This window comes from Falco cherrug, chromosome 4 (genome assembly GCF_023634085.1).
Source record: "Falco cherrug isolate bFalChe1 chromosome 4, bFalChe1.pri, whole genome shotgun sequence".
Taxonomy (NCBI): domain Eukaryota; kingdom Metazoa; phylum Chordata; class Aves; order Falconiformes; family Falconidae; genus Falco; species Falco cherrug.
In genome coordinates this window covers 60485855-60596641 of record NC_073700.1, presented here as the reverse complement: position 1 = coordinate 60596641, position 110787 = coordinate 60485855, and the positions used below count along the sequence as shown (strand labels likewise).

Below are 110787 nucleotides of genomic sequence, written 5' to 3'. Positions count from 1 at the left end.
AGTGATAGGACAAGAGGCAATGGGCACAAACTGGAATAGAAAAAATTAGATTAAATATGCTTCATTGTAAAGGTAATTGAACACTGGAGAAAGTTGCCCAGAGAAGTTGTGGAGTCTCCATCCACGGACACATTCAGAACTCCCCAGGACAATGTCCTGAGCAGCCTGCTCTAGGTGACCCTGCTTGGAGCAGAGGGGTTGGACTGGGTGAGCTCCAGACATTCCTGCTGACCTCAACCACTCAGTCTTCTTCGAAATAGATTCAACTGTTGGTAACTTCACTTTTTGCCCTGTGTTGTCTCTCTACACACATCAGAAATGTTACGAGCTTTCCAGACTATCAGATAGATACTGAAAAACAGGCAACATATCTCAGCATGTGTGTTCTATTCACGAAGCGTCCTACAGGAGGAATTTTCTGTAATTTTCTGTTTACCACATTTTTAGTGGGTTGTAAGCTGAAGAATACATGGTATTAAGTATTCCAAAAGAAACGTGCACAATACTAACTTCATAAATGCTATCATGGAACCAGAAGTGTATTTAGCAATAAAAATAGTAGAAAAGCAAAGGGAAGCAGACAACTGTAATCATCAAAGGAGGTAAAAATTAAACTACACCTTCAGAGGGGGCCACATTTGTGCTAAAATTCCAGAAGCTGAAAGAGATGTTTTTGTGTTTGCTGACATAGCATTCTTCACCATGAATTACAAATTCTCATATTCTTATCCAAGGACAGAGTTCTGTTCTTTCCAAAGATTCTGAAGGAGCTTTTTCAAAGTACATCCGTGGTCTTAGCTATATTGTTTGAAAGACAAGACTGAAAAAAATCTAAACCTTATCGCTGCAGTTTGACTGACAGAGTGGGAAATTCACTGCTCAAGAACTGAAGTTAGGATCATCCTGAAGCAGTAAAATCATTTAGGCTGGAAAAGATCTTTAAGATCAGAGCCCAACCGTTAACCTAACACTGCCAAACCCACCACCAAACCGTGTCCCTGTGTGCCGCACGTACACCTCTTAAATACCTGCAGGCATGGTGACTCCTCCACTTCCCTGGGCAGCCTGTTCCAACAGTAGTAACTTCAAGACCAACAAACAGTTAATACTACCTTCCCTTTCAGAATCTGTTCAGTACTATCAATCTTTAGCAAGAGAATGCCAAATTTACTGCGAAAAAATAAAAGAGTGTTTCCGCGAAGTTTCAAGAAAACTCAAATTATTTTATTCACAAAAGCAGAAGTCGATAAAAATATAGATATCCTGATCAGTTTTACAGACCATGTTAATTTCTTCACTCCTTCACTGACAGGCAAAGCATCATGAAAAAAAAACTGTAACAAGCATTTACATCACAAACCATTATTAACACAGATTCATGTATATGAGCAAACATTTTAAAGTTTTTGCATATAATTATAAATACCAAAAAAAAAATTACAGGTCTAACAAAACATTCCAAGAAAAAAAGCTCTCTTGTTCTTTCCTTTTTGTTTCTGTGCTGTACTGTTTTTCAGTGGTGTAGAGTATATACGTGCTGTCTCACTGGCATTTAACAAGTAGTTTTTGGGTTGAACTCCTTCAAGTGTTTTCTTTGAATTCCAAACCCCTTTATAGGTCACATTAGGATGTTTGTGCTAGATTACTCAAGTGATGCCAAAAGAACTGTCCACATTGCCACTAACAGCATCAGGAAGCTTTTTTTTAAAAAGTTATGGAGCACCCCACACAAAAATAACTGAAGATATCTTTGTTGTTCAAATCAAACTTCTGTCAGCTCAGTGTTTACATGTGAGCCAAATCTTTCCTCTTTTGTAGACATAAATTCTCCCCAGAAATCACAAGTGAGTTTTGTGACATTTATAGAAGCCTGGCTTTCAGGACCATGATGGAAGACAACTGAGATTAAGGAACAAGGCAAATAATCTATGTTCTGGTTGGTTGTTTTTGTTTGTTTGTTTGTTTTTAAATCCAGCTAGTAGGACTAAACCCACATCTGGAAGAATTCTCACCAAAATGAAACAGACTAAGTGCTAATTTTCTTTTTTTATTATGCTGTTATGCCTTTTAACTTTGGAGAGATAAAGGATTTGTGACCTCTCCCATCAGATAAACTTTGACAAAATGTTTTTAAAACAGATCACAAAATTATAAACCAAAAATTATTTGAAAACAAAAACTAAACAGAAAATGCTGTCATTTTTCAAAAAGCACGTACTCAACTAGGCAGACAGAACAGTGAAGTACAGCAATTGACTTTTAGGAAGGGTTGCCTTGTATAGAAAACAAGTCCAAACCTATAATTATTACTGCTATAATTCTGATTATCAAAATCTACGATAATATTTCAGGTTACTTGCATGCAAAATGCTTCCTGCCTCTGCCTACCTAAAATCTGGGAGCATCACAATGGAGAGTTTGCTCTTCTTCTAAAAAACAGAAAATCCATTTTCGTACATAAACAACTCTTGCTACGTAAGAGCTACAAGAGATCATGTAGATGACCTAGCTCCTCAGGACGTGACTAACTATACCTATATTATTTCTTACACCTTTACCTCCTGTTCCTTAAAATATCCAGCAATGGATCACTGAAAAGCAGGGACTCGTGCTTCATCCTGACTACATGAAAACAGTTGACAGTCAGAAGGGAAAGCACTCATTGCCAAAGGAAAACCCTGCACTCTTCTTATTGCAGTCTGGATACCAAAGGTGGTGTAAGCTGTTGCAGCACAGATTTTCACCCGACCACCTGCAGAATGAAATCTAGGCTACAATCCCACTGACTTGAGTACATCAGAATTGCATACTTAATGTACAGAATACACAAAACAAGATTGCCAACTATTACATACTGAAGAAATAGAGTATTTTCAGCAAACTCAAATTCTCTGCTGAAGATTTCTGCAACTGTGTGATTCCTGCAATTACATGACTATACCTATCTGCAACTCACTTACCCAGCCTACCCTCTCTGTTGAACTTGCGTTCATGGTAACAGGAATAGTGTGCACTGTCTCCTTTTACAAAAGCAGAAAGCATTACCAGTCACGATTACTTGACGTGACTCCAACAGAATCTTCAAAGTATTAATATTTAATCGAGAATTTATTTTTACAAAACACAGATACAACACTACCCAATGTAGCAAAATAACAGAATTGAAAAAATTCAAAATATTTAAAGCATTAGGATCTAAAATAAATAATGCTATCTAAAAAGAAGCATTCAGGTTTTGTGATTAGGAGGAGGCAGTTCCACTATTACTGATCTCCTTTTTCAAATTCTTTACAAGTTCTATAATTTAGATAGAAAAATATACAAGAAAAGAATTTTGGGATAAAGAATAGGTTGAGTACGTAACATTTAACATAAATAAAAAGCCTAAAACAAAACCAAAAAGAAAACCAATCATTTTATTTCTGTACATCAAGACTACAAATAGTATTTTAACACTTCATTACCCAAATTAAGAAATTATACATTTTTATATGGTTACTAGTAAACATCTTAAATCACTCAGTTTCCCCACATTTAAAAGGATATTGCTGGTTACTGCTTATTAAATATGAAATCAAACAGTTTCCAGTAACAGCAAAATATTTTTTTGCATAAGAGATGAATACAAATTTGATTGTAAATTTTGATGATTTAGAATATAAAACTAAGGTTCAGAGGGATGCATTTATGAATCTTACAGTTTAAAGTATAACTCCTTTTTTTTTAGTTGACTACAGTTTGCATATGAATACCCAACAATGTGCCTACTACTAGAAGATCAGTCCCTTCCATATGTGTAGTGGCCTGGGCCATGGAAGAAGATTTAAGGTAAAGGATAAAGGTTGATGAACGGTCACAAAGCGCTGATGTGGCAATTCTGACATCAGATAAGGAGGAAGTAAAATGTTAGAACGAGGATGTTAAATGAGGATGAGGTTTTATAGACGTCAATGGACATAGCCAATAATGAGAGGTTTTAAAGCGTGTGTACATCGTATGCAACAATCAACATTAAGGTTTGCACATGTACGGAAATCAGAACTGTATAAAAGAATCGCCTTTTGATAGAGTAAACTGACTTTACAGAGCATCATATTGGTGTGCTGTGTCCCGTCTCTCGCAAGATGACTCCCACACATATGAAAGCAATTTTTTTCCCAGATATCAAATTACATTAAAGCAGCATATTCCCACCTACTTTTCTTAGCAGAAGTACTGCAGGCAGAGGGATGTAAAAGCTGTTTAATCACAAAAAAATAAGGAATTTGACTAGTGTCTACAGCACAGATATGATATTTAAGATGGAAAGAAACCATAGGGAAAAGGAATGTGAACACCACAGGCTTCAAATATAAAAGATAAAGCCTGATAACTTTGGTTCAAATAATTTTAATAGTTGTTACACGTATATTTTTCCAAAGTGATGACTTTTGTATGTACTGTGTATGCAATAGGCGTCTGATACATTAAAAAAAAAATCTGTACAGGCACAAAAGACAGAAACAGAACAAACATGGATAGTCACATCCATTTACGACAGTGTTCAAGTGATAATGACACAGCCAAAGGTTGAACTTAAAATAATGTAAATCCAATTTCTCCAAGGTATTTCAGAAAGCACAAATGGAATATTATAAACTATTTATCTCAGTGCCTACCATCTTGAGGGAAGGTAGTATAAAATAAAATCAGTTCTGCAAAAACTATGATTTGTAAACAATTCTACAACATAAGTAAAGATAAAGATGTTAGGTTATCAGTAATGAGCATTTTCATCCTCTCAGTTCTGGGATATCTGCAAACATCTGCTTCACTTCCCTCTAAGAGATTAATTACAGGCTGTTAGCCCTGTCTCATCCCAATGCGCTGCATGGTACACAACTTTATTGCCAGTTTGTGAAATTATTTATGTTTGAACAGCACAAAGCCAAAGCTTCATCTTTGGTTAATTTCACTGAGATGTCACTGTTCTTTAAATGTGCTCTTTCTTCGCATAAACACAGAAAACAACCACACTGCACACAGCATTCATTGTTTTCAATCATAAAGCAGTGTCAATGTAATATTAATTAATGAAAGCTAACTAAGAAATAATGTTTAAAAATGAAACCTATTTGAGGGCATTCAGTAAGACACAAGAGCTGCAGAAATCTAGACAGAATTCCCTTAAAACTGCTTGGGTAGGGTGCTGCTTATAGAGTAGGCACTGGTTAGTTCCTCTGCAGATCATCCAAATAAGCATCAGTTCGACTCAGCTTAATTCAAATCCAGCAGCACATTCAATGGCATAAAGAAGCTTGCTTCGCATAAGATTTTCGTCATAAAACTCAGGAAGCTTCAGCAAGTTCATGCAGGTACTGGCAGTAGGTAGCCTGTCTAAATCAGATCCTCCATTGTGAATGCAAAAGGCAGGATATAACTCCTGAAAAATGCAACAGAAGAAACGTATCAAAAAATACATACAGGCCAAAACCTACCCCATAACAGCTAGCAAAGACTTCTAGGAAATAAATCATGAAATTAAAGCCTGTCACAATGACATAATCAAGTGGCATCTTCTTTTATTCCTGGTGGCCCCAAAAGAGCTCTTGAATTGTATAGTGCCTTCCTCTACCCTTGTCCCCACTGAGATCCATTAAATTGCAAAACACAAAGCAATTTAGTTCTAAGGAAAAAAAATAACAAGTTGTTACTTTTTGTACATTCTATTCTACAAATCTGTGATCCCACAAGAACAGTGAACCCCAAAATGGAAAAAGTCATACAGCAGCATGCAAGAAATTTTTTGTTGTATTTGGGAGAAACAACTGGGTTTCACAACCTCAGACTCTCCTCACCACCTCTCAAATGTCCATGGATGCTGTTTATTATGTAGGAAGAGGAAAATGACGGGTCCCTGCTACAGTGATGTTTTCCGATAGTGAAACATGCTGAACACCGGGAACAACAGACCACTAGCAGTAATGGAGGTAAGTGGAAAAGGATGTTCTGTCCTTGAATGACATGTAATATTTGTCACTGTATAATGACATAGCTTCTTCTGAGAATTATACTTTGGGTTTTTCTTTCCAGGCAGGGAAGACATTGTTTCTGTATACACAAAAAATCCCAACAAAGGCAATTTTGCTCTAGCTAATGAAATGATGTGCTATGCCAGTTACAACATTCTTCTGTTAGTTTAAAAGTATTCCAATTTTATGCACAAATGCTACATGAGCATTTGTCATGTTCAAATGATGCTCTAAGAAAAAGGATGAATGAGTGATCAATTCTAAGAACAAATTTTATGAAGTTGTAATACTACATCGATTTGTGACATTAAAAAAAAATCCCGAATAAAGGAACTATGATCAAACATACCCTTTCAGTGTTTTCCTTTTAGAACTTCAGTTAGCATGCCCCAGATATATAAGATAAATTCTTCCAGTGGATGAGTATCAAGCCAACATTTTCCTTTACTCACCACAATATACAATGGTATTTTCTTCATTGAAATCAATTATCTGATACAATGCTAAAGGCATTTCTTGCCCTCGGGAGACTTCTGTTTAAACTAATCTTTCAGCAAGCCTGCAATTTATGAACTTCAGGATGAACAGTACTAATGACTTCAGTAGACCTGTTCATGTGTAAGATTAAGCAAGTATTTACACTACTATGTCTAGAACTCTGAAATGAGAGGTACTTTATAAGCTCCAAATAAAGGTCTAGCTTTACTTAAAGCAATAATACTCAGTGTTTCTTCAGACTAATTATTAAAGTCACTTGGCTGTTATTGGGATGATACTGATGTGCACAGTGATGTGGTAACTATTGATCTGAGGAACAGACTCATAAGACATTTTGTATGTAGTATCTGTTTCAATAATATCAGATCTTTTTTTCTTCTAAGAAAAAGAGTATAGTGAAAATTATATTTGTTACCTCTAGATCACTGCAAGAACTGCAAGAACTTTGCTGGCAAGAAAGTATTCATTTTATCAAATGCTTGCCTGAGGTAAAACAGTTCTGATTTTAAAAACTGGAAAAAAAATCCCAGCTCCAAAGGCAAAAGGTCAATGAGATTCTAAGCTAAATTATTGTTCAAATGGAGGCCTTAGAAGTATTTCATGGCAAAAATGCTGCATTTTTAGTGTTCCTTTCAAAATGCTAATTGAATTCCCCTACTTTAGCTTTAAAAATGGAAAAATGAAGTTCTAAATTGAAGTGTCATGCCAAGGGCACCATTTGTTGCATAATTAAATACTGTACAGCAGGAAACTGCAATAGTTTGGAAGTGAAAAGTATCATCAATTTATTATGTGACCTGATTGGAACTTAACAATTTTTAACCATGCTTTAATGTTGGGGCTTTTTTTTTGTCCATAACAATCACATTTATTAAACTTATTAAACTTTAATTAGCTTTAGTAAATGTTATTCTGAGTCTGAATTTTGCAGTGAAAGTTCAGAATTTTTAAATGATGCAAAGTTAAACTGTGTCATCTATTAGCTATGAATGTCAAGACATTGCCTTATCTTAAATTAACATGCATTAACTTTAAGAAAATGTGAAGGTTCCACAATATAAAGTGTACAGAAGGTTTCAGAGTGAGAACCAGCAACTGTGTTCCTCAGAAAAATACAGTACTTATATTAAAACTGTAAACAAATTTTGAAGATAGCTTGTGTTAATGTCTAAATATATTCAGACAGTGATTTGGCCCGCAATATTCAGCGCTCCTGCCACTTTGCACTCTTCTCCTTCAGAGCTATAAACATCACACTGTTGTAGGCTACCAAGATGCTACTACTGATGACAACACCAGTTACCCACTTCCTTTTCTGGCAAACCCCTGGTTCATGGGTAAATACATGTTAACAAGATACTACTGCAAGCACCATGCAAGTACTGACCTAGCTCCTGCTAGGTGCTGCCAGCAGAGCGGCAGCCATGCCTTTCTACTCAGCTGCTGCCAAGACTCTTGCACATGGCTGAGCTCACAAGTCCGTTGCACAGTGAATTAATCTTTTAACTTACTGCCACCATGCTGAAAATTTGATGACTATTTTATTTCCAGTTCTCCTAGCCAAGTATGTTAAAGTCAGTCTGTGCCCTACCACCCAAGTACACACACAAACTTCAGCTTTCCACATGTGGCTTCTTTCTAATATGTCACTGTCAGCCTTAATTTTTTAGACTTTTGATTAATTTCCTCCATCTCTTCAAACGTCACGCTGGTTACCTCAAAGCTGGCTAGCTACATCTGCATTTCCTCCTCTCTCCTTGTAATTAAAAAAATATGTCAACAAACATATAAAAAGTGACTTCTGTTTACTTTGTTTCCATACAACTCCTTCCCAGCTCTCCCTTCACTACACGTCTCATGCACTGTTCTTTCTTGGTCTCATTCCACACTGTCCTATAAAACTCTGTTGCAAGAGTAGCGTACAGTGATATTCACACGGACTGGAGAGTTAAAGAGAAATGCTTGCAGGCTTGAGAGTTAAAGATAAATGCTTGCAGGCTTTTAAATAATCAATCACATAAATCGATCAGTGAATACCCTAAATAGGATTCATGTTATCAAACAGCCATCTCTGTTGCCTGCATATCCAAATATAGTCAACCCAGACACTCTTCACTGTTCAAGGGGATCTAGTTAGTATGTTTTGTGGAGTCTAAGGCATGATTCATTTCACCCTGAAGTAGACACATGGAACAGTCAGACAAATTACAAACAGCAAGTGCCAATTCCTCTCCTAGGTGCTTGTAAATGGAGTGTGGCTGAGCTATACGTTACAGGTATTGAAGATGGAGGATATGTTGCCTATCCACATGCTAACGCCACCACAGAGAGCTTGCTACAGCGGCTGAGGGGATAATGCAGAGGGTGAGACTGCACAGAGGGTTACAGCACGACTGTACTAAACGGAGGTTTGAGCGATCACACACTGCAATGGCAGTGCTGCATACCTCCATCAGCTTACAAAGAAATAGGAAAATTGGAAAGGGAAGAGATCACGAAGTTGCAGCATAAGGGGATAGATCGAAGTCAAGGGAAAAGGGCCGTGCTTCCCTGCAGAATTTAGCACTAGAAACAACTCTTCCACTTCCAAAATCACTTTGCAGCATAGGGAAAAAAAGCCGCTGTTTAAGCTACCGGGAGTATTCTTTCATCACCTCTCGTAACTGATCCACACACTACTGTATGATAACTCACATCTGCTTTTATATATTCTAAATCATTCAAGTTTCAGAGGGCTGTGTCTGAGACTAACCATCATTTCAATACCGGAGTGTCATCTTTGTTTTCCAGAAGAAAACTGTATTCGTGAAAAAAGTCAATAATCCAAAGTTGAAAAATTCTAGAATTAATTTTGTTTAATTCCATAAGAGGAAAAAAATGGTAAGTACTACAAGTATCTAAGTTGTATGTATGGATGAGGAAGGTGGGGATTTTTGTTTAATTTTTTACTTCTGACACCTTTATCATGTGTCACCCCCAGGACATGTCACAGGAAAGGGCCCAATTCCTCAAGCTAAGAAAATATTCTTCTAGCATTTGCCTTTCCAGTATTTTTTTAAATGCTGATTAAAACAAAACAAAACAAAAAAAAACCCCACCAGAATGAACTTTCACAGTATAATTCAAGCAAAAACTGTGCAAAATTCAAAGTATGTTGTTTTCACCTCCAGGCTATTATGTCTACCTGAATTCCTTGTTCCTATATAAAATGCTAGTGTCTGTCCCTGAAGTATTTCTATAATGAGAAAATGCTAATTCAACACCACTTATTTTACAAAACAGTTAATAAGCCTTCAGGACTTTGACAATACCTGCATTTATTTCTTATGGGTTGATCTACCTATTTTACCTATAAATTTAGAAAATTAGTTACTATCCACTGCTAATTAAAAAGTGTACCACAGTACCTTATGATGTGAAAATTTTAAAAGTACATGTACTCAAATTTTGTTTAGCAACAAATATTATTCTTACTTGAAAGGAACTGCATGATGCAATGCCTGTAAAAGTTAATACAAAGGTGGGATTATGTGGAACAACAGCAAACACACTGTTGACTATTGTACTAAAAGTGAGGCAACTAAAAGTTGCCTTGAATCAATTTATTCTTTTATTTTCTTACAGAAAAGCACTGAATGTTCCTAAATTTTAGTAGAAATAAAGTCCATGACCAGTTCTTAACCAAAATTTTGCAGCACAGCTGAAACTCATAGGTAGAGTATCTCCAGAATTCAGTTTCAAAATGCCTTCAACTTGCATCAGCATTTTCGTTTTATAAGCAGTAGACAAGTTTTCTGCATACTTAAGCTTCACTAGATTGTTAATGACATCAGCAAAATATGTAGATACAAAGGCTAATGAACTGTGACCCTATAAACAGATAAACAGTAATTAGAAAGAAAAACATCTCCTGCTTCAAATGGTTAATTTAAAGGGTTCAATTTTAATGGCTGCTTTTATACCCTAAATCCTCTTTCGCCTGGTTTGAAAGACATTAACTCAACCTGTTCCTTGAAACTGGTAGCAATACTGCTTCTGCACAGTAACATGAAACAGCATCAAGGATCTTCCATGACAAAGAGTTCAGTGCTCTAACTGATGTATTTGTAGCTTATCAAATTTTGCAGTTGAAATAGAAGACAAGAGAACAATATTTCATTAAGTATTTTAAAACTATACTGATCATACATGCAAATGCATTGAAACTGTTTCTGTAGTCACAGAGGAACGTTCTTCTCAAACTGTAAATTCCCACAGACAAAAAAGCTTGTCTCATAACCTGCAGCATTTACAAAAACTTGCCAGGAAGCTGGGAAGACATATACCTTAAACCCCAGAAGAGGTGGTCGAGAGCAGCTTGTTACAAACTTGAGTAGCTTGCGTTTCTCTTCATCAGTGAAGCTTTCTACAACTCTCCAGAATATTTTGATTACAGGATGGTCTGCTGTGTAGCCACCTGTAATGAGATTTAAATGATTTATCGGTAGAATAGTTTCATGTAAGAAAACCTAGCATCAGTCTTGAAAAGCTTGGAGAAAATATTATAACCAGTGGGCTTACATTGCTAACTTCCAGTATCTACAGATCTCTTTGATCACTGCATTTTGGGTTTCTCATTCATTGCTTTCGTGTGGCTATTTCCCTCACCTTCTTAACTGCAGTTTTCTTCACTGAATCCTACTTATTTTAAATTAATTTTATTTAGTTTAGCATTTACCTAGTAACTCTGGACTACTGCCTTTTACTCCAAGAGTTTCCAAAATCTGCAAGACTCATGATGTTGTTTAATGAATCAACTTACCTTGAGGTAAGCCCGGATGTGAACTGATGATATAGTAGCTACTTTTTGATTACATTCATAATAAATGCAGAGCAAAAAACCCAACTATCCCAAAGGCATTTGCAGACTTATTTTCATGGCAGACACCATCACTGACTAATATGCATTTGGGAAAGGAATTACGTGTCCTCTTATTATCCAGCTCTAAACTTCTATTTAAGTGTCTGAATAAAATAAACTGCATACCTTATTTCCCAGCATTCATAAAATTAGGTTGCAATTTTACCCAATCTTCCAAAATTCAGGCCCATCTAGAGTTTGGCCAAAGTTAACAACCAAAGTTAACAAGAATGACCCTACAAAATTTTTTACAAGCTAGGATAAAAAGCAAGTTTGTTTATTCTGGAGTCAGTCATAATACTTTCTTTTACTTCAGTAAAATAAGCTTACCTGAATAGTTTGTGAAAGATTTAAGGTCATCCAAACTAATAGGAACCTGGGCACCAGAAGTCAGAACCTAATAGTGAAGGAAATTAGACAGTTAATTACAGGCAAAAAATAGCATTTATTTCACTTTAAAGCAATGGGTTTCTGCAGTTTTAAGCAAAAGTACCTGTATTTCCTGTTGATCAAACATTCGAAGCCATTCAAGATTCACAACATTGGCCAGTCCCTGACGGAAAGCAAGGCAATGCTGTCGAATTTGTTTGTTTAACCTGTAGTCTGCCACCAGATGGATGTACGCGATTCGGTTAGCACTGGTAACAGGAATATCTTTTCCACCTGGCTTCAGTTCAACCACCTATAAACATAACAGTTTTCATCACTTCGGTAAACTTTTAATTCTGTGTGCTGTAACCATAAAATTGAACTCCAAAACATTCTAGTAAGTGATGTATATATTTGAAGTTTACTAGAATATACTCAAGAATATTCACCTCAAACTAAGATAGAAGACTACAACAAGTTATAAAGGTACTGATTTTTCTGTTTACTCATAAGAGCATATTCTATAGCATCCGGTTTTTAGAACTAGACATCCAGCTGCTAATGCAGCTGACTGCATGGCCCTGTGGTTTATTACCAGAAAACACATTTGGCAAAGACAGATCTCTTTTATAGCAGTCAGTGTGCAATACTAAATTCACCACTGCCAGTCAGACAGAAACTAGGGTGAAAAACTGCCCCTTGGCAAGCTTGCCCCAGCTTCCCTTACACTAGTAAGGGACCTGGAAGAGACGATAGCCTGTGTAAGCAGAGAGCTCACACAGAGCACTCTCCTTCCAGTTGGATTAGGAAAGCTGTGCTTGACTTGCTAGGCTCTTCTCTAACTGTCCAGTGATCATGAATTCTACACGATCACATTATGGTAAAAGCAATGTCTGCTGAGTAAAAATCAAGATTCTGATACAAGCATAATTTACAGAATGACGTTCACAACTCCTACCATTCAAAATCCAAGCTATACATGCTCAGTACTTTCAGCAAAAGTAAAAAACAAACAAACATATCAAGCCCAAACCTTGTTTTTCTACTGGGAAGCTTAACTTTTGTCCTTCAAGTACCAAGGTACCTCAACACAGAAGAATTTTTAATGAAAAAAAACTAAACAACCGCAAACCAAAGATATTGTTAATTGCATCAAGATATAAACCAGGATCAAAGGTTGTTATTACTAACACACTGAAGACCCTTACATATTCTATTCTTTACTACATGAGGATAATTTTGTAGAGTAGCAGCCCAATTGGAAGGAATTATTAGAAAACTAAGAGGAGGATTAAAAACCTGAAAAGCTGAGATACTGTCACCTTCTGAACCCTTCAAAAGAGCGTTTGGTTTTCTGCACTCTGGAATTGGCAATTTTCAAGTTTTTTTTAAACAACTGTGCATTTCAGTCTGTGCATGTTTGCATCCTTAAAGCACAGAGAATTAAACATGTGAATAGCTTCTTTTGTAATATGCTTCCCAATAATGTAAGCTGTTCCAGTACTAAGCAAAATGAAAAACAGTAAGATTAAAAATTCACAGTGCTTTTGAGAATTCAGATTTTCACTTGATTAATAGTTTTTTATGGCCAAAAGTGAACATTCTGATCTGTGAATCTGACCTCCCAGATAACAGGCCAGAGGATTCTGTCTAAAGATTCCTGTATTTAACTCAATAAATCCACAGATGACTTACAGCACATTATTTAGAGAGACAGGCAATCCTCGTATAAAGACTCCATGTGATAGAGTATTTACCACTTTCCTTGATAAGCTATAACAACCTGAATTACAATAGGTGTTAAAAATATGTCTTACTTCCCACTTTAATCCTTCAACTGAGAGCTTCTTGCTTTTGTTACGCCCATAGAAAAAAATTCATTAATATTCTACCATGTCTGTGTGCAGGCAGTACTGACTATGCTTAAACCTTACTCCCTGAAGAATTAAATAAAACAAAGATGTCAGTTTAACTGACTGTTTCATACCCTGCACACATTAGCTTGGTTCCCTTCCGAGTTCCCTTCGACAAGAGCCACCAAGACAAGAGGCAGAATAGCTTTCTGTCCTGATTTCAGCTGGAATAGAGTTAATTTTCCTCTTAGTAGCTGGTGCAGGGCTGTGTTTTTTGGATTTGGTGTGAGAATAATGTTGATAACACACTGATGTTTTAGTATAGAAATGACCTACCAACAACTAAGTCAAGGACTTTCCAGTTTCTCAGGCCCCGACAGCGAGAAGGCTGGAGGGGCACAAGAAACTGGGAGGGGACACAGCCAGGACAGCTAACCTGAACTATCCAAAGGGATATTCCATGCTATAGAACATCATGCTCAATATATAAACTTGGGGGAGTTGACTGGGGCCTGCTGATCACTGCTCAGGCACTGGCTGGGCATCGGTCAGTGGGTGGTAAAGCAACTGTGCATCACTCGGGTTTTTTTCCCTTTCCTACCCTTTGGATTTTATTATTCTCCCCCCTCCTTCTCATTACAATTGCTATTATTATTTCTGTTTAATTTCCATTATTAAATTGTTCTTATCTCAACCTGAAGTTTCACCTTTTCCCTGATTTTTCCCTGATTCTCCTCCCCATCCCCAGGGGATGTTGCTGGCTGGAGTTAAACCACACTTTCCCTGGAGCCCAGCCCTTGTGGAGCCTGGCACTTATGCAGCTGGCCACTCTAGGGGATACCAGCCAGTACCTGGTGCCACGGACTGGCCAGAGGGTGAGGATATTTTTACTGGTCAAAGTCCAAAAGGAGTATTAATGGAAGTATGGGACATGTTCCATACCACAGTGGAAACATCTGATGAAAAGGGGTCACTGCTAAGCTTTCTCTGCTACTGCAGCCAACAATGCAGTCTAGAAATGTAGTGCGTTTCATCCCACCATAGTAGTTTTGCTATTGTCCCTGGAAAGTTAGTCAATAATGGGATTCATCTAATGATTAGAAACTTCTAATTTCCACTTCAAGTCAAATGGGTAAAGTTTGTTCATACCTATTGTTCTTATTTCAATATTGTCCTATAGCTTATATCCATGACATATTACTTACAGGCAGCAACTTCATTAATCTTCCCAGATCTTTTTTCACTGAACCAATGTCAGTCAGGTTCCTTCAATCTCCTCCTAGAAAATACCCTTTTTACAAAGCCTAACAAGATCAGAAAGCTTTCTCTTACTTATTATTTAAATTCCTGTCCTCTTCAGTGTTACAGGGTCAGAGTTACCAATGCTATTCCATATGCACTGATCACTGTTGAGACCTCAACGCTAACAGTAATTAACTACAAATTTTCTCTATTTGTTTTGCAGAACTGCATAATTGTTGTTCTTCTGTTGTTATTTCACCAAATACAATTCTTCTCTTTGACATATGGACACATTGAATTTGGCCGTATTAAAGCATATTTGTATTACCTAACTCATCGAGCTTCTCTCAAGAATACGGACACCAACAATAACTTAAGTAATAGTTATTATTCCATTTGTGTACAATAATTTCTGTGAGCTCAGTATTTACATAAAAGGATGCTTGAACTGACTTCCTAAAATAGCAAAGGGAACTACTGGCAGGGTGTTCTAGACAACTGTTGTGTTTTAAGATTCATGCCAGCACTAGGTGAAGCAAAACATCTGACTTTCCTTGCGTGTCAGCAAATAGAAATCAGGGCACAGTTTCATTTATGCTTATGTTTGCATTATAGCAGTATTGTCTCCACGGTGGTCTACAGATGTCGGGAAAGCTGTAATCATTGTATAATAAAAGCTGTTCTCTCTCCCTGTGATTTTTTCCTTTGGTTTGTGGAAGAACGAGCACTGTACTCTTTCTGACCACTATTTTTAGAAAAGAGGAAAAAATACTTGAAGAAATCCTATTTTTCCTACTACCGTTTTGTCAAAGTATCATCACAGTCTGATACAAAAAGGCTAATGTAGCAGGAATAATAAATATATTATGCCATAAAAGATAAGACAGATGTAAAACAGAAGACAGAAAGTAGTATCACTTGGTAGCAGTAAAACCATAGTAAATGTCAATGCACTTTCTACTCATTCAGTGTTTTCATGGCATTTTAAAGGAACTGTTGTAGAATTCCCATCTAATTCTAAATGTCAGGAATTAATTGTCACACTGTGATTGTTGAAGAGTTCCTTTTTCAAAAGGCCACAATACAATTTATTACATCTTGAAAGATTTTTCAGCTTGCGTTTTTATTTTTATCCATCCAATTTTTACCACTAGATGGTGCAAGATGATAACACAGGTTACACAGGATGGGCAAAACTAGAAAACTACCCAAAACGTGTAGACTGGTGTCATCACCTTATTTTCTATTTTGTAAATCTAAAAAAAAAAAAAATTAAAAATCATCTTAACTTGGTTCATTATCAGAATCACTTATTTTTAAAGCAATCAATTCATGCATATTATTGAGATAAGTATTCAGCTCATTCAGACAATACCACAGATAACTGCATTTGATTCCATATTCACAAAGTATGTGTTCAAAATAAAGGCGAAATATCAAAGTAGGATACAAAAAGTCCCATATTTTTATAAATCTGCAAGAAAAGGTGCTTTGCTTTTTTTTAGTACTATAGACAGAAGTATTGCATTAGGCCTCTGACTGAAGGTTAGATACAGTTGGAACTACAATTACATGCACTTAGGGTTTTCGTGGCTACAAATTCAATTATGTGTTTCTCCAGGTACACGCTTACTTAAAAAAAAAAAAAGTGATCCACTTGCATTTACATTCTTATTCAAGAAAACCACCACAGTTTGTTAAAAAAAAGTAGTAAATTATTTTATGTATAGCTTCAGTTCAACTGAACAGTTCAATCATTATTATAGCTACTATTTTGAACGTTATCACAATAATGAAGAGGAAAACAGTGAGTAACTATTTGTCAGGAAGAATTTGGAGTATTTATCTTCTAGCTTATTGATAATAATCTGTCACACAAAGTTGATTTCTAATGTGATTATGGACAGAAAATTGCAAGTCTCTGTTGGTAGACAAACTTCATGCCAGCTGCTGCTCACACAGATCTGGCAGTGGCAGCTGCATCCCAAGCTAACAGAGAAAAAGGGAACATTCAGAGAGTTAAGTAGGAAGTATTTCAAGAAAGAATAATGGACATGTCACCTAGGTGCTCTTTTCTTGTGCGTGAAAACATGTATGTCTTCATATAATCATAGAATCTCCAGTACAGTTTCAAAAAGCACTCTTACAGACAGTCAAGAACTCCTACAAACTTGTTTTTAGGACAGATGAAAATATTTTACCTTTCCTCTTGGACTCTGATCACTTTTGTTCACATCACCCCTAAAGCTCTTCCCCATTCTGAAAACAAGTCAATAAAGCTTTTCTTTCTTTCCCTGTCATCTGTCTTCCAGATGTTCAGGCAGGAGTTCCAGGTAGGAGATTGCATTTGAATGCCTAAGAATGCATTTGCCATTAGTGTTATAAATCTGCCTGAGAAGGATCAGCCTCAACTTAAATATTTTGCTTCTGAAAAACTTCCAAAATCATTCATCTAAGCCACTGTATCCTAGAAAAGAAGGCACCAAGACAGCCAGTTTCAGAATTATTTTTAAGGCTTGAAAATTTAAAGTCAAAAAACTCTCCTTTAGTGAGTCAACATATTTTCAGCAACAGCAATGGCAATCACATCTGTTTAAAAAGCCAAAGGTGTCCTGACACTGACTTCTATATTATATAGAATTTCATAGAAACTGCTACTATATATATTATAGTGCTTTACTGTGGATTTGTTCTTCTACACTTTAATTATGGAGTCTTCTGATTATGAAGTATTCTGATCACATTCAACTGTTCCAATCCATGTAATCTCAAAAATCACTGTTTTAGAACAGTCCCTGCAGTACAGAACCTAACATTTTTGCAGGATGAGGAATACATGTCTGAATCTTACTCTCTTCCCCTGGACAGCCACAAAACTCATCTTCCTCACTGCGGGGGTGGGGGGAGGTCTGAAAAGAGGAGGTATTTTCTTGGAATTGTTAACCTTACACTTATTATAAGCATTTTAGAACTATTTTATCACCATCTAATCTACAAGATAAAAGGAAAAATAAAATCAATATACACAGCTTCCTGAAGGCACCTGTAACTGTAGGCTGACATTCTTTTGAGACATTTTTACTGGCCACCATTTTATGCAGCAGATCCAACAACTGAAATCTCAACTGGTATCACTGCATTATACAGTTCTTTATCAAAAACTAAAGCTATTTGGGGTTGGAAAATAAGGTTGATGGCATAGCTCCCCTAATTAGCCGTCTAATGTGCAAATTATTAAGTACCTTTTTCAACTTCTGCTGAATGCACTTTGACAATAGTTTAATGGGATCTAAAAGCACATTACAGGATTGGAATCAATATGCTGATAATAGAATTTTACCTTCTACTACTGACACGAGGCAATAGAACCTCTTTTGAATGTGTCTTTCATTGCAGATAATGCTTTTGTGCCACAGTTGCTGGATGGACACTGTCATGAGGATAGCTATTTACAATGATAGATTTATGATGCATTTATTGGGCACTAATTTATTAGACACTAAAGTGGTTGTTTAGCTGAAAACTAGAGAAAATGTGCATTCAACATAAGGAGTGCAAATTAAGCTCTTTTCCCAAAGTGAATTAGCCTTACCTTGACACAATTATATTAGTATGCAATGGTTACACCAGTCAAATACTAGACAGAATGTATTTATTAAGGTTTATTAAGGCAATGAAACAAAGAATAAAAAGTAACCTGTTGCATTAAAACACAGAAGACTGTGACAAGAAACAATTAGTTGAACTACACTAAACATGCAGTCTCGTTAAAAGATGATTAATACTTCACAGTTATAGCGTTCTCTCTCCAAGTGTAAACATAGCAAAACAGCATAAGAATATTTAGTTTAACTTACATTGCATTTAATTACTCAGAAACTCACTATTTAATCTTCCTTTTAAAGTAATTCCAAACAATTAAAAATCAGAAGTCTTGATAATACAAGCTGTAGCCCTCAAAGGGATTCTTGCCAAGCCTAATTTGTTTGTTAAAATTCTCTTTTTACAGTTTTTTGTTGCAGTAGGTAGAACTGACATCATCTCTAATTTGGATCTCCTTTTATGTTATTTCTGAGCTATTTCCTCTTTTCTATATCCTTCTACTTTACTTGTTAAGGTAGGTTTTAATTTGTGTGGCTAATTTTTGAGGACATACAGAGTAGATGTATGAAGTATGGACACCAAAACCTCTCCCAAAAATATTCACTACTACTTATTTTTAATTAGAGACTAAACTGCATTTATATTAGCTGTGATCAACAAAACTATTACTTTAAGTGCATTGAAATGAATGGCTTTAGAATACAAACAAAAGATTTTTCTTGCCCTCCACAAAAATTCTAGGTTATATTGCAGAGTACCGTCTTGTGTGCTTTGCAACCTCGTAACCAAATACGCAGCTAGAACACAATTTGGTATCCGTCACTTACAGCACATGCTGCAACGCAGCAGGCGCTCTCTGTACAATACTGTACAATAGAGTAGGTGTTCTAGAACGTGCTTTCGCATACATTTGTATCACATGCCTTTATTTCAAGTTTTTGAGTGTTTTTCTAAAGACAGCGGTCAGAAGTTTTCATATAGGGAGTGTAACCCAGGGGAAAAAAAGATGTATTGTACCAGGCAATTGTTGACTCTCCCCTTCAGTATCATTCATGAACCGCAAATCTGAGGGTACTGTTTTGAATGCAGTCCAGGTTTTAGGATCTCCCATAACAACAGGAAATGGATGACAGGAAAGTCAAGATAAAGTCTGAGCCTGATGTTGTTAAAGCAGAAGTCTTGGACATCAAACTTGCTATGATTTAAGCAGCAGCAGAGAACACCTAACAATCTCCAGGACTAGCTGCTGCATCTCGCTGCTGCATCTCGCTGCCGCTTCTGTAAGATGTGCACAGTCCCAGGCTTCCCTGCCAGGCAAACTCAAGAGAACTGCTTACCCCTTTTACAGTCTCTGCTTCTTCCACTAGAAACAAAGCTGAATTCAGATGATGCTGCATGTCATAATGTGGTCAGGTCTAGTTTTTTGATCCAATTATTAATAAATACCATAATCAAGTATAAGTAGACCACAAGTAGTACACAACTTTAAATCCTCAAAAATTAAAAAGGAAGTACGACAAAGACTTTAACTAAGGAGATTAACTGTAAGAGCACATAAAGGCACACTTTTCCAGCTCTAGTGACATTTATTTTCTACTATGAACATAAGTGATCTTTAGTACTCACACAGAGCAAATAAAAGCCATAATCAAATTATATAGTACAACTGCATTAAAACTCACACTTAAGGACCTAACTAACTGGCCCTAACTAACTGCTTTTTGGAAGCACTGAATGCCCATTTCTCCCTCCTGACTCACCTGGTGTCTCAACCCCTCAAAAAACCCCCAAAATATTTAAGGTCTGATTTCAGGACCTCTACTTTGAAAATGACAGCTAAAGGAGACAACGCTTATCTCACAATAAAGGGTGATTATCATTTAAAACTATTCTGATTTCTAACTGATTCCAAAACCAGACAGTACTTCTACAGTTTACATATCCTCTAACTTTTGCAGTTACTTGAAGAGCAATTAAAGAAACACCATAAAATATTTTGTTGAAGAAATTATCTTGGGCAACAGAACTTTTCATGTATGTCTGTTAGAAAATAATCACTATAGTTTACTACGTAAAAGACCAGACCTTTAACTTGTCATCAAAAGTGTTTTTTTTAAGCACACATTAGTTATTGTCTATTCCCAATACTGAGTCAGAATCCCTATGATGCCTCAAAACACACAGCACCTTCAACAGTTATTTCCTATCACTTTAAAAATTAATTAATCATGGTAGTAACAATTCATCAGTCGTTAAAAAAAAAAGTGAAAGCTATTCTTACCTGGGCTTCCCCAAGGTCATTGTTTACCACAGTGAAGTTTAGTCCAAGTTCTTCTACATCGCCTTCATAGCTCTTGAGAAAAAGCAAATTTTTGTACATTTCTGGATCTAGTGAAGCTAAATGATGAATGTCCACATCAGCACTTGTCCCCAGTAATTTTGAGAGGAAAAAACTAGCAAATGGCAACTCCACCAGCATATTTTCATAAAGAGCCTGAAAAACACAGCAATGAAAAGCACATTATATTTTATTGTTGTACATGCAGGAATTCTAAAGGCTATTATCTATTTCTCAACATTTTGGTAATTCCTTCTTAATTTGGTACCTGAATAGGATCTTCTGGTATAGCAATAGCCCAGATATTGCATGAATTTAAAAGCATTCATCTGAAGTTTGAAAACTGAGTATTTTTGTGAAATACCAAGCTCCTAAATTTTACAAATTAATTATGTGGTGACTTACATTAATCTTCTTGCCTAAAGTATGATAACAAACAGAAAGTGTATTAATTGCATAGACTGGCAAGAAAAGCAAAGTTTGCTGAAGGACAACACAACTGCATCAAGAATATCTTCCATATAAAGTTAGCATCTCTACCTTCATTAGCATTTCACCAGCAGTATCCTCTCATTCTTAACAATTGCTACATGTAAAATAGTCAGCCCCTTTAAAATAACTATGTAAAACCAGTACAGTTAAAACTAATCCAAATAAACTATTTTTCTTCCATGTTATACAGATTCATGGCTGTATCTTTTTGGTGAATTCTACTGCTTAAATGGCATCGTCAAACCATCCTAATTTCCCCACCAGAAGCTTACCAGTCATGACAGTACCGTACATCCAATCCTTCCTATGCCTGACACTGTTACACCTGCCAAAAAATTGCTGAACCAAAAGTGAGCCTGACCTGAATATGCAGCACTCACGAAAAATACACTTTTACTGCAAACTGAGAGTTTCCTCAACAATTTTCAAAAATGCACAGAACTCCAGCAATACCACTCTCAGTTGATCTACTGTATGACCACATTGCAATGTAAAGCAAAGCAACTTTGCATATTTTTCATACAATAAGTAACAACTTCTTGTTCATGGGAAGAAAAAAGTACATATGGTAGCTCTCAAAACAAGGTGAGATTGAGACTTCAGCACTAGAAAGAGAAAGCATGGTATTATTTAGAGAAAGCCTACATGAATAAAGGAAAAATAAGAGACCGCTGCCATTCCTGAAACATGCTGGCTGTGCCTAGCCTTTCCCATTGTCTAGTTTGTTTGCCACATCAGCATCTTTAACAATGACAACCAAATCTTTACAGTATCATTAATATCCCTGCCAAGCTGATCAGAAAAGGCATCATCAACGTAACATCATTGTTTGTTCTCTTTTTAGTCTTCAAGAGCAGTGTTTTGTCATTCCTTAATTCCTCCAGAATCTGCTGCAAGCTTAGAAAAGGAAGTACAATGAGCAAAAAAAAGGAAAAAAGAAGAATGTAGCTGTAATCACTCAATGATATTCCAACAAAAACGTTAAGAAAAATATACACAATTCCTTAAACCTTTGAAAGAACATTTCTATGAGGTGAGTTAGACCTTGCAGAAAGAATTGAGAATAACGAGTTCAAAGCCAGAGGGTGCATTATATTTAGAGCTATATGATTTATTCAAGGTGTAGAAGTCGAAATCCTCATTTGTATAGTTGACTTTAAAAGCAAACTAGAGGGATAAATCATTAATTTGCAATGTATAAGGTCACTGTTTGCTGTTCCTGCATTAGTAACAATAAAGCTATTGTAATTCCTTAAATATATCAAAGCTACCCGAATTTAAAATAGAATTCCATCTATGACTCATAAAATGTAAATGTAGAGGTGTAATTTTTTACACAAGGCAGGTTTAAGCCTTTAGAGCATTTAATATACAAGGACTAATAAATGATAGCACTAAAAACTATGATCACATCAGCTAAATGGATTATAAATTAAATTTCCATAATGTATGCAACTGAAATACAAATGTAGACATAAATCAAGGTATTTTCTAAACACAGGTTAATTACACAAATTCAAAACCTGTCTATTTTTTATGCAAAATAATCCACTTAGCATTTTTCAAACTGGTCTTAAGTCTTAGCCACTTGCAACACTTAATCCTAGAAGCCTATCAATAATTCCTTGTCAGGAAAAAACAGCAATAGGTATATTGAAGAAACTTGTATGTTATTTTTCAAGTGTCTGTCTTTTATGAGTGTTTATTGCTAGAAATTGTGCCAAAATGATTTGAAATAAAAAGGATTAATTATAGTAGAAGCTTTTTAATATAAGTGAGTGCAGCTGCAATGCAATTAATGCAAATTGTGACGCTATCAGGAAAATAAATGTGAACAACATCACTGGCTACTTCTGTTTGCTGCCAAATAACTTCAGTAATTTACTACATTAAGAATCAATAAAAAAATAATGCATTTCAAATGCATCACTATTAATCTTCAGGTAGTTCCAAAGTGAACATTTATAATTTCATCTAAAAACTATATAAAGCATTTTTAAATAAAATAAATTGTGCAACTTGAGAATAACTTTAATTACTCCTTCTCTTAGCCAAGTAATTGCAGTATTAAAAAAAAAAAGTCTTTTTGGAAACAAGACAAACAGTAATGTTTTAATTAGTCTGAAAGTCAAGCTATCCTAATAAAGTTTAATAAAAAATGCACTAACACTCTGGTAAATAAAATTGGTTTTGTTTCAAAGAGGTAAATTATACCATTACAGCTCCAGCACCACACAAAGATGCTGAGAAATGCTGTGTACATCTGAACATGACCAAACAAACTGAAACTGTATTCTTCAGTTTCCCTCTAACTTCCCTGCTTCTCTGTCAGCATGAACTGATCAAACTACCTGTCTCTGCCAAAAGGTGTGATTCCACCCATTCCTGCCACAGAAATGAAATAAACCAGCTTTCTGAATCAACTGGGTTTGTTTGCAGGTAGAGTAATTGTATAGTATAGAGGTTACATGAGCATTATGACATGCTGAATAAAGTTCAGAAGTTGCAGATTATTTGTGCTGTGCATTGTTTGTGATGTTGGGTTTTAGGTTTGGGGGTGGGGGGGTGTTGGTGGACTGTCCTGGTTTCAGCTGGGATGGAGTTAATTATTTTCTTAGGAGCTGGTACAGTGCTGTGTTCTGGCTTTGATGTGAGACTTTTCAGTTCCTCAGGCCTTGCTAGGGAAGAGGCTAGAGGGGCACAAGGAGCTGGGAGGGGACACAGCCAGGTCTGCTGACCCAAACTAGCCAAAGAGGTGTTCCACACCATGGGACGCCATGCTGGGTGTATATACCTGGGGGTTGGCCGGGGGGGCAGGTCATGGCTCAGGGACTGGCCGGGCATCGGTGGGTGGGTGCTGAGCAGCTGCCCCATGCACTATGTGTTCCTTTCTTCCTTTCCCTCTGGATTTTATTCTTTCCCTTCCACTTTTCATTATAACCGTTACTGTCATCATTGTTATTATTGTTCTTTCATTTTTATTCTATATCAATTATTACATTGTTCTTATCTCAACCCTCGAGTTTTACATTCCTCTCCAACTCTCCTCCCCATCCCTCGGGGTGAGGGGGGAGTGAGCGAGTGGCTGCGTGGTACTTAATTACCAGCTGGAGTTAAACCACAGCATAGACACTGTTTGAAGTTGAGCTTTCTTTCAAATCAGAATCCGATCCAGCTCACTGCTACGGCTGAAACCAGGTAGGAAGAGCAAGACCGTTTGCTTCCACGGGAGCACAACCTTAGAGCAGCCAGTTGCCCATGGAAGTCCACCCTGACAGTATTTTTCTTACTGCAGCTAATCTAATGGCCGACACGGGAGATAACTCCTTTCCTCTTTTTTCTTAGTGAACTGTCTTGGGGAGCTATAAATTACTTGAGATGAAATACTGAACTCTCTGAACAGGCCTTCTGCAATATCAACATAAAGGAGGCAGGAGCCCAGCCTCAGTGACAGGCAAGGGACTGGTGCCCACCTCTAACAGAGGGAACCAGCTGTCAGGTTAATCAGCCGCAATATGAAGCTGCAGCATTAGAATATACTTATATATTTACTTTTTAATACAATCACACCCTCCCCACAGAAGCAGTCCTCTTTTTCTCCTCCAGTAGCCAACAGGCAACAATGCTGACAAAGAAACTGGCTTGCTCTTGGAGGGAGGTGAATAATTTCGTTTGACTGTAAGCTCTTGTTCATACATTGCTTCAAGAACTCAAAGCCAGCAAGTTTAACCAATATACATTTTAATACTAAACTCTTCTCAAACTTCAAGTACTCTCACCCTTTGGCAAGTTTCCTTTAACTCTTACAATCGTCACTGATGGGACTAATGCCATTCTATAATGAATTCTGGGAGCTCACATTCCCCACTTTTTTATCTACCAAGCCCCTTACTTGACTTCAATTGTGTCTATCCTGCAGTCCCATAAACTGCAAGCAACTTACATAAAGCAAAAAATCCAGATAGGGAGTCACAAAAGGAGCAATTAGTGGTCAAATATGACATCTGACTTCCTAGGTTTTAACCTTTTGATGGGGGGAAGGGGAATCAAACACCTTAACAGAGCCTATATACCTATGCCTCCTCTAAAGGCTGGGCATTTATTAGCATTCCACTTCCATGGAAGTGCAATTTGCATATGCAAGTTGTGGGCAAGAAGCTAGTCTGAAGCAGAGACAGGGATGTCTACATCAAGGGCAATCACACACGCACTGTAATGCTCATAGGATGACACATTCCCAGAAGCTAAAAGGTTATGTCTGCTAAAAGGGCCAATCTGGACTTCCCAGTCCTATTTCAAACTCATGTAGGTAAGGGATGCTTTTTAGGCAAAGTGATGACATATCTAGATAACCAATAAAATAACTTAAAAGCTTCTGAAACAACTAAACAAAACAGAACAAACAAAGAAGTCTGGTTTTTGATAACAAATTCCTTTCGGTATTCTTCACCCCAGCATTTTCCCATTATCCAAGAAGCCTTGCTAGCTTTTTAAATTTTTTTATTTATTTATTTTTAACATCTATGGGTTAAAAGAAGTTTTTTCTGGTTAAAAGGCCAAGCAATTATTTCACTACGAAAGAAGTAGTATTCAGTAAAAGTAACTTCATACACCTCCCTCCCTCTGTGTGTGAATGCCTGTAGAACACACCAGAAAGTTAAAAACAAGCAAGAGTAACTGAAAGCCTACTGTGGTTAATAGGTTTTGACTTCACACACAAAGCGCACGGACTGAAGCCTATTGTTACTCTTTTAAATATTAGCTAGTTGTGATTACAGTATAGTTCGACTATAATTGATTACAACAGAGTAGCTACAAAAGAAATCAGTATATAGATCACAACTTGGTCATCTAAAGTGACAAATATGTTCAGATACTTATGAATATCCTGAATGCATTCATTAAGCACCTGTGATGTGTGGAAACAAGGAATGGTTCTTTAAGGCAAGCAACTTTAAGAATACAGGCATGCAATTAGTAGCTTTAATGTATCATAGAAGCATGATCTCAGCTGGAAGGACACTTGTATACAGCACATAGTAAGAAAGGAAGGAAAATGATGCAGTTCTCTGGGCAAGAAGGACTTCTTCCTTGTTTTCAACACAATGGGAATAACATCTGCCTGGGACTATATATGATAACTATCACAGTATTATTTAAGCAATATGTGGTCACATGAGGTATTGTTAAGGTATAACACTCCAAGATTTAGGCAACACTCTTCAGAAAGAAACAACTTTGTGCCATGTTTTAAAACTGGACAAAATCTAAGCTAGTTATTTCAGACAAATTAGCCGTATACAGTAGAGGTTACGTGAGCATTACAACATGCTGAGTAAGGTTCAAATTACATAAACAAATTCACAGATGAACCAACTAAACCTTCCTGACTGTAAGGCAGCTTTAGTGCCTTTACTTATACTTTCAGGTCTACAATTAATTCCATTATTTCTACTTAAGAAAGATTTTTAGTTAAATAATTAATCAGTCATTGTTCCTACTTTCCATTAGTCCTTCACAACCCAGAACTGTATTTTAAAACCTAAACAATGCTAAAGTCATACCCCTAGAGAGACACACTTAAGGCTTATGGGCTGAGGCAGTAAATGACTGAGCTTAAATTCAGGTATTTCCCTAATCAGCCCCCAAGACCATAACCCTTTCTATTTCAGTCATTTTAAACAGTTACTATTAAATAATACTTAGCACTTACAGAGTGCAATAGATCTTCAAAGCTGTACAGAACCATTAATAAAAATGATAGAAAAATAGCAAAACCATTAGAACTTCCTTCTACCTTATTATTTATATTCGAGAAATATCACACTTACAAAGCCTTTGGGGCCAGAAAAGCCTTTTCTACCCTAATGAAAAAGATAAAACTAAAAAATATAAGCTACATTAAAGTTAACATGTATTCATTCCTATATCTGAAGCATTTTTAAAGCTAGCATTTAGTAATTTTAAAGCTAAAATTATTAAGTATATCTGTAAGAAATTATGTGCTTTAAAGTGAGCAAAAACAAATTTATACCGTTCCTAACGCCAATATGAAAAATTAATTCTATCAGGTGGTGTGTCACAATGCAACATGTCTATCTGGTAGCTTTAAGTCACTGTTTCTCAGTTTTCTGAGCTCGACAATAGCAGAGACATCTGGATGCATTATATGACCACAGTAATGGAAAATCTGGTACATTATCTTCCCTATACCGCTGCAAAAATTCATAGTGCATTTTCTGTTCAAATACTAGATGCCTTTTGAAAGAGCAGGAGGCCAAAATTCCACAACTAGATGCCGGTAATTAGACTTCTGAGAGTGCTTTATTAACACTCTTGCAGCAGTGCTACAACCTCAGATGTAAAAATACTTTTTTTTTTTTTTTTTTTTCCAGAAAAAATAGAGCCTTTTGTAGATTGGCTTTACTTCTGATTTCCCACTCACTGGTAATTTGCAGATCAGTAAGTACAAGTTCACAGAAGTTCCAGAGAACTGGGGTAGGAAGACTCAGATGCGAAGGGCCTGCCTGTCAGATTTGCTACGATCCATGTAAATACCTGAAAATGGATTGCAAGTGTGTGATAAGCACCAAAGAAACCCTCGACTGACTCATTACCATAAAAATGTGGGAATCCATTTCCAAAGACTCCATTGGAGCATATAAGGTATAATGACCTTGAGTTAATTTTTAGTTTTAAAATGGGAAGTCATGCTAGTATTTTTATTCTAAGAATATAGGGCATTTAATTTTATTACAAGAGTTCTTATTACCAAAATAGAGTACTTCAGAAATGTTAGTACCTGCAGAAAACCACCATTTCATCAGCTTAGTACTTTCTTTTTGTTCCAATAGGAACAGTTCTCTCTGTAACTTATATCACACATACGATATAAATTGCAATCAATGTCATTTGGGCGGTTTGAGGGATGGGAGAAGGAAAGACTAGAGGTACTTGTGGATGCGCTGGATAACTGATAGTTATCATTCACTACTGAAGTTCCAGTAAAGGCTTAATATATTTTTTTCTTGTCTCAAATTTAAGCGTAATTTATTAAGAACTGAAGATAAAAGGAAGACATCTCCTTATTCAAGTTCTAGTCTTCTGAAAAACTGAAACACTTACTACTATATAACTAACCTCTGGATATGCTTCTAAGATAAATCTCTATTTTAATAGCAGTGAAACCAGTCATTTTTGAAAACAGTTCAAATAGAATAAGGAATTTCAGTAAGTATTCCAAACCTAATTGATTGAAATAGACGTAGGTGTTCCCAACTGAAAAAAGATAAGGATACCATTACCACACACTCTAACTGTTTATTTATTCCCTGTCTAGGAACCTGATTTAGAGGCAATAAAATGCAATCAGTACACAAACCAGAAGCAGGAATCATCTGCTAATGGAACTTTTAATTGAGGACTGACCACTGACATGAGGTAATTCTTTCCATGCAGAACTCCTTGCAGAGACCTCTATGCACTTTATCACAGTAAACAATCACTAACATATGCATTAAAGAAAATTTAAATACATTATGACCCAATAAATATCACAATCCATCAATACACACTTTTCCTTCCTAAAGATTTAGAGTTAGAATACCACATTTCAGTAGTCTTTTAGTGCTAGACATATATTTACAAGGTTAGTACTAACGTAGCTATTTGTAATCAAAAGATAATTGGTTATGTTAAATGAACCAGTACACAAAGGAATTGTCAAGCTGAGTAACTGTGTCAGAAAATAGATTCAGATTAGTTTACATCTACATTCATAAATCACGAAATAACTTCCATAAGGTATCAATTTTGCTCTCTTACGATTGTGCTTCTGCACTGTAACTGTATAATTAAAAGAGCATGCCACTTTACATGGTAAATTTCTGTTTTGATTCCATTTCAGATGATTCAGGATTTTCCGATACAAATGATCGTCAGCTAACTTGTGTTTAAGCAAAATGCTGAGTCTACAAAATCACGTGGAGGGTAACTGAAATTAATAAACCAAAAAGTTCACACAAATTACCTCCTCTTTGTACCAGTACCATAATTCCATACCTACCTTTCTAGGTACTAGTAGCACCAATGGTGGCTGCAGCACAAATCAATCAAGTGTACTGATTTAAGCCAAGTCAAAGTGGGTCTTAATTAAATGGACAGTAAGCAAAGGGAAAGGGCTGCCTAAAAATCAGGAGAAAAAAAAAAAAAACCACAGCAAACCCTTCAACAGTCAGAGAAACAAAGGAAGAGTAGCAGTACAATGCTTGCTGCACCACCCTATCAAATATTCAAGCATGCAAAATCCAGTTCTCTTGCTTTGTTTCTCTCTACAAGCTTTTGGCACAAAAAGGGCACACAAATATGTTATAGGAAACACTTGCTTGAAGGTTTTAACTCCATATGTGCAGCTTATAAATGATTTCAGAGTTTAGGATCTGATCCAGATCTTGCTGCGAAAAGACTCCCGTTGATTCGATCTATTTTAGATAAGGCCCGAAGATGATTAAGAACTACTTTAGGTTTTTACTGTAGACACTGCTAATCTAAGAATTGTACCTTCCAGCCAGGAATAATGTGTCACACAATAAATGACCTATCAGAGCTCTATTCAAAGTTACAAACAGTAACCACAAGTCACACACTCTTAAGATACAGAAAACTAATCAAATCAGTAATTAATGGCCTCACATTTACTGCTATGGTAATTAAATTGGTATGTGATCTACTATTACCTTTCTAATGTTCAGTTTTACGAAAATACACGTTTTATAACCTTTTTAAAATTATACATCTAAAAACATTTAGATAGGTGCACAGAACGGTCTGTTATATCTCAAATCAGTACAGTAACCTATAAGAAGTCATATGACATAAACCTTCATCAACGTAATATCCACCAGGCCATGCAAATTACTGAATTCTATGTAACATTAAATATTAATGATCAAAGACTAATCCTAGATTGTCTCACCTATCCATCGTCAAAATAATGGATTTAAACATTTAAAATAAACACATCATTTTTGCTCAGTCCTTGCTGCTTCTTCCATCAAAATTCTTTACTTGGCTCCACAAAGGAAGGATTCAGTTCAAAACAACAGTAACTCAAAAAAATTGTCCTTCATACTGCCTTCCCACCCATTTAAGACAAAAGCTAAGTCTTTCCAAAACAAACCTAAAGCATTTCAGAAAACTCCAGTGTCTTCCAAGGACTGCAGATTCTATTGCTTAGAAAAAGAGATTTAATTTTATATTTCAAAGATAGTGCATATATGCTTCAGCAACATGAATGCGTGACTCGCTACAGCTCTTCAATATGCTGGAGTAAGAGAAGAGAAATGGAGACAGTAGAATTCAGTATAACCAAAAATACTGAGCGTATTAGACAAAAATCTTTAGTGTCAGAAAGGGTCACCTTGTTGGAGGTGTAAAGATAATCACTGCAAAACATAATACATACAAGAACTAGACAGGTTTATGTCAAAAAGGAATATGAGGAAACCATTACAATTATCATTCTAATCTTCCTATGGACTTCCTGCCATATTCTTAAAACTAATGCTGATACTTCTTTGAATGTAAGTAAATTATCATAAGAATTAGCTACTTGATGTCAAATAATTCCAAATGCAAAGAATGTCCCTTTCAACAACATCTGCCACATTAACATCATATAATACATACAAATGTAAACTGGAAATGGAGAAAGATAATATGGTATACAAGACTGAGTTTAGGTCTGAATAATATGGTAAAGTTCAGATTTTACTTCTGTATCTGTCACTGTTCTACTAATCCTTATTTCTGGTGAAATGGTTAACCAGTGTTTCCCTCTTTCCAGGTCTGCAGCAGACCATTCAAGAATCAGCACTGAGAGAATCCTCATTTAAGATTCTCAAGTGTTGCTTCCAAACTTCCCTTCTCTGGCTATGTCAGTTTTAGTTTTGGTAGCCTGTCAAAAATGACAATTTTTGTGTTCTGCCGAGCCAAGCCCACTACATTGACAAAGCTGCAGCAGGGAAGTCTGCATGTGGAAGGATTTTTTTAGTGCTGCCAGAACTTCTGCCCATGGAAAGGAAGTTAAACCGAATCAGGTGCCTCCCCACAGCCCAATTTTACTGTCACATCCATACTTCTGGGACACCACATGGGACAAGACTTTACTTTCCAGGGAGGACAACAAAGAATTTGGGGCTAGAACACCTGTCTGAATGTCCCTGACAGCCCAGGGCACCCACAGTTCTCAAGCAAAGCCTGGGCCTCAGAAAGTCACTGCTATCCTTCCAGTGGGCAAAACTGAATTCTTGAATTTTGAATATTTTTTTTTAATTTAAAAAAAAAAAAGAATTTGAATTCAAGTTTCAAACCCCACCAGTGGTGACAGACTGCTACCAGAGGTGTGCACAGTAAGATGAGCTTTTACTTTTAAGGAAGAGAAAGGGAAACGCTTAAAAGGCACCAAAGTTAAAATAATATTTACATTACAAAGTAAAGTCACTGAAAGTTGAGAAATGTAAACTTTGGAAGTGTTTGAGTGCTGCTGTTGTTTAAGCAAATTAATGTCTGCTTTTTTGCCTTTTTTTTTTTTTTAAAGAATTATTTCAGACAACATATGCAAGTGCATGATCACATGGTATTATTTCTACCAGGCCTTTTCCTCATCGAGTGATCAGTAAAAGCTGCATGGACAGCCATGCAGTTTGTATAGTATATAATGTCAATTTCTTCACTAACTACAAAAATACATCCCAAGTAGTCAATAATTTTTGTAGGGTTACAAGAATTTAAATTTTTAGATAGGCTGTTTTTAAGGGTAATTTTAAAGTTTTTAGGCTTTTCTACTTTTGAACTGAATAATTAACATAGAAGATGTCAAGCTGTTAGAAACTTCCTGATGAGAAGAAAAAATGAATTAGGTGTGTATCTATGGTACTGAAAGTTAAATGCATTTGGGTATTAGTATGAAATGGCTACCAAGAGACAGAGAATTTCTATAAATTATTATATTTTAATGTATTTGTTTTCTGATAACATTGAAACTTCTTACATTAAGAGTTTTTGGTGGCAGCGCTCTTTACATACTGGTTTCCACAAATAAGAAATTGCTGTGGATGCCTGATTGCTTCCTTTGCATTAGATCTATTTTGTTTACAAAGGGGCTTTTAATAATCCACTATTGCTCTCAAATAACCCTGTGCAAAGCATAAAATGGACCATTTTTGAAGACGGGTGAGTGAGTATTCAATAACTTAACCAAGAACGCAATACTGGCAGGTTTTGAATAGTATGGTCGTGCCTTATCTTTCTGTTTAATTCATCGAGTCTCTAAACACACTACTAAAAACGTGTCTGTCCACCTGGGTAGAGATAATTATAAGTAACACTGTCAGTTCTTACCTTATGTAAATATACTGCAAATACAAAAACAATTTATGCTTTCCAAATGTTAAATAATAGAACCTCTGCTTTTAAAAAGACAAAACCAGAACTATACTTGTAGCACTTTATGGGAAAAACACATTTTTTAACTTCTGTCTTTACGCTAACATTTGAAACCCAATTACAGAAGGCAATGTGTTGTTTTGACAGAAGAAATACAAGGATCCAAAATTACAGTCTTTTTTTCTTTAAAATAATGTTTCAAACTTCCCCGCGACAATTAAGCCCTGCCCCATTCCATGTTAGATAAAAACCAACATTTTTAGAGTCAAGTAACTTCCTTATGATACCACAGCAGTATGTGTTTCCCTACTCCAAAAATCTACAGATGCAGAAAGGAAATGAAAAGTTGGATATGTAACATAGGTCAGAATTACAAACTATTGTAAATAGTCTCACACTAAAAGCGGGAACATCCTTCAAATATTATTTTATTGAAATGGCCAAATTGAAATTTTCATTATTGAATGATTTTGCATATTTTAAAAGCTAGGACACCTTAGCAGAGAATTTGCCTGCAAAGTGGCAGTTTATAGCAGTTGACTGGCAACTCTGAAGAACAGCATTCCGTTTCAACAACTCAAGTTTGCCAACAACATCCTCTTAAACTGCTTCCAGCTACACTAAAAGAACATCCAACTCTACATAAAAATCTCACTGCAAGTAAACAGGATTTTAGCCTCCAAAATAATTCAGGCAATTAAAGGGAACTTTTACATCTTAAATACCTTCAGTTTTAGATAGCTAAGGAGCAATCAATACTTTTTTTTTTCTGAAATGCAATTTGTATTCCAAACTTTGTTTCATAATTATTAGCTTTACAAAAAGTATTTCGAGGGCTTAAAAAAAAAGTAGCCTCATGACTGAACCAGACCATAAAAGAAAACTGAATGTAATGAGTATCTGTAATGGTTTCTCTCTTTTTTTTCTCTCCTCCCCCATCTTCCACCTAGCTCAAATTAGTCTTTGAACATTCATGTTTAGTTAGTCTTTCAACATTCACAGCAAAGTACCAAGCACTAAAACTGAATAAAGATGCAAAATGTACAAAAAACCCAACCAGAATTAAGTGACAGTTAATTTGCATAAGGCTCTTAAGTATGGTAAATGCATATGGCAAATTTTAAATGCTAGCAAGAATTTTACACCTCATACAACTAGAAACTGTTCATTCCTTAAATTATTAATTTCATATAGCCCAAATGATGGAAGTTTAAGTGTAGTCAAATTCAGAAAGCTCCAGATCAAAAATCACCATAAGTACAGTAGTTCTATTGGCTTCAATCAACTTAACTTTAAGCAACAGAACAAACACAGAAGCAGACACATGCACGCTTTGCTCAACTGGCAGTCAAAAGTATCTCAAATCCTCGGTACTTGTCAAGTATGTAACTTACTAAAAGGAACCAGAATCTTGGGTGATATATAGAAATAATGTTTAGATCCAACATCTGAAAGTTATTTTTCCCCCAACTCTATAAAAATATCACTTTTTCCCCATCTACCCCCATCTAAAACAAAAAAAAAAATATTATGAACTATTTCAGTACTGCTGTAGCTTTATATTATACAATACTGTCTTTACCTTTCCAAGCATTCTTCCAAGAAAGTAGTAATGTCGGGCGTAAGAGTCTCCAACAAGCATCTGTGCAGCAGGGTTAGGATAAAGAAGGCCCTCGTTGGTGGTCTTAAAAAATCCCTGGTTAGGGTTAAATCCTGATTTAAGTAGTTCATTCAGAAATTCTCTGAAAATTCCACCACCATCAATACCAGCTTCATCAAGACCATGTGCATTAAGTAAGTGAACACGAATGCGCTTTTTTAGGTCAGGTTCTGCAGAGAAAAGAGACAGACAAATTCAAACATAACTATCTGCTTGAAATTTGTTTGGATACACACACGTAACTATACAAACATCTACACTAACTTTATATTAAAAGATTGAACTAGTACATAAGATCAAAATTCTATTACTGGCTTGGATTTGGGAATATTCAGTATGTGAAACTCACTTTGTACAAAGGGTCTTGCTTTAAGAGCATCAAAAGGTGGCAGTGGAAAGACACTAGGAGGGGGAAGGAAATCCTAGAGTCTTGTAGAGAGGCCCAAGAATAATTTGAAAATTCTATTTATATAAAATATTGTGACTGCAAGGTTCAACACTTTCCTGTCTGAAGGAACCTTCAATAAGCACTGCCACTTAGAGGGGCTGACTATTAAGCTACACCATTAAATAATTTTATTTGAAACTGAACTTTATGTTTTTGATACTCTGGACTTATTGCTATGTCATGGAATTCCAATGAGCAAGGTGTAGTAAAGGTGAACATGTTCTGAAGATGTTCTGCTTGTTCCATAGAAGGCTGCTCCTTGAGAAAGCAAGCAGTATTTAGGTCCCTGAACTATGTACACCTAACAGAAAAGGAGGACCTTTTTGCTCAATTCACTGCAGTCTTCCAAAGATCTAACCAAATACACAGCTTTTATGCAAACCCTTGCACTGACTACACTTGTCCAGGCAAAGCAACCAGTAATGAACCAGTAACAATAAACTTTCTACTGCTTCCATGTGCTAAAAATGCACACATTATGGGAAGCTGATATTCATGAAAGAATCTTTAGCACCTGGTAGCAAAAGAATTTCGACTGAGCCACCGAGTGTCTTACTTATACTCTCCCATTAGCAAATGTCTGTACATCTACTAGTACCATAGTTTGTACTTTTTTTAAAAAAAATAAGTCTAAATGTATCTCTTTTAGGTAGTTAGTTTTAAACTCAGGTATTGAAACACAAAATCCTATTTATAAATACAACAGTATATTTAATACTGCCCGAGCAAAGGAAATTAAGAAAATACATGATCTCGCGAAATTTTACACTAAGCAAGAATATCAGCACCGCCCCTTCTTCCTCTCTAAACTAGACAGTTCTTCAGGACAAGCTGAGATGGCACAGCAGACAAGATTCACATGGCAAAGTATTTGGCAATTATTCTTTTTAGACACAAAAATACAATATAATAAGGACTTTAGTCTGGCAGCCTTTATCTAGAATTTTACTTCTAAAGAGGCTGCTTTCACACTAAGGTATGATTTAAATCGATGTGGTAAAATACATACTAGTACACACTACCACTACTAAGTACACTGCTTTATCCTTACCAGTCACACTGTACCTAGCAAATTCTGTGCAGTCTATATATTTGTTGACACTGATTTACCAAAGCAGAAAATATCTAATGAACTACATACATAAATATACAAAGTAAAGTTATTTGAATAAATAAATGGGGAGAAAAGCCCCATAAATTAGGTTTAACACATGCCTCCTTAGTTCAAAGAGGATGAGACTGCTATAATCGAAAGAACGTGGAGAAGAATCACTTTATGTAAAAATCAGGAAATTTAACTTTGTAAGAGCTTTCACACCTCACAGCTGATGCACTTCTAACACCCTACTCAAGTAAGCAAATATGTAAGTACATGTTAAGAATGGTTAAATGTTATAAACAAGCTGATGATAAATTAATTGTAAACCTACCATTTTCAGGAGAAAGTTTATCATAAGCATCTTCATAAATGTAATTTCTTCTGATAGTGACATTAATTCCATCCAAAAACGGCCCATCTCCTTGAACTTCTTGTTTATCAGCATATATCAGTCTTTGAAAAATCTGTTAAAGTAAGTGAAAAGAGAAATCGTGTCAGATCTAAATACTCACCAACAGATGGTCATTCACTACTATTACTGTCCTTTGAGTTGCTGTTGGGCACTCACTTTCAAGCAATTTGTCTTCTCTCTCACTGAGCTGCAGAAACATAATACAGAGCCATATCCCAGGGGAGGGAAGGAGAGGGGACAGACATGCAAAAAACTTTTTCATGCCAAGATACCATCCTCAGTTCTTTCTACACAAAGAGACACATCTACAGATATTGTATCAATGATTCCAGACTTAGCTCCCTAAGTTTCAGAGTTCTGAAATACAAAGTATTCAAAAACAAAAGGAAAAAGCCATGAGTATGTTACACATACAGAGGTTATCCTCAATAATAGTAAATACTTTTTTATTGGGTTTTGTAATGCTTAGGAACTTTCCCAGTAATAAGAAATTAGGTAAGATTCTCCTGTTAGGAGCAATGAGCAAATAATCCAGGGCAAAATAGCACATAGCCAAGTGGATATGCCAATATGTAGCATGGACGCAGGTTGCCTAAAGTGTAACAATGTTTAATATACTCTCAACACAGGGAGTGTCTGTTTACTACATCCTCTCTTGCATCTTTTCCATATTCAGTAAACAGCCTAGTACATTTTCCAAGGGATGCAATCTCCCAATACTAGAGACTGCCTTCTTAAATTAGAAGGTTAAGAGTCTTCAGGGATGTTTAGAAACAACGAATTTGCCACGGAAGAGGAAAATCTGACTACAGCAGACAAAGCTACTGTAAGTAAGGCCTCAAATCTACTGTTTCTATGGACAACTGCAGCTAGCGAAGAGGATGCTCTCCAACCAGGAAGATTACAGTGTAGGCAAAAGCTGGGTTCTTCTCTAAGGTACACAGGAGGAAGATAAGAGAATATAGTCATAAGCTGTAGAAAGAGAAATGCTGAATGGACATAAAGAAAAAACATTTCATAATGAGCGTGATTAAGTATCAGAAGAGGTTACATGAAGAGTTTGTGAAACCATCATCATCTTTGGAGACAGTTAAAACTCATCTGGACAAGTCCTTGCACACCCTCATCCAACTCTGAATTTATTCCTGTATGAGGATGTATGCAGACTAGAGTACCTCCAGAGGTCCCTTCGGACCTGTATTTTTCTACAGTTCTACAACATCAAGACACACAGCCGCAGACACTTTATTTTTATGTACATGGCATGAGAATATGCTCACCACCATTCTCTTCCCTGAAACACAGCTAGATATGGCTCATTACAATTACTACACAAGTATAACTCATAGCAAATTTCTTCTTGATATAGAGTCTGGACTCCTACATAATCCAATGTTCATGCATGCGTTAGACCTGAGAATAAGAACCCTAACACATAACTGAGGTATTTAAAATTAATTCAGACAAACACATGGAAAAGTAAGCAATGTTGACTAAAGTACACACCATAAGAAGTAACATCATCATAGGCAAGCTGTCAAAAGTATGGGTTAAGTCAGTGAGAACCAAGACACCTGATACAAATCAGTTTCTTTACCTTCCACAGGTAAATAACAGATTGAAAGGTGTACACCAATGTGCTTTAAGGCTAAAGAGGGTAACATCCTCTGGGGTCAGGAGGATGAAGAGTCTACCATGAAAATGAACGCAGTAACTGCTTATAAGAGTATCCAGTATCTGGTAATTCTTGTATTGGAAAATACAAGAATTTTCCAAGTTTTAAACTATATACTCTATCAAAGTTCAGCTACACAGCTATGAATGCAGAAATTTAATCTCTAGGTGTTACTCTTCCAAAACCGATATCCACCATCTCATTCTCTGTAAATCCACCCACTGCACAAGTCTCCAGACTTGACCTTGCAAGCTGTTTATTAGATGCACAACTAGTTAGTGCTCTGTTTACCACAAGAGGGTGCAATCATGTAGATCAATCATTGAATCAGGACTGCAGTTGATTGTAAACATACCTCATGCCACTTGGAATACATGCTTCTAATTCTAATGCATTATAAAATACAGCTAATAGAAGAAGATAAAAGTAATTAAATGTTCAGTCGCCACATGAGTACTATAGAAAAACAGCATGGCCTGTATCCTTCTGTAGGGAAACAATCCAGTTTCTACTTAAGAGGTCTTTTTACACTTACTGAAAATAAAAAACTAAAAATACAACTGCATATTAAATTGGAAATTAGGTACCTTTACTCTTTCTTCAAAAGGAACTACAAAAGGTAGCTCTGTCAGAATTGCAAGTTGTCGTTCTTCAGATACAGAAAGAGGTGCTGGTTCCAAGCCCACTTAAAATAAAAATAATAATTTTTAAAATTTTGCAAAGAACATTTATTTTTTAAACAGTTTATTTTGTATCAAGTGACTCAATTTACTCTGTATAACAATACATACATTAAAATAATTTACTCACTAAACAAAGCCTTACCATTCTTTAAAGATTGGTTTCTACAGGCAAACTGAAATACAAGTAGTGAAAACACACTGAAAACAAAACATGTATAAAAATAAGTACTCCTGTATTTTTCATCTTAGAAGAAAAAAGTTATTTTCTTATTATTGACATTTTAATTTTTCAATTAAGAAAAAATTCATTCTAAAAGACAATTAAGAAGTTGTAAGCAATTAGAAATTTCATCGCAGGAATACACAATATTCCCATCTCAACAAGCAAAATAGTTTAACGGAATTGTGCCTGCAACTACATCTACTTTCAGTCAAATAATTTTAGGCATAAAAACTAATGAGTAAACCAAATCTAATGAAACCAGCAGAAAGATAACATTTATTTCAATGGCTTCTCTCTCTCAACAGCAAGGTCACCGTAATTGTATTTATAATGTGCCTGAGAAAAGAAGATTAAAAAAGAATTCAAGAAGCCACAGCAACAGATACACTCTGTCACATACAGTTCCCAAGCTACCATGCAGCTCCCTTAAACCTTCTCATACCCACAGAGAATGTTCTTAGGGAACAACTCAACTTTGGGTGGTGCGCAGTAGAAGTGACAACCCTGCTCCAACCTCATGGAAGAAACTCAGTTGCCGAGCACATACCTGACTGTAAATAATTGAATGCAGAGGGGAAAAAAAAAAGAAAAAGATACTGCTCGCTGACTCAATGCTGTGGCTAAAGGTCCACCTAGCTTCAGTCTACAGAGGAAACAAAACCCACAATTCCTTAGTTGTTTTCTTTTCATGTTTAATAACTACCTTAGCGCAAAAAAAAAAAAAAAAAAAAGAATCCACAGTCACTATTTACAGGCCATATTACAAAGCCAGAGTTTACCGTGACAGTTACAGGTTCTTCCTTTGGTTCCTACCTGAGGTGACTAGTATTTTGCTGCCTTTCTGCAACTAGACATCACTTCAATTTCACTTTTTTTTCCCCCCCACTCCTCAAAGCACATTAAGTAGGGATATTTTAAGTACCAATTACACATGATGTGACCCAAAACTTTATATTCATTTGGGGCAGGTTTCAACATTGCAAGCCTTTGGAATTTCTGATAAAATGCTTATCTGTGATTACCCTTAGTTTACTTAGTAAACATTTTTAATTAAAGTCAATGTATGCAGCCTATTAAGCTAACAGTTAAAAGCATTTTAAAGAAAAAGTGCGTGTACAGCAAAGGTAAACTACTACATGACTTCGACAGTTCAATTATTCCAGTCAATTAGTCAATTTTATCTGCATTTCTCCATCACAGCTTCTTTCTTTAAAGAGAAATATGGGATGGAGCCATCAATACAGAGGGCATTTAGAACTAACGAGTCTGCCATTTAAGTAAATGAAAAAGCACAAATAAACATGACCATATGTGATTCAGCAGTACTTTTATGTTAATTGGCTTTAACCCATATGGAGTCAAGAGGGATTAAACAAGTCGTGCACACTATTACCTGCTCATTTTCACACATTCACGTTGGCTGCATCTTTTTCAGTCCGATTTTGTATGAAAACAGCATCTACTTGAACACATAGTGACATCTTGCCTCATCATTTTGCCCCCAAGACACCCTTTTGAGCTACCCAGCTGAATTTTAGCTTTGACAGAGGAGCTCAAAAATACTAAGTTTTGTGAAAATTTTCAGCTCAACAGAGAAGAGAAATTCCTTTAGTGACCTGATCACAGAAACAGCAAGGAGAGCTCTGTTATCTGCTCTGTTCAGTGTGTCAGCTTGTCTGGCAGCCAGCCAGCAAAGCGAGGGCATGTAGCTGCTCCACACCAACCGCAGCACATACATTCCTTTATCCACCAACTGCCCAGACCAAGGCAACTAATGAAACAGAGGGAACCGGGGCTACTATGAGAAGAAAGACAAGGGAAAGAGCTCAAGATGCTGTATGTATGAGGCAAGGAATAGTAAGACCCTTTTAAGTAAGACGATGTAAGAACAGTAAGACGATACACATGGGAGAGAATCTGGAAGTAGTAAATGCGCAACAGGTCTGACAGTGATCATCATGGCAGTATAGCTGTCAAGAGCCATGGAGGTCAATGGAAGAAACAGGGACTACTGGTCTAGAGTCCGCAAGGTATACAGGATACAGGGCTGTTGAAGCCTAGCAATTTTTGCTAAAACACCTATTTGAAAGATTTCATATTAACAATCACTTAGAATACGCAACTTCCAAAAAGAAAAGCTAAACTGAAAAAATATTAAATTTAAAATTCTGAGAAGTACTTACACTGGACAAGCTAGTTGTTATCTGGCAACTAGACTAATAAGGTAATCAAAGTCAACTTAGACCATCATAGCTATTCCAGTAAAAAACATCATTATAAGTAGTCCATAGGTTTTGACCTTGGACAAAGCCCTTAATTCTGTACAAGTCTGAGGCAGTATTCAAAGGCTATGGTCTTCTCTAAATGATCCACTGTATCTGGCTAAGATACTCAAGTAGATTACATCATCTTGAATGAGTATGGACCATCGCAGATGAATGATTTTCCTACTTAAAGGCCCCATTTTTAATTCATTATTAAATCTTCACAAGTATGAGTGATTTAATGAGTATTTTACCTGAGCATAGCAAGGTAAAGTTCTAGAATACTGAAGCTACAAAGGTATGAAAAGCTGAACTAGCATAAATTTACCCTCATTGCTAAGTTGGTCCAATTCTCTCATCTTTCTTTGGAAGTTCCATACAGTCCGGATATTTTGAGTAATTCAAAGGGTTAAGTTTCTGCCTTATCTAATTAGAGAAAATATTTATAAACAGTAATTAATACTTATCATGGTACCTAAAGCTTGTTTGTTACAGTTTAATGTATAATATAGAAGTCTCCTTATAGTATACAGTAAAAGCAAAATGTTAGTGCTTTACATCATCTGCTACTTTATTGTGTACCTTATGCAACTGCTTTTTACACATATTAATTCATTTATTTTTAACACATCTCGTGTCCACCTCATCGTTTCCCCTCATCAATGCCAGAAACAGCTTAGGGAAAGCTGTTATACATTAAATATTCTAAAGACATATGCACAAATGTGTATGTATACAAATACACATTTTTAAAGCATCAGAAACAAAATTATGAAAGACTGCCTTGCTTTTCGCTATCATTAAGACTTTTACACAAAATGCTCAACTGAGCTCTATAAAAGATAGATTTTTCTTTGTATAAGGCAAACTGTTACTTTGACATAGTAAAGCAAAAATTGCATAGAAGCATCTTACCATCCAAAGTAGACTGCAATGGTCCTATTCTTCCCATTCTTCTGACTCTCCAGACATGTCGGGCAGATGGCACATACAGCTGTGTAACCTAAGAAATTAACAGTATTTTACAGTTACACATTACTGAATTACAAATTACAATTTACTATTACACAACAAATGGATAGAACTGTCACATCCAATGCATCTGAATGCCTAAGTATCTTAATTTCTAATCACTCCTCCTTATACTCATGCCTTAAAGTTTGCATTTGCATTGCAAAGTTAACAATGTAATATAGAGTCTGTGTATCATTTAAAAATACCACGCAAATAAGTTCCAGTATTTAAGATACTAAAGCCGAGTCTGAATTTTGAGATGTCAAATAAATTCTGTTCACTTTGTACTGAGAATGAGGTTAGCATCACAGTTTAAGACTACTAGTACTTTAAGGTGTGTAGGCACGATTTGCTAAGTATTATAAAGAACTGTCACACAGAGAAATGGAAATCTTGAACACAAGGCAAGCAAACGTGCAGTCATCAAAACCAGAAGAGTTCACTGTCAACTGTTCCACGCAAAACCTCCAACTGTTAAGACATCTAATAGTGCAAGGTATTCTGAGGTGTAACGAGCTTCTTATGATCCAAGTTTTCAGTGATTCAAAGGACGTCCTTGCACATTCATATTACTGTTTACTTCTGCACACATAAACACAGTCTCTAAGCTCAAACAATGACATTTTTTTCAAAAGCTCTCAGGAAAAAAATAATTTCTAGGCGAGGTAATGATGCTGAATTTAATTTTGGAAGATAATTTTGAGGCATTTTTCCCCACTATAGAGCAATTCTTTTATTTAGCATTTTTATTATGAGAAGTACTTAAAGTAACTAGAAAATAAAACACAACAAAACGCTACCAGAATTTGATTCTCCTCTCTGTAAATGCAGATGACTTACACTATTGTTCCACTTTTATGTTAAATCACAGTTCCAATCCATAAAGTTTAACAAGTGCAAGACTTTTACATTAGAAAAAAGCAGCTTTACTCCAAGTTTTAAAACACATTAAATCTGTGCAACATCAACATCACTGATACTATCAGGAACCTAACATTTTATTATTGAAACTTCAGCACCTGTAAGGCTATGTGGAAAAAGGTTATTACTCTTACCTTATCTGCTTTAATATTTTCTTGTTCCGAGAGCCAGTGATTTGGCGGGCAGAAATTTCTCCTGGTATCTCTAGATTTCAACATTTTCACTAAATTTGTGATGACCTAGGTGTCAGAAACACATACATTCAACACACATTTAGCACTGCGAATGAAACTGTATAATCCACAAGCAAAAACTTTTTTTAAAAAAATCTGTCAGTAATGTATGAAATTCTTATTTTTTACTTACAAAAACTTGCTCTTATACTTAAATACCTTAGAATGTGAATAAGTAATTCTGGTTCACTTCTAAGCCATCAAAAAAATTGATTTATTAAAGTCTTATTCAAAAACCTAAGAACCAGGACTACCTAGGACTAAGTAATCTTAGGAATACCCTGCACACGTAAAAAGTTATATGCCAGTTCAGGGAAGCCTAATCAAATCATCACCAGCATTAAATTACTTATTTAAAGAAAGTAACACCTAACCAGGTCATTTATACAATGGTCTTTTTTGCTTACACAAGTTTTCAGAAATTAAACATGTGAACAGATATAGCTATTCCTTACTGCCTCTTATTCTAAAACAGATTCCAAACAACTTGGCTGATTTGTCGATCTTCTTTGTCCACAAGGAAGGAGTTTCTTAAATTTCTGTGCACCATTTTTCAAGGAAAATGCTCCACAGAAGAATGGAATTTTTGCTTGCCATCTCAAGACAAAGGTCACATGTATCACTCCACACCTGTCAAATCTGAGAGATATCTAATAAACAGTGGGTATTTCTGCCCATAGTCCATAAATTTAACTAACCAGCAGAAGATGGCGTGATGTGCTTCTCAAAAGCCAATATCAACTTCAGAAAGTAAAGGAGAGGGCTGAAGCATTAAATTGGCAGCAAAACAAAACAGCAAAAGTTCCATCTCTGAAGTACACAAAAGGTTGACTACTTCTGGCTGCTGCATTAACAAACTAAAACATTTCCAGCTAAAGGTGCCTCAGAGGAATCCTAAGTGTCTGCTGATAATACCACCTCACCAGACACGGAGGTGATTATCCATGTAAAAAACAAAAGCTGCTATTTTTAAGGGTAAAGGTCTACATCTGAAAAGATACTACAGGCTCCCTTTTTTGTCAATATCTTATTAGCATTTTCAAAGTTGGCTGGAGAAAAAAAGATCATCTCATCCAGAAGCAGCTAGCAATTTATCAAATGAACTGTACCCTCAAAGCTCTTGTCTATACTAAAACAGATCCTAGTGTGACTAAATCAGCTGTTTATAGTATACAGTAAACCCTACCATAAGACTGTTAAAAGATCCAACACATCAGTTTCAGAAAATAAAATCACTTCTGAGAAAGGCCTAGCTCAAACATGCCTGAAAGCAGATTACAAGATGACCATTTTCCCAGAAAGGATGGTTACCAAATACTCTTCTAGTGATCACCACAAGAAGCACAAAAAGCACCTACAGACCTAAAAATACACATGTGGGGTGGCTGGTTGCAATTTTCATTTAATATGCACACATATACTTTATTATCATAACGTTATTTACAAACTAAAATGCATTCGGTAACAACCCTTTAGTGTGGTAAGTTAGTAAACCTTTTTCCAACAGAAGGTGTAAGTATTTACCTAAAAACCACCTAGTAAAAGTGGTTTAACAAATACCAGCTTATTAGGTGGACCATAGTGGATGATGATGTGTACACCCATACTGCACCCAACCACAAGCACGCTAACTTAAACCACTATGCTTAATTATTTTTTATTCACAGGCAATTCAAATGATGAAATTTTGTAATTCTGTCATTATTATAACCATACGGTCAGAAAATGAGAAAACTGAATAGATAACTATTTATGCACATCTTCATAACAAAATTGGGAGGCTGAAAAAAGTGGTTATCATGGTCACTAGGGTGGCTTTGCAACTTTAGTAATTTTTTTTGGCAGTTTCCACCAATCTAGGAAAAGAAAAAAGAAAAAGTAGAAGAGATATCAGGCTAACAATTACTCCATCCTCAAGCACAATTGTCATACTTTGTTGCATGCCTTCTCTCCAAAGTGGAACCAACTTATCCCAACACTACATAAAACGTAATTAAGTGGAATCAATAGAATATTAAATTACTACTCTAAAAAGATGTTATCACTGCTACAATGAACAACCATCTGTTTTGCAACTCAGAATTACAGCACTTGAAAAATGAATAGAAAAAAACAATACACAAAGCAATCTTGCTAAAGGACAATCTTAATGGGCAGGTGTCAAGATCAACAAAGAGTTTAATGGGCCTTCTAAAGGATTCTATCTCTAGATACTACACAAAAGACCTTTTACATCCAGTTTGTAAAGTCTTGAATAAAGGCAGAACAAAGAATGCTATTAAAGGAACTGTCTGATTACACAGGAATTTTCATCACCTTGCCCTTATAAAATTCAGTGTGGGTTAGGTGCCTCACTGAAGCTCTGTGGTCCCATTACCACTATACACAAGAGAAAGATTAAAAAATAAAGGGGGAAAAAAAAGAATCAGAAAAAATTATCCCTGTGAAGACCATGCTAATAAAATATTTTACAAGCAGTTAAAAAATCCTTAAAGGAAACTGAATAAAGTTCAGTGAGATTGGAGTCCCTTCTACATAATGAAAGGGTACTGAGAACACTAGCAATCTAAATTCAGGACTCCTTTATAAATCTTTTTATAAGTATGTATTTTATTGAAAGGAAAGACCCACTTCAATAAATAATATTAAAATGGAGATTTCTTTCCAATAAAGTGTCAAGTTCAAGTAACATTCAAAAACTAAAATTCAGCAAAATTAGCAACTTAATTTTATAGGACTGACTCAAGATAGTGAAATAATTATTTTATTTGACAAAATCCATTTTCATGTACTCATAACTTAAGTCCTTTATTAAATCCGTTACAGTTGAATACATTATTCAATATTATACCGAGAAAAAAGGGGGATTCTGCTGAATAAAGACATTTTCACACCTAAATCTTACCAAAGATCTCCAATCTGTTAGTAAATATGCACATTGTTGTCAGCAGACTCACTGTTTTCAGATTTACCATTACCTTGCAGAAGCAAAGCCTGTATTTGCACACACACACACACACACATATATATATATACACACAGGAATGTATTTCGTTATACACCAGTGGCATGGAAAACATGCAAAACTAGCGTGACAATTTAAGAGAAAAAAAGAAACGAGAAATTAAAAGCACTGATAATAGGGAAGGAACATGCCTCTTTCTCTGCAGCTTGCAAAAGCTTTAGCAAAGATAAATCTCTCATATTTGACACGATGTAAAAGAAAGTATTTTATACTTAAAGTTATGACAGACTACTTCAGCTTTGGTTTAATGATTTGGAAGAAGATATTCCTGCCTGCTTACTGGCAAGAAGGTATTTTGAAGCTGCCATCAGGAAAGACTCAGTGCTGTGTACAGTAGTCTTCTTGACAAGGCGAACTTCAGCCATGTTGAATTTTTACTTTTAACAATATGTTTCTGAAGGAGTAAACAAGAGAAGCTTTGTTATTAGCTACATTTTTCTTTAATAGAACCAGAGCCTTCGAGATACCCTCAAGATTTATATTTGTAATTCAGTTAATGGAAGGCAACGCTGGCTCCTGAAAATAGTAAAAGTACAGAGTTAGACAGTTCCACTAGAAGTTTAATTCCCGACTGCCAAAGTGGGACAAAGTAACTCAGGATTTTCTGAATGACTGCAAAATATGATCAAATTCACCTGAAATATAAGCAGCTTATAAAAACATATGTGACAAACTGAAGAGACAAAATGGAAGATGGCATGATATAAACTGCATACTTCAAAACACCCCTAGCATGCCGTTATTCTTAGAAAAACAGACATATTGGGGTTTTCTCTTGTGACCTTTAAATCGAAAGTTTATTTGGCAATTTAAAGACAAGTAATTAAATTAAATTGTGCAAACATATATTAGATCAATCATGCAAATTACATATTCAGTGGAGCATTAGGACTGTATTCAGTGCAATCAAAACATTATCAGTTACTCTCACTGCTATTAATGCTTATGCTCATAAGTGAAATGTGTTGTAAAATCAGGCAGAATATGCTGGATAGAGGCTATCTTAGACTTGTAGAATGAATAAGCATTCCTTAATTAGCCCATCAGGTTAAGTGCAAGCCTTAATGGGCCTTTCCTAAAGTCTAGCATGACATCTTTCTCCAAACATGGCCAAGAAGAAAGTTCCATTAGCAATATTAATACAAGCTTAGTTGATCATTTTCATTCAATTAACTTCTTTCAATTAAATAGATAGCTTGACAAAAGCAGTGATAAAAGACCTGAAGGGACAGCTGATGACTCGATCTGAACATTAGTGTGCGAGAGGTCGCCAGTATTAAACAGACTGTAAATCTAGCATTCAATTTGGAAAATGCATTTCTTCTGCTCCCACTTTAATGAGCAATTTTAGCTGACTAGATGTGTTTGCTGCAGGATTTTCATGACAAGTCAAGCACTCTTTTTTTCTCGGCAACAGTTATATTAGGTTTTTTCCTGCCAACATTTTCAGCTTCTCTTAACTCATGTCTTAGGTAGGATACCATGGATAAAACTAGCAGAAATACATTGGTAGATAGCCAGAAAGAACATGCATTAAGTTTACATTTGCTAAGCTGGACTCACTATTCCATGAGTATTCCAGCAAACCCAGAAGGAGTAGTACCAACAAATTTTAGTAAAATACTAGCAAAACCAATAAGGCATGGTACGAATTTAGTGAAGCCTCTAATACCGAAGTACTTGAGTAATGGTATGATTCAGTTAAAATTTCACACCTAAATAAAGTTATAATGACATGCTTAGGTACCCTGCTGAATGGGAATCCAAGTTAAAGCCTATAGTCTATACAGTAACTTTTTGATAAACAGAATAAGCAAGAAATTAAACTTAAAATGTTGCCAGAAGCACAAAAAAAAATTGTTGCAGTTATCAGAATTACTCAGTTTAGCATACATGCCAAAAAGCAACCTTCCCAAATCCACATTCCTTGTAACAACTGTGTTAGAAGTGTACTTGGAGAGAAAAAAAACTTCCCGATCTATCTTCAGCAGAAGGCTGAGAATTTTATTTAAATATGTTCTGGAAATTGACACAATTTACCTTGAATAACTGAATCCACCTTTTTTGTTCTGTCTGTATACATTGCTGCATTTCCGTATTTTTGGTTACTCCAACACTTCTAAATGCTGCAATATATTCCTCACGAACCTCTGGTTTTGTTTCTGGGTAAGCCAACTTTATGATTCCTAAACATGCATCTCGAAGGCAGCGTGATAATATTACAAGCTCTTCTAGCGTAAAAGGCATCATTGATGATTGTCTCTGACCTACAACTACATAAAATACAAGTTTCCTTAAATGACCTTTTCTTAATAATTCTGTTACTACATAAACATATTTCATTGAAACTTTAATATTCACACACAAACTCTAAAGGCAGAGGAAAGAAACATTACCCCAAAAAGAGAACAAGTATACATTTACAATGGTGATCAGGTCTTGTAATTGTTTGCAGTCACAATTATTTTAATCAAATATTCTCTTGTTTGCTTTTGTGATTCCTGCTGTGTTAAATTTTTACCTTAGACTACAGGTTCAGTCCAGAGGAACTTCATTCTCTTCACTAAATCATTGAAAACTACCATGATTAAGAACTTCCATATCAGACCCTGTAACGCCAAGGTTTCCAAGGTGCAGCCATCATTTCACACCCCACCCCACCCCCTTTTTTTTTAAATGCAATCACCATGAAAGAGCCAGTTGACAGTTCAGAGCTCAGGGGACCCTCAGCAAGTCAACCCAGAAGAGCCTTCCCCACGGATATCAGCAAATCATTGCACAGGGAACTCTGTAGCCTTACACAAAAACATTTTGTAAAATATGTTTGAAACTCACCTTCTATTGGATCACCAAAGAATTCATTATCATGAATAGAAATAAGTGAATGACTAAACAAAGAACTAAAAAGGTAAAAGAGAGGGATAATTCGACTAGAGTCTTCTAAAGACATTGGAGAGCCTCTTGAAATCACTTGAAGGAGTGGCACCATAGACCTTAAAATATAAAATGCGAAGTTAAAGAGATTGTTAGTTAAATACACTAAAAAAAGTATTAACTTCATCATTCTAGTAAAAATATTTAGTCGTAGTTCCTACAGCAAAATAAGGACAAGATCTCAGTTAAGTAACTACTATTTCCCATCCTTGCAAAATAAGGTTACTCTTCATAAGTTCTTGTCTTGTATAGTATCTCAGTGTCTTTATAATATATAAACTTTGACATTAACCATTACAGACTGCAGATACTTTCTGGTTTAGAACAGTGACACAAAACAGAGAGCAACTATTCTGCATGTCAGCACAAAACAAATCTGTAGGTCCAATGCCTCAGTTTCTGGGAACATGTTTCTGCCACCATCAATTTCACAAGTCAAAGTACAGAAGATAAAAAAACCTCACATACTTGGGGCTTTGATGTTTGTTAGATTGAGGCTAGTAAGCACTCCGAAAAACTACAAAATATCCACCTTAAAGAAACAGTTTATTTAGCTCAGTTTTATGAAATCATAGGGGCTAAGTAACCATGACAGTGTTGGATTTCATCGTCTTCTGCAAGCAGTGTCATACCACTAATTGTCTTATTCTCTTTTCTCTAGATACACCCTATTTTAACAAAGCATTAGTTTCAGAAATGGTATAATACATACCCTGTAATCATTCGTGTAGTCATTGAAGATATCAAATACCAAAGATGCCTCAGGAATCTGGCATTAAAGGCTAAACTATAAAGAAGCCTGCAAGAGGAAGTTCAAATAAATTGTGTCTTCCCAAATACTGTATTCACAAAACACAGTGCTTCTATGAGAACTTTTCTGTAAAGCATTTCTCAAACAATTTAAATTTACTTTTTCAGGATGGAGGCTCTTATTCTTATCAAATGTGGTGAAAGCCCCAAAAGCTGAAAAACAAGCATATAAATTCTGATACCCAAAATACAGTTTTCATTAACTCAGCAACAAAGCACACAATATAAACCCTAGTTTGCAGTATTGCACACATATTAATGAAAATAACATACAGTCAGAGTTTTCTATATTAGAATTTAAAAAAAAAACAGGTAAGTCACACCAACTACTTAACAGCTAACTTCCGTGGTTCTTCTAACATTAACATAGCAATTTTTGCAAAAAGTAGATCGAAAATACTTTAAAGTTAATTTACACTAGAAACAGCCATTGATTTAAAATTATGTAGCAATTTTACTGGTATATTCTGTATGGCACATATCATCATGGAACAATGTCTGTCAGGACAGCTACCCATACACAAACACTAATCCATGCGCAGACAAAACATGGTTTATACACCTGTAAAAATAAACACGTATGTTCACAAGTCAGTTACATATAGGACTGACTTTAACCATATTATTTCAGGCATGATTACGGCATGATACACTTTTCATAGAAACGAGAAATAAAAAGCTTTCCAGAGTTAAGAAGTCTCCCCCAGCCTAATTTTTCCCCTGCAGGAATCAACACATGTGACAAACATAATTTGAAACAATTAATGTCTTCTAGGAAACCTAACAAGATCTGACTAACTAAACTGTTATTTTTTGGATATTGAAGAACTATATTCAGTTAGTTATCCTAAATGCTACTTCCTAGGTCTCCTAATTACTATTAGAATAAATAAGGTAAAACAGATGCTCAGGTCCACATCTCTCAGAAGTGAACAGCCTCATAGTATCAAAATTGCCTGTGACCATGCATACAAGAGGCTGGGAAATGAGAGCAGGGAGGGTAGACTAGCTGCTGCCTGAATAAACAGTATTATGGACCACATGGATAAATTAAAATTTGCCAGATGGCAACAGGAAAGGAAGCATGCATTTTGTTAAGGAAAAAAGTAAAATATCAGTAAACGTGTAAAAATATTTGAGAATGGTTTAAGTGGCAACTCATTTAAAGACATCAAAACAAAAAAAACCCACAAGAAAATCTACGCGCCCACTCACAAATGAATAGTGCATAGTGCCATTTGCCCCTGGGTCTTCGCTTCCTGGCTGCTGAAGCCCTGTAGCCCCTTTTTACTGCCTTCACTTAAGTCCAACCTCTCTCATGCATCTACACAGCTACTCCCCTCTTCAGGCTCTCGGTTCACACATATTCACCAAAAGCCAGTTGCACAGACAAGGAACTGTGCAAAGATAAAGTAGCATGAGGAAAGGCAGAACTCTTCACTAAGCAGAAAGGATAGAGTTTCACAGGTATGGGGAGTTCTGGAAATACAATGGGGCATGCAAAAAGGAAAATTACGTACAATCAACCTCTGGTCTGCAGTGTGTCTTTACTAAAATATCATGCCCTCTGTTTCAAAAATTTTGAATTTTAAATACATAGATCAGTACCTTTAAAAAGAGTTGGGAGCTTCACATATTCCAGAGAATTTACATGTTGGTGGTCATTGCTAAGCTTGAGTTACATTTGAAGTAACTGCAGCTAATGCCAGTTTAAGTAAGTTTTATTGTAAAATTAAGTTCTACTTCAAACATTTCGAATTTTTGAAAAAATTCAACCTGAATTTCATACATGGGAATTTTACTTCTTCCTAATGTCACATTATTTTGACATTTGGGTGGAAATCATGCATTATCATGTAAGGAATTATATCTAGCTAACCTAGAATAAGGATTGGTATTTTAATGTTTACATATCTGAAAGATAGCTCAGATGTCTTGGTTTCTGAAATGAGACATTTCCTCATTTGTAATTTGGCACAGTGCCATTAGGTCTCATAGGGCTTCCAAGTAAAAACTTGTTAATTTTACAATCATCCCTGGAAATTATGTAATAGTTTTAGCAGAAATGAACAAACATTATGGACACTGAACCTATCATAATGTAATTCATTTTTTCATTCTAGCAATATTCAGCAATAATGAAGGGGGAAAAAGGACAAACCTTAAGAGCTTACAATAATAACCTTTGTCTACGTTTTAGCCATTTTTATTCCACATCTGTGATTCAGGCAGTCAATTGTAGCAACTGCTATATTTCATGGCCCAATTCCAGAAATGCTCAATGTATTCAACTTTCATGTTTCCCTTCCCTGAAAATCTGGTTAAATACAAAAATGCAAATTTGGTAGAAGATGTTATCATACAACCTATTTGTCAATACGAAATACCTATGAAATATGAAGCAGATGAATTCATCAATTCTAGTTTCCATACTGTTACCAGAAAATAAACATAAAACTGCAAACTAAACACAGAAGGGTGAAGGAGGCCTCGTGTTAGAAAAATTTTACATCACTAGATTCACCTGAAATATAATTCATTGCGAAAAGAATGAGAGCAGAAACCAACTACTACCCTCCCACTTCAAGCACAGAAATTGCCTTTCAAAGTAGTAGGTAACAATTGTAACAATAAAAAAAATCCAAACAAACCCACAATGCAAGGATGGCCTTGAAAAGTCCTATTTCTGCATAAGTTCAAGAAATCGGCTGTACTAAGTAGTTTCAACATTTTTGGCTTTACATTGAAAAAAATGAAAAAGCCTAAAAATTTTTAATTAAAAAAAAATCAGAAGGTAAATAATTAGAAATGTTTATAATTAAAATAGGTCAAAATCTACCTCACTGGGTCTTTTTCTTTGGCAGAAAAAAGACGTGCACCTGCTAAAAAACAGCATTTCCAGATAAAACTACATTAAAATGACACTGCACAAAACAGTAATTCCTGATAAACTGCAGAGCATTATAAAGACAGCTTATATACCCGGAAGACAAAGCATTATCAATTCACAAAGTTTAGAGATCAGTTAACGTAAAGTATGAGTGTCCATACAATCTTGATCCCTTTTTCCTTAAAAAAAAAAAGACCACGCACATAAAACTATTAAAGATTATTTCCTCTTATGTAAATTTTTTATAATCTGACTCAGGGGTTTCACTTTCAATATCTGTATTATTCTAAAAACAAACCAATTGGCTAAAGTTTAAACCCTGGCTTTTTACCTTTCCCAGCTGATGGTTCTACATTTTGTTGAAAATACCAGTGCATACCCCCAACATCTTTATTATGAGATCACTATACATGGTTTTATATAATGGATTCATTGATAGATTTTCTGTAAAGTTCAGTATTCAGATTTAGCACTCTAGTCTGGGAGAAGAACCATTTCTCTACCAGAAAGGGTAAGTTCCTTTCAAGTAGAAAAATGAACACTATCTCAGCCACAGGCAATGATGGAGTTAAATTCACTCCAGTGATTTCTGTTAAGTACCTATTTTAATCATACCAAATTAACTTATCTGCTCCCAAAAGTAAGTACATAACGATCATTTATTTAGAGCCTTGTTTCTCTCCCTAGGTATCTAATTGTCCACAAAGGCCACATGATTTATGTGTACTTGCCAGAATAGTATTTTGTGCACCTCTGGTTTAAAAAAAAAGTGTCAAATTCCTCCTGCGCAATGGGACAGATTAAATGACCCATTAAGCTTAATTTAGCTGAGGCACCACTACAAGTTAATTAGTTAAAGGCAAGATTTTCAGTCTAGGTCATAAATTGGGCCCAGTTTCCCACTGAGACCATTTAAGTTAATGAAGAGAATACACTAGAATGAGAGGAGCTCATACAGTCTGTGAAAGGTCACCGCTGCCAGGGCAGCAGATTTTGACACCTCAGAACTGCAAGGTGTCACAGGTACCAGACAGCATGCAAAGCCATCGTTAAATGAAGTATACCATTCTTTAGGCTGCTTTATGGTTCTGCCTGTCTTTGTATTGGACCAAGAATGTAAAGCAAACCTTAAAAAAAACACCAAACCAACCAATAAACCAGCAAAAAGAGTAAAAGCTTCATATACAATGATTCTGGTTTTAAGAACAACACAATGGTGTTAAGAACATCCTTGAAGAATTATTAAAATTGCTTCATGTAAAACTTAAGTATCTTCAACACATGTATGAAGACAAGCTGCTCATATTACATGGTAATGTCAATTTTCCAAACAATTTTCAACTGCAAATTAAGATTAGCAGTGTTATGTTAATTAAACAGTAGCAATATATGGCCACTATGAAACTGCTAAACCAAAATGAGCAATCACTCTGGGGCACTGATCAGACAGCTGACAGCAACTGAAGTCCCAGTACAAGCACAGTTTCCACCACTATTTAGTATCAAGCCACAGTGATGATCTGAGGTCTATGGTATTAAATTATGCCCCTAAACATTTTGCAGAAAAGGAATTTACTAGTTATTTTGATGAATAAGTCTTGCAAATCTCTTTATAATGAGAACTACACTCCAAGACTCAGGTTCTTTTTTTTTTTTTCTTTGTAGTAACTGTATTTGATAATACATGTTAACTTTACAGTGAAAAGATGAAAGCCCTGCCCCTCTGAAAACAAGTACAATTCCCAATGACTTCATTACAATCAGGATCTTATTCTATACCTCTAATCTGGCTTACTGAACACTAGCTATAGCTAGGTTTTTCCTGTCTTGAGCCTTTTTCTTCAATTGAGCTTGACTGGATCCTTCCAGAACTCATTCAGATTTTATCAAAATTCCTAACAACTAACCCAAAATAATGTGCTTTTCCAGTAATCCATCTCTGGATCCCACCACCCTCTGTGGAAAATCAGAATGAAACTTTACAGGCGTGCTCCTTCCATTCAGAACTACACTGCAGTTTGGGGCATCTTGTTCTATTCTCTCTTGGCCTCTGTTGCAAAACCAAAGAAACTACTGAGCTAATGCAGCAACTATACAAGATCAGCACTGGTCAAATCAAAGATGTACTGAGAAGTCACAAGAGGAAAATGCATTCAGCTTTAATGGAGTGCCATAAGTCTATACTACAAGTTTCTTTTTTCAAGAAGGAAAAAAGCCTTAGAACTATTAAAGCAATACAGAGACACTTGTCATTTCCTCCCTTCCAAAGTCTGTGTTAACTGTTGCCTAATTTTCTTTACAGTTATTGAAAAGCTATTTTCAATTATTAGTCTTTATTTATCATACCACTTTGCAGATTTGCAGTCTATGGTTTTAATTATCATAATTTTCTATTACAGTTGTAAATGCTGTTAAATAAGCAAAGCCTTTGTAACATCTTTCTCTATCTTTCAAACCACTTGACCCAGTATGTTTCCAATCAGAAAAGAGCATTTTTGAGCTCTTAGAATACACCAAAAATAATTTTAAATTAATTATTTCTGCTTAATTATTTCTACATAGTTTAATTACAGAATATTACAAAGGAAAGTGTGTCTAAGTCATTTAAGTTAGTTTCGAAACAAGTTAAGCATTTTTCAAACGTCTATCATTGAATTTCACAAAATCATTTGGGCAATAAAAAAAAATCACCAGGTAATCAAAAAAAGTGGAAATCAATCATGAAAAATCTTTTAATTGTCTTTTAAAATGACACAACGTTACTACCTTTAAAACAAGCACCAAATGTCCTTTGAAAAAGACTCAAAAATAACATTTAGAACAGCTGCTTGCTAACTTAGGCCAGGTCTAAAATGGATTGAGGATAGGACAAAAGATTGGCACCTCCTGACATGATGATGCCTGCCAAAACCAACACTTATGATTGGCCTGGAAGTCAGAACTAGTAATTCAATGTCTGCTTTAATTTACCAAATACCTGTATGAATTAACTTCATTTTGACCATGAAAGTAATTCCATTGGTATTACTGACAAAAATATAAGTATCTGTACTACTTTTTTTCTAAAATTGATGCATTCAATTATTTTGGAGCTATTCAAAAGTTACAATTTGTAAACTGCTTTCCCTTATAAGATTTTGAGTAGAGCTTTCATAACTCTTGAATTTATCCAATGTGTAACTAGCTTTTTATTACAAATAATTACAAAGACCCAATATGGTGTCTCAGAGGAAATAGATGCCATACTCATACAACTAAAGTTCTGTGGGACTTCTTTATTCATTAAACACCTTTTTCCACACAGCTAACCAGCAAACTTCAAGTCAAAGCAGTGATGCATTTAAACTCAGTAATTACTATCCAAGGCAATGTACTACTTGCAACAATAGAGCAGGCATACTAATTCAACTGCTGCTATGATCTTCAGGTCTCACATCCTGCTCTAATGCAATTAGTCTACAAAGAACTAATTACCCTAATCGAGCAATCACAGTTTCACTGACATCTTACTTCCTCTAACAGCTATAAACACCGTTGGGCTAAGATACCACCTAATTAGTTTTCTGTATCACTGTTTACAATGCAGTTTAAATTGATTATGTTTACAACATTCTCTAAATACTTACTTTACTACCGGCAACTACATACTTATTCAAAACTACTTACACCAGAACAGTGTTAATATTTATGGCTCTGATAATAAAAAGGTCAAAAATCTTCTTCAATTGTTACTGACATTTGTGGTTTGCAACCGCTGTAAAAGAATGCGTACAAATGAACAAGTCTTTTATCTCCACCTCAGGTGCCAAAGCCCTTCCCAAACAACAGTGATCTTCAATAGTTAGGAATCGTTTTAATTTGTAGCAATGGCTGTAAATTAAAGAGGGTAGAGAACAAGTTGGTTTCAGTGCTGAGCTAGCTACAGAGACTGTGGAATCCGTATCATTAAAATTTTTAAAAACAAGCTAGACAAACTTCTGCTAAAATGACACTTCACTACCTCTAAGCAAAGGAACAGACAAACTCCTTTCAAGCATCTTTGCAATCCCTATTTGTGTGTCATTTTCTGGTTACAAACACTACCTGCTCCACAGTCCTCAAACGTGGTGATACAATACTAACTTATTTGCAACTCACTAAACAAACCAAGAGCTTATGCTTTTGGACTCTATGATTACTCCAGAGAGAGCATAATTAACAAGAATTAAAATAAGAAAGAATCTACTCTTTGGTTTGCCTGGATTTATTATTTAAAATCTTAAACTCTTATTTATTTTAGCTAATCACAGAAGGAAAACAGAGGGGAAAAAAAACCCACAGGGTATTTAAAACAAGTCTAGCTAATAAAACAAATTTTACACGTACTGCGGTCAACATCACAATTATTTATACTTGCCTGACTTTTGGCACCATCATCCGATGTTGTACCATTAGTGTGTGGCAGATTGATGCCATCAGGGTAAAGACCTCTTCGCTAGCTGAATCTCTCCAAACCATATTCAGTAGAGTGTTTGTCTGCTGCTTTGTATCCAATTTCTTTAGACACTCCTCAGTTATGTACTGAACTGATATTCTCCCATCACCCTACAAACACAAAGAAAAATTTGCTAAAAGTTTTTTTAATGATCAAGCACACTCAAGCACGTATGTATATCCCAGTACTATTCTTACAAATATCAGACCCAAGAGCCAACTTAAATCCCTAGGGAGGCAACCAATGGGTTGTGGTACCGGTCTTTTCACCTGGATCAGTGGGAAAGACTCCCTTTAACGTAATGATGTACTGCAACACTTCCATACAATAAGGCAAGATCATTTACTGGCATAAGATATGCGAATAGTCATCTCTTCCCCACTGACATCAGCCAGCACAGGACACAAAATCCAGAATTGGATGTCTACTGTTAAGTTCGTTTTTAAACAGTATTTTCACATTCATAATCCATGGGTTAACAAACAACAAAAAACTTCAGTGTGTCTAATACACATTTGGGTAGTACAGAAGTGTACAACGAAGAATGCTTTCTCTGAGTGGAGCTCAGCCTTTCCTTTTCCTTATCTCCTCTCTTTTTCTTGCCCTCAACTGAGCAAAGCAGTCTGGATCACCGAAGGATACAAGTTATCCAGTTATGAATTTTTAAGAAAGAGGGGTTCCCCACCCACCCTCTTTTTTTCTTCTAAGACAGGCATGCATGGCAATATGGAATACATAAAATCTCACAAGAGAAACCAACATTGCAATATATAGTATTATGCATTAAAGCCTCATCAGAGAAGATTTTCTCTGATCTAAAAATCACTGTAAGTTACCTGTGAACAGATATTTATGCTTTTTTTTTTTCACCTAATCACGTCTTGAACATCACCAACATCTCTAAGCCACAAGCAGAATCTGCCAATATTTACATCACATACAGCATGTGTGTGTCTGACAAATTAAGTATTTTATTCGCACTATCTTGGTAAAGATTTTGGGGTAACGGTAACACACTGCATCTAAAAATGTACAAGTGAAAAAAAGTTGCATGTATTCTCCAGCAGTACAGCTCTTTATAAGAGATTACTCTCAATATCGAAGTCTTAAAAATGCTGCGTCTTTCAGAAATACATTTCATGTAAGGTGTTATACAAGCACACTTTATAGGAAAAGTATTTCTTAGAAGAGCTGGTATACTTTTGCTTCCAAGACATAGGCAAGAAAATAGCAGTATGTCTTAGAATGCCTGAGAGACCGAAATCCAGAAATCCCAGCACAGTGTGGAGAGGCAAAATAGTCTATGAGACTTTTTTATATGGTGACATTTCACATATTCCACAAGGAAAGACGGCACACTGCCTAAATCCTTTGAACAGTAGTGCCTTTTGAGAGATTATATAAAGGCCAGTAAGAAACTGTTGAATTTACATCTCTCCAACTTTGGTTGTTCAAAGCCTCAAGCAGAGTGTTAGGAGGTTAAAGTCAGCACAGATTCATTGTACTGGTGGTAGTTTAAACTACAGCGAAAAGTTCTATTTATAATACAGTCTCTATACATCATTATAGAAAGTGGGTGTTCCCCCTTTGAAGGCTTTCAAGGTAGTGGATGCATTTAAATGCAGAGCTAATTCTACATGGTAAAGACTGTAGTTGAACTTCTAATATTTCCACGAGAGGAAAAAAAATAAAATACTAAGTTGGGATCTTCCAACTTAGTCTGGAACATCTCATGGTATCTTAGCATCATCATGAACTTAAAAGAATATAGCGAGTAATACAGTCTCTGTAAAATACAAATTTAAAGAAGTTTAAATATTTTTTGTTAAATAAAAGCTCTGCTCTTCAGCAAACCCAGTACCTGCCCATACTTTAAGATTTGTTATTATAGTAAGAGTTTTGGTTTTAATGTAAACAACCAGTTCTGTTTGTTTACAGTGAGCAGCCCTGTATTTTTAAAAAATAAACATGCTCCCTTCTGCACTTAGTTAGAAAAATACTGGACTTACGATGATCATTTTTTTTGCCTATATTTGCTGCTGCTATAATACAAACTCATTCAAAGAAATTCTGTACTGCTTACTGCTGTAGATGTCATTTTACTGATCTCTTCATCCTCATCTTCAGAATCACTATTTGCATCTTGACAATTCGTACCAGCACTAGACACAGGCAGCTGAGAGAGAAAAGTTTGGAGTACCCTCAAATAGACAAGAAGTCCTTCCTCTGAAAGGGATCCTATAGCATGTATATTGAAAAAAAAAGAAAAAGTCATTAGCCAGATCGCACTGTAATAGAAAATATATTTTACCAGAAATACCTGACCAAAACACATTATGCCAGATCTTCCCAAATTAAGTGTATTTTTTACTGAAAAGGGTAAGAATAGCTAAAAAAACAGATCTCTCCAACACTTTAATCCACAAACTGTCCTTTTTGCTTGGCAATGAACCATGTTGTAGAAACACATAAAATACTAACTGAAACATGAAAAAACAATGAAATGGCCATTCAGCTTTCTCACCCAAATATGTTTCTCCAACTGTTAACACAAAGTAAAAAAGCCACGGGGCTTGATCACTTCTTCTCAAACATCCACTTTCTGCTAATAATAGTGCATTCAGAAAGAGTTCGTAAGGGAAAATGGTCTGCACATCAGCAAGCGCTGGAATGATGAAATGGAATATCTGATCTGTAAAAGGTGCTGCCAGAAACTCCTCTGTGAAGGCTGCAAAAACCTGCTGCCTGAAATGAAGAAAAATTGTCTTTATAGAAAATATAGGCAAAATTTCCCACAGTTATATCCATGGAATAACAGATCAATTTGCAAGTTTGAACATGTCCATCAAGATGGCTGCAAAGATGCACTCCATTAATCCTGTGCTAATAAACCAAATTTCTCAGATTTCTCAAAAATAAACTTCTTATACCACACCCTTTTCCTGGTGATCTTACATGTAATTTCACCCTTTAAACTTTTCCTGAACTTACAGAAAACTATTCTGAAGTTAAAGTCATTGTTTATAATCTTGAAATAAAAAATACATTAAAAAAGAACAATTAAGTCTTTTTTACCCCCTAAATACTACTTCAACACAAAACATGTGATAGAACCAGAGTGATTTTTGTTCCATCTTTCTACATACCCGACTCTTTCTGCTCCTAAGCTATGACTTAGTTATTTCTCTCCATAAACCTCAGCTCCTCTGTCAAGAAGTTTAACTTTTTAAGTCTTCATCTGCCCTTAGCTGCATTTCTGCTCTCACCTAACTTTTTCCACACCTATGTTTCTATGTATTCTAATAACTGCTATTCTCTGTGCTCTGTTTATTGTAGTCTTCAGTATGCTACAGCTTTTTTCTTAAACACACCTAAAACTACACTGTTTCATCAATGTACAGCATTACCAGAAAAATCATTACTATTGCAAATAAATCAACAAAATGCACTGAAAGACACTCAACAGCAAACTGCACACCTCTGACAGTAACAAGTGAGCATACAAACACCCAGTATTATCTTTATTTACCTTGCACCTTCTGGACAGGAGCTATATGTAAAGTGCAACGGCTTCAGAACATTCTCCAGAAGTATTTTTGCAATAGGGACTCGAGAAACATCAGAATACTCAATACTCGAGGGAAGCTTATTGTTAATTAACAAATAAAGCGACTTGTAGTAGCCTGCAAACAAAAAATATCACTTTTTAAATACAGTATTACTCCTTTTCTGTATAAAACAACTTCTAATTCACAATTAACTGCATGAAGCTTTACTTTGGAAGCCATTTTACAATAGCCCAAGTCACATTCACATAACAGAATATACTAGCAACCTCTCTGAAAACATTGCTTTATAAAAATCACAAATTGATAACTGCATTCAGAGTCAGTCTGATTTTCAAAGACCAATCACTCCTGCTGCTGAAGTGAATAATTTGGGTTTTTTAAAAACTATGACCTATAGAAAAGATGTTCTCTTCTCCTCTGAGTGACTCTAGCCATGTTTGTGACAGCTGTCCTTCCACCCATTCAGAAACTATGAATTCTCCCCTCTACACCAAAACGTGACTGCATCATACAGGTAAGAGTCCTGTTGGCAGAGTATCTCAATTCTATAAGCACCCTGTCTTAGCAAGCTTAAGGATACAATTACGATTTCCAAAACGGGGATCTCTCAGTAATAAAATGCATTACCACCCAAATCACAGATGTGTAGAGGGTAACCTAGTTTTGTCTCATTAAAGTACAAATGGAATCATATTATTTCATTCTTCTTAAAAATTCCTCTTGCTCAATGAACTCCTAAACTAAGACGGAAGTTCCACAACTACTGGAACCACTATAAATGCATAAATAATGTCACATCATCGAGAGGTCCAGCCTAAGACCCTTTGTTGGGAACTACCTAACTTCACATGCAATGCAACAAGTGGAAGTCCCAATAAAAGAGTAACTTAGCAATGCTGACAAGACACACACAGAAGACAAATGCAAAAGCATATACTAATAAAATCTGATTACAGATTCTTTACAAATTAACTATCACAAATGATTAGGAAACAGAACATTTGTAGGTACACACAAACGCTTCTTTTTGGTTTCATTATAAGTGATCAGAAAGCTGAATATTTTTACTAAAATGTATGATCTAACATTGTGATAAAGTTTCACATATCAGTTGCGAGGACTGAATATTATACTATCCGAGCAAATGTGAGTATTTTGGAAGATATATTTACTATACACAAAGCAATGAGACAAACACGAATACATCTGTAGTTTTAGCTATGCCTGTGCGAGTAAAATAAATGCACTAGAATAAGAGGGTGGGGGGGGGTTTCTCATAGTGCTGTCAACTTGTAGCAGTTAAAACCAAATCCTTAGTAACGGGGTAAAACAGCCGAGTCCACTGAATGTACTTTTAAGACTTGCATAGAATTATTCCAACAATTACCTAACAAATTGGAAGGTGCTCTTTTTGTCTTTTATATCAATGAAGTTGGATCCAAGATGTTTATTTCATGAAGTTTTTGGCTGTTCTCCTCATCCACAAGTCTTGCAACCTCAAACTATGGTATCAGAAATCCAAATTTTTATTTTTTCCCCCCACATTCGCAGAGTAATATAGTTTCTTTGAGGCAAAACATAATTTTGGTGATAACTACACAATTCATTAACTTTCAGTATGTTTGCACAGGTGTAACTGCAGTTCAGCAAACAGTTTTGATGATGATGGTACAAGGGAAACAAAAGCTAGGTCACCATCGCTTTGCTAAGGTGTCTTATGTTAGCAGGATGAAAAGGTAATGCCAACTGACAATAATAATGATTATTAGCAGTTTTAGAGAACAGTAATGCAACACAATGCCCAACGTTTACACAACTAAAGCTTAGATCTGCCACAGTGTGCATGCGGGTGTGCACGGGCACATGTGTATATGTGTTTGTGTGTGTGAACAGCTACTGGAATAAAACTTTTGTTAGGTAATACCCACCTACTCCCAAAATCTGTGGTAAAACTCTGTATAAGTAATTTGGTAGAATATTCAATTTATAACCAGAATTCCCAAAGAAATCAAACAGTAATTTCTCAGGCAGTGATCTCATTCAAGCAAAATATCCATCTAATGACTATGTTAATGTGTGCAGCACTTAATTCATTGTGTCTATGGTAAAGGTTAAAATGTCATTAAACAACATGGTCCTCAGGTATTACACGTTCTGTTTAATTTTTGCGAATTTCCCAAAACTTCTAGTTCCTAGCTACTCACCTTTTTGAATCATGTAGTGCAAAATTTGTTCAATTAATGATGTCACATAGCTGACATCTTGTAAAACAGGCAAATACGTATTCTCAGATGAAAATACCTCAAGCATTCTCATAGGAAGTGCAACATTCAGACTGTCATCATTGCAATTTTGCAATAGCCTATAAATGAAATGAAATAAAAATTATTTAACAAGATACTTCTCTTCCCTCACCACAGGCATATGTACACTGACTTAAAAATAGAGCTACAAAAAACCTTTCACATTCACTTTAAAGTAACTTATTTCTACTTGGTTGCCAAGCGTTCTCAGTAGTTTAGCTACATCTTTTTGTAGACACCTTTATAATAATAATTCCTCATTTTAGGGTTTCTATGAATATTATAGCACTGCCTCTTTAAATCCTATTAAATTCCAGCTTTCAGTGACTTGAAAGTTGGGAGGTCTACTGCCCAAACTGGATGAGAAGCGGAGAGTAATACATGTTTTTCCAACATGTATTACTACCCATATTAAAAATGAAGCCATGAAAGCCCCAGAGCAATACAAGCTGGGAACAAACACTGGGGAATGTCGTATGTGTAACTAAAACAATATGTCTTTAATTACGGACTGAAATATTGAAAATGTACAACCATCCTGTCTTTTTAGCACGTTGCTTATGAAACAGCTACCAGTAACCACAGAAATGGTGAATATTAAGAGCCTGTTTAGAATTAAAAGGATTTGTTAGTATGAGAGGTATCTAGGCATACCTGTCCTAACTGCTTTCTCTTTCAGCCATTCTGAAAAATGGGACCTAACAGCAAAAATTACTTTGACACCATAGCTAAGACATTTCACTAAACAGAAAAAAAGATACTCTGATAACAAGACCTTTTTTGCAGCTGCGATCAAACTACTTTTTTTTGCTATGATATTACATGGTCACTTTTTTTCCACAGGATCAAAAGCTACAGCTCCTCATGAATCTCAACTTATCCCAGGGAAACAACATTTCTGGCTAACTGTCCCACTGCACACTTTCTGAGCTTTTGCAGAAAATTAAAGTAGCTCAAGAAAGCAAATAGACACGCATCATCATGCTGCAAGGTGAAGTTAAGAGCAGCTTCTTCCTCCATTTTCCCTGTATGTATAGGCAGGGATACCTCTTCCATTGCTTTTTTTTCCCCAAATCACCCAGTCAGGAAAGGACAGTGGGAATACTAACAGAGCTGCATTTACGAAACCACAATTTCAACTGTAGCAAAAATGTACAGTTTAATCCAGGGACATCGCAGCTGTGTTCCTTTGAAGCCCACTACTCAAGTCTCCTTTAGTATCTGGTGTTTATTACACACACACTATACACAATTGTAAGAACACAAGGTTCAGTGACTTGAATGAAACAATTTTTTAAAGAAGTATCAACACTAAAAGGAAAAGAAACCTGTTTTAAGGCTCTGAAAAGTATAACCAGTTCCTATTATTGGTAAAAGTAAATACATTGTCTTCTAAAACTATGCTTTAGCTGCCAGGTATTCAAGTCATCTTGACAGATTTACCTTCCTGTGATCCTCCCGCTACAAATAATAAATGTACCACTGAAGCCAGTAATACAACTGATTAACATGCCTTAAATCCAAAATGAAGTGTGAAGAAAAGCCTCTTATAGAATACTAGTTTTAAAACAAAACATATCCAAACCATATCCTTGGAACATTAGTCTAACTCAGATAACATCTTCTAATTACTATTGGCTCCCAAAAAAACCTTCTATTTTCCACAAATATTGCTATATGCAAGCAGTAGGAACACACTTAAGCCTGCTCCTAGGCAGTGCATCCCTTAAGTACATGTTGAACTTGAAAGTAAATGAAGTTTAAGAACATTCCATTGTCTTACAGCAGTATCCTACACCATGGCCTATACACATACTTAACATAAAAAGTCCTCCCCATAAAATAAATTTATATTTAATACTTTGCCTCTCCAAAAAGAAGCCAACAAGTGCCCAACATAATCTCTGACCATGTCTTAGATAGCAGCACATAGAAAAAAGAATTTACCTGCAACACAGCCCCAACAGTCTCTTTATTTGGAATAAGCAAGTAAGTCTGTCTGGACGATCCAATTGCTTAACAAACTGAGAACTATGTTTAATTAAATTCTGACACATCCATACCTGGGAAAAGATCCGCACAAGTTTACTGTTTATAACAACAAGTTATATTATTTATTACAACACAGAGAGTAATATTTCAATCCTGTTTTGGAGAACTTTGGAGGACTTGCAAAACATAAACGAAGACAATTCTGTTCAGCCGAGAAAAAAAAACCTGTTATACAACATAAAATACATGACTGCTAGTACTAAATTTTCAATGTTAAGACTTAATTACTCACAAATAACTTCACTCTTGCAACAAATTTATCTGTTACTTTTTTTGGGTTTAAATAGCCATATTTCTTTAATGTCCATTATTAATACTAGCTATGAACCATACGTACTCATATGTTTGGGAAATTTGCAGTGACTTTGTAACTGATATGCCAGCATTACTGACCGGGGGGAGCGGGGGGCGGACGACACGACAGGGGATGGGAACAACACCCAGACAAAAAAAACAACAACCCAAACACCCTTGGAATGACCAGAGAGCTAAGTGGAAAAAATTATTTAAAAATTAAAATCTAATAGAAGTATATTAATTTTGATAAAATAATAATACAAACAGGATTTTTCAAAGCTTTCTTTCACAGATTCTGCATGTGCGTATACATATGAAATCTAACTCTTAACTTATTCTGACTAAATGAAAAACAGCAGAGTACACGTCAGCAAAAGCCAGAATTCTTAAATGAAGTTACTAAAGTGGCCAAAGACTTTTTTGCATTCCTTCAAAATCTTTTAAGTGAAAGTACTTTAAAAGCGCACGACATAAGTCCTACAGATCAAAGTATGTAACAGTACTCACCAAACGCTTAGAATCCTCATTCTGTCTATAGAAAAAGAGTAACTGACGAACTAAAAGAGTCAAATTGGCTCCATTAGCAGTGGAAAAGGTTCCTCCAGATTGGGCCAAATTAGCACAGCGATCAAATTCACTTCTTTGGATAGAGTACTTAAAAATAAGACATGCATCAATATATCAATAATGGTCATGATTTAAAACAGAGATGCAACATTTTTAAAACTTCATTTCAGCTTCGCATCCAAAATGGATACAAAGTAGTAAAATGGATACAACACATTTTTGTGAAGAGATTAAAACATACAGACGATATCATAGTTAAAGCCATAACTGCTTTCTATAATTCAGAAAGTACACATTGCAATAAATTTGTTGCTTTTCAAGTAAAGAATATCACATCATGCATTTTCATCTAGTTCACTCAATAAATATTAGCAAGTTTAAACAGATACAACTCTTACAATAATCTACCGAACAGCAGCTTAGAAAGAACATCTTTTTGACTCAAACTACCACCTTAGCCATATTGGGGAAAAAAAGCTCCACTGGCGTGTGAAAGCTGCTGATACCCAGTTGTTTTCATTTGCATTATCAGCTCAAAAAAACATTGTGTAATCCCACTGAAGTCCAGTGTCACACACATGCTTTGCAGAATAAACGTCCATCTACTAAAATACTGAGGTTCAAATGAAAACATCAAAAGGGAGAAAACTTCCACTTTGTGGGCACACAATACTCAAAAAGATGAAGATTTACCAATGGAATTATTCTTTACTAGAAAGTCTCACTTTCAGCAAAACTATTTTACATCTACCTAAATAAAAAAGTACTTACTTGATGTTTTCTGTCTCTGTACCCTCTTACAAATGACTGGATTATTATTGCATTTTTCAGCCTCCGCCTCTCTTCCTGTAAAACAAAGCAAGAAAACTGAAATCAGCATTGTGGAACTGACTCTAATTTCTACCATTTTAACAAATATATTTGTATTCAAAAGGATATTTTTTTTTAATTAAAATTAAGCCCTAATTGTTAGTAAAATAAAATCTTTGAAGGTTTGCATCCAATACACATACGTCAGGGAGAAAGCTTTTTATGTTTTTAAGTGTAGATTTACCATTAAGACACTGCAAAATAATTTTTAATACTCAACAAGTATATAATACTATGTAAGTCAAAATAAAACACTTTCGTATTTCATTAGACAAAGTCTTAATACTAAAATGTTGAAGAATTCATCAAATTCAATTACACCATTTCTCTTTCTGCATATGTCAGCTAACATTGAAGCCTTGCTTATTTGTTTCCATTCAAATAATACATCAGTATTATGAGGCTGGTGCAGTTTAGATTGGGGGAGGGGGAAGCCGCAAAAAAACCCCATCAGTTATTTGGAAACAATACTGCTGTCAAAAGGAAAATGAGGCTAAATGCTTTAAGCTCAGGAGCACAGTACAAAAATTAATAAACATTCTTGCTTTCTCCTTCAAACAAGACATATTAAGTGAGTAATTTTAAGATTTCTTCCTCAGTACCTAGGAGGAGTAATTAAAATCATCCCTTTACAATGTATCAGTTTCTGAGGAACTGAAACCCAGCCTGCTTAAGGCAATACAGAAAGTGCAGTCAGTAAGTTCCTTGACAACACCCCCAGCATACCCCATCATAATAAATACCTAAAGGAAGTGGCTACTGTAATTAGGTTTCTAACAATGTCCATATAGTTTTTTAGGGGATGAAAGGGGGAAGTAAAATAGTTGCTCATGAACTTAGACCTACAAACCAGTGGTTGAGGAAGTACAAAGAGCAAAAATCAGAGAAGCCTCTTTAAGAAAAGACATTTTATCCTGACCAATCCATGGACTAGAATGAGCCCATAATTCTAAGGGCTACCAGACACCAAACAAAACACCAAAACATTTTTCTAGATTTCAATAAAATACATTTGGGAAAGTTCACATAAACTTTCTACCCGCAAAACCTTGATTTCTGATTTATTATCCATAAAGACATGCAACTTAAAAACAACCTGAACTGTCCTGAGAAACACCAGATGAAACTGCTGTCCAATGCCTATTTTATTTTTTCTCGGAAATCCCAGTTCCTAAAGCAATTTCTCTGAATAAGCATACACTTGAAAGACTCCAATTATCTCTAAAGCACGGATCAAAATCAAAATTTTGATAAGCCAAAGGATATTTTTCTCTTCAAAGTTATCTAACAGTAAAAGTGCAAAGTATGGGGGCAAACAGGAGAGAGTTTCAATTACAGAGAGGCACTATCTCTCCATAATCATAATGTAATGCTCGACTAAAAAGTAGATACATTCTCTTTTTCTCTAGGTACAGGTTTTATTCTAGAATACATAATTGTCAATTAGTGACCCACAATTGCAAAGGTTTTAAGTCTGAAGTCATTGCTAAGATTCTGCTACAGGCATTTTTTTAAAAGCCATAACTGATTTTATTCTCAGAGGAGCCGTTCATTTTGTAAGAATCTGATACATGCCACAGAAAACCATTGTGTGTATGCATGCACATATACAACTATGAGCACATGACACTGCATCAGCTTAGCAGCAGGCAGAATTAAGCAACTGAATGGGTTATTTCAATATAGGGCAAAAAGTTTATGAAGCACAAAAACATACTTTTGCATATGTTGGTAAGGACTCACTGATCATAAATTTGATGCGCAACACAGCATTCTGAACTAACTGGCAAAACCCTAGTAACTTCATACTTAAACTTGGTCCATAACTATACACCCAGGTTGGGAAGGAAAAAAAGCAGTAACTATTCTCAGAAAGAGAGGTGCCACTGCATAAATTGTGTTTAATCTAGCAAGGGTCAAAAACACCTTTAAGCGCCAAACAGCTGTTTTCTTAATCAGCACGAAACCTATGCAGTTATACTTGTTAAATCATTTTTAAGACCAAATTTTTTTCAGCTCATATCAGGAGGAGGGGAAAAAAATCCAACAAAATGAACATATTCACTTTAATTCCATACTACTAAATTTTATTTTGATATTGCCACGTCTATTAATGTTTAAAGCTAGTGGTTTTTCCTTTCAATGCCTATTCCTCCTTTGCATCATTCCAGAATGAATAATCCATGGCAGTAAGCTTCCATTATAAACCTGTATTAAGGTCTCCTAAAGCCTCACACATCAGCTCCTCATTGCTCCTCAATTATCAGGTGATTTCAATGCACTGTAGGATGCATTCAAGTATCATTGTTCTGACTTCATCTCCAAAGAACTGAGGATGCACGCTCTGGGTAAGTCAATTACTGAGGGTCATTCAAGAAACCATAGCAGAACCAGGAGTAGAAGACAGTTTGCTGAGATCAACCCATAGTAATAGATTACAGAAATGGCAAAAAAAGCCAGTTACTAGCCAAATACCTGTCTTCTTGACAAAGACTAGATTCAATGAGCACCAAAACAAAAGGGAAGAATTCCCTTTGCACCCAGTGCATGTTTAAGTACCTTCTTTTGAGATGAAAATCACTTCTGGGAAGCATCTTAAAAGCAGTCAAACAGTTTGTCAATTCTAGTACACCTGAAGACTATATAGAACTTGTAAACTGCAACAAAATATTCCTGAACTAAGTAAACTGCAGGAGAAGTACTTTGGACTGTCAATGGTACCTTAGCAAAAAAAAGCCAAAAGAATCCAGTGTGCATGCAAACGCTTACAGTCTACTTTACCTCTCGTTTCCTCCTTTCTTCCTGAGTACGATGCAGGAGAGAAGCCTTTTCTTCCTATAAGACACAAATAAAGATACTATTGCATTTTCATTCAAACATGATTCAAATGTGTTTATGATATTTAATATAGACTTAACTCTGGAGATTGTTCGTTAATTTGCAATACATAAAACACTTGAGAAAATTAAGCGTTAATCATTTTCCACGCTTACAAATACAGACAATGCAGCCCTCTCAAAAGCACACCAACAGCGAGAAGTTATGTAAAAAGAAAAGGGACAAGCAAATAGCAGTGAACTGTACTGATGCCTGTCCAGGTTTGTCTTCTCAGCATCCCAATTATCCAGGCAAGTATCACCCATTTACAAATGGGGGAGCTGAAACAGAACAGTCTCAATCCTACCAGGTAGTACCAAATGTTTACAGAGTGTTTTCCTTGCTTGAAGCGCACTAAGTCACTGGCCCAGGTGTGTATAGCAAGTTGTGGCATGTTCAAAGTAACCACTGTACCAAAGCCCCCATTCTTTTGTCTCACCTGCAAAATAGAACTAAGCTCTTTTATTTACTTATCCTTTTCCTCAAAACTTGTCTGGAAAAGATGCCAAAACAGACATACATAACATAAACAGTAAGAATTTTGTCTTTTAAAATTTTGAACTCTTCACCCAGGTAAAGGCTAGGAACTGAAACTTTCAGGATTGTGATCTCTCCAATAGAGAAAAAGAAAAAGAATACTTAAGTATTCATGAGGCCTCTAAAGAACAATACCATTATAATAGAAAACCTGTGCCTTAGCTTTTAAACCACAATGCTAAATCAGTACGCATTGATTTCAAAACATAAACAAAGCTTTATTTGCAAGAATCTCTTACTGGATGGTTCTGTGTAGTTTCCAAGGAAATATACAAAATAATCCCTTTTTGACGCAGAGTACTCAGCTCCCACTGCAGACAGTAAGAGTTTAAACTACCCTAGCACCTTCCCAAATCCAGTCTAAAACAGACAAGAGATTTAAGGAATTTTGTCTTTTGCCTCTATGACACATGTAACTACTTCTTCTTCTCCCTATGCCCTTGCTAGTCTAGAGAAGTTAAGAAATAAAACACACTCAAGATGATAATTATTATATCTGAATACATAAAAATAAATTTGGAGTTGGCAAACAAAAATTTATAAAATATTTAACCACATTTAAAACAACTGTGGTGGAATATTTTCAATGTCTATAAGCAGATACAAAAACTGAGGGCAGAAGTCTTCTGCATTTCTTTTTTGACAATACAGAAGAAACAAGGTCATGATTCTCCTGATTTCTTTAAGATAGAAGATACTTTAACGCAGGTCACTGAAAGAGAAAAACATAGATGCAAAAAAATGAATTTAAAATTGGGTTTATATTTCTGATCACTTACTGGAGCGTAAAGAAAAAAAATCCCACAAGAAGGTTAACCAGCTTTTCCTCTAAAGACAGCATTTACGGCCAAACACACCACTAACTACAGCTATTGCCCTCTAAAGACAGGGTTTTTTTCATGTGTTAAACACAGTATAAACAAATCATAACAAAATCCATACATAAGACAATGCATCTCCACTCAAGCAATAGGAAAGACTCCCAGCCTGCTTGGCAAGATGAGGCAAGAGATTCTGACCTCACACACACAAAAAGACAAAATAATGTACTAAATTAAGAAATAACAGATGGCTTAAAGTTTCAGGACATTTTTAAATCGAATACTACATTTTCAACAGCTGATACCCAATGCATTAAAGAAGTTAGTGAAATGTTCCTATTCAGAAGTGATCAGTGTACCAAAAAGTGGTCTCTCTTCAATGTGTTAGAGTTTAATTCTGCAGCAGCGCCATGGAAAGAGCATTTCTGCTTAGAAGCAATGTTGCTGAATTTGTTCTTACACTACAGAGCAGATTGAAAGAAAAAGCAAAAGAACATACAGAAAAGGGAAGACAAACTGAACAGTACCAAAACAAAAAAATACACACACAGTAAACACAAGAGATTAGTAGAGAAAGGAAAATAAGCAGCCAGAGTGCTTATCAGAAAAAAATAATTTTAAGTACTGGGGGGAGGGGAGAAGATCTAAGAGGGCAGTGTATCCTCACATACTGTATCACCGACTTTGCATTGATCGGTAATAGGGTCTCTGAAGCAAGCACTCTTTAAACAATCCACTGTTTCTTTAAAGAAACAGCAAAACTAAGTTTTTAGTCAATGACACATACTTGCTTTGAGTACTTTTAAAGAAAAACACCAACTTGTTAAAGTAAAAAATAAATACAGTAGAGGAACTGTCTTAAAACAACACAAAATATTCAGGTAAGTACATCCCACCTGAAAAATTATTATGGGTCAAATACTACTATTGGTCACAAGACACACATAGATCAGAAACATAAAGAAATGGAATCATAACTATGACTAAAGAACATATTTAAGTTAAATGCAAGAAAAATGTATCTCCTTCAGAGTTTTTCAACCCAACTGGAGTACACTGCCCCTTCAGAAATTAAAAAGTAACAGTAAATATGCAATAGAAAATAAACTTGCTGTGGAAAAGAGACGAAAAGAACTATGAAATAATCTTCTTTGCCTACAAAGGGCCTTCTAAAAAACTCATTTCTCACAGACAGCTAACTGCACTGTCATCTCTGAAATCCTCCCTGCCTTGCCTCTTAATAAAACAGCACATTGAAAAAGAGCAAAACTCAGTAGCTTTTGTTCTGTGGCTGGTTGTGAATGACAACAGCATTACAGAAAGTGATGTACATTTGACAACTCCTATCTATATGGTCATGTGACTGCTGACAGCTACAGCCGCCATTCCACCATCTCTTCCTGCGTAGCTACAGCCAGAGCAACTCACAGTACGGGATCCATCCAACAGTAACTTCCAAAGATCAAACCTAGCTCATTCCTACCCCCCATCTTCCTTCCCTCACTTCTGTGATGGTCACACTCTCTTCTTTCTTCACCTGCCAGACAGGCAGATGTCAGTTATCAAGTCTACCTACTAAGACAGGCAGGCAGGCAGGCATTTTTAGGGGGAACGAAGCATCAGCTTGTCTTGGATTCCTTCAACCCTAATTCAGAAAGACCAAAAAGCCATTTACTGAATAAAATTCTTGACAGTTCCTATGATGTAGTCTTTCTTCAGGAGCTGACCTCCAAAGTGCAGAAGAGGGAATACACTGTCTGTGGTTTCATACAATGTTTAGTGCTTCGCTAGCAGCCCCCTTCCTGTCTGCTCCTTCCTCCAACAGCTTATAATCGTAAAGACAAACAACCTCAGGCTCTAGCAAGGAGGTTGCTCAAGCTCCAGGACCATGAAAAGCCCAATTAGAGACGTTTTCTTCACCAAATACATGAGGCATGACACAAAGAAACAAGCAAGCAAAGAAACAGTATGTGACAGTAAAACACAATGTGACATTATGGATGATAACTTAAAAAGTAAGACAAGGAGGGAGAAAAAGGTAAAAACAAGGAAGCAGATGGAGGACAGTAGATAGAAAGGAAAGCTTGCGACTATCATCAAAGAAATGTTAAGTAATATTGAAATGTTAATGTATACATCAGGATGAAACTGCTATGTACCGTATTATTCATCACAGCAAAGTTCAAAGTCACACCACTGCTGTAACACACCAGTTGACGAGAAAAACCACACCCAACAAGGTAACAACATCAGTGCTTTAAAAATGCCAATTAAACACATAATGAAAAAAAAATGTAATTCAGACTGCTTTCTCGTCCTCACTTTGCTGAAATACAGTCTTAGTTGCAAAAGTATGTTTACAAAACTCCTACCCTTTACACATCCTACACAAAGCCCAAATAACATAAATAAACAAATAATGATTCTTTTTTGTCATTTTAACACTCTGCATTGAGAGTGGTAATAAGCTTTCAGCCCTCTTAGTTCAAAATTCAGGTTCAGAAAAAGAATAATTTTTTTTCCAAGTACTTCCAGCATTTGTTGTCTCTTAAAATCTGAAATTTAAAATCTGAAACACTCCTGAGAAGTCATGTTAAGCTCCACAGAAATATATTTAAAACCAAAACATGCCAGATGCAAAGGTGAAATTGACTAATTAATTTTCTGGCACTGTCCAAACACTGAGCACAATTTAAAAAAAACAACAACAAAAATACACTGATGCAAAAAATTAACAAACCTTTGAGATCTATTTGTAATTCATTTTCTTTCTTTAGTTGAGAAAGCTATTCTATTTAACATTACAATAGATCATGCAAGGTACAAGGCATGCCTTTTAGGAAATTTTCATGGAAAAGCAAATAAGCACTTGATCTTTCAACTTTTGGGACAATTGTAAAATCTTGTATGGTTTTCATCTACAAAACCCAGGAACTTGCATCTTTTTTCTTTCCTTAAAATGAGGAATGTGACTTTTCAGCTGAATTTAGCTTGAACCACATAAAAATCAATAACAATTTCCAAAGCAAATGAAGTGACCTAAGGTGTTTATAGAACAAAATTCCTTCCAACATAAATATTTATCAAGTCCAAAAAAGAAAAGGAAGATTTTGTAGCATTTATTTGTAGAGAACAAAGGTGGGCAGTGGGACATATCCCCCTCTAAAGTGGCTCTCAACAATGTTTCTAGTTCCCAACATTATTTCAGACAAGATAAACTCCATTTCTATTGGTTTCTCTGAATATTAAAAGAAATTAGCATTTTTAAAGACACACAGTGTCTTGAACTGGACCTCAACAATTTAAATTCCATTGGACAGGCAGCTCAGCCAGCCTGAGTAAAACATGTTCAGCAGCTTGGAAAATTCCGCTTTGAAACAGTTTGTGGCTCCTCGTTATCTCTGATTATTCACATAATAATTACGTTTACATGTAGAGAAGACCTTCTTCTAGAAAAAAGGTGTTTTAAAGTACTTAAAATACAGCCAAGAAGAGGCATTAGGCCAGGGAAAGCCTGGCATCATGGAAATCAATGTCATAGTGCTTGCTAGAAAGCATCTCAGCATTTTAGCTCAACTTTTACTGTAGGATGTAGGGAGTATCTGAAACCACTTTTATCATGACAGCTACGAAGACACGCACAGTGGAATCAGGACTTGACTGAAGGGTCTAGAGGCCAAATGAAATGTAAACAAATTGCCTTTAAATTTACTCCGTTTGTCTCTATTATGATTTTTAAGACACATATTGTATGCATCATTGTAGTTGAGTGACTTTTCATTTTCGCAGAAAAAAGCAGGGGGAAAAATATATCTATAAAAGCAGAAATTTTTTCTTTGAATTTGAGAAAACAGCAGTGTAATCACTGATGTCAGCTAACTTCAACTCCATCACTCGTAGCTTCCTTTGAAACGAGGAGAATTTAAAATGTTACCAAGAGGAGAAAAATCCAAAAGAATCTAGTGTACATTGATAATAGTTTCCTATTGACAGTCATTATTTTACAACACGATGGTCTCATCGTATTTCCACACCACAGATCTGAAATTCAAAGAGCATTTCAGGACGCAGGCTTTGACGTTCGAATGATCTGGACAAAATACAGTCCTGACTCACAATGAAGTATGTACTTGCGTAATATCTAACCATGTGCCTTACGGGACACCAGTCTTACAGAGCAAAGCAGTGCAATTCTTTTCCACCGTTCAAAAATAAATTGTAAATTTGTAATTATAATCAAGAAATCCTATACTATAAATCCCTAGCATCATTTCATTTCCATTGCCACCTAATGTAGGTTCAAGTAAGGTATAACAAAACAGTAATTCTCCTTTCCTGAAATTAACCACTTTCTTCGACTAATCATTAAGACAGAAACAAAACCATTTTTAAATACGTCCCTTTTTTTTTTTTTAAATCCTACAGACAGCTATCACCATAAGCAATTCCAACATGTGCAAAGATTTCTCCATTCACTGGCAATCTTATACCCTACTGGTTTTAAATCATTAATTCTTATTCCACAAGAAGTTACTTCATATATAGAATATAGAAAACAAAGACCAAACAAGGTGCTTCTGGAGTTGTATGTCTGCACTTCAGCTGGGGGGAGGAATATAAAGGAATCTAATGCTTAATGTTATGCTATTAATTTAAGAAAGCATGTCAGTAGCTACTAAAATAAAACATAGACAAACTTTGTAAACTGAGATCTTTTATTACTAAACATGTCCATATTAAAATTACAGAGACTTTTTTAAAATACAGATGGAATCATCACTATTGGTTCATTAGTAATTTTCCACGTTTCACAACAACAAAACCAAAACACAAAAAGAAACACAGTGAAGTTGGTTTCACTTTCACAACAGTGCTAACTCATCTGTAGTACAAATTCCTGAAAAGGAATTTATTTTTAAACTATCTCATACCAGTATGATAATTTTAAAATACTCTATTTAAAACAGTCTTGGAATTTATAGAAGCATGTTTTGGATATCTCAAGTGATACTGTACATTTGACTTAGCAAAAGCCTTTTAACTATTTTTCCTGTTAAAGGCTTACAAGATGTCATTAACCTATTTCACAACCTAAATGAATAATGTGGAGCTACAGAGCCCTTTGTGCATCTCAGCACAGGCATGGGTATCCCCCTGCATGATAAACTAAAGGACTAGTACCTCGTGTTTCTCTTAACACTGGCAAAATTAATAAAGGAACACTGGGCCTGACCATACCAAATCAAGCATGGTTAAACAGATTCTGTGCTATGCCACCAAGAGTCCAACTTCATGATAAAATTAATGAAACCTAATAGCTGCCACCAGAAGGCATGGTGACACTCCACCTTGCAAAACATGTTCACTATACGAGACACAAAGGACGAGGTAGGAACCACCTGTTTCATTCCACTGCACAGTTCGGTTAGTTCAGTTCAATTTGAACTGCACCCCAAACCAACTCTTCAGATGCATGTCTTCTTTCCTGCCTGACATACCACACAAATTTTGCAGCCACAGCCTTTTAGGCAATAATTACAGTCCCGTACAAAAAGTCCGTGCATAATTCAAGGCATTACCATATAGAACTCCAACAACAGTATTCCTTTTTGGAGGCTATTTTACTTCAGAAGTAAAAAAATATGTTTTGCCAGTTACAATTAAAACTAAATCTGAAAATATCTTTTGAAGAGCCTCATAAAGGAAATTGTTTTAAAGGTAACAACAAGCAATCTCAAAAATTAAACAAACTTACCATATTGTAAATAAGACACAGTACCTAGACCCTCAAACTCCTATATAACTAATGCCCAAATGTATCAGCAAGTTTCTGAAAGTAGATATGGAGGGAAAAGTCCAAACACTGACAATACCATCTGTATTTTTACACTGATGTACAATGCAACATTAAAATGTTACAATCAGTCACAGGGGTAGTAATTTTGAGAACATTAATTTTGCAACTCAGGATTTTAACAAAAATACTACTTTTCTGGCAAAAGGTCTGGTTGGATTGAAACGGCCCTCTACAGCATTCACAGTCAGACCATCATAACACATATGAACATAAGATGCAAACAGAGTAAAAACCAACCTGAAGCTCTCTACTTTTATAATTAAAAAATGCCATAAAAGTTAGTAGCCACAAGTCCCCAGCTGTATTTCTATTATTGTGCCTATAATAAGGACTTACTGAGGTCAGCCTCTTGCAAGGCCTAAAGAAACACTACAAACAGGCAATGCAATGTAAGACAGGGCATTGACACGTGACCTGTGCCCGACACAGTTATTCTGCTGATATAACTGCAGCTGCAAACAATCATACTTTTAATAGTCAGTTTTGCTGATCATTTATTTTGGCATAGTTGTATCCACATCAGGAAGACTGCTGGCATCTTTAGCACTGACTAGCTCTTTGAACTGGAGTCCCTGCTTTCATATCCAGCCCCTGGGAGGGTTTTGCTAATGGAGCTATCTATGCAGGTGCAACAATATTTGCGAAGCTTCCCCAAACAGGGCAGAGAGTTATTCTTAGCATTAAGCAGCCTGTATACAGATTTCACCTGTATTTCTGGTAGTGCTTTATTCTACTAAAGGAATCAAAACATGCAGTACTAAGCACCCAGCTAACTAATAAAGCATCACAGAGGTGCAAGTTTGGAACTATAAACTGTATCTCTCTAAAATTATACACATTTGGAAGGCAAGGGAGTTCATCAAAGAACATTTCTTCCATGTGCCCAAAATGCTAAAAGGAAACATTTTATAATTTAGCCTTCTGTAAAACTGAAGTCTATAGGTATGAGAAAACAAGGAGCCTGGGACGTGAAATAATGGAAGCTCCTGGAATCCATGTAAACACTTGCCACACCAATCTCTGCTGTAATACGTTTACATATAAATTCAGGTAAACTGCTTTCTTAGTACTGTTTAAACAATTTTTTTCATTAGTACTGTACATAGTTTCTGAAAATAAGCAGCTATTTCAAGGTTATTCTACAACATCCATATAAACTTGACATACAAAGCCACAACTAACTGATTTGCATTGACGCAGCACAAGCACCTCAGCGTACCAATGTGAAATCATCAAATCTGTGCACTAGTCAGTATCAATCAGACCATGACACACAACCTCTGTATTGGACAGAGTGAAGGTTATGCATCAACTTCAGTTTCCACTTCCTTTACCTTTTAATATTTGCCCTTGGAAATTTACACCTGTACAACATTAATAAATTTGTCCGTATGATTAAAATAAAATAGAATTCTGCTGAACTCTTATGAAGAAATCAGTAGGTATAAAAAAAGCTATTATGACAGCTGTTTACTTCTGTAGAAGGAAGTATGTTCTGCAAGGAACACTATTAGAAAGTCAGTGTTAGAAGTTGCAAAGTACCTAAATCGTTCAGCTGAGGACCAGGGCATGTTCTGCCAATTCCTACTTCTGCTGGGGAATATTTATGGTATTTTTCACTCATGTAATGCCATTGTATGTAATCTAATGAATAGAAATGTCTTAAGATACACGGAAGATTATTTAGATGAAAAGCTGCACAATTTAAATACAGTTCTGTTACACATTCTCCTTAATAAATGATGTAAAACAATCCACCAAAATGCAAACTTCACTGTGATTTTAGTAGCACATAGTGCAGTATTTTAAACTAGTTTCCTAACTGTACTGCCAAACCTTAAAAGTTTCAGGGAGCCAAACTTGCCTACAGTGCACAATAACATAAATTTTATTTTTACCCGTATTAAGGTTCAAACATATTAATTGAAACACTCGGCTTCCCACACAATCATGTCCAATGATGACATGGGTAGTAATATTTTAGAAGTGAATTAAAGCAACCCTTACAAGCCAGGCCATTTCTAAAAACGCCTTGTCCTTTCGCTTATTCTTCAGTCGCTCTATGCCCTTCAGTCCTCGTCTAAACATTTGACTGCTCTGTCCAGTCAGCAAGATCTAAATAAACCACTTCGCTTCTCTGCCATCAACACAAGGATATACAATAGTCTGGTACAACAGACAATTAACTGCTACTCACCCTGCACACGACAAACTGAACTGAACGTGAACCTGACAGAGAAAAGCTAAAGCTGTGACCCGGCAACCCTCACTCACGTGGGTGAAGCCTCCCCCAGCAATCTGCGTTGATCTCGAGTTGTGTAAGGCTGTTGTTCTCCCCCCATCTCTCCAACGAGGCGGGCCCACGCAAGACTTTCCCTTTGCAAAGAAATTACAGGAGGTGTCCGAGTCCTTCCCTCCTTCACCCCGGGAGCCCTCGAACCGAACTGCTCGGGAGGTGCTCCCAGCCACAACAAACCGGGTTGCTACCGGGGCGGGGACGGGGGGGGGGGGAGACGGGGACAACCGGGACGAGCTAAGGAGACATTTCCTCGCTTCCCACAATTCTTACCACGCTGCAAACCTGGGATGGTGTGTGGGGCCTGATCAAAAAAAAAAACCAAAAACCAAACAACAAGAAAACAAACAAACAAACAAAAAAACACACAAAAAAATCCAACACAGAGCCGAGACGAGAGAAACACATCATCGGGAGGGGAGGATTTTCCTCACCCTCTATTAAACCTTAGTCATAGCTGCTCCCATTTCTGAAGGCCCAATGGCAAAAATAACGATAAGAAGGGAAGGCAGAGGGGGCCGAGGGAAACCGACACAGACACAAACGCGGAGGCAGGCGCCGTTTCTTACCTTCCTACTCGCTCCTCCGAGAGACACCTTGGGCCTCGTTTTGAAATCCCCTTCAAAGCTAAACATGTTTACTGCTTATCCCATCTAGAGCGGGGTCCAGCCCCCCGAGCTGACCCCGCAAAGGGGGCGCCGGCCGGCCGGCAGGGGCGAGCGGAGGGGCCGGCGCCGGCCCCGGGGAGGCGCGAACCCCCCGGGCTGGCACCCCGCGGCCCGCCCGCCCGCCGCCGGCTAGCCCCCGCTGCCCGCCCCCGCGGGGCTTCTCCCCTCACGGCGGCCCGGCCTGTCTCCCCCCCTCCCCCCCCCCCCCCCCCGCCTTCCCCGCCCCGCGGCCTTCGCTTCCCCGGTCGCCCCCTTTCTGACCGGCGGCAACGGCTGAGTGTAGTGGGAGGGAGGAGGAGAAGGAGGAGGGAGGGAGCGGAGGAGGGGGCTGGCGGGGCTGCTTCACTTGCACTGGGGGAGCAGCCGGCTGTGGAGAGAAGATGGCCGCCGCCCGCAGCCTCCCCGGCGCGCTCCCGGCGGCCGGGCGCGGTGGCGCGAGCGCCGCCCGCAGCCGCCGGGGCCGCGCCGCCCGCGCGCGCCTCTCCTCAGCCCCCGCGAGGCCGCGCCTCGTCCCGGGCGGCCCCAGCGCGGGCGGTGGGTCGCGGCTGCCCCTCCCCCGCTGCCCCCGCCACCGGGTCCCCCGAGTCCGGGGTGTCCCCGCGCCCCCCGGAGCCGCCGGTCTCAGGGCCCTGAGCGTGTCCGGGTCGTCCCAGCTGCGGCTGGTTCGTCTAAAACTCGCTCCCGTTGTGAATCTGAGCGCTGGGGGCGGCGGGAGCAGCTGGGCCCCAGCCGGGCCGCACGAGGGACCGGGCCTGAGCTGAGGGTCCCGCTCAGCCTCGGCCCAGGGCTGCCTTCCCCACTTCCCCTGCACCGATGGGCTGTCATATGGCGCGGTTTTATTTCTGTACATTATATCTATATATGTATGTATATACATATATATAATTTGTCCTTCTTGTAGGATAAGCACATGATGGGTGCTACCCCATTGCAAAGACTCCGTGACCAGTGCAAAGACCCAACACTGACCACCACATGCAGGCCCTTGTGCTTACACAGGGGTGAAAATCCACTTGAGAAAGTTCCCGATGCAAGCTGGCTCCACACGGGATCGAGGTCTCAGCAGTCAGTGAAGACTGGAAAGAGAAAAAGGCTGCGATACAAAATTTAGCAGACCTGAATGGTGAAACTGCACCTAGGGCTCCTTTATTGTGTACGTCTTAGCCTGTTCTCCGTTTTTCAGTACTGTGACTGCATCTTTCCAGATACAGAGGTGATACGGACAACAGCAATAACAAAAAGCAGTTATTCAGTCTGTAGCTGTGAGCTGCTAAATAAATATAGGTGGCCAAATCCAGCTTTCATTTCCTTTGGTGGAAATTTGATTGAGCCCTGACTTGTGAATTCTCACATAGGCGTATCACAACAAACAAACGGCAAGGACCCATGTCAGGAGACAGTGTATGCATTTCGCAGCTGTTCATACCATGAACACAATGCCATTTAACTATTGCCAAGCTGACAAATTAAATATTTACTGAGATTCCTTTGGATCTGAATGATTCAGAAGAGTCTAAATTTTAAAATTTCAAACTTTTCATAAGGGAAGAAGTGCTTGGCAAGAGTAAACATTAGCCCTACATTTCCCAAGATAGCATAGTTCCAGTATAAGCAAGCCTGGCCTCCTATAAATAGTGTTTACGAAGGCAGTTGAGGTTTAGGGCATTGTGAAATACCACATCAAATGTTCATTCATGGTTTCAACACATTGCATTGCTGATGTAATATCACACTGCTCTATATGGGAGTGATAGTAAATTTTTTTCCAAGCTTGACAGCATTCTTTTCAAGTGGACTTAATCCTTGATAAACTTTCTTAAGTCTCATACAGAAAAGGACTAGTCTAGGTGTCCCTAGCAGTTAATTCATTGATTTTCATTGCACAGAAGCGACCTGTTAGGTCATGACTTTGTGCCAATTTTTTATTGGTAGAAAAGCCAATTTAGGGATTCAATCCCTCCTCATCTAATAAGCCAAAGAAGTGTGAAACTGCAGAGAGCTGGGTTTCTATGAAGTGGGTTTTGGACTGCTACACATTTGACAGGTTTCAGCTTCACTGTCAGAAGGACACAAGATCCTCTGCTGACCCTGGCTGTTACCTTCGGAAGAAGTAGTTGGTAAATGACACGCGCCCAACTGATGTATGTTTGTCTGAGAAGTCTTAGTGATTTGCATGTGCCCCTAGAGGCCACTCTAGGTGTAATTTTATTAAATGAAAACTTACATAACAAAACAGACTGAGTGTTTGTATCTTGAACACAGTGAATTTATGGAAGCATAAAAGAAACTGTAAATGTGTTTTATTTTTATGTTTTTTAGGACAAAATCTACATTTATGTCACAGTGGAGAAAATACACAGAAGTCAGAAAATCTAGTGTCACTTAGTCAAAAAAAGTCAGAGCAGAGACTGGTTTAATATTCTCAGGAACAGCAAGAACAGGTCTTCTCCGTGAAGGAAGACAAGTGGACACCAAGCATGACCTCAGCACAAGCCATGCCCTCCCCGATCAGGACATAATCACACAGGATCCAGGCATAGTGGCCAGAGCCCAGCAACAGTTACAGGGTCCACCAACAGCTCCAAGCAGGCCAAGAGGATGAGTCCAGAGAGTCCAGACACGAGCAGAAGACAGCGCTAAGACATAGGTCCAAGGTCCATCCAGGAGGCAGGGCTGGAGACAGGTATGCCTGAGCTTAGATGGACCAATGAGCAATGGAGCAGGTGAGCGTGGGTCCTGGCTGAAGCTGTTCGGGGCAATTAAGTCATGTCAGTGCATTCAGGGCCCTGACAAACACAGACTCAAGGATCTAGAGATATTGCTCTTGTAGGTATGTTGTGTTAACACGCACCTGCCTCACATGCTGCAGTGTAGTTAGCTGCTCCATACAGTTTCCCCATCTTTCTCACCTCCTTCTTACTGCACATTCCAGCAGATTTTTTGCATTCTCCTAATCACAGTTCTCTGCTCTCTAATTGTTCCTTTTTCCCTCTACAGGCATATGTACACATTGCTTCCAGGTACAGCTGGATTGCAGAAGTCCAATTGTTCATCAGATGACAGTCTCTTAGATGTTATTGAAATTTTCTTCACTCCTCACAATCAAGTTTTCTGAGGGTGTGTAAATACCTTCTTTTTCTTGTAAATGCACACCACAGAAATTAAAACAGCACCACAAAGATGGTCACATTTGTCAAAAATATGGGTGAAGTGTGGTTCAATCTACATTACAGAGAAACTTATCTATAGGTTCTCTCCTGGGCCTGCCTCTTACTACCACAACACAGGAAAAAAATTGTGGTACATATCTGATTATTGTAAGATGTTTTTCCTTTTTCACTATGAGGGACTCAGAGCAAAGCCATCTTCTAAGTGTAGCTTGTTGACACCTTGGTGATTTAAAGTTTTTGTATACACTCTACATATTAAAACAAATCAACATAATTTACATTTTAAAAAGAAAATAAATACTATACATGCTGGGTTTACCCTTTGAATGAGCACCATTTTATATCTACAGTCTTTTTTATTCTCAGACTAATCCCCAAACAATTTAACTTCTGATGCATTGTCTTTCTGGCCCCATTCTGTGCATGTATTCCTGATTTAGACAGGGTAAGCAATCAAGAGTGTATTTGGCAATTGCTCAGTTCTGTAAGGTATGATGGCCAAATTGTCACCATCTTATCATTACTTTCCATTCCCTATGCAATTACAATAAAGTGTCCTAAACTTTTATGCTGACTTGCTGAACCCAAATGAAAATCTAAGATGCACTGACAGCGCTTCATTATGTGCTACATTACTTCCCAAGATGCAGAAACATTTTTTACAAGACTGCATAATAAATGAACAGTAAATAAGTTAGAAACACTTTAATTTACAGGAGATGAGGCTTGAGATTAGTCCAAATGCTGTGATAGGCCAATATCTGATTTCTAGTAATGTTTTAGTAAGGTTTGCTATCATACAGACTGATGGTGGGAAGTAATTTATTTTTTTAGAATTTATTTACTCTAGGTAAAACACTGAAAATTAAATCTGTTCTACCAGAGAAGATACTGGCAAGACCGTAACATAAAAAGCACTTCACTTAAGCACTTCCTTCAGTTAAACCTGAGTGCCAACAGCCACTGCCAAGGAATGAAGACATTTTATTTAAAATTACACTGGCAAGAGACCATCAAATTATCCTTAACATTTTCATTAAATTGAGATACAGATATAGTTAGGGTAGTAAATCTTTTCAATACAAGGAGTTTATTCCTGAGCCAAGGCCAGATTCAGCAGTAATTGTAGGAACTATTAGGACCTAAAACCTCATCTACATTACCAAAACAACTGTTCAAGGCTTTAGCCCAGTTCTGAAAGATGGAGGGGCTCCATCCTGTACTACAGAGCTAATCAGATCAGACAGTGATGCATTTGGATTCCATTCTGGGGTGATCATTCCATTTTTTGTTGGCTTGGTTCAATGAGATTTTGGGGGTTTCTATTAGAAATCTGTCAATACCTATAGGTTGTCTGCAGTCCATGCTCTCAAGGCTGTAAAACAGTCAAACAGGTGGTACCTTTCTTAATATTGACACTTCATACCTCTATAGGAATGTTGGGCTGAAAAGGATAAGGAACCTTATTTCAATAGTCTCTAAGATGAAAAAGTTATTACCCTATGGTCTCAGCTCCTTTATAAGATCTACACAGCAAAATTTCCCCCCAGAGATTCCCACATTTCATTTACAGCTTCTGATTGAACAAGATCATTTATTTTAGGCATCCAGCCTTGGGAGGAGTGTGGGGGTAAGGGCTTATTATAGTTTTATAGCTATGGTTGTGAGACATGATTATGTTACTTGGCAAGTGTTAGTTAACCATAAATCCTAATTTGTTTTCTGGGGTTAAAAACTATAAACATATTTAATTCCAACACTAGTGCTGCAAAGATGTTCAGCTAAATAATAAAGTAAAGGTTAGGATGCTCTTTTCCAAGTCTGCCTAAAAGCTTAAGTATCAATTTATTTTAATAGGAATGGAACAGTCAGGATCCTTAGGTGCCTCTGAAAGCCCTGTTGCAAATAATAATTGCTCTCAAGTGAGGACAAACATAACTTCATATTTACCTTGTTATCTTTGGCTCACCTTCAATATACCTGGAAGCTTTCCCTATATATAAGCATTATAAAAGATGCCATTCCAAGCAAATTCCAATATGCTCATTTTACACTGACAGAAACATATTTGCTATGGGCCAGTACACGTCCAGCTGTTGTTAAAATGTGTTCCACTTCATTTCCTATTTAAATTGGTTGGAGCATTTTCACCTTCCCTTGGTGCCCATGTAAACAAGAGCCTTATCGAAGTCACATCTTTCATGTGGTTTGAGGAAAACCAGACCAGATTATTTCTTTGGTTTAGGTCACCTGAACTTCCATGCAATCCAGAAAAACACATACACACACACGCACGCACTTGTATGTATGTATGTGTGTATGTATTGATAAATGGATATATGGAAGTTTTTTCTTGCAGAAGTTCTCAGAAGAAGACAAAGAGGTCCTTCATAACATAATTACAAATGTTAAAGGTCTTGAATGTCTGAAGAAGAAGATCCCAGTACATCCCAACCTATGTTGCTTAAGGATGAACCTCAGATGGGTTGTTTGGAGTACAGGGCCTTGGCTCTTGTAACAGTGACATAATGTAATGAAAAACACATGCCAGTACCATGCCCTCTCAGAAGATAGCTTTTCTCTGGCCAGCTCTTATGAGATGGAAGTGACCTTCAAAACCTATGGGAAACAGTGGAAATTAAAGGCCCCTGATAAGCTTAAATTGTGAATCATAGAATCATTTAGGTTGGAAAAGACCTTTGAGATTATCAAGCGCAACCATTAACCCAGCACTGCCAAGTCCATCACTAAACCATGTCCCTAAGCACTGCATCTACATGTTTTTTAAATACCTCCAGGGATGGTGATTCCACCACATCCCTGGACAGCCTGTTCCAATGCTTGACCACCCTTTCACTGGAGAAATTTTTCCTAATATCCAATCTAAACCTCCTCTGTCATAACTTGAGGCCATTTTCTCTTGTCCTGGAAGAGGAAGTCCTGAAGACTTCTCCAAAAATCATTTAAGGGGCAAAAGTTATGATCTTGTGGAAAATAATTAAGAGAAATCAAGGAAAAAAAATCAATTCAGGTAACTAAGAGAAAACAATAGTATTCTGATATGTAAAATTATTCTGGGCAGTTTACTACAGCTACACCTTGAAATCCTAGAAGATTGTTCTGACTTATGTCTGTGCATCATTCAAGTTATTCAAATTAATTTTCTCCATGGGTGTATTAGCTTAATCCTAAATGAGCTGTATAGGTTCTTCTATAATCTTAGATTTTGCATGGCTCAGATCCATTGATTTAGCTTTGCAGTTGATAAAAATCAGTGTGGCTACACAGAAATCAGTAGAGGTGAAGATAGTTCATGCTACCTTAGAATAAAGTTCCTGAATTTTACTCCTACCTACTATGAGAATTCTTTACAAGTAAGATCAATGTAATCTAATTTTAGGGTTAGCTGTCTAAGTACTAGGCATCTAGTCTAGCCTCTTCATCTAGACGTCTCAACACAAAGGCACTTCCTTCCTATTCTAAACTCTCTCTTTTAAAGGGTTCAGCTCACTGGATGTGTTTATTAACTGAAAGTTCATTATAAGATTAGGCACTTGCTATGTGTATGGTTGAAGTTAGCTGAGGTGAGTTCACCTTCCATATGACTGAAGACAAGCCACACAGTAAAGAAGAAATTTATCCTTCATCCATAAGGAAGGAGCAATGAAGCTTAGAGAATTCTAAACAGTCTTCCAGACCTAGATGACGAATGAGCAGTAAGAATGTTCAGGATTATTATTAGTGTCACAGAAGGATGTTGAGAGAAGTGCCAGAGACTGTTGAGTAATTCCCATTTTACTTTAGTACTGATTCTAAAGGCTGTAGTTAACATCTGCTACATAGAAATTACATTTGCCTTTGATCTCTGCTGCTAAATGTGGATTTTTCAAAATACCATTAGGAAGAGGAAAAGATGCCACAGCCAGGATTCAGGAGATGTAGTTTAAATGACCAGCACTCTCACTAACCTTCTGTGTAATCGCGATCGAGTAAGCTAGCTGGAAGGCATATTTGTAGAGAAGGACCTGGACTCCTCCTAGACAAGAATTTGAACATGAGTCAGCAGTGTACCCTTGCAGCAAAGAAAGCCAACAGTGTAGCAAGCTCTATTAACCAGAGCATAGCCAGCAGGTTGATGGAAGTGACTATTCGCTTTGTTTGGCACTTACGAGACTACATCTGGAGAGCTGCACGCAATTTCGGGCTCCTCAGGGGAAGAAAGGCATTGAAATATTGGAGCAAATCCATTAGAGGACCGACGAGATTATGAGGGGCTGGACTGTACAATACAAAGAGAGTGAAAGAATTGGGTTTGTTAATTGGGTTTGTTAATTGGGTTTGTTCAGCCTTGGGACAACAAGCTGAAGGTAAGACCTTACTGCAGTTTATAACTAATGGGAGCACGTATAGAGAAGGTAGAACCAGACTCCTCTTGAAGTGATGGACACAAATTGCAACCAAGAGGCAATGGACACAAGTTGCAATGAGGGAAATTACATTATTTTCAAGTAGATATTAGGAAGAAAACGTTCACGATCGTGGTGGTCAGACACTGGGATGGGACCCCAATAGATACCTAGTGAAAACTCCATCCTTGGGGATATTCAAACCTAAACTGCACAGAGTGCTGAGCAATGTGTTGCCCTGCTTTGTGCATGGGGTTTGGACTAAGCCTATAGGTCCTTTCTGGCCTCAACTGTTCTCTGATGCTGTGATTCAGTTCACCTAACTAATAGCTACAGTGTGGTCATTTACATATGACCTGGTTGCTCTGGGTTCCCTTTGACATCGGTGTTGTGGCTCATCTAACTCTTATTTTAAGATGAGACATACCAGTCCATGACCAGTAATATTGTTCAGTTGCTAAGATCTTTCTGATAACAAAGGAGAGTCCCTTCTGAGCCACAATGACTTAGTCATATCAGTCCCACACTCTTTACCTCTCTTTCGCATTTGTAAAGCAGAGATACTCCTACCTCTGTATTTTTTGGGAGGAGCACATTTGTTAATATGGGAGTCTCGCTCAGAGACTGTGGTGTTGGCTGCTATAGATGGAAAGAGAAAAAAGAAATAAAGTCTTCCAGATGATGACAGCACTGTGGCTCCCTTCTTTCCTAAGCAATGCCAACAATAATTTTAAAAAAGCCTTTTATCTTCAAACGTATTTCAGAGCCACTTCAGAGTGAGAAGAGCTTCTTAACACATGAACTTTCAGATGGCTGGGTGGAAGAAAATATGGAGCTTTCCTTTAAACAATTAGAGCCCATTTTGCTAATCAATTTTTGTCAGGCGCCTAGAAACATTTTTCATTATCAGATTCCAAATTGTCTTGAACAGTGTGAACTAATGACCTTTTATCAGTCCAGTTTGGGGCACTCTGATACATCCCTGCTCAAATTAAATAAATCATGAACCTAATGAACACAGACTGGCATGACTGCAAAAGCAATGAATTAGTTTGTACGCTATCTGAGAGATCACAAACGTACAGTAGTTACAATTAATGGATTTAATTTTAAATGCTAGGGCTCCTGCATGAAAGTGCCTAAGAAGTCCATCCCGGCATTCTTATTACTCTTTAATTATAATTGATGTACCTGGGAAAGATGTCAGCAGTGTACGCTTTAATACAGGTGCTAGTCTCCCTTAAGAGCTCACAGTCCTTGCTTGAAACAGTCAATGATATGCAACAAGGTTTTGATGAAATCCAAATTTATTAGGGTTATTAAAAGTCATTAATTATTTGGCATTGTAGAGATGTAATCTGGTACCATTTTTAATAGACAGCTTTATATATTTGAGAGTTTAGGTTTATTTTTAGTTTAAAAAACCTCTGTCCCTCTTGGGCCCCTCCTGCCATTCCTGTTTCTTGCAGATTTCTGGTTTTCCCTCCTTAGGCTGAGCTCTTATCTTCCACACAGATGTTTCCAGCTATTTTCCATGCTTTTTTTCCAGCCTCAAGACAGGCCTTCACTGCTCCACTGTCACTGTTCTTCTGCGAAGCAGCTCCCAGGAGGTTCAACCAGCAATGCACAGTTAGTCAAGTCTGAAAGATAAAGTCAGCTAACATCAGAAGATAAATCCATCTTCTGTAAAATGACCTTGAGTCCACTGGCATTGTTTGAGGTGTCAAGCTTAATCTGAACATAAGTGGCCTGATAATTAAATATTTTCCAAGGGTAGTCCTGCACTTGCAGCCCAGCAAGCAGAGTTGACACCAGGCACAGATGAAGTCAATGGCTGCCTGGGGCAGCCAGCTGCGAAGGGCAGGACAGCAGCTCTGCTGTCACTGTGCACTTGCCTCTGCTATGTGGAGAAGACCATCAGCTCCTGCCTCTGCAGGAGGGCACAGAGCATAAATGTGACAGCAATGAGGAAGGAGGTGCACAGTCCCAAAAGTAGATGTCGTTGTTCCAACCTGTCTGTCCCCTGAGGAGCAGTGGCAAGGTCAGCTCAACCAGGATCTGCATCCCACTCTCCCTCCCAGCTTCGTCCTTCCACCTTCTCAGAGGTGGCTGCATCCAGCTCCCAGCCCTTCATCCCAAGGGCACTCCAGCCCAATTCATCACGTCTCCCTGGGAGGCACTCTACCCTTTTCCTTCAGCATGACTTGGGAAGAAATATTTGTCCTCCAGGTAACTTTCATAATTACAGCACAAACCTTGTGTTATTGCCTCGACTTCTGGAGTTATTAGACTATAGGAAAACTCTAGCAATCAGTTAAAGAGGAAAATTAATTTTCTAGTTACAGAGACTGAAAACGGCAAGTAGGTGAGTCCTGAAGGCTCATAAAAAACAACAGGCAATTAAAATTAATCCCATGTGGATTTCGTCATTGACTTTACAAAAGGTTTGTCATTGACTTTAATGCAGTCAGAATTTTCTTGATTCCTTTAAAAAATGTATTTTTTAAGGATGTATCATGATTATTGGGGTCTGATTAATATTTTTTTTAATATTTAGGGTTGGCAATAAAATATTTTATGGAACTTGGTTACACATGTAAGACCATTTGATAGATTTTGTGTATTATACATCTCTGGAACACAAACCTATAATTTAAAAATTAAATTATGTGAATTGAAACAACATCTAAACCGTGATTTGTATTAATTATATACTTACTTTCATCACTTCCATTGTCTCTGCCTACCAATTAGTCCCTGCAGCGATTGAAGTCAGTAACAGTGGTTGATGGTGGAGAATCAAAACAAAACACTTTTAACTGAGAAATGGAAACTTGCCTACAAGTTTGTTTGCTTTACATTATCTGGTACCCTAGTCTTAAGCAAATAAATATTTTGGCCAAATAAGAACACTGATTTGGTCTCTTGTGGAATACAGGACACACAATTTGATCCATTTGCCTCTGCAGTGGTCCATACACTTTAGATGTAGGACTTGAAAAAGCATCCTACATCATGCACTCCAGTCCCCTGCTACCACAGGCTCCACATGTATAATCCTTTGCACAAATTTATGGAGCCCCATCCTAGGAACACTTCAACTGTTTGAAGCAGAAACTGATGAGCTTCCCCCTCCAAAATCTGTCCAGTCTCTGTTTGAGTTCATTTATCCTTGTGGCCTCTGTAACATCCTCCAGCAGCAGAATCCTGTTGCTCCATGCCTACAAATGCTCTGTGGGTGATAAAGCAACACCTTCTGTTTGTTTTAATCTTTTTTGCTTGAGTGTTTATTGGTTGTCCCTCAGTGTTTGTATCCACCCCATTTTCCTGACTAATCCCATCAGAAGCTGTTGCAGAATCTGGCTGATACGGAGCCTAAAACTTTTCCTCTAATTCACAGCCCAACTCTGTTCATGGCCAGTTTATATCCATTAGTTCTTGCAACAGCATTGGCCTCTGGTTGAGTGCTGCTAGACAAAATCTTCTTTCTGCCCCATTGAGCTTTGCTAGGCTGAACAAGCCTTGCTCTGCTGCCTGAAGCTGGGGAGCCAGAAACAGGCTGAGACAAGCTATCAGCCCCTTGCCATTGAAAGGGACGATCCCTGATTTTCTTCTCCTACTCCTCCTCTCTCTCCTGGCCACACGTATGTTTCCTGTGCAACCAGTTCTGGATCTTGTCTGACCTTTCAATTTAGCTGATTAAATCAGGACTAAAATAATCCAGCAGAAAACACGCAGAGTTTCCTGCTGGCTTCGTGAGCAGGATCAGTTTGGCAAGTGGTCAAAGCCAGGCTGGTTCAGGCCACCTCCAGGAACTGCACCGACTGTGTCTTCTTGCAAGATCAGCTCCCCACTGCCTTCATCACCCTGTTAGCTCTTCTTCACCCTGTTTGTCACCATGGCTGATCAGAACTGGGTGCTGTGTTGCAGAGCAGCTCTCCCGTGTCATAGTGAAACTCGCTCTTTGAAGCACCTTCAAATGCATCGTTTCCATTTACTTTTCTCATATTTGCATGATGTTGTCTCTTAATAGTCCTGGTATTCACTGGTACATCCTGATCTTCCTTTTCCTCAGACATTTTCAGTTGATGAGTTCCATCCACAGCAGAAGTTCCTCTGATGGTTCCCCTAAAGCAGGACACTTCTGCAGGATGAAATTCCATCTCAGTTTTGGATTCTAGTACTTTCAGTTATTCAGTGATTTCTTTCTGATGGATATTTAGATTCACTTCGGTATTGACAGCACCTGTCAACTTTTTACTGTGGGAAAATTCCTCGTGTGAGTGTCACAGTCACTGATAGAAATATTGTACAAGACAGGCCCTGGACTGGACAGGTGCTAGAGAACATCTCTGGTGGCCCTTCAGCTTAGACAAGTTCTGCTTGACTGAAGTTTTTCCTCACTAAACCGGAATTACAGTCATTTTAAGGAAAATGCAATGTCGCAAAGCAGCCAGATTATGACAGACAACTTGACCTTGGTTTTTTTCCTTACCATCCAAAGTACTGTAAAGCCTAAAAAGAGGAAAAGTAAAAAAAAGTAAAAGATATACAGGTTAATTGCCATCAGTGACTGTAGTCCCCTTATTATTTTCATTTATTCATATAAAGCTTTTTAAATAGGCTTTGTTTCCAGAGTATACTATCTTTGGAAGGCTTCCTGGAAATAGTGTGTTTTAAAGCTAACTTTAAGTGAACAGAAGGTCATGAAATTGTTTCAAAAGGAGACTGGCTCATGCATCTGATCTCCTTATTGCTTACAACTGGTATTAAAAATTTTCAGGTGACTATGCTAAAGGATTTTAGGAAGTTTATTGTTATTTATTTTGCAGCTAACTAAATCCCCTGCCTCCACTTTAATTATTTTTAAATTACAACAATGTGGCATGTTTAACATGGTTGGGAGTCACCAAGTAGTATGCCACAGATAACCTTCAGGTATTTACTTATCTGACTATAGAAACAGAACAACGAGATCTTGAATATTAGCTGCTTGTTAGTTGTAATTAAGTTATTTTTAGAAACTGTTGAGATAAAGTTTGATCTTTCCGCCTGACTCTGCACCAGACTGATGTATTTGCTAGGTAAAGTTCCTGCCTTCAGGAGCCACACAAGCAAACAAAACACTACATTGTACAAAAAAATATACAGCCTTTGATATGTATTTGTTGGCCCTGCACTGTCCACTGTCTATCTAGTATGCAAGACTAGAAAGGGAACCAAATTTTACAGATATGTTCAACTTTTGAACTCAAGAAAAACTGTTTACTTACTTTCAGACTGTTGCTCCTAGAATGACAGTTTTGCAGAGCAGTCTCACGCTGCACTTAATATGGTAGCAATATGTCACTGCTGATCATTAATTTACTAAAGAAAGTATCTCTGGTAACAATTTCCCAAGGCATGACATCTGTTGTAGTTTGTATTTTGATGTTAAGAACATTGATCTCAAACAGTTCAACAATAAGGCTTGATGGAGACTAACATTTTCCATTGCATAACCCTGGTTATCTGGGAAAAAAAACACCAAAATATCTGAGTGAATACAGAGAAAGTATAATTATTTCAAAGAGCAGTTATTGCTGTACGTGCATTAACCTTGCAAGTCTCATGCCTAAAATGTCTATATAATGTATTTAACCTTGCATTCAATAGTGCAATATGATGAACAGATCACTGTAACAAAGTGCAAGAGATGATCAGAAAACACTCACCAACCAGCACTGCTAGAGCCCGCGTGATCAAGTGCTGCAATATGAAAACAAGAAATATGGCTGTAAAAACATGCAGTGTGACAGACAGGGAAAACCAAGGCAAGAGGGAGAAATGTCAAGAATTCAAGTTATTTTGAACATGATAGATCATCTATAGACTTTGTGAAACTGGAGTTTTATTGGGTTTTGAAAATGTAGTAAAAACTCCCCATTACTTTTGAGAGTTTGGGTCTAACAGACATGAGAGTGAAGGGAGGCTGGAAGTATTTATTCCCCTGAAGAGACAAGGCAGGCTGCACAGGTTGCCCAAGATCAAGTAGGATAGCACTAACAGAGACCAGCAGAATTCCGTGTGGATCTGTGTCCTGTTTCCTGTAAATGGGCTGGATTGCAAAGGTTTACATTAGCATGGAAGTTTAACCTATAAAGCTGAAAATGCTGTCAGTAATTTTGCAGTGAGTTTATCTATTGTTCATGTTCAAACATGCTGAAGTTATGAAATCCCACATTGATTCTATTTGTCAATATTTTACTTTTAATTTTTAATCCACGACCCTTCAAAAATGCCCCTATTAGTGGTGTTCAGGCAACCAAGTGGCAAATACTTGGGGAACTAAAAGAAAATAGATGTACAGCTGGTATTTGCAGCAAAGTTAGCTGATGTCATCATAGAAATGTAATTTCTAGTCATAGTCAGGCCCCACACATAGAAACTTTTAAACTGAGTGAGATGATGCATTGAACTCAAGTTGGTTAGGCCACTGGGGTAGAAATGCTGAAGTAGCCTGGTCCACGCTTGGTACTTCCACAGCAACTAGGTAGTGTGAACCTAGACCAGCCTCACTCACCCAGGGCCTTCTCACAAATCCTGTGAGAGCCAAAAAAAAAAGTTCTTCCGTGTTCACTAGGAATGAAGTTGCTGAGCAGGTCAGTTTTTACCAGTGCTGTGAATTCCAAAACTCAGCTTTGTCAGACAAAAGAATAAATGCAGGCACGATTTGAAAGTTAGTTCACAGGTAATTCAATTCCAGTGAAGCTAGCTCAAAAAATGAAACCTAAAGGAAAATAAATTGTGTTACCTCTGTAGTGATGATGCTACTAAGACTAAATTAATTCATAGGAATTATGGATATTGACCCCTGCTAGTATCAGACCATAGGTGGCAAATGGTGCAATTTTCCACCATTCAAAAGAACTAGAATATTAATGTTTAATATTTGAGCATTAAAGCTGGATGAGTTCATTTAGCTATTTAATTTTTTCATCATTCCTTCACAGTTAGCACTCAACTTGTGCTGAAAAAAAAAATCCAAGACTTGTCATGTTATTTATCTTGTGCAATTAATTTCTATGACAAGATAACAAATACAGTTTTGGAGGCACCATTTCATATGAATCCACCAAAATGTCTCTCCATTGAAGGTTTCATTGAGATATGCCCTTAAAGCAGGAATTTAGATATTTTTGTACTACAGAAAGTTGTAGTTGACTACAGTAAGTTTTCTGAACATTTACAAATGCATTTGTGGAACAGCTTATACAACATAAGAATATCAGTATAGTTCTTTTGGGGTTTCATTGTTTTTCTCTTTATTAGTAGCAGTAATATGAGGTTTTGGTCATGTTTACCCTGTACTGAGGCCTTCATATGAAAAGCAGTGTTAAAGGTAATAAAATACAACATTTCAGAGATTTACTGCTAGAAATCTGGCTACTAGACTGTAGTAAAACAAAGGCAGCAGGTACATTCCAGTTGTATGAATCTGCTAATGTAGCATCTCTTATTCCTTGGATTTACTGTTCCTTTTTAATTATGTTCATGGCAATAGCAGTATGCTATTTTTAAATTTTGGCAGTTTAAAAATCTTGTACGTTTGGGGAAAGATTGAAAGTTGCTTCAGTAATATCTTTTCGTGCCTTGCCTCTACAATCTGCAGATCATCATGTGGATGTTGTCACTTAATGGGCCACTGATTATTATTTTAGAAGAAACATTGTCTAATGTAACAAATGGATCTGATCACAAATGGACTTAATATTTGGAGGATTAATGGATTTGATGACAAATACTTCAAAGGCAACCCAATACTTAGGTTTCCATGGAGATTTGCATTTAAAATAGGAATTAAATTATTTTGTAATATATGAATAAGAAGTATCTGTCCCAAACTCTTAGTCATAGGAAAACAAAACCATTAGCTGAAAATATAAGATAAAGCTATTACATTATCTTCTAACCATTTTTAAAGCAGTTCCTTTGGAAAATTTTGTTGGCAAATAAAATTCTTCTTTGGATCTGTCTAATAATAGTTTCTGAGGTCTGTAGATTGAAAAATGACCCATTTGTAGATTATTCTAAAATCTATGACATAGACTATTTTAAGGTATACTGATGTGTAAATGTTGGCTTTAATAGAGTCACCACAGTTTTACGTGCCAGAACTTGCCGTATAACACTCTTCCCAAAATGTATTTGTTGTAAACTACTTTCCAAATGAGTTTGTCATAAGTTTTTTTTCATGGCAAATATTGCATCATACAATTGATTTTGTATTAATTACTTCTGATGAAGAATAAGCTATGCACTCTCTTTCTCCAGGACAAGTCACACAGAGAACAGCAGAGGTAACATATTTTATCAGAGGAGTAACTTCAGCTTTGCCAGTTGAGTGATTCAGCATTTCACTGAGTTATAAACCCATCTCCTACAGGGTGAGAGCCTCTTGGCCAAAGAAGCCTCTCACTGAGACACCATCACCACAGTCTGAGCCCCAAACTTGCCCTTTTTCTGTCTCCCTGCCATTCTGTCAGCTCCTAGAGCAAGCGACGCTGCGCGAGTCCCAGCTTTCACGGTTACAGCTCCCACGGCTCTAGAGAAAAGCTTGAAATGCAAATCCAGCAAGGATGATCGTTAGCTAGCAATCAGAAACAATCAGCTCTTTATGGATTTTGTTACCATTTTGAAGCCATGCAAGGTCTTGCAAGAGATCTTGCAGAGTGACCCCGTTCTGTGTCTTCCTCCATTCCCATGTGTGGGGGATTCTCCCACATGATTCAAACCCACCTCTGCTGCTTCAGTGCACCAACCTGATATAGCAACTCCAGGGCCATGGTGAAGATGCTCAGCCACAGGTTTGAAGGCAAGAGCACCATGAGAAATGGATCTGACCCTGTGTAACTAAACCCAAGAAAATCCACCAGTGATCCCACACCTTCCCATGAATGATCACTTACTCCATGGTACTGGGAGTTGGTGCCAAAAGTTCACACAGTCCTATCATGGCTTCTCCCAGTTAAGCCATTTCAGATGTATATGTTCTTTGACTACTGTGCAAATCATTCTGTGGGTATCAGCATTACAGTAACATGTATTACCATGCACACATAGAGAGAAAAAAAAAAGGATGAAATGGGATAAAACAGCCTGAATATGGTCCAGGAATTAACCCTTTAAAGGACAAAGACTACCTGAAGGTTTTTTTCCCTTAGATTGGGCTCGTATCGTTTTTACTTCTTCATGATATTCAAGGAAGGCCTAAATTCTGTCGCATTTACGCAGTCTGGGCTTCACAAGAAATTTTTTAGTGTATGCTTTTATTTCTTTTTTTATAGTTCTTCATCCAACCCCTGGCTGGACCAGAAATTTGAGGTGCCTTGCAGCTGGTGAGTCAGGACATCACAAGAGATAAAAGACTGATCAGAGGAGATGATCAGTCAGATAGTTTCCACAGGACTTCTGGGTGATTTTGGTTTTGACAGTTGTTTCATTTCAGTTGCTGACATTTGGAGTATAAGACATCAGCTCTCTCTTGTAGACAAAGTCCTCCCACCCTGATACCTGTGATGACAGAAATTCCAGCATGCACCTTCCAAGTTACCCAGCCCCATCTAGGAGAAACAGAAATGACCAAGATACAAAATCTCTGCTAATTTTAAGGCAATAATGAAGTAGAAGAAATGTTTTATTTAATAAGTGAGACAAACTTGCCAAGAGTTCTTTATAAAGGCCTATAGTGAAAGACAACCTGTTCTTAAGAGTAATTTTCATCTTGCTTTTAAAGCGCAAGTTAGAGCAATTTGGGTGTTCTGAAAGCAGAGAAAACCCAAAGGAAATTATAGAGATCAGTGTAACAACCAAATCTGTTATGATTAATACTCCATACTTTCTAATCCTTATAGAGGAAACTTTAAATGATAGAAATGTCTGATGAAAGATGGCCGTCAGCTGGAGTTTCCTTCTCCTCACCTACAAGATTTTATATGGAGAAGATTAAATTGGCTGGCTTCACAGCCCTATTTCCTCTGAAGCCCGTTGCTCCGTTCACTCTGTCACTGCCCACCATTTGCTAACATTATAGCTAGGAAATTCCCTGCAAAAGCAAACAAGAATAATATATGACAAATCCCACAAAACCCTTTCCTAAAAAAAACCACAAAAAACCACCAACCTGAAACACTTTTTAAAAGTGTTAACTGTATTCTCACTGATTCAAAACCAGAAAAACAACAGTACGGTACCAGTGCACATCCACAGCCCTGTGCCACCCTGCTGCTGACCCACAGGAGATTTACACGGCACCAATGCACTTTTTTCCCAGTGGATACCCACACTCACAATGTGTACACCATAAAGCAGCAAAATGTGAGGCTTTTCCCAGTGTGAGGAGGAGGTATTCTGTCCTTTCAACCCCTCAGATGTCCATGAAATGAGAAATCTTCTGTCCTTCAAAGGCCATGTCTGTCCATATCACCTGTATTCTCACTCCCCATGATGGCAGCACAAGTATTTAAACACACATATGGCTGATTGCACCCACAGGCGTTTGCCCTGTACGTACTGCGAGAAATCTGTGCTAAGGGTTGTGGCCTCCCACTCCTTATTTCCTTCTGCCTTGCCAGTACCTCTCTCCAAAATCCTACAGAACTCAACTGCCCCCAGCGTTATCCTTGGTATCATGGGAAGACACAAAGAGAAAAAAGAAATGGTGTTGCTCATGCTGGTTTCTGATCTTTCTGATGGTTTTCTAGATTATTTGGATTCCTTTAACCGATTTTGTACTAAACCAGAGGTTTTCCACTTTGCAGATTCTTAGTTTAAGGCAATAGAGACGCTCACAGTGTAATACTGTCAAATGCAATAATGCAGGATAAGGTTTACAATATCTAAAATCATGGTTACAGTGCCATGGTGGTCTGGATTTTTTTTTTCTCAGTTTCTTTCAGATCACATCTGGTACAGTTTCAACATTTTTTCATCTGCAAACTACATGTGGAATGAGAACGATAATAAAGTTGCAGCTACAGAACTTGGGCTGATAATGAATAAACCAGAACAGAATCCAAGGATCTGGGATGGAAAGCATTGTGACTTTGTTAGCAGAGTTTTTATACTGACTGAGTTCCCAAAAGTTTAGAAGTTGGGCCCCAGCTTAATCCGGCAGGATTTGGGTCTTTTATTATTTTTACTTCTTTTTTTTTAGGTTTTTACAGCATGAAGCTGCCACTCAAGTTTCTCAGCAGTTTGGGAAACTCACACAGGAAGGGTGAGCTGTATTTTGTCTGCCAGAAAACATCCCCAATTCCCCTGACTTCAAAGCAGGCAGGGCTGGATCCTGATGGTCTGCTTTGCTTCTTTGTCAGAAAACTCTGGTTTTCATAAGGTTAAAGTACTGCTTTACAAATCCTGTTTGTACGTGATGATAGTACAAGAGGGTTGAGTTCACTGGTCAGGCTGAGCTGTATTCAGCCTAGAGAAGACATAAGGACAAAGGAAACCTGGACACAGCCATGCTAATCCTGGGACCACTAGGCTGTTCCTCATTAATCCCAGCTGCCCATGGCCCCCAGGATTTATGGTTCACCATAATGGTGGGATTTTGATTATATCCCTTTCCCTAGGAATGCATGCAAGGGTCAGAGTAAAGCTCACTTCCAGGGTCTTTGCGATGTTTAATTGCTAGAAAATAATTACCTAAAGTATAAAATTAAATTAAATGTCTTCCCTCCTTAGAACTCCCATTTGCTTTGATGCCTGATGAAAACTTGTCAATAGTTCTAATACTCTGGAACCGGTGTCTGTCGTGGTGTTTCATCACTGTTTTGTGCATGTACCTATCCCTCTTCTTCAACTGTCAGGCTTAGAACTGTTGTGTCTTGGGTTTGTAAAACATTGTTACTCAACACAGACAACAAATAGCATTGCAACAATAATTTAAGTTAGAGGCCAGCGTCCAGGACTGCCAGGGAACAACATCAGGTTTTCCCATTCCAGGCATTCCTGAGAGAAAGCAAAAGCAAGATCCCTTTACTTTCTTGGCACTGAGTCACTGATGTGACTGTCAATTAGACGTTTTAGGAGCAACAAAGATTATGATATGAATGCAATTTAATCAGTCATTTTACAGCAGCAACAGTGGCAATTAGAAGTGTTTTAGTACTTTTAGGTCAAGATTTAAAATGATAGAGTTTATTGCTGCTGATTTAGAGATTAATGTTGTGCCAATCAATCAATTACTTGGTATAAAGAATTGACAATTCATTGACATTCTTCTTCCAGACTGGCAAAATACTATTTAATAGTTCAGGATTTTAAAATACATATATATATGGAGCTAGAACAACAGCTATTTCAGAAGAAAGACAGCTGGGAAAATAGAGGCAGAATAAAAATAACATTGAGAACCTTGGCAGTTTTCATCAGCCTCTGTAGCCACAGGGTTATTTCAGAACAAAAAGTCAGATACAGCATTGGATTTTTGTGCAATACATAAAAATACTCTGAAGAAGGCGTTCTGGGCTGCAGTACACAGGCAGCCCAGGAATCCCCTCTTCTCAGCCCTAGTTCTTTCTTAACTGCTGCCTTTCTTAATGAGTTGTCTGAAGGCATTTGGGGAGAGCGGAATGAATGAATAACACAACAGGCAATTCCCCTTTAGCGTTATCATTGGGCTTGACCGTACCTACATATCTTGTCTTAAAATAATCCAAACCGCATGTTAAATCTGGGCTCCAAAAGTAGCCATTCCCACCTGATGCCCTATTTTGATGCCAGCAGTCAGAATTGCCTGGTGAGCTATTTCTGATTTGTACAAAAGCAGAGTCCAGCTATGAACGGTGCCTCTGGACTAGTGCTTGTGCTGGTGCCAGAAGAACTAGCACCAAAGGAGTTACACAGCCATGAAATTTGTGTGAGAGAGGAATCTGTCCTGAATTTCCAGTGGGATTCCCACCTAGCCCAGGAGGGGTAGATGTTGCTGTTTCCAAGGTGCTGAGAAATCATTGTGCTGTGATCTGGTGGACTCACTCTGGTTTCTATAGACTCAGAAGATACTGTCACAGTAGATAAATCATCTACATCAAAACAATGTGGCTACTATGGCTGCATAGCACTGTGCTACTCAACCAGAAGAGTGTACACCGGCATCCATAAGGTATGTTTGCACCTGTGCATATTTGCAGGAAGGAGAAAGAAAATGAACAAAGTCAAAGGTCCAGATTCCTTTTGATATGAGTATTCATAGACACAGAGAAATTGTATAAATGCAACATACCAAAATTTTTTTGTTATTTGCATCACATCTGCCAGTAGGAAATGGAAGAGCAAAAGAGGGCTTTTGCATTTAAATAACTTGTTAATGTCTGGAATCAAAACAGTCACAGAACTGCAATAAAGAAGCTCTTCAGTTGTCGCTGGAGGATGTCCATAAAGAGGATATAATGAAAAGGACTGCCCAAATGTTCAAGGATAATATAGTTAATGTATTACTTCTTTTATTATTTTATCATCTTTCATTAATTGCTGGCATCTTTCCTGCAGGAGCTGGTTCCATGAAAAGGGCTTTTAGTCAAATGTCCTAAATAAAATGACCACTTAGAACCCAAGAACAAGGTTGAAACAAGGTTCACCTGACTTCTCTAAATCACGTGGGACAGGTGAGGGCAAAATACCACATTGATTTCATTTTGTGGCATCCTTTTGTCAGAATTGAACCAGACTCGGCAGAACGATGCCCCCAGGAGTACAACTACATCTGTATTCTAGAGTAAAGACCAGGTCCGAGAGCGTTAAAAGGTATTTCTATCCACCTGCTGACTGTCAGTTCACCTGGGCTCGGGCTTTGACTGCCTTTACTGAATTCAGAAAGAATCAAGCCTGGGATATTTTCTGGCCAAGTAGGCTTCTTTTTTTTCACTCTTCCTAGCCAAATGACCAGGCCAACACTTAGGCAGCAAGCAAGCTTGGACTCTCCCCTCCAGGGAGTCCTGGGCTCAGTTTTGAACAAACAAGAATGAGGTTTGACCAGTGCAAATATTTCCTCGGTGTTGGCTATTGAAGGTCAAACAGCTTTTCCAGAGACCCTATGAGCACACTACAGGACAGGAGAAGCAACACAGAGACAACATCCTCACACGTAGACAGCTGTAACAACAGTAAATTGGTCTCCAGGTGAAAGAACAAGGAGCAGAGGCTGGTACCCACAACAGGGTGTGTTCAGGGAGGTCACTACATCTCCTGCTTGCTCACCTAAGCTAGCAGAAGTCTACCATGTCTGAATGCCTGTATTGAGCACAGGGCCTGACTCCAGGGAGCAAGCAACAGGGTCAGGTAACATTTGGAAAGGTCTGTTCCAGTTCTGTGCTATTCAGTTCCCATGTATGGGTACTTCAGAAGCAGAGTCCAGCAAAGGGGACGTACTGCCTGCTCTGAGCTCTGAGCCAAGTCCACTGAAGTCTGCAGGAACATTCCTGCTCCATCTCAGTGAGCTTTGAATCAAGTCCTTCATGCAGTAGGGCTTGGATAACTTCTCTTCAGAAGCAGCAGTGACCACAACTACACAATGTCCTACCACAGACTTGAGACTATCCCTGTGTCCTCTCCCATAACTTTTAATATCCACAAATACACTCCCTAGTCCAATGGTTGCCCGCATCTTCTTTACTAGAGAAAAGTAATGAACTCGAGTGCTTCAGTGATATGGAAGTCACCAATCCCAAGCACATGTCCCCACTTCTGACTGACTGGTTTTTATTAAATATCAGTAAGAGTCAGGTATGGTATTTCCTGTCATTCAGCACGGGTACTTCCTTCATCACGAGGTATCCGTTTTGTGTTCCCATTGCGATTGTTTGCCATTCTTCTGTAGCAGAGACTTGCACTTGTCCCTTTTCCAGCTACCATTCAGTTCACATTAAAAACATAAAATAGCGAGGATATTCTGAAATTTATGGAGAAAATGTCTAGAGAGAAACCCACTCGCTGATGCTGGAGTAGGCACCACAGAGACAACCCAGCGAGCCAGAAACAGCCAGAAACAGATTTTCTTTCAGAGCAAATTTTACAAAAATCTTGTGCTTTTTGGCCTTTAGACCCTGACAACTGATTTTAGTGAAATTGCTCCCAGGTTGCTTGACAATAGTTGGGAGGAGAATGAATCCATATGTCTTCACTTTATATTAATTTCTAACGCTGTAAGTAAGCCTAAAGGGCTTTACTCTAGGCAGTGTGTGCAGAGCAAAAGAACAACCCCTGCCTCTTGCACAGGTTATGTTGCTGCTTTTACTTAATGACTCTAATTAAGCTATACTTAGTTAATTGGATTTAACTATATCTAGTTAAACTAATATAATATATAAGGGAAACATAAAAGTCTTGATTATATTGATTGGGACTGTGCCAGTTTGTAACCTTCTGGTTTGGGTCTGTTTGCATCCCACAGTGCTTGCTGAGGGTTTGATGTCAGCGTCCACCAGAACTGTCAGAAACTTGTTTTAGAAGACATTGGTTTAGAAGAAAATGTTTCCTCACTCCTGGCTGGAATTTCTGGCCAGAGAGAGAAACAACAAAATTGATTTCAGGACTCACTTGCCTCAAGGGGAAAGGGACCAGGTCTCTTACACAAGCAGGTGCTGACAGCTACGGGGTTCGGTGTGTTAACAAGGTCTGTGGGGAAGACTCAGTGCTTCCCACTCACCAAGTACAGCCTGCTTTCTTCCATCCATGCCCATGTGAGGACTTTCTGACAGTGCATTAAACGTTGCCCAGCCCTGGCACATTCATGCCCCATCTTGTTTTGGGAAGGGTCGTGTGATAAGAACGCCAAAGACCCAGACCTGTGGGTGTAGGAAACCATCACTGCATGAAGGCTCAGGCATCGCTCTTTCCCACTCACCCTGCCCCAGAACACACTTAGGGTCTCTGATGCCTTATATCAGAAGCAACTGCTGCTCATAAATAACTGTTAAGGCAATTGCAATGTCACCTGAGGTGTTAGGACCATCAGGCATGTTAAGTTCATGGATCCCATCCAAACCCATTGAAACATAAGAATGTTTTGTTAAGCAAAGTCTTTTCAAAACATGAAGTTACTGTCGATCCACAGATAAGAAAATTGAGACACACAGCAGCTGTGAGAGTCACCTGTTACAGGCCCAGTCACGGGTAGCATCCACGTCCTTACAGAGGGTATTTCTGCACCAGGGAAATAAGAACTTGAAGGCAGTTCCTTACTAAACAGATCTAACTCTTCTGTTTTATTCTTTTGCAAGATCATTCTGAAATGACCTGGGAGCTGCAAGCAGTCACTGCATATTTGGGTCAGCAGTTCCAGCACGTGTTTACGAATTATGAAGTTATTTTGCATGGAGTATTTGCTCTCTCTGACATGTGCCACATGGCTGATTGATGGGCAGGGCAAAAACTTTGAGCATGAGAAATGTGATGATTCACAGTAAAGGCCATTCTTGGTGAAGAAAATGAGATTTCCCATTGGTGAGAACTGATCGTTGTGTCAAAGCTCTCGCAATTTTTTCTTTCGTGCATACTTTCAGTCATTGCCAACTATTCCTTTCTTTTTCTTTCCACCCTTCCCATTTCAAGGTGTGGTGGGACATCAGATGTCCCACCAGACCTTCTTCAGCTCCTGCCTTTTTAAGGGGTTGGCAGACGGTCACCGTCTTGATCCCTGTGGTCCCAGAGTAAGTTCAGTGATTGTCCTTCTGCCACGGCTTCTCCTCATGAGGAGGGACTCCTTTTCACTGCAACTTTTTGCTGATTCTGTTGCTTTATTTTTCAAGAGTTTAATAGTCATAGGGTTTGATGATTTTTTGCCCTGCTTGCCAAAACCCAAAACATTTGAATGCTTGCCTTGCCTCTCACGATGGAAAGAAACTACAATGCTAAAACATGGGCTTGGGAGTTCAAAACCCAGGCAAGAGGAGACTACCAATGTTTTCAAGTCATTCATTTCCAAACGGAGGGGAAACCAATTCTGTCACGATCTGTATTTCATTATGCATCTCATGATTTGTACACCAGGAGGACAGAAGGGGCATTTTCTCTCTCTTGGATTGGCCAGAAATAGCACATTTCAAAATCAATTCTATTACATAGGAGCTTTTCAGCAGTTCAGCCTGGAACCACTGTCAGATCTTAGAAAATGAGAATTGTCAGAGACCTTGAGAAGCCCTTGGTCCAGCCCCAGGTTGTGATTGAAAGTATCTGCATAATCTCTGTTTGATCTTTCGCTCACCTAGTCTACTAAAAATTATTTTGCTGCATTAGACATCAAGCCACTCCTGCTTCTGTATATATTCCTCCATGCTTTGCAAGCTGCTCATGCAAGGACAGACCTCCCTGATATAACCCAATCCATGATCAGGTTTTGGTTCTGTCCACCACCTTCTTAAATTCAAACTTTACTGCATACCTGGAGTAGGAGGTTTAGTCTTAAGACTTTGGTTTCCTTTAGGCAAAGTAAAAATCCCTAAAATACATACGTTTGATGCTACATAGTTGTGTTCCCCCTATGGTTCTGTTTTGGTACTGGAGGGTTCTGGAGCTATAAAGGCTTGAGCTACTCTTAAGCATTTTTTAAATATGTATTCTTTTTTTTTTTTTTCTTAATCAGAACAGATGGTTTTGTAGAATCTGAAAGACTGCACAGACAACAAATTAATAAAGTTTTCAAATACAAGATATCTGAACTCCTGGGTAAGCCACCAGATCACTGCAAAACTGCAGACGGAAAATGGAGCTTGCTTTGCTCCTGTTCTGGGTGCCTGTGAGCAGATCCACTTCCCAGGGGCCAGCTACAAAAGCTTTTACTATGGATTTAAAAAAAGGACTGGCCTTAGTAACTCCTACCTTTCTTTACCCCTTTTTTTATGGGTGGGATAGAAAGAGATAACATGCCAGACAATGGAGATGCATTGGCTAGAAGGGCTGTCACTCCCAACCAAGTGAGGAAACGTGTTCACAGTGAACGTAGCCCTGGAAAGTGAGCCTGAAACCAGCTGTGGGGAAGGGAGGCAGTATTTCTACTGGAGCGCAACAGGTGATTTATAATATCTGCTAACTGACACCTTCCATAAAACTTCACCAGCAGCTTTGGATGGCCATCCTTTTTTTCTGCTCCTTGTGCAAGGTTTCAAGGTCATGTGTTTAGAGCAACAGGTTGATTTCATTCCAGTGGTGAATGGCAGCGAAGGCGAAAATCTCAGCAGTGCCACTAAGTGACAAACTGTCCTGCTCTAGCAAAGTTGTTCCCTTCAGCAAGCCCATCTCTCGCTGTCCTGCGGAGGTGGCTGCTGACAACGAGATGTGGAATTTTGCGGTAGGTGGCTCTTCAGCCATACCCACCTGCACAATGGAGAATTTGCTCAGGAGCAGACTTGGTTAGCAAGCCCAAAATACCTCCGGATAATCACTGGCATCTATTTGTGTATAAAATTGTCATTGCATTACGGCCAGCGGTTCTGATAAAGGTTAATTACTTAGATAAATTGAAAAATCTATGTTCATTTACAAATGGACATAAAATGAAGTCTCAATTATTATAATTTATTTACACTGTCAACTTAGATGAAATCATATTCAAAAATATTGCTGAAAGCTGGGGCCCTGGGGCCTGATTCTTCAAAGCCTTAATGGCACTAGTAGTTCTTACCATCTGAGTGGCAGCATTTGAGTCAGGTGAGTTAAGAGAGAAGAGGGCTTTTGTTTTGCGGAGAAATAAAATTGATCTTTTTTAAGAATAAAGTGCATAAAGAATTCTTTCCTTGCCCAAAAGTCATGCATATTTGATTTGGATAGTCTAGAGCGTTTTTGTGCTACAGTAAATTCATAGCAAATATAAATAGACACTTCCATATATTTATTACTCCAGAGAGACTTGTAGATGGATTTCACCTCGCTTACCATACCACAAGCAAATTATGTTGAAATCCTTCCAAGATCTGAAATGATATGTTTATAAATTCTCCTTATTGAACTCTTGGCCTCAAGTAACTTTATTATAATAAAACATTTAGATGGTTTATTTATTTTTTTTATAAATGCATCCTGTATGCTGTGAGAGAAGTGGCAGCAGTTTGTAATTTCACATCCATCGGTTGGATTTTATGCTGCAAAACAATCATAAAGCATAAACGCACCAAATAAAAAAATAACACCCCAGTGTATCAGATATGTAATGAATTTCTGCATGTGCTGTTGTTTTCATTATGCTGATTTACAGCCACTTTAATGTACACAGTCTCCTTAACCAACTTAGAGTTGATTGTTCTGGAACTAAACTGTGATTCAAGATAAGGTACTGGCTCTTTGCCATCTTTTAGGAAAGTTATCTAAATCCCTCTGGGGGCAAACAAACTTGGATTAAAGTGTTTAGGTTATTCAACACACAAATTATGTCCTAGCCACTAAAACCAATTGCTCAAATGCGGTGGAAGCAAACTTGACACCCCTGGAGCTGCAGACAAGCAAGTAGTGAGGGACCACGGTGTCTGTGAGCATATCGGTATCTTGCAAATGTCCCAAAATCTTAAGAATTCCTGGTCCACTCAAGGTAACTTGGCTTGAGGATTTGCCTTTAATGACATGATGCAATCCTAGCAATACTGTGCATTATTTGCATTCTTGTGCAATAGCCTGGCAGTGTCCTTTTTGACAGTGGCACACCGGTTAGTACATGCAGGCAGAAAGGCAGGCAGCGGGAAAGCCTTGCCCCACAAAGGTTAGTATTTCAGCCAGGTCCTCAGATGTCCAGAGGCTGGAGGAAAGAGAACCTTTTGAGAACAGAGCCGATATCAACATACCTGCTGTGCTTCCAGGGCATATTTGCATCTTTTGAATAGCAGAGGAAAAAAGGCAAATTTATATGTTCCAGAGACAAATCAATGTCACCACAAATCCTGGAGCCCTGTTAAAGAAGAGCATTACCCTGAGCTTTCACTTTCTGGTCACTGTCAGAGGTTTAGCTTGAGGATGGATTTTGATCTTGGTTTTCTGGGGTTCCCTGCGCACGGCTGGGCCCCCCTTGCCTGCAGGGCTGCCTGTGCTCGATGCTGCAGGGTGTCGGGGAGCAGCTCTGGTTCCCCAGTTACAGGGATGCTTCGTAAAATGTGGCTCAGTGGTCCACGCCCTGACTAGCATGAGGCTAAGCTTGTAACTCATTGTCATAACTGTGATTAAAGCAAATTTACCTATTTAGTGGCAAGCCCTGGGAAGCCAGGTATGAAACATAACTAGAAAACACCCCACAAAAACTTGTGAACCTCACAATGGCCATGGACCATAACAAGAAGGGGATCTGCCTTTTCCTCCTCGAGCATCTCCACATCTCCCTGTATCAGTGATGCAGGTGCACGCTGTCACTGAGGTTCCCTCCATTTCTCCCCGTTGTGTCAAGGCAGCCCTGAGCAGCAGCCACTAGTGTTGCACCATGCAAAACCCAATGACAAAATCTCTCTGATTCATTCCCAAATCCCACTTTTGCTGCCCAACACCCTCTGCTCCTCTTTACCGCCCGGTGCCCAGCATCCTCGTAGGAGCAACCCCTGAAACAAGGCAGTAAATGCCAGCAGTGACTGTAGCAGGAGTTAAAGCAACTGCTGCACTAGAGTTTGCTGCCAGAAATGTGGCTGAAATTACTGTGTTATCTCTTCTAATCTTATCTCTTTTACAGGCTCTCTCACTAGCCTCCTAGTGAGCTGTAAGTATTGTAATAACATCAATTAGGTGTCCATTAGTATTGCAGATACCACTTTTCATGCAGCATTATGGAGATACGGATTTATAAAATGTCAATATTTTCTTTCCCTGCATTATGTTAATCATGCTGTAAGTTGCCACACTAACAGTGTTCACGGAGGCTGTGATATTTATGCTGATTTAACATTTACAAGCCGCCAGTCTGCCTGGGCGCTGCGCTCCATACAAACACATGTGAAAGGCTAATGGGCTGAACTGAAAAATGTGTCTGACTTAAGTAATTTTATAAACACTTTAAACACATTAGGACACTTACACTGCTCTGCAGACACAAAGCCTGGTCCTATTCGCTGTCAAACTGGTGGCAGAATTCCCACTGACTTCCCTGAGACCCAGCTCGCTGTGCCTTAACTAAATAAATGTACAATAAATGTGCAATACATGTAGAAAATGCAGAACCACTTCCCACCTACAGCGAAGACCTCCCCGAGTACAGGGTAGACAGGCTACGTGCTGGGAGATGGGACCACTCCTGGGCTGGGCTGAGAGCCTGTGATGCTGAGGAGGTGTATCCAGAGCAGCAGCATTTGGAGCAGGATTTATTCCCTCCCCGTTCTCAGGGTAGGTGCCTGCAGTGCCTGTGCTGTGTGTGAGCTTGTAGAGATTGTAGATACTTAAAATGACGTGAGGTGAGTCCTGCCACCCTGTTACACATCTTGTGATGCTCTTCTAGGCTTAAGGCTGGGCTGAATGGACACCTGGCAGTGCTACGCAGCTGTGCTGCACGTGCAGCTTTGGACAGGCAGGGAGATCAGGGCACAGGCAAGAACATGCCATGAACTTCACACTGCAAGGAGGTAAGAGGGTGGGTGTCATGGTTTAACCCCAACCAGCAGCTAAGTTCCACGCAGCTGCTCGGTCACTCCCCACCCCCCCGCAGCGGGATGGGGAGAATCAAGAAAAAGGTAAAACTTGAGGATTGAGATAAGAACAATTTAAGAATTGAAATAAAATAAATTAAAAACAATAATAATAATAATAAGAACAGCAATTGTCATGAAAAGGAGGGAGAAGGAGAGAGGAATAAAATCCAAAGGGAAGGAGGAGCAAAAACCAAGTGATGCACACCAGTTGCTCACCGCCTGCTGACCGATGCCCAGCCAGTGCCTGAGCAGTCAGCAGACCCTGGCCAGCTGCCCCCAGTTTATATACTGAGAATGATGTTCTGTGGTGTGGAATATCCCTTTGGCTATTTCAGGTCAGCTGTCCTGGCTCTGCTCCCTCCCAATTTCTTGTGCCCCTCCAGCCTTCTGACTGGCAGGGCCTGAGAAACCAAAAAGTCCTTGACTTAGTATAAACACCACTTAGCAACAATTAAAAACATCAGTGTGTTATCAACATTATTCTCATACTAAATCCAAAACACAGCCCTGCACCAGCTACTAGGAAGAAAATTAACATTTTCCCAGCTGAAACCAGGACAATGGGACATACCAACTCACCCCCCTCAAACATATTAACTATCTCCTTAAACAAGGGGCTAACTAGAAAATGTGTTAGGTGATGTCACCATCAGCTTTTCCTTCCCATCAGTATCATCTTGCCAGCTCCCACTCCAGTTCTCCAGCCACCTTCCCCTTCTGTTCCCTGTCCCCATAGAGTCCCCAGAGCACCACCATCCTCATTCTTCACCTCTCTCCTTTGCATACAGAAGATTCAGCAAAGCAGAGGCTGCTGCCCCCATGCTGATCATGTTGTCCTTTTGTCTCTTCACACGCTGCCATGTGTCCTGGTTTTGGCTGGGATAGAGTTAATTTTCTTCCTAGTAGCTGGTGCAGTGCCGTGTTTTGGATTTAGTATGAAAATAATGTTGATAACACACTGATGTTTTAGTTGTTGCTAAGTAGCGCTTACTCTAAATCAAGGACTTTCCAAGTTTCCCATGCTCTGCCAGGGAGTAGGTGCACAAGGAGCTAGGAGGGAGCAGAGCCAGGACATCCCAGAACTAGCCAAAGGGACTAGCCAGACACTGCAGGGTTTGATCCTCCATAGAAACTCCCAAGCCTGATGGAGCCTGGTGGCTGCTTCTGTTGCTGACACTTTGTAACAAGGAAGCCTGTTGATTTCTTTTAATGGGAGAGTAATTTCTGTTGACATTAGTTGGTCTAAATGTCAGTATCACAGTATCATCCTCATTTTGCAGCACTTATTCCACATAGTCCTGACATGATAACAATGTCCACTTAATCTTGCATGGAAATTTCCATTCAGTGTCCAT

The 110787-nt window shown here is 37.6% G+C and overlaps 1 protein-coding gene across 3 annotated transcripts; it reads right to left on the bottom strand.

The window, feature by feature from the left end:
• Positions 1-3397: 3397 nt before the first annotated feature.
• UBE3C (ubiquitin protein ligase E3C) lies at positions 3398-80416 on the bottom strand. Of its 3 annotated transcripts, XM_014282539.3 has the most exons (24): positions 80132-80414; positions 79541-79642; positions 69956-70009; positions 67076-67150; positions 66245-66391; positions 65336-65451; positions 63290-63447; positions 61046-61199; positions 60041-60261; positions 59600-59754; positions 57439-57626; positions 50055-50141; positions 49244-49401; positions 48449-48681; positions 43285-43389; positions 42131-42218; positions 38633-38730; positions 36290-36422; positions 34334-34581; positions 20758-20970; positions 11903-12091; positions 11740-11806; positions 10835-10965; positions 3398-5422 (listed from the first exon to the last, which is right to left on the bottom strand). In XM_014282539.3, the coding sequence occupies exons 1-24, from the start codon at positions 80195-80197 to the stop codon at positions 5252-5254; spliced, it is 3357 nt and encodes a 1118-aa protein (XP_014138014.1). In that variant the 5' UTR covers positions 80198-80414; the 3' UTR covers positions 3398-5251. The 3 variants fall into 3 exon arrangements, with proteins under 3 accessions (XP_014138014.1, XP_005442341.1, XP_027665780.1); XM_005442284.2 differs by lacking the exon at positions 79541-79642; XM_027809979.2 differs by lacking the exons at positions 3398-5422; positions 10835-10965; positions 11740-11806; positions 11903-12091; positions 20758-20970 and adding an exon at positions 29387-29490 and having other exon boundaries at positions 80132-80416.
• Positions 80417-110787: the final 30371 nt, after the last annotated feature.

Bases quoted from the DNA above. Each gene is read 5' to 3' on its own strand.
- UBE3C (XM_014282539.3), bottom strand. From the start codon at position 80,197: ATGTTTAGCTTTGAAGGGGATTTCAAAACGAGGCCCAAGGTGTCTCTC. The intron at 65,452-66,244 runs GTGAGTACTGTT...ATCTTTTCCCAG, and splicing joins ATGAGGATTCTAAGCGTTTG to GTATGGATGTGTCAGAATTT. The intron at 12,092-20,757 runs GTAAGAATAGCT...TTATGTTTATAG, and splicing joins ATGACCTTGGGGAAGCCCAG to GTGGTTGAACTGAAGCCAGG.